The 106,226-nt window shown below is 39.0% G+C and overlaps 4 protein-coding genes across 10 annotated transcripts; 2 read left to right on the plus strand and 2 right to left on the minus strand.

The window, feature by feature from the left end:
* Nucleotides 1–39,750: 39,750 nt before the first annotated feature.
* Nucleotides 39,751–52,533, minus strand: LOC147182005 (WW domain-containing adapter protein with coiled-coil-like). Its single transcript, XM_086098182.1, has 13 exons — nucleotides 52,222–52,533; nucleotides 51,757–51,790; nucleotides 51,270–51,459; nucleotides 50,112–50,203; nucleotides 49,039–49,148; nucleotides 48,755–48,849; nucleotides 47,218–47,466; nucleotides 45,444–45,560; nucleotides 43,733–43,881; nucleotides 43,494–43,585; nucleotides 43,225–43,396; nucleotides 41,163–41,290; nucleotides 39,751–41,089 (listed from the first exon to the last, which is right to left on the minus strand). The coding sequence occupies exons 1-13, from the start codon at nucleotides 52,260–52,262 to the stop codon at nucleotides 41,020–41,022; spliced, it is 1,539 nt and encodes a 512-aa protein (XP_085954308.1). The 5' UTR covers nucleotides 52,263–52,533; the 3' UTR covers nucleotides 39,751–41,019.
* A 447-nt stretch (nucleotides 52,534–52,980) lies between these two features.
* Nucleotides 52,981–85,752, plus strand: LOC147182006 (MAGUK p55 subfamily member 7-like). 7 transcript variants are annotated; one of them, XM_086098205.1, is made up of 19 exons: nucleotides 53,005–53,053; nucleotides 53,908–54,035; nucleotides 54,738–54,788; nucleotides 54,937–55,042; nucleotides 57,355–57,432; nucleotides 59,973–60,053; nucleotides 62,243–62,377; nucleotides 63,926–64,007; nucleotides 64,517–64,602; nucleotides 67,112–67,186; nucleotides 67,606–67,802; nucleotides 67,894–67,952; nucleotides 69,627–69,680; nucleotides 72,433–72,606; nucleotides 75,645–75,725; nucleotides 75,828–75,921; nucleotides 76,075–76,183; nucleotides 78,153–78,296; nucleotides 81,656–85,752. In XM_086098205.1, the coding sequence occupies exons 4-19, from the start codon at nucleotides 54,950–54,952 to the stop codon at nucleotides 81,884–81,886; spliced, it is 1,773 nt and encodes a 590-aa protein (XP_085954331.1). In that variant the 5' UTR covers nucleotides 53,005–53,053; nucleotides 53,908–54,035; nucleotides 54,738–54,788; nucleotides 54,937–54,949; the 3' UTR covers nucleotides 81,887–85,752. The 7 variants fall into 7 exon arrangements, with proteins under 7 accessions (XP_085954323.1, XP_085954339.1, XP_085954349.1 ...); XM_086098197.1 differs by having other exon boundaries at nucleotides 52,981–54,035; XM_086098213.1 differs by having other exon boundaries at nucleotides 52,981–54,035; nucleotides 54,759–54,788.
* A 2,214-nt stretch (nucleotides 85,753–87,966) lies between these two features.
* On the plus strand, nucleotides 87,967–95,844 carry LOC147182007 (homeobox protein Mohawk-like). Its single transcript, XM_086083481.1, has 6 exons — nucleotides 87,967–88,275; nucleotides 88,841–89,000; nucleotides 89,068–89,221; nucleotides 89,467–89,799; nucleotides 95,253–95,286; nucleotides 95,406–95,844. The coding sequence occupies exons 1-6, from the start codon at nucleotides 88,064–88,066 to the stop codon at nucleotides 95,737–95,739; spliced, it is 1,227 nt and encodes a 408-aa protein (XP_085939607.1). The 5' UTR covers nucleotides 87,967–88,063; the 3' UTR covers nucleotides 95,740–95,844.
* Nucleotides 95,845–100,230: 4,386 nt separating this feature from the next.
* On the minus strand, nucleotides 100,231–104,353 carry LOC147182008 (ras-related protein Rab-18-like). The gene is made up of 7 exons (XM_086098263.1): nucleotides 104,163–104,353; nucleotides 103,795–103,850; nucleotides 103,631–103,692; nucleotides 102,989–103,061; nucleotides 102,662–102,780; nucleotides 102,484–102,550; nucleotides 100,231–101,392 (listed from the first exon to the last, which is right to left on the minus strand). Exons 1-7 carry the CDS (start codon nucleotides 104,228–104,230, stop codon nucleotides 101,217–101,219), a joined length of 621 nt encoding a protein of 206 aa, XP_085954389.1. The 5' UTR covers nucleotides 104,231–104,353; the 3' UTR covers nucleotides 100,231–101,216.
* Between the last annotated feature and the right edge of the window lie 1,873 nt (nucleotides 104,354–106,226).

Genomic DNA, 106,226 nt, shown 5'->3' on the forward strand with positions numbered 1-106,226 from the left:
GTGGGCAGATCCACCTGAGATGCACCTGCTGCTTGTTAGCAATCAGCTACTTAAGAAGGCATCTGAACCTGCTCATTAGTTGGCAGACTAGTCACTTGCTTACCCTTTATATGTAACAATAGTGTGCCGCAAGATACACGGCACCACACTTTATTAATATTCATAACGCTAGCGACTGACGCTAGGTGGTCAGTCACGCGACACGCATGTAAACAGCATATGAGCGAGATGTTTACTGAGTTAAACCTACTAATTCTGTCCAAGAATGATGTCCCTGTGCCAAATTCACTGGTGTATATGTTGAAGAACATACTAATGTTCAATTCAAGCGATGACTTGAGTGTAGAGGGCTGAAAAAGATGATAAAAAGAGCAAAACTAATCAAGGTTTTTTTCTTCCTACGCAACTGACATTCTCCAGTTTCTGTCACATCTGGTTGTCTTATGTCTTTGGCAGTTGTTGTTCAGCGAATGTTTTATACACGGAATGGGAAGGACCGTCTGTACTCAAACCTGCTTCAGTCATTGCTCAGTCCTTGCATTTTTTTTTATTTCGAGGCTTCACATCATAAAGAACTGGCCAAGAGGTGAACATCGTCATTGACGGGAATTGGGGATTGACGGAAGTGTGCGCCTCTGCCTACACATTATGTGCTTATGCTTGGCAGACACTTAAAATATGTCCAAGTTTAGAGTAAGTTTGACCTGTGATCAAAAAATTATATATAGATATATATATATATATATATATATATATATATTTTAAAAAAAAATTAAGACAAAAAACAATGTAATAATGCTATGTAGTTGATGGGATTGAGTACAAATAGTCCTACATCACTCAACAAAAACAAATTTAACGCTTATATAACAAATTGTATTGCATTTGTTACAGTGGAAATGACTTGCATAAAGCATAATATAGTCAACACAAAAGGTCACCTTTTATTTTTCATCAAGCAAAGATTCTTAAGCCCTAAAGAGTCTTGAATATTCAGTCTATCATCTGAAGTGACATTTGATAGATAGGCTGTGAACTGTCAAATTTGAACAACAGAAACCAGGGAGGAAAATCATTGAATGGGGAGCTCATTACTTAGTTTGCCTTCTCAATTATCTGCGGACTATCTTAAAGGCCACATCTATGGGGCATTACTTGGGTTTTGAGAACCTATTCTGGACCTTAAGGAGTGAGCACACAGAGTCGGAATGAAGAGTGAGAGCTTCTCAATCTTTTTATTTTATTTTATTTTTTTATTGTGGATAAACCCATGAGGCTGCCCATGGGCAGGAATGAACTAGGAACCTCCTGTTGACCCATACACTCCTCCAATTGCACACATTCTTGGCCAAGTACACACTCACCACACAGGAGACTTCACACAGCAGGTTAATTAGGTTTTGCCTTCAGGTTGAGAGACCGCCACGACTCGTACACGGACCGCTTCCTGCTGCTTGCGTTTTGTGTCTAACTTAGTTTCTAAAAGATGTCAAATATAGTTTGTTTTCAATCAACCCTTATTTAGTGGGTTGTGCTACATTAAAACTAGATTACGACGTGTGGTCAGAATAAATGCAGGATTCAACTAATTTTAATTGACACTGAAGAAAATGAAACACTGAATGAACCACCACTGCTCTTTAGAATTGTTGAATATGTAATCATTAATTGTGCATTTTCCAGAACACAAACAAGTCCTTGTTGACAATGTTTTAAATGTGTGAGCGCGACTCCAACCACCTTGAGAAGAACAGCATGACTGTGGTATGAAAGCTTGTGTGCTGGTGTGGGGAACAAGTGGGGAGCTGTGACAACGTGCGTCCTTGGAGAGTGGCTGAGTGTGTTTGTCATGTAGGGTGAATCACAAACACCCCTCTGTGAGTGTGTCAGGTAAGTTGTGATTAATAGTGTCTTTTAACTCTCATACAAAGTCAGTGTGGATGATTAGGAATTGGCAGAGAAAATCAAGGTCACATTTCTTTTACATGTCAAAGGTGAGATAAGGAGAAAATCGGTTGTTTGTTTGCCATGTTTGCTGCTGATACTGCAAATGGGCGTCATTTCTCAATAAAAACTGTTCAAGGGCAGCACACACCGAGTCTAAAGACTTAATAGTCTGCACGTGACTTTCTTGTCATGAAATGTGTTGGATCCTGAAAGACAAGGTGCCAACAATACCGCCTTACTTTTTACTGTACCTGATGTTTTTCAGTCCTCTGGCTTTTAACAGATTGAAGAATGATTCTGTCGCAGAATGATTGAAGGCCTAAACATTTGGAATTAACAACAACATCGATTGTGAGCCTATCATCAATGGAAAGTGGAAAAATAATTTGTACTATAGCTATTTTACAGTAGAAGGTTCGGTAGTGCTGTCTAGCAATTAAACAGTTTTAATTAATCACAACATTTTCCATAAGTAATTGCGATTAATCACATATCTTGTAACAGATATTTAAATATATCAACTAGAAAGAGTATTTAGAATGAAAGACTTTTCTATAGCTTTCTTTGATCCTTGAATACAAATCAAAATGCAACTGACAACATCATCACCTTTCTATTCTTCTCTTAGAAAGAATAACCAAAAGGTTTGTTTGTTTTTTGGTGCACAATCCATTCATGCATCAGATGGTTGACTTTGATCACATTAGTGAAGTTTCCATTTTCCATCCACGTGTATACTGAGATAAACGCAGTAAGCCTTTTTCAGAGTATATCTGGGATTCTGTTGGATGCCCCTTGTCATATTCCTCCACTCGATTTTCAGTGCCTAACCCTAGTCCTATGGGAACAGTGCAACGGCTGAGTTGCTGTTGATGTTTTTGGGCAGGGTTACGACTGACAGTAACCGTTGATTGAAGAAGTTGTTGATCGACAACCACTCTTTTCACCATCTGAGAAGATGCTGCAGGACTGTACTGAAAAATATCAATGACACCATTGACTTCCGACATACTTGACTTTTGTTACATAAGCGCCGGGGAGAAAAACAAAAAGTCGTGCAGCCTCTAACTATACACTATAAGAAAAAATGTTGGGTTGCTGTAAGGAAGGAGTTGATATACGTCAGTGACTCAAAGTGTTTCATTTTGTGTTTTTCAGAGTGAGAGAGTCTGATGCTTGAACAACACTAAAATAGCAGAGAATGACCTGATGTCATAACATCGGGATGTCAAGCATCAACAGGTTTGTTCAGCTTGTGGGGTCATTTCTTTCAATGTTATTTACACTCAGTAACAGAATCTTTTCAAAGGCAATTGTGCTTCTCATCACACGTCCCCTCAAACTGAAAGCAAAATCACAGATTTCAAACAACTGGCCCTATGTTCATGAAGTCCCCTGCTGCATTAATAAGAGCTGGTTGGAGTCCGCATTTAATCTTTGTTACATGCTGCCGTCAAGACCCAGCAAGGGGAATAATGGCTTTGTGCTTTGGCTGCCTCTGTGGAGGTGTGAAGCTCATAGGTCCTGCAACTGATTGGCACATGGGTGCCAAAAGCAGGCGAGTTGGCTGGGTTATCTAAACTGAGGTGTTTGAGATGTCTCAGCTGTTTGTTCTCACTGTGCCACTTTCATTTGGATGCGTCTGAATGAAAAGATAAGTATCATTTGGCGTGAAAGGTAGCCAATCAAAGTGCTACAACACAAATGCGACTGTAAAAGTCGCAATGAGGAATTGTTGTGCTGTGAAAATGCTATTGTACACACAATAGCAGCATGCCTTTTCAAATAAAACATTAATCATTTTAGTGTTTATTGGTTCGGTAGCTGATGCACTATGCCTACTCAAGTGTTGTGTAAATATGCTAAATTTAATTTGGCATACAGTACATCAGCTTAATAGTAACAAGAGCACACAGATTAGATCTCAGCCACATAAAAATAATGTTAATTACAAATGGATGCCAGCCCTTTCACAATATTTAATTATTATCACAAATCCTAACATGTGACATATTTGATTAGATTTGATCTTTATTTGTCTCGAACAAATTCGAGAAGGGGGAAAAAGAAGCCAAATCCCATCAAGTCCTACCCCTCCTTACAATCCAAATCATTACCGCTAACAACTTAATAAAAAAAAATACAAACAAAGGTGTCAGTCGATTATTTTTATTTTTTATCGTAGTTAATCGCATGACTTCAATAATTAACAAAATTGTGTTACAGTGAATCCTTTGCACAACGTGGATTTTATTTTGTTAAGTTCAATACGGATGCGCATTGTAAAATGACGTAACTTTACTGGAACCATAATCATGTTCTTTTGAGAAGGGTCTCACTGCAGACCATGGGCGAGTGGAGCTCTACCGGAAACACGTAACCTCCAATTCTGTCTTACTTTTTTACTAAGCCTAAACGTAACTATAACACTAAACATAACCATAATCTTATCTCAAACTAACGTATATTTAAGAGTACTAAGAGTATATTTCTCTGTTTTAACCAAGATGACTGTTGGCGCTTTCGTCACCACCGGAAACACGTGACCCCCATTTGAACACCAAAGTTGTAGCGCAGCGCCACCGAATGGCGAATGTAGCGGGATTGCAATACATCGTGTCTTATACGCTTCACGTTGGTTTGTCTGAACAACTAGGTGGATGGAATCTGATTTATGTCGTGATGGAAATATTAATTCACAAAAGCATTAGCCTCCGTGAATTATGAAGTCAGTTAGAATATGCATATATATTGACGTGGTGCTGTAATAGACATGTCAGCAGATTAAGTGATCCTGTCTGTTTGTTTACTTAATTTGACAGTCGTGCACATTGCTGTAAAATTGTAACTGTTGATTGAACATTGAGTGATGAAGAAGAGAGGAAAATGTCAAATTTTCTTTTAATTTAATTAAAGTTTGTTTACACATTTATGCTTCTAGAAAGCCTACTCCTTAAATTGTGCAGGATTGTTGGATTAAGCAAGCTGCAGTACCCCGAGTCTTAAGTGGTATAAAACGCCCATAGTTATATATTTTTTGAAGGTCGAAAAGTTCCTAAGTGTCGCTTTAAACGTAATGTTCCACTCTTTTTAAAACTGTTATTTTGCTGAGTGATGAATGCTAGCAAGGGTGTGCGTATGTAGCGATTATTGTTGGGGGGTCTTCTTAGCGTTTGTTCAAGGTCACAAATGGTTTCATGGTTATGGCTTATTGTTATTCTTGTCGGTGACCAACCATTAAACAAGACACATGGCACACGTCGCCAAACCCAGTAGAATTTGTATTACCAGTAAAACTAGGAAAATGAAAAAAAGATGCATCAAACATGGCAGAAGCTGAGGCCCAGGGCTGCAGCGGTGCAGGCGAGGAGCAGAGGATGGCCGCAGGACGTGCACCGCCGGAACAGGAAAGGGTGGCGGCCGCAGGAAGTGCGCTGCCGGAGTAAGAAGGGGTGGCGGCCGCATGACATGCGCCATCGGAACGGGTACCTGCTTCTTGTGCTGTGAGTCAGTTTTTGGTTGGATCATTCGTTGACGGTTCGCGAGGGGTAGAAGACCCAAATGCAGGGAGGCATGGAATAATGAACACAATTTATTTAACAAAAACACTTACAGGAGTACTGGGTAAAACTCTAAATAAACAAAACCAACGAAGTTCTGAAGAGACCATAAATCAAAGTAACAACCAAACGAGTGGTGACAGCGACAATGATCCAACAAAGACTGAAAAAAAACAGGAAACTAGACGGAAGCGAAGCCGGCTTCGTTCCTCAAACAAATCTCGTACACACAGAAGCATTTCAGGACTTGCGTGTGTCCAAAACGAGACGCTGAGGACGTTTAACGGCTGTAATGTATATGCCAAGTCTGGAGTGGCGCTGTAGCGCAGCCACAGGGAGTTAACGGAAAGCGTAGAAGAAGAATCAGCGAAAAAGATGAACACTTTTTTTTTCTAACTTTATTGCAATCTACAGAACAAACATGGCTTTGCATGTATCAAAATAACATGAAAAAGACGAACACAGGAGAAGTAACAATGGCGGGTGATTTAAGTACAACACCGCTTGTTGAATGTGGGAATAAAGAAGCTAAATATTTTGTGGACGAACGGCCTAAACGGTAAGAAACTTGTGAAGATACATTGAAACTGGCTTTCGTGTGGACGGGGTCTAAATACAAGCCAACTGACAAGACAAGTGGCTGGAGGAGATGATTGGATGACACAAGGGAACAGGACGAGTACAGTTGCAAAACAAAACGAGCCATACAGGACACAAAGCCAAAACAACTAATTTAACCATGATATACACAAATCATAACAGATGGCTTGTCAGATTCTTATTGTGCTTGCAAGTTGCTGAATGTTTTGGGGACTTGCTGCCTTCATTTTTGTCTTAATAAAAATGATTCTCTATACGCTGGAGATTACGCCACAAACTTGCCCATCAAAGGATATTGTATTTATATGTTGCAGTGAAGGCTTCGCAAAGCATCTCCAGGAAACTTAGATTGTGGTGTTCATGGACTTCGGACTTCATACAGTGGTTCTCCATTAAGCATTGGAAATCGCTGGTTATGGTTACAATTATGTTAAGTATACCTGTTTGTTGGGTCCTCAAAAATAGCCATAATGCGCCATAAAATGGCTGTTATTGCTCAATAATAAACGTCATATTTATGTGAAACATCTGAAATCAAATCTGAAAGGCCACACTTTTCAGTGTATTTAGCATAGTTAGCAGAAATACCCCGGACGCTAAATTGTGTACACAAAATCTGCTTCAAAGCGGTACAAATAAAAAAATTTAGGCCCAAGCAGTTGAAGGTAATAAAGTTTAATTTGCAGATTGATGACTACTCGCTTTAAAAAAAAATAGCAGACATTAAATTGAATGTTCAGGAAATAAGGATCCAATGTTTTGTTAGGAATAAATATCTTGCAAATAAAATCAATCTCCAGGAGACATTCAATCTCTTTAAAATTGTATTTGCTTCTACCCACACAGAAGCACAACTATAGCCCAATCGTACCCACCCAGGTCTCACCACCGGTGCCCACGTGAGGATTGGGGCCAGCTTCTACAGCCGAGATTCGGACCACCAAGGTACCAGACTTCAGCCACCAGCCACAGCCGACGCACTTGACCTCTCCCATAGGTAGTGAGCCTATGGGAAGAGGGGGTGCAGGCCCAGTGCTCAGCAATTGAAGTGGATGTATTCAACTTCAAAGAAAAAACACACAAAAACCAATTTCTGGTGTTTTGGAGTGTTTCCCACTTACATGTTGCTTGACAAATGAACTCCTTATGGTTTTGGAAACCAAACTACTGACAAGTTTGCCAACATTTCTTGCAACTGCTTCCTCCTCAGGTCATTGAATCGGTGGAGGCTGGTGTCTGTGGATCTCACTCTGCTTCGTTTGTCCTTCCTTCCTTCCTTTCCTCAGTCTCTCCTTTGGTCTCTTGAGGTCTCCCTGATTTTTTGGATTTGTTGGAATTTAGATGTTTCTGGGGTTGGTGAAGAATTCTGGTTGGTGGCCCGGTGGGTGGTGTCTGGCCGGTGCTGGATTTCACTTTCCTTTGTTTTCTTTGGTCCCCTCGGGTCTCCTGACGGCGGTGTTCGGTTTAGGTGAACGGTATGGGATTTTTTCTAATAGGTTTTTGGTGAGCTAACGAATACACACACACTCGCACGCACGCACACACAAAAAAAATAAAAAATAAAATAAAATAAAAAAGAGCAATGATGATGACATTACCGAATGAACAATACTGAGCTCTTTTTGAAAAGGAAAAAAAAAAAAAAGCTTGCCAACATTTTTTTCAAATTCTTCGTTGTCTTCATCCACACTCTGTGTTCAGGAGGCTTGTGACTCCAACAATCAAAGCTGATTATTTCTTCAGGAACACTTTCACCTGATGACCAGCTCAGCAGCCTTTTCAATCTGCTCTTATTCCACCATCATTGGCATTCCGTTACCTCTCACTCGATGCCTCTCACCTGCCGTCCTGACATGTCCACTTCTGTTGGATAATGAAGGCCCATCAACGAAATATCAAGATAAACATAAAAGTAGTCGCGGCTTGACAAGAAAATAAGAATCATCAATCAAAGGGCTTGGCTACTTACAGAACATGTCAGGCAGACCCCAGGGTCCTGAGCACCCCGTCGGACTGTGTTTATTTCTGGACAATCAACTAGAGCATCACATCAGAGGGAAAGGTCTTAAATGGTCCTTAACGCTTAGCACTGATTTTGTCCCGGTTGTCTCACCGCTCCGGGAGATATCAGAGGAGAAAGTATTTATCACCCATATCACACCATCGGCATGATTCCTCTTGTTCTAGTTCCACACTGTCAAGGCTTCTTGTTTTTTTAGCCATCAAGCGATGGGTTCATGTCACATGCACACGTGAATGGAAATTGCCGGCTTCATCGTCTCTTTGTGATCTCTTGTGTCACAGATAAGGCAATGTTTATACACTTTTGTCCTAGCTGGTAATGTGTGCTACTGTCCTGATCCATATGAACAAATCCCTGTCTACAACTTAATCTCACCTTCATCCTGTTTAATAAATTACCTTTAGGCTGTGAAAGGCAAGCATTGGGTTTGCAACGGCAGTCACACATAAAGAGATAGTGGACAGGAACAAAAAGATAATTACAGTTTCGTGTGTTTCTACAAATCAATTCAAGGGCAACATCACAAATCAATAATGAGGGCAATGATGCAATATATTAGGCTTGGCTACATGCGAATTGGGCGTGATGATATTGGAAGGTCATTCATTACCTTGAGCGTATTTCAAAATCACATTCATGAATAGTTTCCTTCAAGTCAATACTTGATTATGAGGAAATGTAAACGCTCCCACTGCGGACATGTATGAAGTGATAATTTTGTCAACGACAGACATTCATATTGAGCAGCACAGCCATGGGTGCACTCTGCCGTATTTTCCTGACTAAACAACAACTCCTTCATCTGCGTCCAGAGGCCAATACACTCCATAGGAAACAAAATATCTCGGGGTGCAAATTAAAAATATCTCCAAATGAATTCGCTAAGATGCGACCTGCGTGTCGCACAACAAAATTGAAAAGTGGAGGGAGATGCAGTGTAGCATTGCATTAGAATATATTAAATTTAGACGTCTGCAATTCAATCAGGCGTCTTTTTTTGGAGCCGATTATAGCTTACAAATAAAAATGAGAAAGGAGACAAAATGCAATGAAATCTGCATGTTAACTGGGTGCAAAATGGAAACATAATTCTAAAGTATGGCTTTGAGGCAATCATTGAGTCCCCGTATAATTAAACATCAAAAAAGTTATACATGAAGGCAAGGGTGTCCAGGGGCCCTGGCAGATGGATGGGGTATGGGTGGGGGTCGGTACGGGGCACGACAGACAACCATTTGTCAAATGCATGTTGTTAAATTTTTGAATTGCACATCTTAAAGAATCAACATGAATTGTGCTTCATTCAAATAAGTTGTTGAAACAAAATAAAAACAGTAATACAATAGTAAAGTGCACATAGGGGCCTACATTTATTTAAACAAAATTTGGAACCAGAAATAGAATACAGCACAGGTTAAAAGTTTGGACACACCTTCTCATTCAATACTATGCTTTATTTTCATTATTATGTACATTGTAGATTCTCACTGAAGGCATCGGACACATGTGGAGTTATGTACTTAACAAAAAAGGTGAAAATAATTTAAAAAAAAATAAAATAGCTACACTTTTCTCTAATTACTTTTTTGCACATTCTTGGCATTCTCTGGATGAGCTTCAAAAGGTAGTCATCTGGAAGGGTTTTCTAACAGTTTTTAAGAAATTCCCAGATGTAAGGATGCCCAGAGTATGGAAAAAAGTAACCGGAGCACAGGATGACTATTTTGAAGAATCTATAATATGAAACATGTTTTCAGTTATTTCACTTTTTTTGTTAAGTACTGTAGTGGACCAAACATGGACAAGGAGACAGAAAAAAAAGAAGATTCCTTTTAATCAAATCAGAGCAAAAAGATCAACTAGTAGCTAAAATTTTAGGCCCAATTTAAAAGAGGTCAATTTAACATAACACAACTCAAACTGGACTGACCTTCAGACAAACAACTCAGGTGTCTTAAATAGGGGTGGACCAACCTAAATGAACACAAGAGGGAAGTATGACTACAAATCAAACAAAATTACTAACTTAATTCTATAGGACAAATGAACAAAAACATTAACATTAACACGTGAAAAGTAAAGTGCATTTAAACCAAATTAACAAAAAGAAATACTCCGAACAAATCATTAAACAACCCCCCCCCCCCCCCCCCCCCTCCAGTCTTGAACAATGGCAGGTGCCAGTTCTTCACTCCTCCCACCTTCCAGCCTGGTTGCTTCCCTCAAACAAGAACAAATGCAGTAAATATTCAGACAAACATTAACCAAAGTGTTCACCCCTTGGAAATTATGTCTCCAAACAAAACTACTTACTTAATATTAACTGAAATTATTAAATAATTTAGTAATTAAGCTAAAGTAAATTCAAGCAATACTGATGGTGGTGGTAAGGGTATGCACCACAGTACATAACTCCACGTCAGTTCTTACATATTTGTAATGCCTTCAGTGAGAATCTACAAAGTAACCAGCCACGAGAATAAAGCAAATGCATTGAATAAGAAAGTGTGTCCAAACTTATGGCCTGCGCTGTATATTCAATATTAAAGTTATTCAACTGTGCAAAAGTCAAAACTTGGTAGATTCAACATTGATTCAACATATGTTCGAGCCATTTTCAAAAGTGGTGCTTCCTTGATTTGGCTTGTGCAAAAACAGTTATTCGGCTATATGTTCACGATTCAGTGATCTCACTCTGTACTCGATTGAAAGACCTGAAAGTCTCTCCTTACACAGACAGTCATAAACAAGTCTTACTTGCAGTCACCACTGTCTTGTTTTCTTTTATCTTCGCCCTCTTTTTTCTTTCGTTTTTTCACTCTCAGATTGATAGCTCCTCTTCATCCTGTCAGTCTTGTCTGAGAATCTCCTGTCACCCTATTTTGTTTACACTCGTGCATGCACGCTGTGACTCTGATGAGCAACAAGTGGGGGAGGGGCGAGTTTGGCTCGCGGGGCCCCTTATAGGGAATTTGAGACGTCAATTGTCATTGCACCTTGGCACTCCTAATTGAAAGAATAAGATATGCGGTTTGTGTGATATCTGTTGGCCCTCAGGGGCCCCAAGCAATTGCCTGGTTTGCCTAATGGCAAGCTACGCCTCTATATGAAGGCTGTTCTGATAATTTTAACAAGTTATTAACTAATTAGAATCATTCATCATCTGGCAGAACAAAGAAGGAATAAGAAAGAAAGAAATACATTTCATTCTCACTCTCTTAGATTGTATATTATTAGAAATGCAACAACACTTAAATTGCACAGTATGTCTTATAAGTTGCAAAAAAAAAGGCCCCAATACATTTACATGCAGGCAATAACCCTTTTAAAACCTGAATATTGGCAATATTCGGGCTTTGTAAGGCCATGTAAACAGGCACAAGACTGTCTGTCTGTCTATCTGTCTGCTGAGGGACCTTTGAGCAATTTCAAACAACGGTGCTCCACAGTTGCGCAAACCCTTTCACTTTGCATTAACTGTTCCCTTCTTGGTGTTTCGTAGGTACATTCATTGGCTAATTGACCATGAAATACTGATTTAACATTGTCAGTTTGTGTTTCTCAATTATTCCTTTGCTTTCACCTTTACAGTTTTTCTCCATAGGTTTTGGCACATTTCTTTCTGTGAGCACCGCAAGTCAAAATCATTAGATGTTTTCTCACAACAGCTAACAAAATACAATTATATATAAAACTGGGGGGGGGGGGGGGGGGGTTACAAGAGCAGTATTCAAAGTGTGCGGTTTGACATAAGGAAATTCATCAAGGGAATTGCAACAGTTTTCATTCACACAAAGTTAGTTACACTTTAGAGTGCAACAAAAGAAAGTGTAAGCCAAATTCTGTATATTTATGAAAAACTAATAACTAAAATCATATCTCGCACACAGCGTAACTGAATAACCAACTACTGTAACACTTTCGCTAGTTCCCCCTCTCGGCCATCTTCATCATTCTCTTGGGCATCTATACACTGCTCTCTGTTTGGCCAAAGGTTTTCATCTACAAAAAGTAGCTGACTTACTTGCACATACTGGTACCGCAGGTCTTTCACTCGGTGAGTGTTTCTATCAAATGGTACTCTGTAAATCTGTTTCATTATCATCTGATGCTTCTTCAACACCAGGTCTATAGTGGAGAAGCTGATAGAGTTGATATTTTGGAATGTAGCATTGTCCTGAAGGATTGCATTACGGATCTGTCTCAGGTGATAGCATTATTTGCAATCACCATGTGGCAGATTTCTTCTTTCAGAATGAGTATTTTATACATTTCTCGCTTTACATGCACAGTACTGTATAATGTCATGTAGCTTATACACTTCTGTAATTCCATCATTGAGAGAGTACCTGGCGGTTTTCCCTGCGAAATATTTGAATGATGGAGGACACTGTAAAGCGAGGCACATTAAGCTGAAGTCGGCGGCCTGCCTCAGCCATTGTGCAATGATGGTTGATGACATGGTCAATGAGTGTGGCCCGGATTTCATCAGGGACAGCATTGTGCCTCTGTGTTCCTCGGCCGCTTCCCCCTATTCCACCACCACGCATTCTCACTCCTCTTCCTTGAGCTCGAAATTGCCCTTGTGGATTTACTTGGCCAAGTACCTCCATGTTCACATTGCAAATATACACATGACTGCAGTATTCACAATCATGGACAGCACCTGCAGATAATTCAACATAACTGTTTGATTGGTCTATCGAGGTGTAGGAAACACCTCCGTTAGTCAAGTTCTACTTTCACCTGACCATCAATTACTGTCATGAATTTGTCAAATATTTAATGAAATTAATATATGGGATTTGTATATTTTATGCTTGATTAATTTTGACAATCGAACAGATGGTTTTGCATATTATAATTTACACACTGAAATCCTGCTGGCATGTTTTGGAAAGGATAGCCATTAACTCTGACTGCCAAGCATTTTCAGAAAAGAGGATATGTTGGTGCCAGCTGATTTAAGCATTTTGACTGATCTTTCAAGGTCCACAGAAAATTCTGTGTTTGGACTATGGAAACACCTTATTCCGTTCTTCAGTAATCAACAATAGAAAATAGGTTAGTTTCACCCAAATGCTCTGTTTTGGACCAAAATACGGAGAAATTAAGCTTTTTATGAAACGATATTATTTCATGCACTCTAGTGAATTTGACACCTTTTTTTTCCCATGAATGATGCCACAAACATCTAAACAGTGCTTTACTTCTGTAAAACACTACCACCAACAATGAAAAAGTGTTTTTTGATAGCAAAATACGTTTATTTACATTCAACAGTAACAATTTGACAAAACAATTTGGCAAACTATTTACAAATGTGTGCAACTGTGGTACTATTTACAATTGTGTGGATGTTTCAACTACACAGTTTTTCTTTTTGTGAGGTATATTGTGAAAACTCCTCTGCGTGCAAGGGGACGCAGCAGGATTTGCACCACAGATTAGTTTCACTGCGATTGCCCCTTCGCGTGCACTTTCTTGCGGGCCTTTTTTTCCGGGGAGTAGTAGGTATATACTGCAGTGTGTGTTTGGCCATGTTGTCATCAAGTCTACTCTCAGGATCATGATACGGTGACCTGGTGTTACGTCTGGCTTCCTCATGTCCTTCAGTTCCTATACCGGGTGGTAAAAGATGTTCTGATCCATCTTATCCACTCCATTCATGGTGGCATCGTAGTCCAGAACCAGTGTCTTCTCCGTGAACAGACTGTACCCACTCCTCCGATGAATATGCATTGGACTCGGGGTACTCTTCATCGTCCGATTGAACGTCCGCCTGTGCAGAAGTGCTCGTTTTCCGCCGTTAGCATCGCTAGCCGGTGAGGCTTTACGACGCGATCGAAGCCGCCGCGTCAACACTTCCAACTTCGGCATCAACCTCGGAGTCACCATCATCATCATCAATGTGCTCTTTAGCATTGGTCGATGCTTTTGGTCTTTGAAAAAAATGCTCAAGCGTGAGCTGCTTGCAACCGGTCGCCATTTTCGCTTCCTCAGCCATTCTCCCCTCAACACTCTAGCTCCGCCTCACGTCTTCTACTGACGCCTACCCGATCTTGTCCAAAGAGAGTCATCGCTGCCATCTAGTGCCCAAAAATAGTCATTGTACTAACTCGACCTGCTTGATACTTTCAGCACAGCTGCCCAAGGCTTTCCTCCACCCGTTTAAAAAAACAAACAAAAACAAAAAAACATAGTGAACGTCTTAACGTCTTTGGCGGCACTCATTTGGATTTTACTAAACGTTATTAAACGTTTTTGGTGGTCAAAGGGTTAAACTGAAAAAACAACTAATCCAGCTGGATCAGCAATATCTATTACTTTGGAAAATGTGCTAAATGTGGGCACATTGTGCTAAATGTACACAACCATTTGCACAGATCCACTGAGGCAATTGAGACATGTTCTAAGACATTGGCAATTTGATGAAAGCAAAGAGAAACGCCATTCAGTTGAGACCAATTGTAAGGTAGTTTAGGGATTTGTCCATGGTATTTTGAAAATGTCATTTCAGTTTCAAGAAATGTGTCAAACCTATGGAGAAAAACTGTAAATCACTACCCTTTCAACATGCATTCATCATCTTAACCACTTGGCCACGGCCGACCCCCTACGATATATCTATCTACAGCGAGATGCTTTGAACAAACATTAAAAATCGCTTCTCAGTTTGAATTGATGCATATTTCTTACCTTAATTCCAAAAAACTTTTCTTGAGAAGGTGCAGCAATACCTCCAGTGATACCTACATGACTCAAAGCCCCCAAATCAACAAAAACCAACCAGCTGGTGCCACACGCAAAACAAGGAAAACCGCATTGTGCCACCCTTTTGAGACTTTTAAAGGAAACGAGGAGCCACTTTGATTGGCCATGATTGAAGTGGGCTGTGACCAATCCCAATACGGTGCAGTTTACCCTCTCTCAAATCCACCAGCTTGTGGTCATCTGCGAAATTACCATTATTGTGTCAACATGCCTCTGCACATTAATGGCACACGTCACACAGGATTTACACTATCCACAAAAATAGAGCTTGTTGTGTTATCGAATATGTTTTAAATGATTATTATTTGGGTAGTTTTGCATGTATGATTAATTACATTCCCTGTTTAATTGTCAACAATCTTGGTAATGTCCAGTATAATTCAAAGCATTCTATCAACTTCATATTTAGAACATTAAATATTCTTGTATTGACAACATGGACATGTTTTTTCCCCCCAAAATGTAAAAATTTGAATTAATTTAATATCACTTTTAACGCGTTATACAGCCTTTTGCCATTGTTTTTGTTTGATTTGTAGCTACCCAAATAAAAATGCACTTTAACACAAAATATGCCCTCGGTATTAAAAACTTGGATACAAGTTCTAATTTAGAGCTAATCCAGATTCTTTCCTGTGGCGTTTGCGGTGTTTCTCTCCATTTTGACCTCCCATCACCAAGAGTCTTGTGGGCTTGTTGAAGAAAAAAAGCGATAGCTCAGCCCATGGTTGAGTAAATATCAGCTGAGTTTAGGCTGCAACTACACTGTGATAATCCTGAAAGCACGCCATGTGCGCACCGCAACATTCATCACTGCCAGGTTGAAGGCCACAGGCCATTATTTAGGAAGCACTCGCCCTTCCACACCAATACTCACCAATGAGAACACAAGCTGTGTGGACTGTAATCGTGTTCGAGGGTGCGTGTCACCGTATAAAGGATTTCCTTTTATCTATGCAGGTCAAGGTTAAAGATGAGTAAATTGCATGTCTTTAATCCATCAGAAGATTAGGGCCCATCTCATTTGGCCACATACTGCAATGAGAAACAATAAGATTCTTGGGTCATGTATTCATGTTGTAATTGAATATCCAGCATAATTGATAAGAGAACGAGTCTTAAATGTCTGATATGAAGTGATGTTGACATCTAAACTCATTCAGAAGGCCAAACAAATAAGATCTTGCTTCCTGTAAGCTTCTGTTTGTTCTCTTTTGCTATCTACGTGAAAAATAAGATATATGGCTTTTATTAGCGGTTGTGATTTGAAGTAATACATCAAAATAAGTATGAAACTGAATAAAGAATGGACAAAGGTGGTAATGTATTATTACAGCGATCATTTAATGAGGTGCAAGTGGCACTTCTTTTTCTTCTTTGCTGTGTGAGCAATGAATTGGCTGTCAGTGTAAAAAAGTAAGTAGGGCAGAAACCTGCAGTTCCCTTACGTTCACTTATTATTCATTCAGCTCTGTAGTTCATCCCCACACTATTAATTATCTTTGTTAAATTGGCGAGAAGCGGCTGCTCATGTGGGGCAAAGATTAAGACATGCGAGACAAGTGTTGAGTCTTGTTGAGCTGTCTGTCAGTTCAAAGGAGTCCTAAAGTATGTTTGCTGTAATTGCTGACTGTCCCAACTTTTTTGGAACATGCTTCTGGCATCAAGTTCTAAATGTGCCTTTCTAGTGTGTTCAGTTGGATAAGATAAAGCCGTAATAGGATTTGTAAATCATTGTTTTCTGTTGTTATTTGCATTTTCCACAACGTCTCGAACCTTCATTGGAATGGCAAATGCTCTTTCAAAAACCAAAGGCACACTATATTTTAAAAATAGATTTTCATATACAGCCTCCCGACACAGAACGACTTGTGAAGTCATTGAGTGCAAGTCAAAGTCAAAGTCAGTCGTTGGACTTTTCCGACTTCATACCAGGAAGTGTGCACGGGAACGTACCTTTGAACTCAGAAATCCGGCTTGCTAAATCGGAAAGAAAAGAACCCCAACTTCACCGGCTGGTTTAAATCTAACGTTACTCGACAATGGCAAACCCTATAAGCACAAAGACCGTGAATGGGAAAACATAATTCACTCAATTATAAACATACTGTATTTATTTATTTATTTTATTATAACTGAAGCAAACAGTGCACACAACTTCAAATTAAAAGGAGTTGTTTATTTCTCAAAAACACTCTCCGTTATGTTCACACACCACTAGCAAAACATGGCATTTGTGTAACAAAACTAACAAGCTAACTTGCTTCTAAACCAGTGGTGGGCAAACTAGGTCCTCAAGGGCCGGCGTCCTGCAGGTTTTGGAGGTTTCCCTGCTGCAACGCAGCTGATTCCGATCAACAGGATCGTTACCAAGCTTATGCAGAGCTTGCTGATGAGCTGATCATATATCAGCTGTGTTGGAGAAGGGAAACCTCCAAAACCTGCAGGACTCCGGCCCTCGAGGACCGAGTGTGCCCACCCCTGTTCTAAACGCTGCACAGAGCAACACAAAGTGGCAGTGGCAACTCTGAAAGAATACAAAACAATAAAAAAAACATTTGTGCATTAATATCATCAATGACATTTCTTTATCGAAACAATCAAGTAAATGCTTATGTGGCCCAAAACGGCTTTCTCTCCAAACAGTGTGTGCTGAAAAAGTGAAAATGTCCTTCTTTCGTCCTCCTAGCGAGACATCAAATGCGCGCAGAAAATAAACTGACCTCCGGTATAACTAGAAATGAATGGGGAAACAGGTGTTACATTGGTGAATTTAACAATGTTTTTGTGTGTGTGTGTGGTTTCTTAAACAGTTACCTCTTTTTCATCTGGGTACATAACATTATTTTGTTATTCGAAAGAAGTAACTTTACGTAACCCAACGGGATTTCGACTGACTGTGTTAACTAGAACAACAAACAATTCATTGAAATCAGCCATTTTTGTTGTTTACTTTCGCTTCAAACGCTTTGATGTTGGAAATGGGAGAACTCAAGTGGTATAAATCCGACTTCGCACCATCCTTGAATGCTCATTAGCACACACTTATCGGCTGTGCATTACTGGAAATAATAGTTTGGTGATGAAGATGGAGTTTCACTTTCCACTGCCGCTGGTATGTATCTTTGAAGTTTAGAGGCGATCAGCGTACCAAAGCTAGCGACGCAAGGCTAAACGTGATGCTCATTCACAACGTGCTGATATTTTATTTGAGTACTCTCTCAGCCACACAGATGTATAAAGACTGGGTCGCCTAAGCTTTAAACATTAACTCATTCACTGCCATTGACGGCTATAGACGTAAAAAATTCATTTGAACTATTTCTATTTGTTTAAAATGTGTTCCCATTTTTGTTAACAAGAGTATGAAAACCTAGGAAAAAAAATTATTGTACATTTAGAACAGATATTAAATGATTAATCATGAGTTAACTAGTGAAGTCATGCGATTAATTATGATTTTAAAATGTAATCGCCTTACGCCCCTAATTTTTAATAATCTTTTCTTTTCTTTTCTTTTCTTTTCTTTTTTAAAAAAAAGAAAAGATTATTAAAAATTTGGGGCGTAATTTTTTTCCGTAATTAAGCGCATGACTTCACAAGTTAACTCACAATTAATCACAAATTTTATATCTGTTCTAAATGTACAATATTTTTTCTAGGTTTTCATACTCTTGTTAACAAAAGATGGGAAAAAATGCTAAACTAATAGAAATAGTTCAAATTAATTTTTTACATCTATAGCCGTCAATGGCAGTGAATGAGTTCATATGGATTAATAAAGGCGACCAGTCGACTTAGCAGTTCAACCTGTATTGCACACGCAAACAGATGTGGACACTGATCTACTATCCAGACACAACCAGGATTGCGATTGCCAAACTTTCTAAATTGCTGCACAGTTCATTTTGCGTGTCGTGGAAGAAGTTTACACAATCTGATTAATTAAGCACGCACAATGTGATCTATCAAACCTGAGACGAACTACGCTGGCTGATATTGCACCTTTAAATAGAGCATCTGAAAGACAGGTGCAAAGCAGCACACAAAGTGGTACCAGCCTAGCACACACAAAATGAGAGATGGCAGGGAAATTCTGCTGGTGTTAACATTTTTGAAAAAGTTCACTTAGAAAAGGGCATCACTTCTTTGACCATAATTTCTACTGAATTTGAGGAATGATTTATTAGTCCTCTCCTCACAGGTCAGTATGAAAATCAACAGTAAATATGGTTGGAATGCTATAGAATATAGAAAAAAAAAATTTAATCATATTTGACAGCCAGAGGGTGATGACACACCCACTCCCTATTTGAAAATATTTGGGACTAAATTGCAATGTATCAATTATTTATTGCTCTAGGCCTCAGCGTAATGGCATTTTCTTGCACTGCATCTCTAACTTTAAACTGAACACTCCCGCTTAACATAGCAACTGAGTGTTGGCTCCATCTGACCTTTGGATGTAGTTATTGTACATGATGCACTGCTGAGTAATTAACTCAAATTAATCAGTTAACGAATATATTAGAAAAAACACTTTTTGTATTATGCAGATAACTTCTCACTGTGTAGGTGCACATAATTCTTAAAAAAAACCTTTTAACTGTAGAAAGAATGTTAAGCAAAGAATACATGACTGATTAAACAAATGCCAGAAAACAAATGTCTCGTGTAATAAAATGGCATAATTTTGATTCAAATTTATTATAAATCCTTCTTACTCTGCTTTCACCAGCTTATTATACCTGTCACACCTGTGTGCATTTAATGACAGAATGGCATCAACTATTGAGACGGCACCTTAAAATAGAAATACTGTCTATACTGCAAAATATTATAATGTGCAATGAGGGCTTTTGAGTCACAGACACAAAATGATTCATAAATTCAGGTTTTTATTGTAATTTTAGGATGAGAGCTGAGCTGGATGGGATTCAGCTCAGTCATGACCCTGAACAGTAGAAAACGAATGAAACACAAAATTCAAGTCACACTCCATGACCAAATGCAAAGATTATGGATGGGCTCGAAAAGAAATGATAAATGGCATACATATCCAATATGCAAATAAAATCTACTACAAATATGCATTGTACTCGTTTATGACGCACTCCACTCGGCTCAACAAATTGATCTTCAATACTGACCTGTAGTCATGTGAAAGGTATCGATGTATACGGAGCCGAAAGAGAAGTGGCCTCTGTGCAATTAAGTCAAGCACAGCTCAGATAGTTTTGCACGGTCAGTGACAGGATTACGTATAATGAGGACCTGCAGGGACGTGTAAAGGGATGGACAACATATTCAGCTGTCAAATTAATGGCCTTTTTATTTATTTAGCAGAACAGTGGTGGGAGTTTGCCTTGCTGAGTGTATTTCTCCTCAGGTTTGTGAGTAAAAGAGTCATTCTCTGAAACAGGTGCCATTTCCACCTTGCAATTTGTAAAATTTTCATGCATCCTTATTTTCAAAATCCACAACTTGAAAGATATATTAATCCCCCCCAAAAAAATCCTTCCTCAGGCATAAAATCTATTAATAATATCCTTTTTTATTTGTGCTACCCCGTCACGGACAATATGTGCACTACTCTATTTGAGTGATGGTACATTAAATACATTTGTAAAATATAATGTTTTGCTACTAGTAAAATCTCGTTTTTTGAAACCATCAATAGACAGTATATTGTAATTTAATCAGATTTTTTATTTTTAGCCTGTAGCGATTATTTGTGTTGCCGTAATAGCGAACGAATAATTTTGACAGTACTGAGGGGAGTTGTAATTTCCTCAGCAACCTCTGATATGTGCTTGTTTAGGAGCAAAATAAACAATGAAAATCCTATTATCAAGTATTCATAATCTGAAGTAGCTACTATAGTTAATTATGGAGTTCTTTGCTTTAGTAAGAGAATTACTAATCCACTCAGAAAACACAAATGATTCGGCGGAAATGGAATTCCTAGACAACAAATTTATTTAGTAAACAAACACATATCAGTCACAGCCTAACCTATTAATGAAACGGAATTAAAATGCGAATAAAAGATGAAAAGAAAACATGCAACCTAATGAACTACGATAAAAAGGTAATGTAAAAGGTAAAGGGGAGAGAGGGGTGGAAGCGTTTTGACCTGTCCATCCTTTTATGGTCCCGTCCAGACTTCAAACAAATCTCATACACACAGAGGACGTTTAACGGCTGTAATGTATATGCCAAGTCTGGAGTGGCGCTGTAGCGCAGCAACAGGGAGTTAACGGGAAGCGTAGAAGAAGAATCAGCAATCTTTATTTTCTTTTTTTTCTTTTTTCTTTTTTTCTTTTTCCTTTTTCTGAGAGAGCTCAATATTGTTCATTCGGTAATCTTACCGATTCGACATGTCATCAACATTGCTCTCTTTTTTTTCATTATTTTTTTGTATGCACGTGAGAATGTGTGTGTGCATATGTGTGTGAGTGTGTGCTCATTAATTCACCTAAAACCTATTAAAAATCCCATACTGTTCACCTAAACCAAATACTTCAGAATCCCGCTAGAGTCTTGAAGTTGTCAGGAGACCCGAGGAAGGATCAAAGAATTGAAAGAAAAGTGAGATCCAGCACCGACCAGACATTACCTACTACCTATCAGGTTACCAAACAGAATCTTTCACCAACCCCAGAAACATCCAAATTCCCAAAAATTAGGGAGACCTTAAAAGACCAAAGGAAAGACTAAAGAAAGGAAGGAAGGAAAGATGAAGCAGAGTGAGATCCACATACATCAGCCTCCACCGATTCAAGGACCAGAGGAAGAAGCAGATTGTGTTTGAATTTCGATAGATGCTAGTGTGGTGGATCTGGCATGCATGAAAGCCTCCACCAAAGAGGGGAGCCGTCGACCCCGGACAGGACAGAGCAAGCACAACCCCCCAGGGCCCCCCAGGCCACGGCAGCGCCAAGGCGCAACCCCCGGCCGGAGAGCAGACCCAGGAGCCAGGAGCGCCCCCCACCCCAAACCCATTGCAGCAGAACGGGGCATGGCAGGCCCACCAGGCGCCCCACAGCCCGCGCTCCCTCCCCGCCCCCACCCACACCCGCCACAACCCTGCCCCCGCCGCCCCCGAAGTCTCCGGCTGATGTGGATGGGCGCACGGCTGAGAGGCCTCGGATGGCAAAGTCCCCGGTTGGTGGTGAAGTGCTTGCGCGGCTGAGAGGCCGCAGCAAAGTCCGAGGAGTCTGGTAAAGTTAGCAAGAGATTGGCAGATTCGAAGGTATGGGCTCAATAACATAATTACTAAGCATCATTAAAATGCAAACAATGTTTCTGTCTAACCGCAATAATATAGGCAATGATCTACAAGTTGATATGAGTTCATTTGGAATGCACCTACTTGTCATTGGAATGAGGAATGACATTGTTTCTTATGAAGAGATGACGCGCAGAGACAGTCAACAAATTAAGGTTCTGGGCTCTAGGTGGCGGTGTGGTACCGTCACTTGCCTACGATGCAGGTTGCCGTGGGTTTGCTTCCCCGCCTGGGAGACCATGTTTGTATGTGTGCATGTTTGTGTGAGTGAGTGAAATAAAAAATACAAGAAATACAAATTAAGGTTCTTCTTCTTTTTCTGCTCCTGCTTCTTTCTATTAATGACGGATTGCAAGCAACATACATGTGCATACCGCCATCTACTGTACAAGAGTGTATAGCACTTATGTCTCCACCTATAGTCTTAAAACAGTTAAGTCTCCCTCAAAAATTAAAAAACTGCTTCTCTCACACTCATAACTGTAAAGTTAAAAAATAAAAAAGAATATGTACTGATAAATATACTGATAAACATGAGGTTTAAAGGGTAAAGTAATTTCAAAGGTACTTTACATATTCCATATTTAAATTAATGTGTTATGTTATCATGTTTGCAGAATTATTATTAGTCAAGTGATAGACAGTATATTTTTTTAAATAACAAAATATACAAATATCACTGGCATATGTCATATGAAAAAAGTGCAGCTCAATAGCCTTACAACAATTAACAGAGAAAAAAGTACACAACACATACACACGCATACACATGATATACATTAGAGGTTATCAATTATTTGAAGGTCTTCAAGTGCTTGCATCAGGGATCAGCAATTTTACATGTCATATGTTTCAAGGACTTGACATAGTTATCTTGCATCTGTTTCTTAAAAGCTGTGAATATGGGCTTTAGCTTAAGCCATTTACAAGTGTGAGCAAAGTATTTTGCTAGCAATGATATAGTATTTATGACCCTCCAAAAAAGAAGACACAATCGCTTGTCCTCACAAGGGTCGCGATGGGTGCTGGAGCCTATCCCAGCTGGCTTTGGGCAGAAGGCGGGGTACACCCTGAAATGGTTGCCAACCAATCGCAGGGCACACAGAGACAAACAACCGTCCACACTCACAATCACACCTATGGACAGAGAGCTCAATTAACCTGCCATGCATGTCTTTGGAATGTGGGAGGAAACTGGAGAATCCGGAGAAAACCCATGCAAGAACGGGAAAAACATGCAAACTCCACCCAGGAAGGCCGAAACCCGGACTCGATCTCACGTCATCTTACGACATGCTAACCAGTCATCCACGTGTCGCCCTATATATATATATATATATATATATATATATATATATATATATATATATATATATATATATATAGGGACAAGATGCTTATGCTACAACTTATGTTTTGTGTAAAAAAAAAAAAAAAAATGGGTGGGTTGTTATTACTGCTCTATAACTAATTTTTTTCAGCAAAATAACACTTAATGTATTTTTCAACAAGAACAAAACAATTCAGGAACTGTTATTTTGATGAAATAAGAGTTGTAGTAGTAGCAGGAGGTCCCCATCCTTGTGTGATGTGACTTTGGAGACATGACGATGTAAAATCATGAAGCGCGTTGGCGACCTCACAGAGATTGGAATAAGCCATCGTTTATGTTGCAATGACGTTTCATTTTGGAGTTATTGCACCGACAACACCGAAATGCACAAGAAGCAGGCTTGGTCGACTGAGGCCAAGCCTTTGGGATAGCATTTGAATATTTTAATCAGAATTGACAAGCCAGATGCTTCATTTATCATTCTGAGCACATTTCAAACACTACCGCGATCATAAAGTTATTTAATCTGCTAAGATTCCTAATTAGCTAAACTTAGAAGTTACACACATCATTCATTTGAGATAGACATAGAGGTTGTGCTAGGGCTGGGCAAAAATCAAATTAATTCGATACATCGTCATTTTAAAAATCGAATTTTGTCTTTTGGATTATTAAAAGCTGTTGTTCTTATGTTCTTTTATATCCAAATATTTTTGTGAGTTGTTATTTTGCACAAGTGGCAGAATACAGAATGGGTGGTGTACAAGACATGTTCACAATAGTTACCAACTACTTAATTGTAGCATTTAAGCACAAACTCTGAATGCAAAGTTTATGTTAAAACTAATTTAGATTATACATTATTGTTGTCTGAACATTCTGCACAGGAATTATTTTTGAATAAATGAAACCTTTGAATAAATGTTTGCTGGATTTATTAGATTAAAATCAATTAAAATCGTAATCGTCCTGAATGACTGCAAAAATCGAGATTTGATTTTTGGGCCATATTGCCCAGCCCTAGGTTGTGCACAAAAATAAACAACAGGAGTCATTTGATGTTGGCCAAGAAACACAGTCTGTTTATGTCCCGAATTATGTAGACTAATTACGAGCAGCAGGATTCTTGAGGATAATACCGATAGTGGGGGCCACTGTTGTCACGTGTAACTTCCGAGTGGTGTTTTCCACCGTGTCTCTTCTAAGGGTTGGATCAGAACCCAGATAAGACTTGTCTGGACACTTGATAAGCATTCATAAAACGCCGGTTTGGGCTAAAAAAGCTTTCAGATCTCAGCAGGTGTTTAGGTATGTGTTTCCAGTGGGTTGTAAGCGTGGAATTTATTCCCTTGATGGGTAAGTGCTGCACTTGAGCTACCAAACTATTTGTTATGGGCTATGTGTCTGCTGTGATCCCATCAAGCAGATTTAGTAAAACATCCCTTCGGGGCTTACCTTGATCACTCAGTGCAAAAGATTCATACAGTAGAGACCATTCTCTCTTCATCCATGCATTCATCTTCTGCTGCTTATTTGAGGTCGGGTTGCGGAGGCAGCAGCTTTAGCAGGGAAGCCCAGACTTCCCTCTCCCCAGCCACTTCAACAAGCTCCTCCAGCGGGATCCCAAGGCGTTCCCAGGCCAGCCGAAGGACATAGTCTCTCCAGGGTGTCCTGGGTCGTCCTTGGGGCCTCCCGCCGGTGGGAAATGCTCGCAACAACTCTTTAGGGAGGCATCTAGGAGGCATCCGAACCAGATGCCCGAGCCACTTCAACTGGCTCCTCTCAACGCGGAGTAGCAGCGGCTCTACTCAGAGTCCCTCCCGGATGATCAAGCTTCTCACTCTATCTCTAAGGGAGAGCCTGGACACCCTGCGGAGGAAACTCATTTCGGCCGCTTGTATCCGGGATCTTGTTCTTTCTGTCACAACCCACAGCTCATGACCATAGGTGAGGGTAGGGACGTAGGTCGACCGGTACATCGAGAGCTTCGCCTTTCGACTCAGCTCTTTCTTCACCACAACGGACCAATAAAGAGTCCGCATCACTGCAGACGCTGCACCGATCCACCTGTCGATCTCCCGCTTTATCCTGCCCTCACCTATGAACAAGATACTTGAACTCTTCCACTTGAGACAGGATCTCATCCCCGATCCGGACAGGGCACTCCACCCTTTTCTGAATGAGGACGATGGTCTCGAATATGGAGGTGCTGATCTTCATCCCAACCGCTTCACACTCGGCTGCAAATCACTCCAGTGAGAGTTAGAGATCACGGCTTGATAAAGCCAACAGCACCACATCATCTGCATAAAGCAGAGATGCAATGCTGAGGCCACCAAACCGGACCCCCTCAACGCCACTGCTGCGCCTAGAAATTCTGTCGATAAAAGTTATGAACAGAATTGGTGATAAAGGGCTGGCAGAGTCCAACCCTCACTGGAAACAAATCCGACTTACTGCCGGCAATGCGGACCAAACTCTGACACCAGTCATACAGGGACCTAACAGCCCGTATCAAGGGGCTCGGTACCCCGTACTCCCGAAGCACCCTCCACAGGGCTCCCCGAGGGACACGGTCAAATGCCTTCTCCAAATTTACAAAACACATGTAGACTGGTTTGGGAGCGAACTCCCATGCACCCTCAACTCTGCCAAGGGTGTAGAGCTGGTCCACTGTTCCATGACCGGGACGAAAACCACACCGTTCCTCCTCAACCCGAGATTCGACTTCCCGACGGATTCTCCTCTCCAGCACCCCTGAATAGACCTTGCCAGGGAGGCTAAGGAGTGTGATCCCTCTATAGTTGGAGCACACCCTCTGGTCCCCCTTCTTAAAAATTCATGTTCTCTTCCTCACGTGAAATAAATGCTGCATTAAAAGCCAACCATTTGTTGCCAGATTTACCGCCACTAGAGACAGGGACATTGATGTTTCATTCAGCACATCAAACAGATTATAGTGAGGAAATTACAGCGGAGGAGAATTTCCTATTCAGCTCTTTGCGGACAGCTGACCGCCACACCTTCAGCTCAGCTTGCTTCACAGGCTTGATGTAGTGCACGACAAAGAGGGATCACTTCAACAAGGCAAATTAAAAAGAGAGCCAAGCTAAACACAATAAATGGCCATGAAGCCGTTTCATTATTTATTTTTTTGCATCTGTTCCCATGTGCACTTTTGTTCTACTGGGTTTTCATCTTACGGTAGATCAATAGTTAATTTAGTGAACGCTCTGCCATCTTTTGGGGGACAAACTCATTTTGATTACAGGTGCATCGCTGAAACAACACGCAACCTTTCCGTGCAAAATTACTTCTGCAAGACATTTTTCTACAGGCTTCATTTGACTGCCACTTACCGGACACGTCATTAGGTGCACCAGCCCAATCGAGATTGAAAACATTTGAATCATTTTGCATTTAGGGAATACTGCAATGCCTTTTGATTAACTAGGTAAAATATTGAAAACTTAAAATGTGTGCCTTAATTGGTTCAATAAAGGTTTGGACTCACAGCCGTAAGTGACCTGTCCTTTAAACAATATTACCATGGTTTGCTTTGCTTATTTTCACATTTCAACACATAGAGGTGTTAAGAATGTTGAAATATGACTTGCCTGTGCAGTTAATAAAGGATTTGTGATGGCAAAAGTTTGACTGATGAATTTAATTTCCATTATTTGCTGAAGGCAGTGGTGAGTCGTAAGGGCACTAATTGAAGCACTGACCTACATTTAGAACCATCCCAAATTCTAATGTGTGCCACAAAACAAAAATTAATTCATCCCCAAGACTCAGTTCGTCCAGTATATATACGCCGGTGTGAAGTTTGTCCAATCGAATGTCAGCTTTCTCGTGCTGCCGAGTTCATCTATTCTGACCGCAGCACTCAGAATCAGTCTTGCAGGCCAATATAACTTCAACTATATTAGGAATGGGGCTGTTTCTTCAACCAGATTTGCTTCATAAGGCCCACAATAATTTCAGTCTATTTACACACACATTTATTATGTTTGCTCATGTTTTTGTCATGTTACAAGATAAATATTGATTTTGAACTGCTCCAGTGAAGTACATGGCTCAGTTGTGTACGATGGTGTATTAGGGCAACATATTCATATTTTTTCAGGGGGGGTTAATATTCAGAGAAAAAAATACTCCGAAACTTAGTAGAAATACACGTAGCGTAGCTATAGTCTGTGAGGATTCGTTGGTGGTTAATTGGACACTCTTTATAAAATGAAAAGGCAGGATGGAGACGGATTAATTCTTAAATTTCAACTTTACTCATCATTCACCGCAGCTGAAGCAACAACATTTCCTGATCCCCTATCAGCTGACTAACACTAACCAATCAGATGCTAGCATACCATAGGTAAATGCAAGCAGCAGATTCGACACATCAATTGAGCTACTTGTACAAAAAAAATACCAAAATGTATGAATGTGTCAATAATAATTCTGGAAACATAAATGTACAAACTAACTTAAATGGCTTGATCCTCCGGGTGTGGACCTTCTTTGTAGCGACCCCAACGGTCCCAATGCTTCAAAGTGTGAATGCTTAACATGATATGGTTAATATCTGCTAAAGCAATTACTATCACAATTCATTTGAAAACCCGATCAAAAAGTATTGGCAAACTTATCTGACTAGTACGCTACTTGTATTTCTTGTAAGTTTCTGAGTTCTTTTCTTGCAAATCTGCCACTTTATAAAGTCTCAAATGTATGAGTTATTTTCTTGGAATATTCACTCTCTAAAAATATCGATATTTATACGTGGCCCTAATACGCCGTCGTAGTTGTGTGCTGTAATGCTATACTATATTTTTTGTATAATATTGGTGGTTTCTGTTATTGCAAATTGAAAGTAGTTCTGTTCACAGGTGGATTCAAGTTCCTAATGAAGACAACTGCCTACTGAAAAAAATCGAAACAAATGTTGTTCAACCTTTAAAGGAAAGTCAACCCCAAAATGTTCTTTACAATAATATGTTCTATGCAGCACTATTAGTCTAAAGACAGTATTCTGATTAATATTGTGTTTTTAGAATATGAATAAAGCAGCAAAATCCACCCATTTTTATCCAACTCAGAGGGCGCCGATTTTGCCATGTAAAACGACATCACAGTTGCTCAGGTCACAACCGATCCCGGCTCACCTTTTCTGAATTTGGTCATGTGACATTTCCAAGCCGAGTCGTGATTGGTTGTTACCCAAGCCCTGAGCAACTGTGATGTCATTCATTTTAGGTTTACAGCAAGTAGCAAAATGGCCACTCCCTGAGATGGATAAAAGCGGTTGGATTTTGGCTGTTTACTTCATATTCTACAAACACAATATCAATCAGAATACTGTCTTTAGATTAGTAGTACCGAGAGAACATATTATTGTAATTGTATTGTGGGGTTGATTTCCCCTGTAAGGTTTCCCATGAATCCAGATGTAATAGTCAACCTGCATGAAAAGTGTGAGCTCCTCTGTCGCTCAAACACAAGGCAACGACAACCCGCTCTTCCATCCTTAGGCCTCATTTTACCCTGTCAGGTTGATGAGGAAACATTAGACGTCAGGGAGTCGTCCAGATGGAGCAGCACACTGTGATAAGTGTTTTGTTGTTCTGCCTGGATATCAAATCCTGTTCATTAGAGTTAAAAACGTACAAGCATGTAATTTGGCTATAGTGCTGAAATGCTCATTCATCTCGAGCAGAATTCTGTAGTAGCAGCTTTGAAAATTGTTCTTATTAAGTGATCAGAAAATACTACAGTATTCATAATTCCTTCCAAGTCTTCTTCAACTTTGTTCATCACAATTCTAATTGAAATCTAAAGGGACATGTTTGCTGCAGGACCAATAATGTTTACAGAAAGCACTGTGGGTTGTATTGATCGTTTTATTTTTAGGTTTTTAATTGCCCCACTGCACGCTCAGCCTGAGGTGCTGGGTCAGTGGTTATTGGACGGGTAAAAGGTTTGAAAGTCATTGATCTTAATCCAACCGTTTTTGGTATTGGGGTTGAATGTGAAAGTTATATGATATAGGGAGTGATTTATGTACGAGTTTAATCAAACAATAGCTTTATACACACATGTACATAAGGGATTTATCCTTAAATTTCAAAGTTACTGCTTTGGAAAGGTGCTGAAGTAATACTTTTTCAAATATTGCCTACTGTAAAATGTTGTCTATTGTTATACCAATATATAATGCAAGCCGCACCCACAGAATTACGCAAGACAAAAATAAATCAAAAATGGCAACCTTACTGCCAGAAAAAAAGTTTTTAGGAAATCAGGAAATATAGGAAAAGCCATCTGTCAGTCTGACTTACCTCTGAAGGCCTTTCATTTTTTCATTCAATATTGTTTCATAATTTATTTACTACAAGCTGCCAGTATTGGCTCAATTGCCCTTTTCAATGGCCAGCTCGATCCCGTTCAACATCATAACTTGCACTGTGAGCATTGGTACTGAGTATGACTGATCTGAATACCAACCCGAATGCTTCAATACATGTGGATTTCATTTTAAGTTGTGAACGGATCACATAAAATAAAAAATAAAAAAAAGTTCACCTGGGGTTAAAGGCACAGGCACAAACAACTGAAGCCTAAATCCACTTAACACTTATTCCAGCAGTCTTTATTTTCTCTCCACAAAATTCCATGATCATGGAGAAAAACGAAGCATTACTTCACCTCTCCTAATTGTACATGTATCTCCAATTTAGAAGCATTTAGGTCTCTAGGGTAAACCTCAGGCCAAACACTGCATATGTAATGAACGCTTCATTTTTAATAACAACTTCCGCATAGTGTAGTAGTAGATAATTATTAACGTGGACGCTTTAAAAATCTTTACTGATTAACAGCACTACCCTGTGGTAAATCTGCAGTACAACATCTGACAAGAAATAACCATTTATAATGGTTCAAGATTTAAAAAAATAAAAAATACTGTATGTATTACAAAAATCAAGCCTTAAGTTGGTGTATGACTAAGTAGGGCATGTGAGTTAAACCTAATAAACCCAGAGGTTTTGAATAAAACCCAGGTTAATACAACATATTTAGAATCTGCAATTAATCTAACGTTATGTCATGTGTATGGGTTTTGGAATGTGGGAGAGAGCCATTCAAGAATGCAGAGAACATGTGAACGCCACTCATGGATGAAGCTGAGATTCTAACCAAGAACGTTTTGAGATTGAGATGAACGTGCACGCCACATCGCTGTCACCTCGGCAAAACATTATACCACCATACATAGCCATTTTTTTTTAGATGTCAGTGTACCTAATCTAGCGACCTGGGAAATATTTTCCTTAAGCCAAATGACATTCCGATTCATTAAAAGTCCAAAAAAAAGTCACATGTTTTCAGCTAAATAACATATTTTACATTAGAAAAATCTCACAGCACACCACCAAACCCCAAAAAGTTTTGCTTCTCACTCTCAGAAACAAAAGATAGATATTTTTGTAATAAATCAATCATTTTCGGACCAATTAAGCGAAACTGGATAATTTCCCGCGGCATGCCTGAAAATCTCTCACGGCACACTAATGTGCCACAATACACTAGCTGGGAATCGCTGGGCTAGAAAATGAATGGATGGAGCTCCTTATTAAACTATTGCTGTATAAACATTGTCTTTATTTTGCTAGTTTTTTGTTGTTTTATTTATGTATGTATTTATTTATTTGCACAAGAAGCCTCAAGTCTGTTTAGTTTTCTTTACAGTAATCTGTTCTATGCAACCCCACTAGTCTATACACAGTATTCTTATTCATATTGCGTCAGCAAAATCCACTTATTTTTTTCCATCTCATGGCGGCCATTTTGTCATTTGCTGTCAACTGAAAATGACATCACAGTTGCTCAGGGCTCAGCTTGCGAGCATCACATGACCAAAGGCAGACAGCAGGTGAGCCGTGATTGGTCGTTACCTAAGCCCTGAGGAACTGTGATGTCATTTTCAGTTGACAGCATGTGGCAAAATGGCCGCCCCGTGAGATGGATAAAAAAAAAGATTTTCCTGCCTAACTCATATTATTCCACAAATGCAATATTAATCAGAATGCCTTTTTTTTTTACTAGTTGTAAAGAAAATATTGGGGTTGTCTTCCCCTTTAAAAAAAATAATAAGAAAAAAATTGAAAACAGCAGTAACATTTGTGGAGATGATCTACTTTGTTAATTAAGACAACTAGTAATTGTTAAGTTTCTTCCCCTTTAAAAAAAATAATAAGAAAAAAATTGAAAACAGCAGTAACATTTGTGGAGATGATCTACTTTGTTAATTAAGACAACTAGTAATTGTTAAGTTTCTTCCCCTTTAAAAAAAATAATAAGAAAAAAATTGAAAACAGCAGTAACTTTTGTGGAGATGATCTACTTTGTTAATTAAGACAACTAGTAATTGTTAAGTTTCTTCCCCTTTAAAAAAAATAATAAGAAAAAAATTGAAAACAGCAGTAACATTTGTGGAGATGATCTACTTTGTTAATTAAGACAACTAGTAATTGTTAAGTTTCTTCCCCTTTAAAAAAAATAATAAGAAAAAAATTGAAAACAGCAGTAACATTTGTGGAGATGATCTACTTTGTTAATTAAGACAACTAGTAATTGTTAAGTTTCTTCCCCTTTAAAAAAAATAATATGAAAAAAATTGAAAACAGCAGTAACATTTGTGGAGATGATCTACTTTGTTAATTAAGACAACTAGTAATTGTTAAGTTTCTTCCCCTTTAAAAAAAATAATAAGAAAAAAATTGAAAACAGCAGTAACATTTGTGGAGATGATCTACTTTGTTAATTAAGACAACTAGTAATTGTTAAGTTTCTTCCCCTTTAAAAAAAATAATAAGAAAAAAATTGAAAACAGCAGTAACATTTGTGGAGATGATCTACTTTGTTAATTAAGACAACTAGTAATTGTTAAGTTTCTTCCCCTTTAAAAAAAAAAAATAAGAAAAAAATTGAAAACAGCAGTAACTTTTGTGGAGATGATCTACTTTGTTAATTAAGACAACTAGTAATTGTTAAGTTTCTTCCCCTTTAAAAAAAATAATAAGAAAAAAATTGAAAACAGCAGTAACATTTGTGGAGATGATCTACTTTGTTAATTAAGACAACTAGTAATTGTTAAGTTTCTCTGTGCTGTAAATATTTGATTCAAAATAGTGCAAGGTATCCAAATAAATTAGATCACAAAATAAATTGTATTTGTATTTATTCATTTATTTTTAGTAGCATCCAGGAATCAGTAAGCCTGAAATATTGGATCATTATGCAATTTATAGCTCAATTAAATAAATATGCAACCATTGACCATCAAAGCTTCACTATGGCTGTAATCGTTATACATTGGCACCATATAGGTTAGGGAGGCTGCATAATGAGGCACATCCCAGTCTCAACTGCTACAGTATGTCCCAGGGACCGTCAAATCCCAGTAGTAGTTAGGTTCACTGTGGCTGTGGCGGGTGCGGGCGGGGCATCGGTCACTTTAATATACTAATATATTATGGTATTTTAAATCATGTATTTTTAAAAAACTTTATTTATTCATTTATTTTAGCCAATTAGATTTTCTTGTTTGGTTCTTAACTCATTCCTCCCCAGCCATTTTCACTGAAGCAACCCCCTTCGCTCCCAGCTGGTTTACTGGATTTTGACTGATTTTGCAAGGACCACAGAATATTGTGTTCTATTGCTTTAAAAACATGGAACCTACCAAAAGAAAGAGTCTCTTTTTTTTTATCAGGAAAAAAAAGTGTATTTCTGTCTGTTTCTGTTTTGCAATTAGCATTAGAATATAGCAACATTTCATAATTATTCACAAATCTGCTTAGAGTAGAGGGTAGTCAGGGTTGCTGGGGTGAGAATGGCCAGAAGGGGAGGGCTATAGAAAAAGAAAAAAAAGAGAGCTGAGAAGAGAGTAAGATGGAGAAACTGGAGCACTCATTAAAGTGCAGACAGGAAGAGCAACGACTAAAAAAAAAAAGTTAAACAAAAAGAAAGGTCATGGCAAATGAACACATATAAATAAACTAAGTTGTGACAGTGATCAATATTATTTGACAGGTAATCAGCAGAGTTAGGATTTGTCCCCCACGAAGCAAAAGCGCTTATACGACAGTGGGACTGCCTAGCGTCTCTCCGAGGCTGAACGATGGACATCTGATTGAGGCTGGGCGAAGTGAAAAGTTGCAAAATCCCCACAGGAGAAGCTGAACACCGCGAAGAGTAGATAACCTTTAACCTGCGCCGTATAAGGTACCAGTGAAGGATCGAAGGTAGCAGCGATGGGATCTATCAATCACCTGCCGTGGAGAAATATTGGATCTTATATAAGGTGACAGTGATCAAGCCTACCGTGGCTGAAGGAATGCTGTAACGTGCAGCGTTTCCAAACTGCCTCGTGGCCAAACACTGCAATATCTTGTCCACTGGGCCACTGACAGATTCTTAAATTCTTGCTGACTTTGGCACAGCAACTCACTTTTGCAATGCCTTGTGTTTTTGTTGTCTTTTTTTTTTTTTGTAATTAGTGAGCCAGATCAAGCAACAACTACTGAAAGGATTTCAGCAAAACTGACTGAAAGGCCTATTAGAAAGAACCTACAATATCGATGTCCAAACATGCGATCCAGCCATACATAATGACATCCAATAAAGCTGGCCTTAACATTATCAGAAGCACTGGTCTTCATTTACATTTAGACGTTTCTTTCATGTAACACTGGATAACCAGTGTGAGGGTTATGATGACTGTTTTAGTGATTAATAGGGGTGTTAGAAAAAATCGATTTGGCAATATATCGCAATATTGCAGCGCGCAATTCTCGAATCGATTCAATATGCGGCCGAATTGATTTTTAAACATTTATTTTTTCTGGGAATATTCAACAAAACGTCTAATTTAGGGTTAGGATTCACACATTAAGCATGGAAGAATGTTATATTAATGGAACATTAACCCTTAATATTTTTATTTCAGTGCTGTTCAAACATGAAACTGACTGCAACCTGTTTGTTAAATGCAGTGGCTCAGTTATAAGCCTGAATTTCAGATAAATAAATACATTTTCATACAAATCTTACAGTGTACATGTACAAGTTTACTGATTAGTATTTTCTAAATTTGAGTAAAAAAAAAATCAAAAATCGCAATAATCCGTTGATAGAGTTGTTTCGGGATTAATCGGTATCGAATCGAATCGTGACCTATGAATCGTGATACGAATTGAATCGCCAGGTACTAGGCAATTCACTTGATGTATCAAAATACTACTGGTATCGATACTTGGTATCAGTGACTACTAAAGTTGAGTACTTGTATTGGTCTGAAAAAATCATCCTTACTAATGATTTATGACCAACTGTGACATCAAGACTTAATTTAATCAGTTTGAAATTCAAATCTAGGCTACAATATGTTGTCCATCCAAGTGGGCATGTCACCATGGCAACTTATTGAAGTCAGAAGTCAAGTCAAAAATGGTCTTTACAATATGTTCTAAAATCAGAACACAGTATCCTGATTAATATCGTGTTTGTGGAGTATGAATTAAGCAGCAAAACCCACCCGTTTTTACCACCTCTCGGGGCGGCCATTTTGTCACTTGCTGTCGACTGAAAATGACATCACAGTTGCTTAGAGCTCAGGTTCAGGAACAACCAATCACGGCTCACCTGTTTTCTGGGACTGGCCATGTGATGTTCGTAAGATGAGTTGTGGTTAGTTAGTCACATGATCACTTAGGCAGTGTGAGGTCATTTTCAGTCAACAGCAAGTGGCAAAATGGCCGCCCCCTGAGAAGGATAAAAATGGGTGGACTTTGCTCCTTAATTCATATTCCAACAATGCAATATTAATCAGAATGCGGAGCCGCAAAAGGCATATTATTGTAAAGAACATTTTTAGATACCCAAAGAGTAACATTGTAATAATTTGAATCGGAACATATGCATTTATATCCAGTAAGAAATTATTATTATTTTTATAGAATAATAGCAAAAAATTCAACTTGAAATATCTCCACCAAAGCTGTTTTAACAGCTACTCCCACTTGTAAGCTGCATGTGGCATGATGGAAAGTTCAACCTTGGTTTCAAAACTTTGCAAAAACACACTTGAAAACTCCCAAACGGATCAAATGTGTTATTGCAGTAAACAGGACACTGTTCATCACCTTACAGACAATAAAGCTTTATGTTGGAAACATCACGGTTTGGGGCTACTTTTCTTCAGCTAGAGCTGTGGTCTGTCATGGGTTTGAGGTGGCGAAGAGGCGAAGAGGCGAAGAGGCGAAGAGGCGAAGAGGCGAAGAGGCGAAGAGGCGAAGAGGCGAAGAGGCGAAGAGGCGAAGAGGCGAAGAGGCGAAGAGGCAGAGGTAGAAACAGTTCCGAAAACCAGTCAGTGTTACCAAAAAACCTTCAGGCTTCATCTAAAACAATTTGGAGAGGCACTTAAAATGGTGGCGGGTGCGTAGGCTATATCAAATGCAAATATCTGACATTTAGATGGTTTGTGTAGAATTTTTCTATCCACTGTAACGCAAAATTCCAGTTAGCTTCATTGACCAAGGAATCTTTGATAGGTTGCTGATGGGTTCAAAGCAAAGAGCAAACTCCACAATGCATGTGACAAATAAGGTCATCAGTGTGTTAACGCACATACCTCGTAGTTGTGAGACCACAGGTTCAAATCACAGCTTTGGTTCTCTCTTGTGAAGTTAGCATGTTTTCCGCATGTTTGTGTGGGTTTTCGCCACCTTCCTCCCACAAACATGGACAGTAGGTTAATTGAAAACTCTGAATGGTTGTTTATACAGTATGTACTGTATGGGCTCAAGGCTCCAGCTCATACGTGACCCTAATGAGAGTTAGGGTCATGGGTGAGCTGAAGTGCTATGGATGGATGGATGTGGCAAATACATTGTACAATATCTGCACTTATACAATACAAAAAGTGCAGCCATTCGTCATTCCGCCATTTTTATTGGTAGGTATTGAAAAGGTATTATGTTTTGAGTACACACACACACACACACACACACACACACACACACACACACACACACACACACACACACACCCACACACACACACACACACACACACACACACATATATATATATTAGGGGTGGGAATCTTTGAATGTCTCACGATTCTATTCCGATTTTTGTGTGCGCGATTTGATTCAGAAGTGATTTTTGATTAAGAAAGATTTTTGATTCAAAATGATTTGATTGACAATGGGGTTTTTTTCAATTTAAAGATGTTCAAGGAATCTTAATGATCTACTCCAGTCTGACTCGCTAATGCTAATTAGTCCTCTACTCGCGGCACTTTTATCACTCAAAAGAACAGATGCACGCTGAAAGAAAAAAAACTTTTATTGGAATAACTTGATCGTGACTTTTTCCTTCTTCTCTCTAATGTGGCTACAACTTAACAGTGCATCAGACCGCGTGGAACCACACTGCCCCGAAGTGACCAAATCGGGTACAACATGAACAGCGCTCTCAATAAAGGCACACACAAACAAAGGGAAGACAGTACAAAATAATTTAAATAAAATCGATTTGGGGGCATTTAAAATTGATTCTGAAACGTACTGAATGAGAATCAATTTTTTTGGCACACCCCTACTCTATACTATACTGGGTTGGTGTTACGTCACTCAACAACAACAACTTACTGAGCGAAGCAGTTTGACGGCCAATTTCGTTATGTTTATTTAAATGTTAAATTGAAATACCAAATGAGAAATGCGATTCTTATGAGAATCGATTTTTTGGCACACCCCTAATATATATATATATATATATATATATATATATATATATATATATATATATATATATATATATATATATATATATATATATATATATATCACATGCCCATATAGTATTGTATATGCAATGTCAAGAAGCTTCGAGCAGTTGTACAATGAAGTTTTTTGGCACCTGAGGCAGATGTCTTAATCATTTTAGAAAGATGTCAGTTGTCAGGCATGGACGGCTTCCTGGGGCTGCTGGAAAGGCTGAGGAAATCTCACTGCACTGAGATGTAGGCTGCAGCTAGTTATCAATCCAGCAAGTCAACGTCGCTCTGAATGAGGCACAGTGGTGCAATAGGAATGGCCGGACTGGGTTTTGGGTGTTATGAGAATGTTATTAAAAAAAAATCTGTACAGTTTAATATTGCACTATTTACACAGGTTCCTTTGTTGTAGCTCCTTTAAAAAAGCCCTATTGACTACAAATTCAAAACAAATCATTTAAACAAAGGTATTTTCTGGTTTTTAAATCATCTTGTAAGCAATTTTCAAGTGCAGCCTTTAATTGCCTTTGCCAGACCAATCCTAAAGTGAAGGGGTCGAAGATGAACCATACACCACATAATGGAGCCGATTGGATTTTTAATTGTGTTTTTCTTTTATGTGAGTGATTAAGCTGAAGACAGAAATGAGGAAAGTTGGAGCGGAGAGAGCACCGCAAATCTCTCCTAAGTGAGGATGAACAAAGCAAAGCAAAGTTAAACATCGCCGTGTTGAACCTTATGACACGCGTGTATGTCGTATGGTAACAAAAGATGGTTTATATACATGTTTAGAGTTTTGACACAAATGATGCGTGTGAGATGTTCTGCATCTCATGTTCATGGTTGTGCTAATTGTGTGTGTTTTTTTTAAATCCCAGCCCTGTTTTGTATTTCGTGCTTAAGCAATCGTAAAAAACTGTAGGAATATATAGAGGCTTACTTGGAACGTACTGTGTGTGACGCATGCGGGCCCACATCAAAGCAGTGACGTCATATGATGAAGTGCAGACTAGAGCTGTGCGATACTTGAGATTTTGGTAAATACTTTTACGAATATCGTCAATACCAATACCAAGTAGCCTACTTTTAGTTTCATAAAATATTGTGGTATTTTAAATCATTTGTCTTTTTAAAAAACTTTATTTATTCATTTATTTTAGCCAATTTGATTTTCTTGTTTGGTGCTTAACTCATTCACCCCAAGCCATTTTCACTGAAGCAACCTCCTTCGCTCCCAGCTGTTTTACTGGATTTTGACTGATTTTGCAAGGACCACAGAATATTGTGTTCTATTGCTTTAAAAACATGGAACCTACCAAAAGAAAGTATTTTTTTATCAGGAAAAAAAAGTGTATTTTTGTCTGTTTCTGTTTTGCAATTAGCATTAGAATATAGCAAAATGTCATCAGCTTGTTTGCATCATGGTTGATCTCTTATACTCTGCTGCCAACTGCTGGTCGTTTTTGTAATAACTACAATTGCTTCAACTGTTTTCTGCAGTTGAGTTAAGTTAAGTAGCATCAAAGCCTTCTGTATGCTCTAGCATAAAAAAACTTATAAATATGTCTTTGGGACACTTAAAACATTGAAAATAGAACATATTTATACATTTTTGGGAGCAAATGAGTTCAACACGCCACTGGAGCTAACTGCTAACATTAATGGATAGCGCTAGAGAAGGAAGAGAAGAAGAGTTTTCTACTGTATTGGTAATTTGTATTCCAGGCTTCAATTACGACCCAGCCAATACTGTTTTCACATTTACACTTTTTTTTTTTGCAACATTATAAAATAAGTTCCAATTGGGTGTGACAAACAAGAGAACATCAATTATTGTTTTCATGTTAATTTCTTTTTTCCCCCCGAAACATTTATGGCACTGCACCAGAGGTGTAAAAGGTCAGGTTTACGCCAACTTGAATTAGGTTCAAGTATCACCTTTCCAAAAACTATTTGATCAAGTGTGTGTGTTTCGATCACAGACCCACTGTAAGCTGTGCTAGCAGGAAAAAGCTGCTGAGGTGCACCGACTACAAGGCCATGGTCAGTGTCACAGTAGCTACTTACAAAACTGTTGACCGCAATTTTTGGCCACTTACATGTAGACCTCGCAAACATTTCTGCATCTGTGTAATCATTTATCTTCAACACACAACAGTCACAACCAGATTTTGGGGTTAAAATGACATTGGACAGCTTCACTTAAGATTCATCACCATTCTGCTTTTGGAGGTTACATTCACCATACACGACTGATGACACAAACAGCAAGTGCGTGTTTTTTTTTATTTTTATGAGCTAAGAACGTTCATGGCAGCACACTACACAGACCTGCTCGTTGTCACCACCTTGTGGACAAAGAATAGGTAGAGTAGGTGTGGTATTATACTTTAATCTCATATTTTACACAATACAAAGCCCTTGCACCCCACACAGTGACTCTTACAGTCACCCCAAACCATCGAGAAAAAGTGAACACAACATAAACTAGTTGAATTTATTGTGTGTGTGTGTGTGTGGGGGGGGGTTCAATGTGATCTCTGGGTTGTTCATAGACTTTATATGTATTTCAAACAAACAAACAAAAAGTTACAAAGCCTTGCGAGCCAAATTTGAATGTTGAAGTAAAATGGTCAATGGCCACTGCAGTATAACAAAGTGAAAAATCTATTTTAAATTTTAACAATAAAATACAAAAAAAATAATCATGTATTTCCAACTAGGTTTTGCAGTATGACAAGCACAAACTTAATCATCAATAATTTACATGACTGTTAATTCAGTCACTTAGCTATTTTACACTCACTTGCTACACAGCACAAAAGGAATGAAAACATTTCTCCCCAATTCAGAGATGAGGGAAACACATAAGCTTGAGTTATTTAATGGGGGGGAAAATTCAATCATAAAGCATAACTGATCAAACAATCACATTAAATTGACCTCGTCATACTAGCAGCTGTCCTAGGTCCAATAACGTATGCTCACAAATGGCTTTCAAACATGAGGCTGGAGAGAACTTATTGTGACTTCCCAGTGCAGTGGCATTACTGAAGTATAACAACACTTGAATTTTAGAAACGTCGGGCTCCTCTCATGTCATGAGGATCAGCTGCAAGTTGAATGGAATGGTGATTATGCCAAGAAAGCAAAAAAAACAATAGTAACATCACCGCCAGTGAAGTCATACACTTTAGATGAATGACTTATTGGACATATTAAGCAAAGTCAATGTGAGCGGCTTGGAAGGCGGATGTGACCGACAAGACCGTGGATCCATTCGAAACTTGTGTTTTTAACGGAAGAGAACTAATCTTTTCCTTACCACAACACATCTAATCGCACCTGAAAATAAATCCGAGAAGGTGCCGTTTGAAAAGAGCCTGAGGTCCTCTGTGTCCAGCTTGGTGAGACATCGTTTCAGCTTTCAATGAGAGCGACTCGCATGGTAGGTTGGGCAGGGGGGAGGGGGATGGGGGGGCCGGCAGACATGTTCAGGATGATGAATGTCACCCTTGGAAAGCTGCTGCCGTCTGAGAGCCTCTCTCAGTTGCTCTTGCGGGGGCAATAAACAGGCAAGAGCAGCTGCGCTCGTCTGGTCAGCTGTTTATAGACATTGCAAGCCATCCGTCCCAATCGCTTCCATCAGACCATGTAAGAGTTCTGGTTCTTCAGCTTGTCCAGCTCTTTGCTCTGCTGCCTCAGAAACAGGATTCTGCGGCAAAGGATGGACAGGACAGTCAGTTTAAGAATCAGTGGCCATCCATTCATATAATCCTTCGCCTCACCTTTGTTCCCGCAGTGTGGCCTGAATTTCACTGACTCTGACCAGGGAGCGAAGGTTTTTCATCTCCGTGCACAGCTCCGACATGTACAGGCTGCCCATGTTGTGGATATCCTCACGCAGCCGGGCCGCCTGGCACAAAGAAGGTGTTTATTGGAGGGAACCCGCCTGACAATCGTTTCATCTCTCATAATCACCAAAACAAAACATTGCGCCAACATTTGCCCGGGATGATCAGACAAGAATCTGCCGTGCAGTTCATTAAATTTCATTATTGCAATATAGTTGGAGTCTAATAAAAAAATAATAATACAGGAGTGCGAGCACATTTCAGTACCAAAGAAGGACGTAAATGGATGCCTATGATATAATGCTGCTTGAAAGCTGCTCAACTCAAACAACCATATAAAACATACATTAAACCCCAATTGTAAAGCACACATTCCAAATAATGGACAACATAAAATTTGATCTATTTACATTATTTTCACAAAAACCAAGACTTATTGTGCAAAAGCATGCGAACCCTTTTATTAGTAGCTTGCAGCCAAACGTCTTCTGCAACCAATAAATAACCTCTCGCATCCGCTTATGGGCATTTTTGCTCACTCCTCCATTGCCCACTTTGGCAGACGTGTGCATTTAGACACGGTCAGCCAACTTGCTTCTCGGCCAACAGAAGCGGCTCCTCTCATTCACTTTAAAAGGCGCACAGTTGACATGGCGAAAGCATAAACTGACTTGAAGGAGCCCATGTGGAAAATCCATGCACGCAAAGTATGTTTGGAAAGAACTGCAAGCAGACCTCCATGGGTGGATAATGTCAAGTTGGGCAAGGCGATCACAAATGACCGCTGTCAAGTGGTAAAATATTCTATAGCTGCAGCCCAACAACTCCCCCATTACACGGTCGTATTTGTTCGTTTTGAATCAAATCTTTGCTTCCGTTTCCTGTGATTAACCTTTGAGGTGCAATTTTGCTCAAATGAAGTTATTGATGAGCAAAACTGTTCCTCAAAGAAAAAAAGTTTTTTCGAGACATGCACCCAAATATAGCTGCGTTTCCATCCTTTGCAAAAACAAAAGCGATATTGTATTATTTCAAGTAAGTACAATTTCGACTTGCCGGTGTTTCCACTTAAGAGCGTTTTGCTTCTGAGGCGCAATTCTCGTAGTGTCCCATCTCTCGCAGTTCTGTAGGAGGTGCTCATGATATTTACAGAAGACGGACGCCTGAGTTAAGATTATTTTAAAAACATCTCTCTCCCCTCATCGGGCGGGTTCGGCCATTTGGTGTTGTGTGTGTGCGCGCGTTATGGTGCGGATGGATGGATTGTTTTCAACGACGACGTTGCTCGTTGCCCGGGTAACGGCCATTTCCCAACGATATGGAACGTGCATTGAACGGCGGCATATTGGCTCTCGAGCTAAATCGCTTTGTGCGAAAGCACGTCCCCCGTACTTCCCACTTACTTTCCTCCGTGACCGGGCGGGGGTCACATTGCGACAGGCAATGCACAAAAAGTGTTTCCATTACACTTTTGCGAAATACTTCTATTTCGACACGTCTCAAAAACCACCTCATGAGAGCGTAAAAATGTTTTTGCGATATTTGAGAGTTTTTTCGAAACTCATGTGTTTCCATTACCAGCTTGCTTTTGTACAACTTATGGGGTAATGGAAACGCACCTTATGTCAACATTTAAATAAACAGCATTGTTTTCAGAAATCACATTTTTTGTTTTGTTTACTTCATACAGCAATGTGGCAAATGATGCTATCGTGTCAAAACGTGGAGTCCGGTTGCTTGGAACGGTTGGCTTCCAGAGAAAATGACATTTTTGTATTGGATTTTGGAGGCATTTGAAGTTGAACTTTGCTCATTCGCTGTTTTAGAGAGAATTCCCCAAAACGGTGGACACTTGTAACATTGCTACTTCGTATAGCTTGTGAGTACCCGACAGAAATTGTAGACAAGCCAGACAAGGCCTGTACTTTTGCCCAGGTCTGTTCTACACATTAACAACAGAAACCGACAGAAAAAAAAGGTCGACTTGTCTCCGTACCTGTTTCTCAGTGTTCTCTGAAGGCCATCCTTGGATATGTTTGATGAGATTCTCATCGAAATAAGCTGCCAAGGAGGGGGTGAAGGACATGGGCACATCAGATTGACTTTGACTGCTGGGGTGGGACAACGTTGCACCAGCTGTGTTTGATCCCGTGGAGAGAATCTCATGGCTGCAGATGATGGAGCAACATGCAAAAAGTTCAACTTCCACAGTATTTGGCAAAAACACCGGGATCAATTACTCAGCATCTACTGCCTCCTAACTACCTTCTTTGCTGGTGTGTCCTAGGATCTTCAGGACGCTTCTCCGCGGTCTGAGCCAGAGGGGCGGAGCCTTGTTTAGCTGAAGATGTATTGCCCTGCAGAAGCAACAATGATTGCAGGTCAGGGAAAATGTGACACGCACACACACAGGAGATAGAGAAAATACACCCAACTAATAGGGAAGGGGGTTATGTGGATTAAAGATGAAGTATGAGTTTGGAAGCATCATTAGGCTTTCTCACCCTAGTCTGCAAGGACGCGATGCTGCTCGGGTGAACACTCAAAGGGTTTTTCTGGTTGCTCTGCGGTGTGCCGTTCCGTGGTGACACGTAAGGTCGTGGTGACGAGGCGTCCGACGTCAGCGATGCGGGGGACTGACTGGAGTGTGGCGCTGAAGAGGTCAGCAACGTAGAGGGTAATGCATTCATGGAGCATGAGGAAATCATATAGTCGTGACTCAAATGAAAAAGGGACGAATACTCGTCACTTCATTGTAAGAGAAACATGTTTATCTACTAATGTATATTAATTAACTAATGCAGTGGTTCTTAACCAGGGTTCGAGCAAACCCCAGGGTTCGGCAGCCATCGAGACACACGCCTGACTCAAATGATTTGTGATTATACGCTCTGCTTGGCCATCATTGGCTGCAGGTGATCACGCTACATTGCTTGCCCTATCCATGCTGCAGGGAATTTGGTGCGCTCAGTTGTCGACTTGTGGCTGTTGTGATGGTACGTTGTGGAATTTCTATATTATTGTAATCCTTCCCTACTAACTATGTCGAGCAAAAAGAGAGCTCGGGCGAATATGTGTAATATGAATTCACACTCCACAAGGGCCAGTATGGTGTTCCACAGGGTTCAATTTTGGGGTCTCTGCTGCTTTCGTTGTATCTGCTGCCATTTTAATTAAGAGAACAGCAGTGGTTGTTTTAAAGTGGTCTGTAAATAGGGTGATCAAATGTCCTGTTTTGCTCAGACACGTCCTTGGTTTGGTAGACCGTGGGCTGCTCCCAAGTCGATCGTGAGAGGCGTAGAAAAAAAAAGAAGAAAGGCTGGTTTTGTGTGCGTGTTATTATTATTATATATTTTAAAAAGTTGTTTTTTTTGTTTGTTTTTTTTTTAAGAAAAAAGTAGGTCAGCATTTTACGAATGTCACTTCCTTAGTGTTCACTGTCCAGCCCAGAACTTTAGCTCAAGTATTAAAGCACCGGAGGGCGCGGGTTAGATCCCTGCTCGCTCAATAATATATATATATATATTTTTTTTTTTTAAGTCGAGTGCATGTGAAGAGAGCCAGATTCGATGAAAAGGCTACTCTCCCTGTTCATTTTGTTCTCCAGTAAAGGGGGAAAAAACTGTTTATTTTTCAATAAAAATGTGTTTGGTGAATGTGCATAGGACGCCGTTCGGTATCTCCAACAAGGTTAAGAACCACTGAACTAATGTACAGTATCATTGTTCAGCTATCTATGCAGTAACATATAGTGACAGGCAGAGCAATGAAATACTCTTCCACTTATCAAACACCTTCATTTGCACTCACTGGCCACAAGATGGCAGAAGATACAACTGAGCTGTGTCTCATCTTGTTGCCATTCATACAACTGAAAAAGAGCATTATGTTGAACTGACCCGGATATCACACTGATAAGTACATTTGTGGGTAAACTGAGACAAGATCGTTATTTCAGATACTGCATATACTTTTTTGGAACGTTTTTATTTGGTGTTGTGACAGAAGATGTCCCAATATGTGCTTTAAAACATAACGAAAATGAACACGTCTCTGACATTCCAAAAAAGTTAACCATCTTTAAATGTGAAATGTATTTGTCTGAAAGTTAATGACAACATGGTGAGTTTTTGATCAAGTTAAGGGCGTAAAGGACAGCAGGACCTTTGAAATAAGTTTTGGGTTGGCAACCGGCAGATGGTGAGGAGGTCGTACCTTGGTTGGCGTGCTGAGCAGCTGAAAGCAGAGCAGTGATGTTGAAAGCGGGTCCAGCATTGAGGATCTTATGAAGCACAGACCGCAAGGAAGCTTGGGTGACAGCAGCTGCCAAGACTAGAGGGAGGAAGAGGGCAGGTGAGCGACACGCAGACATACACATACACACACACACACAGGTGAGCGACACACATGTGAGCGCAACGCAAAGGACGGCAAAGTTAGAAAAGTGGAAATAAAGAAACGTCACCACCAATAATTACTGTCATTTATTATAAATTCAACTTATGTCTGTTTGCTTGGCACACCCTCGTTACGAACACCGGTGTGTAGTCACCCATTAAAACAAATCTCCTTTACTTGGAGAAAAACAACTAATAACATCACTATAAAACAAGCTTTTCCTCTCCTTTCTGGGATTTGCTTTATTTCTCTTGACATCACCCCCCACCCCCAATTAACTTCAACAGAAATAATGTCCCCCCCCTAGATAATGTGATAATAGCAATTATTCTTACGGGAATAACACAATCATTAATAAATTAACATGACGAAATTGGCCGTCAAACTGCTTCGCTCAGTAAGTTGTTGTTGTTGAGTGACGTAACACCAACCCAGTATAGTATAGAGTAGAGGTGTGCCAAAAAAATCAATTCTCATTTAGTACGATTCAGAATCAATTTTAAATGTCGCAAAATCGATTTCATTTAAATTATTTTATACCGTCTTCCCTTTGTTTGTGTGTGCCTTTATTCTGAGTGCTGTTCATGTTGTACTCGATTTGGCCACTTAGGGGCATTGTGGTTCCACGCGGTCTGATACACTGTTAAGTTGTAGCCACATTAGAGAGGAGAAGGAAAAAGTTACAATCAAGTTATTCCAATAAAATATGTATTTTTTCAGCGTGGATCCGTTCTTTTGAGTGATAAAAGTGCCGCGAGTAGCGCACTAGTTAGCATTATCGAGTCAGACTGGAGATCATTACGATTCCTTGAACATCTATAAGTTGAAACAAAAATAATTGTCAATCAAATCATTTTGAATCAAAAATCGTTCTTAATCGAAAATTGATTCTGAATTGAATCGCTCACCCAAAAATAATAATAATTCCTTAAATGACAATTCAATTTGTGTAAAACAATTATTTAATGGTCCATGTTGTAATGCTTCATGCAATTATTTTATCTGTGCAATTCATCCATCAAATTCAGAGGGTCAGGCTAATGCAAATCTCCATCCATATTATTGCTCTATCGCGTTCTTCAAGTCTCAGCAAAATATTTGTGGCTTGGAAGCACATACTAAGAGTCAGAAGTTTCCAACATGCTTTTGCAAAGTATAAATATATCAGCACTATGTCTTTAGAAATGTCCAGCATGACTGTTTGAAGTCATACAGAAGTCGATGAGAAAATGAACACTCGTGTTGTCTGTTTCTTTGCGAGTTTTAATGGTTGTTCGAGAGAGTGTGAAAATTGCTCACGTGTCAACACTGTCCTTTTGTAAACTAGCACCTCTGTCACAGCTATGTTGTTAGTGCAAGCAGTGCACATCAGTGAGGACAACTTTGGAAGAAAATGTTAAATTCACCCCAAGTCGGTAAAATTGATCAATTATCGCGCCTAAGTCAGAGTGTGAGTAATAACACAACGCTGACACCATCTTTCACAATGCCTGAAGGACTGCCTGAAGATAAGTAAGATCCTAATGGCGGAAAGAAGACACCCGCAAATGAAAATGTGAAAGGTTAGGCACAGTCCATTTGGCATTCTCACCCTCATTGAGCTTGGCCATGTCCATCCCGCCGTTGTTCATCTGCAGAGTAGCTTGAAGTGCAGGCAAGAGCTGGCGCAGGAGGGCTGGGTCTTGAAGCAGTGCCGGTGATGAGGACTGGCCACTTTGACTTAACTGCCCGGTAGAGGAAGAAGAGGAGGACGAGGATGTGGTAGATGTGGTGGAAGATGGATTTAGGGTCTGAGAGGACGAGGACATGGATGCATTGGATTGGTCCCCTGAAGTGTTCTCTGTGAAGACAAGAACAAACATGCTCACTTGTGAGACGCTCATGCAGGAGCATTTCTGTGGTCAGTCACATTTCAATTCAAGTTAAATGGGAGTCAGCACTCAGCACACAATTGTCATCCTTTAAAGCACTTCTGATAAACCACAAGTGAAGTTTGACTGTTCAATTTATTTTATTTATTTGTTTTTGCGTTCAAATAAAAAGCCTGAAGCTTTTGTGCAATAAATCACAAAATGTGGCTGCATAGACAGACTTTTTATTCCCACTGTATGTATAATGGCTTAGATGATCCATCAGTACCATCACTCCTATCTCTGAATGTGTTTTAATGACTGAATGCCATTGGGTTCATCAACACATGGCACTTAGCAGTTATGACGGTTCATTCAAAGCTCAGTTGCATCATATCGGCGTAATTTGTATGCAAATAGGCTGAGCGCTCACAGTTGTCTCCTTTGGGCACTGGTGAACTGAAGCGGAACAGCACAAAGATGTATTTTTCTCTAGCAGACTTCAGCCTGACTGACTGGACAATTTAGTGCGGATCGAAAAGAGACCATTGATGAAACAACTCCAAAATGTTGATGTCCTCTCAGACTGTAAACAGTGCCCTGTGACGTATATTATCAGAACTAGTGTGGCCTAATGCAAGATATTTTCAACAACTTGTAAACGCGAGCTTCCTTTCACCTGTTTAGCTGAAAGAACACACAAGGGATTATTCCAAGTTCCAACGCACATAAACAGTAGTATAGAAAAAGTATCAAAAGTAAAAAGTTCAATATCATTTCAAACAAGAAAACTGAACGAGATACTGATTATATTTATTCATAATTTCAGTTCAGGGGTATTTTTGGAGGTCAATGAGGCCATTGTAAACTTTATATCTTTAAATCTCTGCAATTAACAACTTCAAATGATCACTTCACTGCTGAGCTATTTTTAGAACAAGAGGTGTGGTCCTTGGGGTCTACCTGGTGCCTGCGAGCACCATATTCGTGATCCCTCCACTGGACTTCATGCATGCCTGCATTAGAATTATTTTTTCCATTGGGAAAAATAAAACATTACAAATATGGCAACGCTTGTTTGATCAGAATCCAATTATATATATATATATATATATATATATATATATATATATATATATATATATATATATATATATATATATATATATATATATATATATATATATATATATATATATACACACACACACACACACACACACACATATGTGAAGATATAAGTGGCAAGTTGTCAACACGACTCAGCTTGTGTCTTACTTGTAACTTTGTCCTGCAAGGCCTCTTGTCTGTAGTCCATATCCCTGGGGAAACTGTTTGCCGCCAACTTGGCTGGGTCTTTCTGCCGTTGCTCTCTGGAACAGATGCAAGATAGCAGCTACTAAGTGTAAGAAACAATGTGTTCTGACATCAGGCACAAACACACGTCAATTCAAGTGGTGCACCTATTGCTTTTGTCACATACTAACTGCAGGGAATACAGTTCTTGGTTTAACATGTTGTACCCCATTCCCCATGTTATAATTTCATGTAAGATGGCTTGCCTTTCCAACAGGTCCTTGGGTTTCTCCCACTGAGAGACTTCTGTTCTACAGTTGTAGTAGTACTTTTTCCCAGAAGAGCTGATGTGTTCTGTCCAGTCATCTGCTGGGTCCTGGTCGTAAAACAGAGCATTTAGATTTCACTCTTATTAGAGCCAAGTAAGTCTAAATAAGGATGTTATATATTATGTTGTGTATTATTATGCGGCATTTCCCAACCAGGGGTACGTGAGCACATTGCAAGCGGTATGTGGAAACATTTCATAATTTATTTCCAAGATGATAAAATATATATTTTCACTCAATAGACAATAACAATAACCAGCTGCACAGCCACACAAAATACTTTGTTTTCTTAAGTGTTTTGTTCCTGATATTTAAAGTTTAAATGCCTGTTTAACGGGGACATATTTAAATCAGCTACAGTTTTATGGAATGTTTATTATTTCATTTTGAAGAAAAAAAAGACATTGGGGGGGAAAAATCTGTGAAAGGGTAATTCCACAGTGCACGAGTTAAAAAGCGGACTGTCATTCAAAGCAGACTCCAGAAGTGTCCGAATACTATTGACAATAAATAATGTTGTCAGAGATATGTGATGCACATGCCATGAGGTTATTAAATATTACATTTAAAAAGACTCCGCTGACTTTTCATCGACACTGTCAAGAGAAGTGTTCATTTGACAGCATGTGCATTTGTTGCCATATTTTGCTGGATGGGTCTCACTATAGGCAGCAAAACCTACAACTAAAAAAAATACAAGACTACCGCAAAAAGAAACATGCTAAATTAATATTTCTGACAGTTTCAACCAAGACAGAACACAATGTTTTGTACATATATTTGATACAATTAAGACCTTATAGGTGGTGCAAAAGTTGGAGCCATTCAGAGTGCATCAGTTTCAGTTTTGTTGAACTATTACAAACCATTAATATTATTATTAAGTGATATTCATGTGAAGACTGATCATGGTAATGTTTATCACGAATAACAAGTAGTCCGCAAGTTTTAATCGCATATTGTATATAGTGTTGTTGCTAGGTTAAGGAGAAAGTCTGGAATCATCTTACTCGATCTGGAGGCTTGCTCTGAGCCGAATGTGAGTCGGCACCATGGTGAGAGCTGTTGTTTTGAGAATTCTCATGAGGAGATTCGCTGGTCCCTGCAACAAAGCCATTCTTAACATAAGAGCAAATGCAAGAAAAGGACTGCAAACAGTACCGTATGTTGCACCTCAACACAGAGGATTTTTTAAAGGAGAAAAATACCTATTCACATGCAAGAAAAGGACTGCACAGTATATAAATTACCCCCCCCCCTTTTTTTTTTAAGGAAAAAATAACCATTCACAAAGAAAAGCCTTTTCTAACAAATACTAGGGATGCTGATACGGTACCTCTGTTCTCACAAAAAAGTTCCCACAATGCTGACTCAATTTTCGCTAGCCTGGCATATAACTTCCAGGGTGGAGCCATGTTACTACAACAACCATTTTGGTCAATTATGTTATGCAAAAAAATTATGATAAAAGCCGCTCAACTATCAGCTACACTCTAGCATGAAGCCGCAGCGGAGGAGGGTGAGGCTAGGCCAATAAACTAATATGTTGCGGTCCGGGCACTGCGGTGGTACACCAGGCCAGAACCTTCTCCACCGTGGAGGTCCCCCAAAGGCGACTGTAGGTAATCACAAAGATTAACCCAGACACACAGACTTGTACAATGAAACGGGTAATGAACATCCTTTGATTCCTGCCCCGAACATTTTATAAACAGAGGCCAGAGAAAAGAGAAGTAAAAGCCTGTGTTGCAATGTACAACTTCAGTCATCCTAGTTTTATTCTAGAACTAAAATGCCATGTATTACTGGCTACGTTCAATTGAAATGTGTTAAACGACGGTTAGAAAAATATGCAATTGGACGTTAAAATCTCAGCACTGATAAGGTGCTACTCTATTAAGTGTTATGCAGTATTTGTCTGAAACCTGTGCCATGATTTGTAAAAAATAAAATAGGTTTTGATTAGTATTTGAGTAAATACACGATTTCATTACAATTGCAAGACATCAATTATCAGTACTTCTTATCAAGTACTCAAATATTTAACTATGTGTACTTGTAATCTGCCTGAAAATATTTGGTGCATTCCTAATAAATACACAAATAATGCTTCTAAAAACATTTAAAGATGAAGCAAGTAAGTGTATGACTACCATATGCTGGCTTACCATTTTTAGCTCGAAGCGTGTGGGAGATTTTTGCCTTGCCATGTCCTGTGACATCTCCATGTTTGCTGACGGGACTTTCATCTGAGCGCCGCAGCATCTTAAAAGGGGGCGTGGACTCTGATGAGCTCTCACGCACCTTGTCGTAACGGTGAAGGCTGCCGGTCTGACTCTTTGGCTGAGATTTATGGGTCTGGAAAGCAGAAACATAGAAGAAATTTGTTAGTTGGATTTGGATGTGTACTGGGTATTTTAAGAATGGACAAACGGCTAAGAAAATGGATGGATGTACATATATAAGTGCACCTGTGCAAGATGTTCGCAAAAATACAAATATTGATATTGACAAACTTCTGAGATCAATCGTATCCATATACCAACAAAACTAGCAATTTATGTGTAACACGTGTAATTAGTAAGTTGTCTTGATTAGCCATCACATTGAAGGAGGCACGTTTGTTTGTTTGTTTGTTTTCTGTCTTAACCATACCTGATAGGACTGGGAATCCCTTCTGTCGGTGCACCTGAGTAGACAGGAAAAATAATGTTATCCAAGTACTAATCGCTCCTTAGACAGATCATTACTCATCAAGAAATAATGAAAATATGAATCCCTTATGAGCTAATGTGTGATAGCCACATTAGCTTAACTCAGAAGAGCGTCGTTTATTTAATGGTCTTGCTAAATCATTCGAACACATGACATTGTTTTATTAAAATCTAATGTGTTGCCGTAAGCTTCGAAATGTAGACAGTTTAGCTCTCTCGATGTTAAGCTAACGATAAAGCTACAGGAAACTGCCGAAACTGTAAACCGATTGCAAATTGCTAGCATTTAGCACAAGGGGCTAACCGCTCCCAGAAACACAGTACAGCCAGCGATTAACTGCATAAATTCAAATGGTATGTATCCGAAGCATCTAGTGCAAGAACTTTAAGCTGGTGCTTAATTTACCCATCACTGACTCTTGTTGGTTTCCTTGCATACATCACCATCAAGGCCGGAGTGATGTGTGCGTGTATGTGTGTGTTAGCGAGATGGGGGGAAACCGTGGCCTCCTGTCTGCCTGCTCTGCTCTCGGTTCTCTTTTCTGAAGCTTCCTAGATTCACTTTATATAACCGGACAAAGACCTAAAAGCAGCGCACCGACAACCAGCGCGACATAGCGGGTGGTGTTGAGTTAAAACCACCCTGTGAGCATCATTTGTAATATAGACACGGTTAAGCTAGGCTCGGTCGATGTCGCAAAGCAGAACGCAGCAGAAGACGAATTCCACAGTAATGTTTAGCTCGACCAAGTTCCGTTTGTGTCCTATCAAAATAAAATAGTATTGCGTTAAATATGACATAATGAATTTAAGAAAATACGTCAGTGATGCAAATTAAAGCGTGAAAAAGATTGTACATTTTAATAGTACATGTTGGCAGTGTATGCCTGGGAAGAAAATAAAAATAAAGACACATTTAGGCAAGTTAAAATTCTAAAGGTGTTGTTAGAATAGGACAACACAAATAGTATGTTATTATAATACAAATATGATTATATATTCCTAATAATATTCGTTTTCCTGTTCGATATTGATCCTTATTTGATCGTACTTTATGTTGAAGAAAAATATTGTATTTCCGGTATTTTTTGTGGCTGTCACCGGATGAAGTGACGTTGCTGGAAAGCAAGCTTGTGTGATGCCTCTGTGGCGATTGTCAGCGACACACCCACGTCAGCTCTTCTGTTCCGATCAATGGCCGGCACATTCATCGCAAGACCCATTTTCTGGCCTAAGTTGTATTATATATTTTATATTTATACATATTTATATATATATTTTTAAATATTCATTCATGATTTTAGATCATATCACTTTTTCCAGATGGAGAATAATGTGTTTTTAGTACACTTTGTAACCCTATACCCCTTTCCGTCCCCACTAAGAGAGTAAATAGTGTACAGTTTGTACAGATGTGTGTGAATATAAATTTTGTGAGATGTTTAGATACATTATTGTGGTGCAACTGGTTCAGTCCAAACTTCTTGTTGTTGGTACACCAAAAAGAAAAGAAAAGGGGACTTTTTTTTTTAACAATGAACAACATTTTATTCAATGGAAACATCAACAAATGTCATTCCATATGACCTCCAACATTTCTGATGCAAAGGTGACAAGGTATGCACGATTCACGTGAACTTGAATCAATAACGCCACAATAGATGCAATTGCCTTTGTGATCCAGGCTTAAAGGACACCCTTACAACCACAACCAAAGCACTATTGTTTCAAAAGCTTTTTCTTCTCTTTTTTAAATCCTGCTGTTGGTAGTTGCTATCATTAGTGTGAAGCTTCCTACAACTATGTCCTGTGAGTGTATGTTGATGCATGATGAATCACCAACAATACAAATTTATTGAAATATAATAGAATGATCATGGCAACCAGTTCAGTTAATTTATTTTTATTTATTTTTGAAAATATATGGCTGGATGAACATATGAGCTGCACCAAATCAAAAAAATAAAAATAAAATCAAATTCAGAGAGCGACTCTGGCCTTATTTTTTCTTTAGTGTGGAAAATGAACAAGTGTAGCCTATTATGTTCGCCACCCATAATTGGTGTATTGATTGTCTGCTGGCTTGATTTAGGTCAGCACTGACATATATTGACCGAATAAGAGAGTCTGTTTTACAATCTGGCTGGACTACTTTACAACTTCTCTGTGCAAGTGAGTTTGGAAAATGGTGTGACCTGCATCCACTATTCATCATGAGTGGTAAGTGTGATTCTGTAATATTTTTGCTTACTTTTACATCGGCATGCACATGTCCAGCCCTTACAATATTAACCACATACACTAACTAGATAATATACAAGTTAAATGTCTGCCTTTTCTAAAATAATACTGCTATGTTTTGATTGAAATTATCAGACAGGTATACATTGAACAAAATGTTTGCTATTTTAGTTTGTGTCTGCAGTGGTCTAACTGCACTGAATTGTAGGCCTACATACTGTACCTGAATAACTAAACTCAGATGCATGAATGAAAACACCTCCAAGTATAGTTCTACACCACTACATCAAACCTAGTTTTAAATATTAACAGTATCAATCAAAACGTAGTGATATTATCATTGATCAATGATTATGCTTTTGTTTGAAGGGAACAATTAATCTTATACTAAATCTAGACTGAATATCATTTTTTCTTGTTGAAATTTAATAATAGTAAAACAAATATATATATATATATATTTAGTACAAAACACTTCATACTTTCGATTTGACATTTACAATAACTGTGAACTTGTACACACTTTCCAACAATGTACTAAATGTTGAACTATCTCAAACAAACGATAGGGGGCAGTAATATCTCAGAAGATGCGATCCTCATTGACTGTACATATTTAATATGTGGATATTTAATAAATGTTGAATAAATAATCACCCTGGCCTTTTCATTTATTTCCAGTCTTTTTGTTGACCTTTTCAGTGTGAAGAAAAGAGATATATAAGAAATTAGGTAAGCCACAATTGAAGCAGATTACATATCACATGAGACTGCACCTACTGTATAATCATTGGGTTAGATTTGAGGTTATCTGTTTTCATTACCACTCTTCTTCTATCTTAACAATTTAAACACACTTCCTTTATTGTGTCCTTTCCAGCTTGTTGTCAGCGATGTCTGGCACCGTGTCTCAAACCCACCAAGAGGAGGACTACCGCTTCCTCCACACCACACTGATGGAGAAGAAGCTCCACCTGCTTTTTAAGGTAAATTTACATTGGTATAATAAATATTCCTTGCACATTTGTTTACTTTCTTGATTTTTCCCCCCAATGTAAATATATAGTATTCCAATATTCATTCACCTTTGTTGTTTTAAAACATTTCAACCAAGTACCAAATGCTTTTTCAATTTTATAGTATGTTTAACCTTGGACCATGCCCGAATTAAGGCCAGGGATGTAACGGCAATATCACGACATTGCAATATTAAAATTGCCACAATATTGTTGTCGTCATGTCACAATATTAAAAGCAGTGCATCTGTTAAAAAGGTGATGTTGTATTCCATTTGTGAAGTTCCAGCACCATCTGGTGGTTAGTTTATTAGTGTAGTTCAAGTTTAATTAGGCATGTTTTGGCTACTGCAGTGATTCCCACTCCCATAAATCAGTCACACCAGCAAATATTTTTCAAGATCTCCATCAAAAAAACATTATGTGTACTTTTCACCCGCTTCAGCTGAACACAGCATTGTGAACTACATAGACCATGATACTTTGCGCCGCTGAGCCAATAAGAGCGCAGGCCTATATATTTTCACTGCTGTCATTATGTACAAAAACAAAATTGTTTTTTTTCCCCCCGAGTATGAGTTTTTTTTAACAATATAGTGAGTTTTTATGCAGTATCGTGAGCATTTTTTTTTTAAATATTGCTAACCTCCCCACAATATAGTGATAATTATTGTGTTGTGAGGGTCATATGATAATGATCATATCTTGATGTTAGGATATTGTTACATCCCTTGTGATCCTGGTGTGATTGATTACTTAAAGGGGAAGTCAACCCCCACCCTCAAAGTTGAGTTAGGCAGCAAAATCCTGCAGTTTTTATCAGTATCAACCAATCACAGCTCAACTTCAGAAAACAGATGAGCTGTGATCGATCGTTGCCTGACCCATGAGCAACTGTGATGTCATCTTCAGTCGACACCAAGTGGTAAAATGGCCGCCCCCCGAGATAGATAAAATCGGCTGGATTTTGCTTCATAGCTCATATCCACAATAATATTAATCAGAATGTCATGTTTAGACTAGGGCGGTCACATATAACATATTATTGTCAAGACATGTGTTTATGGTTGAATTCCCCTTTAAAAATTATTTGTAACTCATTCACTGCCATTGACGGCTATACACGTCATGAATTCATTTTAACTATTTCAATTAGTTTAACATTTTTTCCACTTTTGTTAACAAGAGTACGAAAACCTAGAAAAAGAACAGATATAAAATTTGTGATTAACCGTGAGTTAACTAGTGAAGTCATGCTATTAATTACGATAAAAAAATCACCAGACACCCCAAATTTTTAAATAATGTTTTCTTTAAAAAAAAATTAATACAAATAAAATAATTGTAATTATTTTTTTCCAATTTTTGATAATCTTTTTTTTTTAAGAAAAAATTTGAAAAATGTAGGGGCGTCAGACGATTACCATTTTTAATCGTAATTAATCGCATGACTTCACTAGTTAACTCACGATTAATCACAAATTTTATATCTGTTCTAATACAATTTAAAAAAATCTAGGTTTTCAATCTCTTGTTAACAAAAGTGGGAAAAATGTTAAACTAATAGAAATAGTTCAAATAAATTTTTGACCTCAATAGCCGTCAATGGAAGTGAATAAGTTAATGACTTATTCACCGATTGCTTGGAAATGTTGTGCTCTGCTCTTTTATATACGGTAATAGAATAGAATAGAATATAATTGAATATAAACTACCATTCTTAAGAATTGATTTTCATCTCTCAAATTTTAGGGGTGCTAGTATTAATTTTAGGGGTGCTTGAGCACAACACAAATTAGGCACCAAACGTGATCTACCATGGCCTCATGGTAAGCAGGTGGTTTGCGCAACTGCCTCACAATGCTGAAGTCAGAGGTTTTGGAAGGCACATGAGAAGATGGAGATTTTCACTGGGCTTCTCCAAAAACATGCATTACGGTAATTAAAGACAGGTATGAATGCACTTGTACTGTATATATAAATGTTGGTTTTTCTCGATTCCAGGGTTTACCCAACCTCTCACTCAAAGTCAGCTGAGATAGACTCCAGCTCACCCGTGACTCTAGTGAAGAAAAGTGGTATAGAAAATGGAAAAAAGAAACACTAATAAGTTAAATGTGAAGGAAGACATGGGCAAGACTGGTAGGATTCCTAAATAAGGGAAACTTGAATCATGAACATAACATCGTTTACTCCCACCTGTAGCAGTTACAATATGTTGCATTCACTGCTCTTTTAGTACGCGGAGAATATTTACTGTTATACTTGAACTGTCTCCTCAGATCCACGAACGGCTGAGGCGCTTTGTGAAGCGAGGACCCGCTCCCGTCCAAGAGCGTGCAACCAGCCTGGCCTCGCATGTAAGCGGCTCTTGCCAAACATCTTTTGCAGACTATCACAGCGCTTAAAGATGACGGGATGACTGCAGAGACATCGGGAAAGATTTGTCATGGTTTGAATAGTTTCCTCCTCGGTACAGATCACTTTACTGTCACACAGAAGCAATGAATGGAGCGCAGGATTTTAAAAGGAAATTGTATCTCTAAACTCTGAATTGTGTCTGGAAGCAGATGCAGCGTCATTTTTAATCTGGATGCGGTGAGTTCGGTCACTGAGGACAGTGCGCAGGCTGCTAAACTCATTTTGTGTTATGTTTCACTTTGAAGGAATACAATTAATTTCACATTTAAGACAAAGTGACAGCACCCACACACACACACACATGCACACAATGTTTATCCAAAGGGGCACACCCCATCTGTGATGTGAATCATCTTTCATAACCACCTCTTTATGTTTTAATTACACTTTACCTAAACCAGGGGTCTGCAACCTGCGGCGCTGGAGTCACATGTGGCTCTTTGGTCCCTCTCCTGTGGCTCCCTGTGTATATCTAAAAAGTAGAATTGTATTTTTATATTTTTACATCTTTACATTTATTTTTAGATTAAATATTCTTTAGATGAATTAAAGGATCTTTGTGCAGTTTGTCACTTTTTTTTACTCGCTTTACATCTGTGTCAGGCTCGTTCAAGGTGCGGATGCGAGTACATGCACGATCTTAAAGCGACAGCCACAGTTGACAAACAAAGCCATGACTTCAAATGAGGGAAGGAAAAACTGTGGAGTGTGAGGGTCCGCACACTCTACTATAAAGGGAAGATAAAAGCTGATAGGTGCTGTCAGAGTCGTCAGGGCTCTTTGTACTCATCTGGGCATTTTACATGCATAATGTAGAAAAAGCTTTAATGTGGCCTTTTTAAACTGCACAATGCATCTTTAATTATTTAAATAAAAAAATTAAAAAGAATGATTAAAGGTGAGGTTTTTAGTTTTCACTCAGAAATAAACACTTCTTAAACACTGGATGTAGACACATGTAATCCTTCTCTGGGCTTCTGTTAATGTGTGGTGGTGATTTTGTCATCATCCACCACCACCCCAGCCTGTATTTTGCTATTTTGTTGTGTTTTGCCATGCGAGGGACGTTTGTGGGCGGGAAGTCTATTGTTACCCCTCCAGCCAATCACAGAGCGGGGGCGTGTCGCTGAAGGCAGGTGCAATGTTGACGAGAAGAGTGGGGGGTTGAGCCATGGGAGGAGTCAGTTTTGAATTGTTTGTTTACAAACACAAACGGACAAAACTAAAGACCCCACCTTTAAATATTCAAAAAATGTCAGAGTCCAAATTTTCAAGTTGTCAGAAAAATAGAGACAAAAGGTAAATGAAAAACCTTTTAAAAATTACCTAAAAATTTCCAAAAAAGTAAAAGGAACAGCAAGAAAATGACCATAAAATGTCCACAACACTGAAAAAAAGTCTTAAAATTGTTTTAACAAAAGGCAGAAAAGAAAATGTTCAAAAAGTAACTATACAATGTCCCAAAACAAGAAGGAATCCAGAAAATTTATGAAAAACAAAAGTCTGTGTGTGTGTGTGGGGGGGGGGGGGAAGAAAGATTAAAGGTAGAAGAAAATAAATCTCAAAGTATTAAATGCTGCATATTTTTCTATTATGGTGGCTATAGCTCAAATTAGCACTGTCTGTGGCCCTCAGTAAATTACACTAACTACACATTGTTTCCTTCATCAAAATCTTGAAGTGTTTTGTGGCTCCAGACAGATTTTTGGTTATTTATTGGACCTATAATGCCTCTTTTGACAGTAAAGGCTGCCGACCTGACCTATACAATAAACTCCTATCCTCCTTTCCCGTCATCCCCAAAACAAACACCCTCTACGTAATCTCAAACTGGCCTTTCCAGCATGTGTGCTATTCACCCTCTTTATCGTGTCATACTAACAGTGACTCCTGCCATGTTTCCATACTGACCATCAACTCCTATCCTTGTCTCACTCTTATTGCTTCTGATTTCGTCCGACAGCCACTCTCCGCCTGGCTTAAATCATCAGGACCTACTAGAATGGCCAAACCATAGGCCTGTTTCCCCTCAGCGACGCTCCTGTTTGCTCACAGTGGAAACTAATGACCTTCATGCTTTGTGTCTCAAGAGTGTGACTCAACATCTTGAAGCAGTAGAAGTCATTACAGTAACACGCTTGACAAGCGGGCGACTGCGCACAGACAGTGGCCGCCTGTCGGTCAAGGTTGCTCTTCTTCTTTTTTTTATCTGTCGCCGCAGCTGTCGCGTAGCCTTGAAGACGCCGGAGTGGAGTTGAGTTTTTTTCCCTACGGTGGCCAACATGAGTTGAATGGGGCCGGTTAAAATACTGATGATGTGACACCATTGTCTGAATTAGGCAGAATTTCGCTTATTGCGCCTTGAGTTGAGTGCAAGGCTCCAGTTGTTGAAAAAGAGTTAGGGTGAGGGTCATGCTAAATACTGTATGAAGTGAGCTTCATAAATTAAAATAATATACTATCTCTGCTCTATTTGCAGGTATTTGAAGATCTGATTGACCATAAATGGAGAGAGGAAGTCAGAGAACTTTTTGCCCTTCTTTGTAAACCTCACTTCAAGGTGCAGTTTCCATCAAGCAGTTGTTCATCCAACCTATTTCTTTGTTGATTCAAACCTAGTGAGAAGTATGTCCTTTTCTCAGTCGGGTCAAACCCTTCTCCCAAAACAATAAAAACAATGTAGTCAGGATGTCATACTATTGCTAAAAGCATCCAACAACGCACTGCGCGGTACCGGCTCGGCTTAGCTCAGTTTGGGACAATCCATTCAAACGACGCCACATTGAACAATGGCCTCCTGTATTTACTCCTTAGCTTGTAGCTCTTGGCCACAAAACGGAAATACATTTTACCCGAGAAAAGACCAAGCAAACAGTGTGTTTATTTTAGTGTCCTCAGATTGATTTGTATCCTCAAAAGTCATGAATTGGCTTCCGGCAAACGAGGCCTGCTGTGGTTTATTTCCTACAAGTTTATTGACTTTTGAAGGTGACTTTCAAATGCATCGTGAAGGGTGTAACCGGATCTAATGATGCAGACATTTCACTTACCATTGAGTTGCAAATGAACTATTTAACACTTTTACAAAACGATTGTACAGTAACCTGAAGGCCTACTTTCTCTTCCGTGAGCTACAGTGATACTGTCATGTTCAGAGCTTAGACACATGCAATTAAATGCTTTTAACACTTGGTTTCCGACAGCTCCCTCGCGTAAAATAACAAATTTGTGTAAATTGATTGCCCCTCTTCCTCCAAATGAGGGGTTGCTGCCTTCGATCAACCATAACCTCTCAGTTGTGTTTATTAGTGTTAACTGATGTGGAGGCTTACTCAGACACATGTCCAGACTCACGCAGTTGTCCTGTGAGTGAACTGACAACGAGCAGGTTTGTTTGAACGGTCTTAATGACCTGCTTGTTCTTGGCCGAAGCTCAGGTACGCAAGCATACTTGGGAAAGACACCGCGTTGTAATATAGATGAATGAATGTTTGTTTTTGAAAAGTTGATTAAAGCCACGGGAACGTCTCAGGTAATAGCAGCATCGAAGCAGAGCAGCTGTTGATGGACAATGGGATAACAAGTACACCGACTGACAGATGTGCTGGGTCACTGTTAATAATTATAGGCAGATATCTAAATACTATTTATGGCCATGTTGAAATTTGCATAGAGAATACTGCCAACACAGAACAACATTTTCCTGCAACAACACCCAGGATCTGCATGATGTTTGAGCAGACCCACTTGGTGGTGTCAGGAGTTCTTCCAGGTGGCCCACGGGCTGGCTGTACATTCCAAATATAATCACATGTGGCATATTGCTAACAGAAAGTGCTGCATTTGTCCTTATGTGCTCTAATGGATCAGACAGGCCAAGAGAACATGTTCAAATGTTTACACTTATTCACCTCCCAAGCCCCTCTGATTTGTAAGTAAGGCTTAGTTGCACCTGCCACCTTTTTGCCTCCAGGTTCTAAATATCTAAGGTCTTTGACCTTTGACTTAACAATGAGGAGAATTGGTAACTCTAGCAAGCATAAAAGTGTGAAAGTCAGGGGTATTGTTTTGATCGTAATTTGTTAGCTGTTTTTTTTTTTTTTTTTAATCATCAGGAATATAGATACTACGCAATACTGTATGCTGTCCCAAAATGCAAGTACAGTAATACAATCCTGTCCACCTATTTCTATAATTTTTCTTTAAACAGAAAGTAGCCTGATAACTAAGATACAAACGGCCAACTAAACAACAAGCTTTGGCTCGCTACAATTGTTTACACTTTATTTGACAAATATAGTTTGCCATTTGAATTGCAATTGATCCAATCCCCCAGCCCAAAAATAAAACATGGTACGGTCACATATATTTTTTAGCATCTTCCTTGAGCAAGGATGTGGCCAGCGAAGATACATCGAGGGTTCAAACCTTGGCGTATGGATGAGCTGAGCATACCGGGCATCATTTTATGTTAAAATTTGTTTTGACAGCAAAAGATAAGCAGATTATAACCTCAACATCGTCATTGAACATGTTAGACTCTGCTTTTTGTTTGTTTTTGTTTCTAATGTGGTTTTCACACTTTGCTGTAGGCAAAGAGACAAATGAATGTGCATCTTTTTTTCATTTACATGTGCGAAATACTTATAGTTCAAAATGACTTCTCTCTCGGTTTGATATTGCACCATAATGCCCGAAAGATCATCTTGCACATGATGACCGTACGTCATTTTTGTTATTGTTGCACAGGGTCTTATGTACGTCCACGATGCAGTAGCTCAGAGAGATTATGAGCCTACTCTGCCACAAGTACCTAATGGCATTATAGACGACGAAGAAGATTCAGTGAAGATTGTCAGTCTGGTCCAAACCAAGGAGCCACTGGTCAGTAACAATGTACTCTATATTTGTTATATATAAAATATTTATTTATTTGCTTAGGTGAATCAGAATTAAAGTTGGAAGTATAATGTGTAGCCCGAAGCATGCTAATGTACAGTATGTTACTAATTTGTGCTGCTAAATGCACACAAACCAGACATATAAACAACTTTGGGCTTTTCTTCATATTAACACAGCCACATACGAAGGTAATTGTGCTTAAAACTGTGCCACGTGTTCTGCAACAAGACATTTAAAAAGCACCGTAAAGCTCAAGTAGTCAAAGTTGGCAGCTGCAAACATGTTGCGCTGTCATATGGGCACAAAGTGAAAGTCATGCATGCCATGACATAAAGCAGACGAAAGCTTTAGAGCAGGAAAATGGGGACAACACAATACCGAGTGAACATAAGAAAATGTTCTCTCAGCATTGTTGAAAATGACACAATGTTGTTTTTATGGATTTCATATGATAAAGACGAGAGTTTGTGCATTCTTGTCTGGTCAAAACTGTTGAAATGACTCGATCATTTCTTAGCATTAACGTTGACTGAGATCATCCCTCTGCTGCGTCTGATAGAAATTAACGTTCAAGGCCGGTTTTTAATCATGACAAATTTTCTTGGTCCTACCACAACGTCTCATACCGCCATGTTCCAAACTATTGTCACTTGTATCTGGAAATTTCCTGGATCAGGTGGAACTGGACTGAACAGGGATGAAAGTTCAAAGAACACAACTCCACCAAGGCTACAAAGTCCTCTAAATTTGTTATTTTCCTTCAAACAAAAAGGACCCGAATTTTGTGGATCTGAATGCCGATCAAGGTCTATATAAAGCACTTATAGTGATTGTCTGCTGTGAGTAACATTTACCAGATTTTGTTCCATAAGCACGTCCAGTAGTTCATTAGAAAATCACAGCAACATATTTAATCTCCATGGATCCTCATCAAAAGTCAAGCATTTGTTTCTTATCATATAGTCTTAAATGTTTTTGACATCTGTTGAGAGGATTTGAGAGAAGTGGAACATTTCTAAAACGGTTGTGCTCATTTTAAATCGACTTCTTCAAATTGAGTTTGTTTACTAATATGAAAAATATGATTAACATCCAGGCTAAATTTGAGAATGCAGTAATTCACTTAATGAATGGCATTTTCTTTGCTCTGCGAGAGAAGACTTGAACCGATAATGGGGAACAGATGCTTGTATTGATCCCAAAACCTAAGTGGAAGAGAGTGACCTTTGTCTGACATGCTCGTTATGATTGATCCAACATGTTTCAGTTTTTTTCCATAAAACAGGGCTACACCCGAGTCTGGGCTGATTGTTGTCAAGTACACAAGTTTTTCCAGTCTGATTTTCACCGGCTATTTAAAATAATGCCGATTTGGATAACCTCCAGTGGTTTGTGTGTTGCATTATGAGAGCAGACGAAATAGTCACAACCTTCATTGAAATGAAGTGACTCCTAATAGGAAGCTCAATGTGTTATTTTAACTATCCATTGTTGTACTAATCACATCTGCTCCTCATATCAACACTTAAGGGCGCTACAATTAAGAGGGATCAGTCCACAGGGGCGATTGTTGTGGCTCGGGTCATGCGAGGAGGTGCTGCCCATAAGAGTGGTAAGCTTAACTTCACGTTTCTAAAAGTGTTAATATTACATTGTGTCCAGTGGAGTCTCCAAATTCAACTCTGTTCTGTGAGGCTGGTTGTTGGTTTTCAGTGCAGAGTTAAGTCTGTTTTACAAAATTCTTCTCGGAGTTGAAATGTGAAATGTGAGTATAAAGTCATGTACACACATACTATTTTTAACAGCTTACCCATGTGACCGCGCGCATGACAAGGAATAAAAATCGCCACGTGCTTTCTTACGGCTCTTATCATTTTTGATGTACAGTCACACACTGACCTGACTAACTGTTAGCTTACACGGTAGCTTCCGCATTGTTTACAAACCTTCCTCTTTGTCATTTTTATTGTGGTTAATAACTTGGGAGACAAACACTCAATGCAACCAGTTAGTTCTTTCTTCCTAATTGGCACTCATTTAACTTTCTGGTACTTAATACTTATTGGTACATGACTACATTTGGGGGTTTCGCTGTACTTAACGGTATGTTCCACTCTGAAGGTCTGATTCATGAAGGAGATGAGCTGAAAGAAGTCAACGGTTTCTCACTGGATCGCAGGAAGCCTAAAGAAATTCTCCCTCTGCTGGTCAGTCTCGCTGCTTTTCAGTGCTTTATAGCTACATTGTGCTGGTTTTACTTAAAATGGATAAAGATGTTGTTTTTGTCCATTTGTTTGCACCAGCGTCTCCCAAACCCACAATGGGTCATCGGTTACTTGGCCCGCTTTTACTGAGTCTTTGTGCTATAGTGCTATTTTAATGCTAGCCTATTTTATTACATAGTATAGCAGGCACACATTTTCTTGGCAAAAGGCAAGTTTAAAGTTAAAGTACCACTGATTGTCACACCCACCTAAGTGGGGCCAAATTCATTCGCCGCATTTGACCCATCCCCTGACGGAGCGGTGAGCAGCAGCAGGGGCCACGCTCGGGAATCATTTGGGGATCTAACCCCCCAATTCCAACCCTTTAATGCTGAGTGTCAAGCAGGGCAGCAATGGGTCCCATTTTTACAGTCTTTGGTATGACCCGGCCAGGGATTGAACCCACAACCTCCAAGGCTCAGGACGGACATTCTACCACTATGCAACATTCTGAAACATCCTGGTCACTTCTTGTTTTTTTGAAGAGCATTATAAGAGTGAAGTGTGAAGTTTGCGTACTAGCTCAAGTAGTATACAAAGAATCACTGAAATATATGTTCAAACTGTGTAGTGTGTACAATATGTAAACATTTTATTTTGTTTAAATCCAGTACAGCACACTATTAAGTACAGCCAGTTGGCATTTAACTTTTAAGCACAATCCATTTTCCTTGAATCCTTTAGAACTGTTTGTTTTCAAACATTTAATTAGATGCAGTTTTCATCTAATTTCTCTGCAACACATTTGAATCAAATCATTATTCATGTCGGCAACAGTTATTTTTTAATTTTTGTATATTTATTGTTAATTTTCTGCTTGTGCATAATGTTGGCTACCAAAAACATAAACTATAGCCTATATTCCACTGTTAATCATGATGGTGGTTACTTGGAGAGCAAAGTTGTTGTTGGTGTAAAAAAAGAAAAAAAAAGAAGAAGAAGAAAAAAGTTCTAGAACCACTGTTATAGAGAATTGCGTAATGAGAATGAGTATGAATAATAGCATTGATTTCATGAAACATTTTGACTATATTATGTCTATATTCTTTATTTGTAATTAATCTATATTAATCCTTGGCACATTGTAGTGTAATTTTCAGCTACAAGATACACATTCAACCAAAACTAATTAAATAGCTAACTTAAATCACATTGTTTTCTTTCAGCCTGAACACTAGACACGGTTATTTGTGAAAACAATGCATGAGTGCTAAGTTTACATAAGCATGGTACCAGCAAAATAACAGTTAACCAAAGTACTGCTGTAACCACTATTGAGTCTAGTGGTGTCACATTAGTTATTGTAGCCTACAATAAATTGTTAACCCAGTCATGATGATAAAGATATATTAGCTTTGACCCAGAAGCACAAGCAATTACATGTGCATGGTGCTACAAAGTGTTGTTACTACTGGCAATATGTGCAGTAAATATTTGACGGTGTTAGCAGGCACAATTTATGTCCTTGCACTAAACTTGTAAAGTTTGTACTTGTAAAGTAAAATTTCCCCCAAAACAGCTTTGTTTTGTATTGGAGGCGGGAGTATACAGTGCACGTGCTTTAGGATGCTGTGTGACCAAAAAATAATCCACATTTGGCCTGATGGATGGTGTTTATGACAAAACGATATTGTAGTTGTGTAATGAAACAAAATGTCTCATTGAGTTTTTATAATTTTTAGACAACACAAGACAGACCAATGAAGTATTTCCTGTTTTGGCTACACAAACAATATGTGTCAGTAAGATTAATTTCATGTTAGGTTTGGTCTTTTTTTTATGGATTTAACAAAAATATGAAACATTAAGAATTTGAAGTTGCACAGCCAAGAAATGGTTAGCTCAGTGTGGACAAAAAAAATATTTTAATAGATTCTGAAAGTGAATAGAATATGCCAAGAAATTGTCTTTTCCTCCTAATTTGCATGAAATATGCCTGACGTTGCATGTTGATTAATGAGTTTGGAAAATGCAGATGTGTGTAATAATATTTTAGGGGCGCAACATATGAGAAAATTTGAGAAAAGTTCTATACAAGTTAGATACAAATTATTCATTGTGGTGGAAGTTATGTTTGTATATTCTAATGTGTTATGTCTTTGTCAGATATATAAAAAAAAAATTAGAAAAACTTTTTTTTTTTTTTTATCTCTGCAGTAGCCTTTTATTAACTATGCCAAGGCACATTGAAGCTGGCCAAACACTTGAAATATTTTTCCTTTATTTTCCCCACATATGTGGGTACTATTCCCCTTTTTTTGTTGACATTTTTGACAGATCTAGGTCTGCGCTATTTCTCGATGCTAAGTTAACGTTGCCCAGCTGCACCTTCATACCCTGCGAACAAACACAAAAGGACTATCAATCAACTCGTGTAACAACATCAGAAAGCAAACGTGCATATTTCCTAACTTTTAATGTGTTCCTTTAATGTGTCACTAATGGTGTGCAGGCACGCTCTCAGGGTGATGTTACATTCACAATTGTTCCTGCCCTCTCCAAGCAAGAAGTGTTATCCAAAAAGAAGGTACAATAGATGACATATTCCCTTGTGGTATTTCTTTTACATGAGGCCTGCATTGTGGTTTGATGTGCACAACTGGCCATCTGGTTACAGTAAAAGGAGATTATGAAAAGTGTCATGTCATGTGTTTAGTGCTGCCACATCATGACAACCATCTCAGTGACTTCAACAAAAGACCACCATGCATTTTATGCATAAGGTTTATACCATTTATGGAAGTGTAAAATAAATAAATCAATTTCAATGGACGAAGACAAATGATTATCAATGATTACGGTAATTTCTCAAAGTCACGCTAAGCTATGTGAAAAGCATCAGATGATGAAGTTGTACGTTTCCAAGTTAGGAAACGGATATGTCTGAATATATTTTCTGTGATATATGTCAGTGTCATTGTTTTAAAAATGGTTTGCTTTTCCCAGCTGTTTGTAAGGGCTCTCTTTGACTACAACCCTATTGAGGATCCAGCTGTCCCGTGCAAGGATGCAGCAATTACTTTTAAACGAGGCAACATCCTCCAGATTGTCACCACGGAGGATGACACCTGGTGGCAAGCCTGCCATGTCAGGGGTAGTAACACGCGAGCAGGACTTATCCCCTCGCAGCAGCTCCAGGAGAGGTGATGCTTTTCATCTTTTTGGTCATTGGCTAAACCATTTTGTTTTTTATTTTCATTTTAATAACCATCTATTGCATTTAACAATCTACAGGAGAGTTGCACTACAGCGACCCCAAAGCTTGTTCCAGCAACAGCAAGTCAAGGCAGCAGGTGATCAGCGAACATTTTCTTTCCACAACAGCACTGGTAAAATAAGCAAAGTGCTTTTCAATTCAAGACAATGAACTAAATAGTAATGCTTGACTTGTGGTGGAAAGTTCAGGTCAGAAAAACACCTGCTATGTTGTACTACTCACTGGTGTGTTTTCCTCCACATGTGCTACAGATGAGGGCAAAGGTACTTTCAGTTTCCTTTACATGTATAAACGTTTACCTTCACAAACAAGTGAAATACAGTAGAACCCCAAAAGTCAAAACAATCCATTATGTGATGCGGGTTGACCTTACATGGAAATGATACAAAACAGGAAGGTCAATTAGGGCCCTATTTTCATACCGAGCGCAATTCTAGCACAAAACAAAGTCTAACTGTGTGCAAGGGTGGAGTTTTTTTTCTTTTGATATTTTTCCTGGACTAGTAGCCTACAGGTAGAAGTGGGCGCTTGCGTCGTTATGTGCTGTGGGAGGGAATGCAGCCGACTCCCGGCCAATTGAAGCGGCTCCCCTCAATCCCTTTAACTAACCTGCATGACATAAACTTGTAGATGAAGGGGATCGGCACGCACAAAGTACATTTAAAATAAACTGCAAGAAAATTTCCACCTGTGGATGATGTAAAGTTGGTCGCTGTGGATGGGCACTTGGAGACTGCCTTTCACCCCCAATCGAATCTAGGTGTCTATTTTTGTGACCAGTGTAAATCCTCCGCACTGAGCGGTGTCTGCCTACCTCTGCGCAGAGATCTGTTAGACCTGGTGTTGGTAATTTTGCAGATGAGCGCATGCTGTCGGATCTGAAAGAGGGAGGGCTGGCTGTGCAGCTGTAGAAATGGTCACAGCCAGCTTCAATCAAGGCCAATCAAAGCAGCTCGTCTCATTCCCTTTCAATGTGGTGCGCTATTTATGCAGTTGAGTCCCGGCGTAGCAGAAGCTAATAATACAAAAATAATAATAATAATAATAATAATATACAAAAAATAATAATAATAAAAAAATAAAATAATAATAATAATAATGTATTCAATTAATTGATTTCTATAATGATTCAGAGGGTTTAATTCCCGCTGTTCACACATTAGACATGGTCTGAACAGGTGTAAGATTTAGATGTCTTTCTATCACTCCATTGACATTCCGCCAGGCGTTGCAATTACACACTCTGCTGGATCGACCTGCCCAGCTTGGTGGAGGTCAGTCTGCCAAAGTGGCAAACACACAGAGTGAGCCTTGCACTGATACAAAAATCAGGATCTGACGACATTCAAGCAAGCTTCTTTTTTTTTTTTTTTAGCTGAGGTGTGAGAAGAGATTTGATTTGGTTGAGCTCCAAATTGTACCACTTTTGTGGCATTGGGTTTTTGAGGTTCTGCTGTACATGTACATTTTGTGACACTGTTTGACTTTCTTCAAGATTAACTTGCCAAAACAAATCATCTTGCAATGTTCCCACTCCATCTTTTCCAACATGTGGACGATTTTGTTGAATGTTTCAACCACTGTAAGAGTAATCTAGTTATTACTGTTTCTAAGTTCTGGATACCATTGTGCAACCCAACTATAATTAGAATTTCCAAAGCAAAATAGTTGTACATTTGAGTTAGAACATGTGCTAATACTTTGAGCATGACATTTCAGAGGTTTATGTCCATGATTTCCCCCACTCTAGTTTTTCCAGTTGAGGAGGATGTTGACTATGGAGCTATAACTGGAATCCACATTGGTAAGATGTTTGACTTGTTCCACATAAATCCCAATGATACTGGAAAGAGGACTTGTGCAATAGAAAACAATACAAATCGGGGCAATTGGACATGACAAGTCACAACTACAGTCCCCAAGAAAAACAGATACATGAGGCCGCTTCATCTGATGAAGCATTTTATGGGTTTAACGATTTTAAGGAAAGGACTAGAACAGCAAATGTGGTTTGAGCCCACCAGTTTCCCCATCTGTCTCCAGCTTATGGACTGCAAATGATGTTTGTGGCCATTGTCACGTGTGCACGTGAGCAGAGAATTGTATTCAGATGAGCAACTCTTACCCGTTCCCAACTGTTAAAACATTTCATTGAGTCTGTTCAATTACAATACAAGCTATGTGCGAATAATTGGGTGCTTTTTGTCTAGTCCTTGTATCAGCGTGGCAAGAGGTTAGAAGGGACTAAATATAAATGGTAATTGGACTGCTTTTCATATAGCGCTTTATCTACACCGTATCGTGCCCAAAGCGCTTTAAAATGCCTCAAATTCACCCATTCACGCACCAGTGGTAAGCTGCTGCCAGGTCCACTGGGAGCAAATCGGGGTTCAGTGTCTTGCTCAAGGACACTTTGACATGGTCACTAGGGGTGAGGATTGAATCCACAACCTCACGAATGGGAGACGATCACTCTGAGACATGACACCTATATGATGCATTGCTACGGTACTTCACAATATAACAACAATAATATGAAACAATAAATGTTAAATGAGTTACTCTCTGACAGAGTTAATCAAAATGGAAGAATCTTAATAGGGCTACACTTTTTTAGGCATTTCATTACTTCAAGGGTCAATATCCTCAAGAAGTAGCCTTGGTCTCCAAATCAGATTCTCTCAGTCATAAAACTAAGTTAAAAAGAAAAAAATACATGTTTTTTCTGTCCAGAATAAGTTATTTGATAATACACATCATTTCGATCATGTATACTCTACGTTGATTCTATTGAACATTTTGCATGTCCACGAAATTGCTGTCCAACCTGCCCCTTTAGGATGACCTAAAAAATTGTATTTCGCGTTCTTACATTTTTATCACGTTAACTAACCTCCGCAGAGATCCAGCTAACCATTTCATTTCATGTTCCAGTCTTTTGGTGATAACGTGGCCTAAATTAATTTGACATATGATCAGTAGCGTAAACAAACAGGTTATGTTTTGGTCATCTAAGACCTAGTTTTATAAGAGTTTATCTTATGTGCTGGATTACTTCTCCTTTCCTATGAACACCATGGAATCTCTGGCTACCGGTAACTGTTCCTGGTTCAGATAAACAACCCGAGAATTTGATTGACATTACGACGCCGCATATTCAGTGACTCCTTGTGTGGATCTGAACTCTTAAGTCACTCTGTCCTGTAAAACAGAAATAACAGCAATTAATTTTTTTTTATGGGTCTCAGCATCTGAGTCACCGATGGCAATTGCAACGCCACTGTCACTTTAAACCGACAATGACAAGATGTTTTCTACTTAAACATGTTTTGACTCCGAGCAATAGGGTAACTTTGTCGGATCTTTAACTTTAGTGCCATGTAAACAAACACTTGAAATCTCCACTCACCGTGTCACGGTGCAAGGAGAGGAAACAGACAGATATGCTTACAAAGTCAAATTACAGCCTATGTCAAAGAAAGCCTGGCATCACCGCCTCGCGCGCTACTTAACGTCATGAAAGAGAGCGTGCAGAAGAAGACAGGCCAAACCGCAGGCGCATGGCAGACGCAGGCTGTCAGACTGCATACAAATCACCACTGGCACACTTTTATTCTGGGGGGCCTGAACCCCCTCTTGTCTTTTATTCACTTTGTTTTTTTGTGTCGAAGACTGTTGAATTAACATGCTGATTGGCAACAGGTTTGGGGTGGGAATGGTTTATAAGCCATTACTGTATCTTTTAAACAAGCCTCTAGGTCATAAAAGTTGTAAGCCACTTCAAATGTTAAACAATTTGGTAGGTCCAGAATTATTGGGCCAATAAACGTGTTTGTGATGTTTACAGTGGATTTGAAATAAAACAAGCAATGTGATTAATGAGTAGATTTAATCTTTAATTCGAGGGGAGTTATAGCCATCATATGCAGATTACCTCAATTTCCAAAGCCTCTCGGTTCAGCTGGAATAGCATCCAATAATGAAATAATGGAAATTAAATGCAGACTGGGAGGTGAGTGAGCATGGAGAGTTCTCATTTAGGTTAGATGTTATTCTTCACCCTTTTGGATCATATTTTCTTCTAAATTTAGCTCAATTGTGAGAGTCTATTGTAATTAAAGTTAAAGTAACACTTATTGTCACACTCAACTAAGTGGGCTGAAATTCATTTTCCACATTTTGACCCATCCCCTGAGGGAGTGGTGAGCAGCAGCAGGGGCCACGCTCAGGAATCATTTGGGGATCTAACCCCCGGGGATTGAACCCACAACCTCCCAGTCTCAGGGCAGACACTCTACCACAAGGCCACTGAGCTGGTTGTAGTTTTGTGTACATAATTAAACATAATTTTGAACGTGGTTAGCACGTCAGCCTCACAGTCAGGTGTACTTTAGCTTTCTTCTACATTCCAAAAAAAAGCACGCACTGCCCATAGGTGAATAATAAAGGGTGGCTATGTATGTATGGGATGAAAAGATGCTATCTATGACATTGTTGACCTCATTACTCACCAACAGACTGACAAAGCTCAAGGCATGTCTCTTTCTCCATGCCAGCTGGTTTAAGAAATAGTTTCCGACTGGGCAAGAAGAGCAATTGGGTCAAAGAAGCAGCTCGGTCCAAAAGGTGGAGCTCAGGAGTTCATGAGTCTGTCTGTCCACCTACCTACGTAGAGGTCATCCCATACTATAAAGATTCTGAAGAAAGGCACCGTCTGGTTGTCTTGGTTGGTAAGTATGGCTTGAGTATGCTAATGGCTCCCAACAGGAGTTTATTTTTTTTAATAACATTAAGAGCCCGCCCATGTTGTTGTCATATTTACCAATGAAAAACGACTGCGTCCAACACACACATCCGCAGAGCACCAAATATACCGAAATCGCGCCACACCGCCTGAGCCACCACTTAGACCTGCTTTTTGCAAGTCTAAAATTGTGTCTACATTCTGTCACCAAATTGCCATATATTCTCCACGGGTGTGCAATAGAATACACCGGAACGAGGCATAGCATGGGATACCAAGACACGCTATATTAGACTTGCCGTGGTACAAATAGGAAGAGGTGCCGTTTAACGCTGAGCGCACGAAAATCTGGCCCGAAGTTTGAATAGAATTAACCCTGCGCTCAACTCTGCTCTATTTGGGGTCATGCCACTGCATTACATTTACCACAAAGTTATTGAAGCTGAAATTGTTCAAAGGGAAGAAAATAAGGCATTGATTAAGATTTATGTTCCTACTTTTGAATGCAAGAATGATCCTTTCCCATCACAACCACATAAACACTTGTCAGAAAACGTCACATCTGAATATTTTGTATTATTTTAACTTGGGCTGTGGCCCACCCCATATTCGCTTCTCTGCCAATCCTGCAGGCCTGCTCTATGTATTTTTGCTCCCTTGAGAGTTTACATTAAGCTCTGCTGAAGGTCTTTTTAACGCAACATTACAGCAAAACCATAGATTAAGGGAACACACAACAAACGTGAAGAGAGGGGAGTAGAAGGACGTTGAAACGATTGAGACAGAATATGACAGGAAAACAGATACATGAGAGGTGAATGGCGAGAGGCCAATGAATTGATTGGGACTCAAATCCTTCAAAATGTCAGCCAAGTGCTCCATTTAGCTGGAAGAGTTCAAGCATCTTGGATTTAAATCTCTTTTAATTGGGTTGGATTTGACCTGCATGACTGGATTTCACTGTCTGCATTGAAGGCCAGAGGTCATCATTAAGATTTTTTTTTGGCATTGAGAGTTATGGACAGGAAAAGCCCAAACCGGGATACTTAAAGTAGGACCAGACTGGGTAATATTTGACCAGGTTGAAGAAGCCTTCTGACGCACTATGAACAAAACAATATGCCATTATGTCCCGCATAAAGATGGTGAATATAACTACCGGTGTTAAATGTCATGTCACTTAAGCAAAAAGGTCAGTGGACAGTATCCACTTGTCCCGATGTGGCTTCTCATTGGTTCTCCAGAGCCACTGAGAAAGCCATTAGCAGTGTAAGGGCGGAGTGTCCTAAAAACTTTATATTTTGTAATGTTCTGAGCCCATTCAACACTGTGATGGAAAAGGCAGGTATTTCAGGAATCCTGCTTTTCATATGCACTCCAAAGAGACTGATGCAATCTAGGCCTGCACAAACCTACTAGAGGACAATCCCAGATGCTACTGCATGTGTGTGCGTACCAGTGTTTGGAAGTGCCTGTGTTCATCCTGTACATCCTACACAATAATGACATTGATACGGTGTAACTTTGCAGATGTTACATTTATACGTGATGCTATGGATTTTCCAGAGCGTACGAGGGCATTAATCGTGGCACAGGCAGACACAAAAAGAGTCAGATGGCTTGGAGATTCATTTGCAGACTAAAAACAGCATGAAATCAGAGCGCTGTCTGTCTGACTGTTCTGCTCACTTTTTCTTTTATTCTGATGGAAAACACAGATGCACCACTGTGATCACCAAACCTATGTGATGCTGGATTTATTGTTCAGGAAGCCATTAGTGCACACTGATGATACATAGAATATTTTTTGCTGCTGCTGGGGCACAATTAAGCCGTTTTTAAACATAGATTTTTGACTACTAAACAAAATACAGTACAGAATCATAGAGCTGCCAATGTGGAATAAAAAAAATGTTGACTGGCAAACTCGTGTGAACGTTCTTTCAAGCACATTTGAATGTACTTAGGCCAAACACTGAAAACAGAGCATTTTTTTTTCCTATAATGCCATGCCCGTGGCATTGTGGGGAAAATGCCAAATGGACTTAGTAATGAAACCATGAAAATTATTAATAATTTTTAAAAACTTATGACACCACAGGGTATGCGCGTAACCCATGGAATTATAGGGAAAATGCAAAATGGAAAAAAAAACACATAAAATTAACAAACAATGTTTACTTAATTTTGGTAAAAATGCTAAAATTAGATTTTATTTTTCACTTGCGCTTGCACAGGTTAATATCCCATGGGATATTATGGGGGGGGGGGGGGGTGATTGGGCATTTAGCCTACAAATACGTTCAAATGTATTTACAATTACGTTCGTGCGTATTTGCAAATACTTTCAAATGTGTTTAAATATGTTTGAACTTGTATGTTAAGTACTAAAAACAAAAAAAATGCCTGGAATTATGCAGGGGGAAATGCTGAACGAGGTAGTAATAAAACCAGAAAAAATACTAATAAACAATGTTTACTTGCTTAATTTCCGAACGTGTTCGTATAATGTAAGCTAAATGCTAAAAAACAACAACAACAAAAACAATATTTTTTATACTTGCAAATCAATATCCTGTGGCATTATAGGAAAGTATGCTGAAAAATGCAGTTTTATTTTTTTTGCTTTTCGCCCCCAAGTACGTTCGGACGTATTTGCAAATACGTTTGGACATATATACAAATAAATACGTTCGATTGTACTTGCAAATACGTTCAAACAAGTATACCAATATTTTATTCCGCATTGGCAGCTCCACGCTTCCATAGAGGAGAGCATTACTGCAGTGAGAGCTGTGCAAAAACATGCACGTTTATTGGTTTATTGTGGGCTCTAAATTAACCTATGGTGTAAATGTGAGTGTGAATGCTTGTTTGTTTTTACGTCCATTGTGATTGGCTGGCAACCAGCTATGTATATCAATGCTACTGATAGTGATTAGGTCAGCGGAGATGGCCTTGCTTATCCTGATCATCCACCACTGCAAAACATAACTAGCAGAATGTTTTTTTCTTTCTCTTAAGGGCCGAGCGGTGTTGGTGTTAATGAACTAAAGAGGAGGCTCCTAATCTCAGATCCTGACCTCTATGCTACAACTGTACCATGTAAGGCAAAAAAGCCCATCTTGTCACCTTTTTTTTCCCCCTCCTGTGAGCCTTTTATGATTAGGGCTGTTGTCATCATCTTGCCAACATCTTCTCTTCCAGACACCACACGTGAGAAGAGAAGCCAAGAGAGCGAAGGGATGGATTATCACTTTGTATCCGTCCACAAATTCGAAGAGGACATTCTCAACCGCAGGTACATGCACATTTCCTCTCTCAAGTCGTTAAATTGGAGTTTGACATGTGCTGGTCATTCTATACTATTCATCGGTGTTTTGGAAGGAAAGGCCATTTTCTTTCTTTTCTGACTTTTATGTCCTTGCCTGCCCCTGTTAATGTCTGCCGTTAGGTTTATAGATTATGGGACATATAGAGGCCACTACTACGGAACAAGTCTGGACTCAGTTTACCGTGTGATGGCTGAGGGCAAAGTGTGCCTACTGGATGTACACCCGTGTGTAAGTAATGAGCTGTCAGGAAAGGACTGTCATCATGTTTACTGTATACTCGGACTAAACAATACCGCATAGTGACAAAAAGAACATGAGACGCCAGATTGTGTCTGGAAAATCACTCACTTTTATGTTGAATAACATTGTGATAAAAACAAAAACACACAGCAAGGTTATGTGCACACAAAGATGGTATCTCTCTCTTTCCACTCACTGGACCGATGCAAAAACAAAAAACAAAAACAGACAGGATTCCACAGACATTTCCGTCAACATTTTAAGGTACCATTTGTTCTTGATGCTCTGGAATAAAAGGTTGCAATTAATGTTCAGACCCCGCCCTATAAGATTTCCGAACCTTTTGAAAGTAATTCTCCCCCAGCTGGGTTGTCCGTTTGATCTACATGAATTACCCGAGAACTGAATTAGACAATGATGAGAAGGACTACTGGCTTGCAAGATGCAGTTGTGGCTCACACATCTCATTTTTCTTTGTTTCTTGTCACGCGAGTGAAAAAGGAAGTTTTAACATGCAGGTTGAAATTAAAACTACAAACAAGTCTAGGCAACAAGACCTGAGCCTCGATGACTAACGACAACACTTAAAATTCATATGATCTTTATTTCAGTTTTTTTTTATTCTAGTCCAGAGAGATTTTTTTCCCCTCTCAACACCCGTTGTTGAATCTAGTGGCAAGGAGTCGGCGGCACGTGCGCACGACTGTGTTCAACTGAACTGAGAAGGAACAATTGGGTTCAGTTCATGCAGTGATTTCATTTATTGTGTGGCTCTAAAGAGTCGTCGGTTTGACCAAGTTGTTCATAAAACTCGAGTCCCGTCAAGCTTTCCTAAAAACAAAAACAAAACAGCAAAATGCGACATGCACAATAACAGACATGAATTGGAGTGCAAATTTTCATTTCCAGCGCTCTTGCGTACCTGCGCACCACTTATGTGCACCCCAGTCTATGTAGCAAAATGACACAAGATGCCACCAAAACACATTTGAAGATCCAACAAATAGTGAAAATATATACGATGACAGACTTGAATTGGAGTGCATTTTTCAATTTCCAGCACTCTTGCGTACCTGCGCACCACTTATGTGCACCCCTGTCTATGAACCCAAATGACACAATATGCCACCAAAACAATACTTTTGAGCTTGCACAAATAGTGAAATCCAAGATGACAGACTTGAACTGGAGTGTAATTTTCAATTTCCAGTACTCTTGCGTACCAGTGCACCACTTCTGTGCACTCCAGCCTATGTACCAAATTGCCACAAGATACCACCAAAACAATACTTTTGAGCTTGCACAAATAGTGAAATCCAAGATGACAGACTTGAACTGGAGTGTAATTTTCAATTTCCAGTACTCTTGCGTACCAGTGCACCACTTCTGTGCACTCCAGCCTATGTACCAAATTGCCACAAGATACCACCAAAACAACTTTGAAGTTCCAGCAAATAGTGAAAATACGTGAGTAAGTGACACTCCTTAAGAGTTTTAGAATTTCTTATAGATTCCGGCAAAGCACTACTTTTGTCAAAATAAAGCTCCTCAACTCACCTAAACGTTGTTCTTTGGCACTTGTTTTTGGCATGAGCACAAAATCAGGAAATAGATAAGTCTTTTGGTGAATATTGTAGGATAGGTTGCAAAACCAATCTGCGAATATGAGACTCCACTAGTTGCGAGTCGCAAATTGTTAATATCCACGGAAACACTGAAAAACCAAAACCCACAACCTGACTGAAACATGATGACGTCATCCATGACATTTGTGGTTTGAATTCTAAAATGTCCAGGTATGAACATTCAACTTTAGAGGTTCCATTGCACAGTACTATATAAATGCTTTTCAGCACTACCATATACTAACATGTGAACATATCGCAAGGCTTTGCTTCATTTTTATTTTTTTATTTCCAACAAACAAATACCCTCCATTTTCTCTTTTCCCCACAAGAAACTGAAGCGAGTCTACACACTTGAATTCAAACCCTACGTGGTTTTTGTGAAACCCCCGCGCATTGAGGAGTTACGCCTCACCAGGAGAAGAGCAAAGTTCATCTGTGATGAAGAGGACCCCAACCAAGTCAGAATGTTCTCAGTAAGCAACATATAAAACTCGCTGTGTGCAGTCAGGTGCACGCCTTTGACACGCATGGTGATGTGAGGTCACAGAACCTGACACACCTTGCACATGAGTGACATTTAAGAGACAAGGGGGCTGCTTCGTGGGTGGTATGATGTGTATGCGTTTTATGAATTCAGTTTATAGTTGATTCTACCACACAATGATGTCATGTATATTTGTGCTGCAATTTCAGCGAACAATATTTCATTCCCAGAAAACTGGGTGTGTTTTCATAGGTTTTGCACAAAAAGGTCACTTTTATAATGTCCATCTGGCCTGTTTGACCTTAGCATGGCCTTGTTAGAATTGAGACCGCACACATGTGCTTGCAAAGGTTAGACATTGCGCAACACCTTAGGCATATGTTATAGATGTCTAGTTGGTGTGAAATGGTCTTCCAACTCTCAGAAGCTTGACAAAAATTTTCCTTCACTTGCTACCAAACCTAGTTACCCATCAATAAAATAATACAAACCCAATTCCAAAAAAGTTGCGACATTATACAAATTGTGAATAAAAACTGAATGCAATTATGTGGAAGTGCCAAATTTCAATATTTTGTTCAGAATAGAACATAGATGACAGGTCAAAAGTTTAAACTGAGAAAATTTATCATTTTAAGGGAAAAAAATATGTTGATTGTAAATTTCATGGTGCCAACAAATCTCAACAAAGTTGGGACAGGTAGCAATAAGAGGCTGGAAAAGTCAACAGCTGGAAGACCAGTTACCACTAATGAGGTCCATTGGCAACCTGATTGGAGTATAAAAAGAGCTTCTCGGAGTGGCAGTGTCTCTCAGGAGCAAAGATGGGTGGAGAATCATCAATTCCTCTAATGTTGCGCAGAAAGATAGAGGAGAAATATCAGAAAGGTGTTTACCAGCGGAAAAATGCAAAAAGGTTCAAGTAATCATCATCTACAGTGCATAACATCATCCAAAGATTCAGAGAATCTGGAACAAACTCTTGTGTGTAAGGGTCAAGGCCGAAAAATCTTACTGGATGCCCGTGATCTTCGGGCCCTTAAATGGCACTGCGCTGCAAACAGGAATGCTTACTGTAAGGGAAATCACAGAAAGGGCTTGTGAGTGAACACAATCCACCGTGCCAGCCGCCGTTGCAAGATGAAACTCGACAGTACAAAGAAGAAGCCATTTCTAAAGCAGAACAAGAAGCGCAGGCATTTCTCTGGGCGAGGGGTTATTTAAAATGGAGTGTGGCAAAGTGGAAACCTGTTTTGTGGTCAGACCAATCACGATTGGAAGTTATTTGTGGAAAACGGGGGCGCTAGATCATACTGACTAAAGAGGACAAGGACAACCCAAGTTGTTATCAGTTTATAAGCCTGCATCTGTGATGGTATAGGGTTGCATGAGTGCGTGTGGCATGGGCGGCTTCCACATCTGGAAAGGCATCGTCAATGCAGAAAGGTATATTCAGATTGAAGAACAACATATGCTCTCATCCAGGCATCATCACTTTCAGAGAAGATCTTGCATTTCTCAACACGATAATGCCGGACCACGTGCAGCACAAATTACAACATCATGGCTGCGTAGGAAAAGGATCCGGGTATGGAAATGGCCAGCCTGCAGTCCACTTCTTTCACTTCTAGAGCACATTTGGCGCATCATAAACATTTGTTGACACCATGGAATTTAAAATCAACATAGTTTTCCCTTAAAATGATACATTTTCTCAGTTTAAACTTTTGACCTGTTCTATTCTGAATAAAATATTAAAATTTGGCACTTCCACATAATTGCATTCAGTTTTTAGTCACAATTTGTTTCGTTGTTCCAACTTTTTTGGAATTGGGTTTGTAATTAAATGTGATAATGATGTAATATTTGATTCTTGGTATTTTGACAAATATCGGCATCTGCCTTTTTATTCATCTGAATGCTGATATAGCTGGTATCTCACTGAGCGGTGAATGCTTGCGAACATAGCGAATTTTGGGTTTCCATCAGGATTTGTAAGATGTTCACAGACAGTTTTTACTACTTAAATACTAAATTTTGAACATGTTCAGACTGCAAAGATCTTTTGAAACCTTTTACGAATTTGTATGAGGAAGTCTGGAGTAGCAGAGAAGTATGTTCAAGTGGTGCAGGACATGTATGAGGACTGTAAGACCATAAGTGAGGTGTGCTGTAGGTGTGACGGAGGAGTTCAAAGTGGAGGTGGGACTACATCAGGGATCCGCTCTGAGCCCCTTCTTGTTTGTTATGGTAATGGAAAGAAAGGAAAGGAAAAGAAGAAGAAGCTACATTTGCATGCATTTGTCGCTTAGTGAGATACAGGTAACTTTTCATTTATGTATTTTGTATTTTTTATTTCTCCTTTACTTTAACTCTTTTACTGCCAAAAACGTTAAATAATGTTTAGTAAAAACCTACGGAGGGGCGCCAAAGACGTTAAAAGACGTTCACTATGTTTTTTTGTTTTTTTTTTGGAAACGGGTGGAGGAAAGCCTTGGGCAGCTGTGCTGAAAGTATCAAGCAGATCTAGTTAGTATAATGACTAGTTTTGGCCCCTAGATGGCAGCGATGACTCTCTTTGGACAAGATTGGGTGGGCGTCAGTAGAAGACGTGAGGCGGAGCTTGAGTGTTGAGGGGACAATGGCTGATGAAGCAACAATGGCGACCGGTTGCAAGCAGCTCACGCTTGAGCATTTTTTTCAAAGACGGAAAGCATCGATCAATACTAATTTTCTGTGGACCTTGAAAGATCAGTCAAAATGCTTAAATCGGCTGGCACTCACAGCATCCCTTTTCTGGCAGTCAAAGAGTTATAAACTGACACTGGGAACTCCCTACATTTTTTATTTAAAAAATATATTTAAAAAATGTAATTAAGAAATTATGTAGAAATTTTGGAAAACTTTATTTACTTTATTAAACTTTCAGTACAACATTTTAGGGAGCTATTGCTTAATTTTTTATTTAGCTTAACACATATTGATGACCCTGGAAGCTCCCTGCAATTAAAAACTATTTTTTTTTTTTAAACAAAGCTGTCTTATGCTTATATGTTTAAAATTAGAAGAAAAACCTTGTTTTGTCAAAAACATGGTGTTTAAACAAAATATATATTTTTAATTTTGACACAAATATGTTCTCCTTTACTGCAAATGAATATTGGCTTGAGATATCAGTTATCGGCCTCCATGACTATGAATAATCGGTATCGGCCCATAAAAAATCATATCGGTCTATCACTAGTTTTGACACTGAAGTCTCCAACTGCCATAAACTGCCTTGGTGACAACCAAATCGATCATCCCCATAACAAAATAAACAGTCAAGTGTTATTTTTTCCCCCACAGGAGGAAGATTTTGAAGATATGATTCACTTGGCCGAAACCATGGAGACCCAACACGGTCCCATGTTTGACAAGGTGATCGATAACGGCGACATTGCCATGGCCTTCAGAGAGCTGAAGGCAGACCTGCAGCGACTTCAGGAGGCAGAGGTCCGCTGGATTCCCGCCGTGTGGCTTTGCTCCTCGCCAACTAAGGCGAGGAGGAGTTGTGGTCTTTTGGCCGGCTGGATTTGAAACTCTCTGTCACTGGGGAATACCTCTTCCAAAAGTAGTACTACAATTTCTGCTTGTAGTTTTCTGTCATATTTGAAATGTTTTTTCATTTGTAAAAAGGAAAAAAAAAAGATGAGTTTTCAGCCCGTGAACATATAGTTAGTTAAGCAACCAGACAACCTTCTCCTTTTTTCAGTGCCAGTTTTCTATTGGCATGTGGCTGAAACAACGTCGACTTGAATCATTAAATTGAAAAATGTTGGGACGAGTGGCCTTGCTGCAGAATGTAACCCTTCGCTGCCAATTCGCAAATATCAGCATGGAATTATTCTGACAGCTGCTGCACTGCAATTAACATAAGCGCACCAGAGGAATATTATTAGTAGCAGGAGTAGAGACTGTACAATTTAGAGGCATTAACAAGAAAACATTCCCTCAAATCCCGCTGAAGACGTTGCATTCAATAACGCGTGCGCAGTATGAAGAGTCCCTTCAAACTGTTACTTCTGGATCAGTCAAAGTAAATTCACTCACTCATTGTCATCATCTAAAAAAAAAAAAAAAGGGTATTCATAGCTGCTAACTTTTCATGATCTTATTCACAGGAGCTGCCTCATTGAACTTTTTCTGGTGGCTGGGTTGCTTCACGGGGTTTCCTTCCTACTTCTGAATAGTTGAACGAAACGGTGTTAATGTTTTTGGGAGTAAGAAGTCGCCACATGATGTGAGGGAGACAGTAATTGCTTTCTTGGGGCTTCGGCCTTCACAGAAAGGTTAAGACCACCAGGCCCTGCAACGGTGGATTAGGCCACAGGGATCATGAAAATAAACATCAGTTATTTCAGTTATGTCTTCAGTATTCAAGCGGAAGAAAAGCGAGGCATTGGTTGCGCAATATGTCCGATCCCCGAAACGCTCCAAACAATCTGTCAGAAGAGCAGCCCCTCCGCTTGCCAGACGCGGAGTCCGACCTCAGCGCAACGTGGCAGCCTAATTTCATCACAACGCTGACGATCCGCAGGCACTCTCTGAGATCATAACGCTGCCATTAAGACAGCGGCCCCATCCAATGAAAAGCCTTCGTTTTATGTTCACCGCGGCTTCCACTTCAAAAACGATGATGTCAGCTGCTTTCGGATCATTTGGCTCAATCACGTAAAATGCCTGTTCAAAAGTATGAAAAAATAAACAAGATTAATGTTCAACAATATGTTCATTATTGAATGACATTAAACACAACTTGGTGAAAATGGGGCTGGGACGTGTACAAGATCTGTTTAGTGTAGCAGAATAATAAACACATTAACATGAAAATGTGTAACCGCAAGGAGAAGGTCCTTATTCGGTGGTTTCGCTGCTGTAGTCTGGTATGAACGCTGGCTCACAATTGGAGCCGTTAAGCCATTAAGACTGCATGAGTCTCTTGTTTCATTCATCACTCATCCACAGAAAGGAAAATAATGGATTGAATGAACAGTGTCTGTCGCATCAGCTTTGCAAAGTAGCAACAAGAAGCCAACATGGAAGAATGTATAAGATCTTCCTGAACTGTTTCTTTTTACAAGATCTCTCGATTCTTCTTCCCCTGAACTAACCCACACAAAATTGGATGCACAGATCTACCTACAAATGTCTAGCAAAGATGAATGAGGATTCTGGGAGAAAATGATAGAAGAAAGTCAAGCTTGACCCATGTTTAATTGAAAAGATGGTCAAGAGGGGAGGGGCTGAAAAATGCTGTCCTTAAAGTGTACAACCATAATCAATCACAATGAAGGTGCGCTTGCAATAATCAAACTTTCGCCAGACGGCTCGTAATATCTCCTGAGATATAACGAGACTTTCCAGAAATCTTTTTTTGTGTGTGTGAAAATATACAAAGCCTGACCCATGCTTTAATCTACACATCTATGTTTGCCAAAAACAGTTTTTCCTATAATCTTTCCCATTTTCGTGAAACCTTCTCTGTACTATTTGTGTAATTTTGACAGTCAAAAGACAGCAGAGGAAAGTACGGTGGTGTTTTTGCATAAAGGTGCTGACGGACGGGCACTTGGAGTGCACAAACGTCCAGAAAAGTCAGGCTGTTTTTTTGGGAGGTGTCGGTTTGAACGGTAGTGACAGAAAACTGACAATTGAGCAAATGCATCATAAATCAACCCCTATGAAGTCTGCGCAGCGTAATGAGTTTATTAGACAGATTACATTTTAATTCGCTGAATGTCATATTCACAGCAGGTGTTTGATCCCTGAGTCGCTCATTCAGCGCATTTGCGAGGACTCACTTTGATGCCTTTCTGTGACTCTTCCAGTTGTGCCAAAAGTACTTATGTCCATTCAAAAGCAGAAGGTCAAATTAAGCGCAAAGGTCATAGTTCATTTTGGTTCATCCAGAAATTTTAAAGTGACAGTTGTATATACCGAACGACTATCATATATCCCACCAGACGTTATCCTGAAACATGAAAAACAGGCTTGATAGGTGCGCTGACTTGGAGACCCGAGGTGTAAAGTTTTCCCTCATTTTTCGCTGGTGACACATTCCCCACCATAAAAGGTTGACTATTATTATTATTATTATTATTATTATTATTGTTATTATTATAAGCCTCTATTAAGCCATTACAAACCTCTCCCACCCTCCGTTCTAAACACTTGTGACACTTAATAAATGCTACTTATAAAATGCAAAATGTAAAATAAATACCAAGCTGCTGCATTCATAAATGAGTGTGAGCGGATGTGTGCACACCGCACCCCGGCGGCACATGAGGTCGACGACAAAGCAACGTCAGCTAAATAACTGAGTTCAAGCTCATTTTTTTTTAAATCCTTAAATGGCTTCCTTAACCAGAAACTGGGTTACTTACAAATGGGCACAAATCAGTGATATAACTGGACCGCAAAATAACGATGGAACATTGTATCACAATCTTATCATCCCTTTAACAAAAAAAAAAAAGGTTCAAATTTGTTTGTCTCCTGTTGAAATGCTTGAGATTTTCAAATCCAGAAATCAGCATGCGAGGGAAGCGTTCATTTCACTTTTTATTATTACTTCTAATCAGATTTTCTTTTGTGTTTTCCCCCCTAAATAAAAAAAAAGAATGTCTCCAATATAATTATTTTTGTCAACCAAAAGTTTCTGTGTTTTTAATAAAAAATATGATCTGCAACTGAGTTTGTGTCTCTGTGGAACGCACACACGCACACACGCACAAGGACCATGCACATCTCGTGTACACGTTGCATCCTATTCAGACGAGAGATATACTGTATGTCTTTGCGCGGTACCTTTTTATTGGTCTCTGGGCTGTTGAAGGTGGGCGTGTTCCCTGCTAATATCAACACACAAGCCAGGGAACATGTCACTGAGGGACAGTATTAAATGGTGTGTAATAGCATGTAGCAGTCTGACAACTGTAGAGGAATGTGAGAGGAGGAATTTATTGCGGAGAACAGGGATGCGAACTGCCCCATGTGTTTTTTAGCTTGCTTAGCACTCACAACTGGAACTGAGTACTGCTGGACTGTGAACCACGATCTGAGTCAAGTCAAATTAATGAACGAGTGCTTGCGCATACAAAACTGCTTCTAGCAGCATTTTATCACCACTCACATATTTGCATACTGTATTGAATATGATTCAATTACGATTGTTGTATGGCAAAGTCATTCTTGTGTATTAAAAAAAATATATATATGATTGTGTTTTGGGTTGGGTCATGATGTGTTATGATGTTGGTATATTATGCTTTTGGAGTTATTATGCTTATGCAGGTCAGGGGTCATTGTGTTATGGATGTATTATGTGTATGTGGTTACTATGTCCCTTACGACGACAATGTGATCATGATGATGTTTTATCCGCGTTAGCCGCTCTTAGTTTGCCACGTTTTGTGCAGTTACTATGTTCCTTATGATGATAATGTGACAATGTGGTCAGTTACTATGCATGGTCTTATATTAATCACTCTTTGTTATGTCTATTACTACCTTTATTCTGTCATATAGAATTGTGCATTGCCCAGAATGACACTTTTGTCAGTATGTCGAGATTCCTCTCAGCCCTGCTCTTTGTTGTTACTTTGTATTTTTGTACATAAAGACCGTCTCATTTCCAACTCTCATGTGTTTGGGCCCTAAATTCCTAACCTCATATGACTGCTTTGATGTTTTAAAAGTTATTTCACAGAATCAATATTCTATCACGAGTGCATTTTGTTTTAATATGTGAAAATCTTTTACATGTATTATTTTAACCAATTTGGATATACACTCATCTCAAAATATTGTGAATATTCTGCTTTGAGAAGAGTCGAGCTGCAGACCATGGGCGAGTGGAGCTCCACCGGAAACACGTGACCTCCAATTCCGTCTTCACTCTTTCCCGTATAGTTTCTAAGCCTCAACGTAACTATAACACTAAACATAACCATAATCTTAGCTCAAACTATGTTAAGTAGTATTATTTTGTATTTATGAGCATATTTCGCTGTTTTAACTAACTGTTGGCGCTTTTGACTCCCATTTGAACCCCAAAGTTGTAGCGCAGCGCCACTGAATGGCGAACAAGACAAAAGGGAAACAAAAAAAGAGGTCTAATCAGACAAATTCTTCAAATTATCAAATACCAACAAGGCTTGCTTTTTAACCCTACTCAGTGACCTTCCAAAACTTTCGATTTCCTTAAAAAAAAAAATCAAAAAACAAAGGTCGACATTTAAATCACGGTTTATTCGAGGACGTTGTACGTGCACGTAAGTACGTCTGCACGTCGGGCTTCTTTAAATTAGAGGCAACGCGTTTCCGATGAAGTTGTGTTGTTGATGTTGCATACATTATTTATGTTCACATTTTCTACATGTTTTGTATGCTGTCTTTTGTATACTGTTTTGTTCTAATTAACTAAAGAGTACGTTTATTTAAAAAATATGATTTGCTTATTGGAGCTCCTCACTAGCCCAGCGTCTGCAGCTAGATCCTTATGCTCTTCTTTCCCTCTCTATTGTCACTTTTGAAGCGTTAAATTAGTTTTGTTCTATTTATGTTTTAGGTTTTAATATGAGTTAATAATAATAATAATAATAATAATAATTTCCTTGTTTTGGAAAACATGCAATGGCTGAGAAACACTCCAGGGTGTCCGCCTCTTGACAGAAGGCAGCTGGGATAGGATGGATGGAAAACAATGTCGAGAAGTCGATTTTTGAGGTTCCACTGTAACAAATGCAGTAGTACGGCAACTACAAATGGAATCAAGTACTGCACACAAAAACATTACATCGCCAGAATTCCACGAGTGGAATTTGAAGAAGGCAATCTTAAATTATAATAAATCTGAATAATTCATTCATCTACTTTGTTGAAGTCGCAATGTTTTGCATGACGTCACTCGACTCACCTTTCACCATCTCGCCTGCACACCACGTGAGACATCAGCATCCCAAAGAATACTGCGACGATATGTCCCACTTAATGGAAACAGAGTAAATGTTCCACAAAAAAAAGGAAAAGTGCAGGCTGCAGACAGTGCAAATGATTTGCAATCCCTACACCCCACTGCACATGGTTGCACACAAACTAAGCAGCACTTGCTAAAGATTGGATGAGCAAAGCCAGTATTATTTTCCAGTGCTGGTGTTGACATTACTACGGCCCAATTTGTTCTGAAAACCAGGATTCGCTGCCTAGCACGAGGCTCCACTTGGTGGTTTTGCTGGTTATTAGGAAACTTGTAATTCCAGCTCCCGAATCCCCTGGTAAAACATGCAATGTTATTTGCTGACACGATTGTTGGTCAAACCGCAAGCTGCGAGAGGCTCGTATGCCTCATGTCAAAAATATGAGATCATGCTGAACGGCTCAACAGCAGACGAAATCTAATAAGCACGTTTGCCGTGCAATAGTTTGCATATCTTGGGCTGCTCCTGCTGCTGCTCAGCGAGGGTTCCCTCTGAGTTCTGATTGGATGGTGGGAGGACCAATGGGCAGGAGCGGAACAGGTCATTAGAACTCTCCAAAGTGCTGCTCAACAAAACCAGACAACATCCACTGACTTTTCAAACATTTGTCGCTCAGTAACTGTAACTGACGTACTGTCTTCATCTTCACAGAGAAGACCAGGGACTATTTTCAACATTCAACTTTGTCCAGGATGGGAGCCTACTGCGTCCTTTTATTTCTGTAAAACAACCGATGCACCTGTTGATTTGGGAGAAATCTGCTTGCTTGAGAATGAACACCATTGTTGGGATGGCGTCTGATACTTTACTTCATTTGGAGGATGAGCAGAGGAGTAGACTGAACTGTGTAGCTCACAGCAGCTTAGCAAGCGGTCAGAATGCAGAACCGCTGCAATATCAGGAGACCACTGAAGAAAGCTCCTCCATCAAATACAGAAGATACGGGTATGCTCCTTTTCTTTTGGAATAGCATTTGTTTTTTCTGTGTTGCAATATCAGGATCATATTTTAATTCACTGTTCTAGACAAATCAAGTGAAATTTCATATATATATGTGTGTGTGTGTGCTGTGTTTTGTTTTGTTTGTTTTTTCAAGTTCAAGACGTATAGAGTTTACTGGTGAACAACATGAACACGGAGAGTAGCCTTTTCATTGAATCTGGCTGTCTTCAGCTTGAATTCAGAAATTGTTCCTTTAGTTTAGTTCAAATTGGCTTTGTAATTAGGACACTGGCACCCATCCAATGTAACTTAACTCTATATTTATAACTATACTCTATACTTTAAAATAGCCACCACTGTTTTGTTTTTTTAGATCAAACCCATGGGCAGCCGATACAATGAAAACAGCAGGGGCTCCAGAATTGAACCCTGTGGAACACCATACGTTCCGTTATACATATTCATCTCACCACTTTCTTTTTTTTTTGCTCGACATAGTTAGTATATAAAGGTATTTTCTACAGTATAATTGATTATGTTGACAGTGTGAGCCTCTGAAATTCCCCAGATCTCGCTTGGGTGGGGTCAAAATTCGCCACAAGAGACAGGTGCTGCAGGACATGGCCCGGCCTCTCAAACATTGGCTGTACAAACACCGGGACAACCCGTACCCAACCAAGACTGAGAAGGTTCTGTTGGCTCTCGGCTCCCATATGACTCTGGTACAGGTAAGGCAAGACAAACGGTGATGATGTCAGCATGCCTTCCCTTTTATAAAGGTCAAACTGTGTTTAGGTGTCAAACTGGTTTGCCAATGCCCGACGCAGGCTGAAGAACACAGTTCGGCAGCCGGACTTGAGCTGGGCCTTGAGGATCAAACTTTACAATAAATACATCCAGGGAAATGCCGAGAGATTGAGTGTTTGCAGTGATGAGACCGACTCCGATGGTGAGGACAACTTGAACCCTGTTTTTTTTATATTATAGCCAATCTTGGATCATTTACAAAGATAATGATACTCAGTGTCACCGCCATGTCCGTCTGAATTGTTTGATTGATTGCCTCTTTTTGGATCTTACCAGATCCTGTAAGTTTGTGCTGATCTTATTTGGTCATGTGATTCATTTAATACAAAACAAATGCCCACAGTCAACTCTTTACGATAGTTTTTGTGTCCATGTGCTTTGCTGCAGATGATGACTGTCCATTACAAACACCAATCTGCTCATCAGACATGGGCAGGTCCTCATCCCACATGTGTGGGATAAAAAACCAGAACGGCGTGCTCACCATGGCCGACCCTGCCAACAGCGACGACAGTGCCTCGCCTCCGTCAAAATACAAGAGCAGCTTGTTGAATCGTTACCTCAACGACACCCTGCGGCACATGATGGCGGGCAAGGCGGACGGAGTCGCCCTAAAAAGGAGGAGCCACTCTGAGTCCTTCAGCTCAAACGAGTGTGACCGAGACGCTGTGTCCCCGGCGTCCTCCTATGACACAGACACCAACTTCATCTATCAAATGGGTAAGAAAATACTTAGCATTTCATTCACACTGAAAGATTTCTCATTTCAGTATCCAGCAGTTTCCGCAGGGTCACTTCAAAGTTGCAAATTACAAAATAGGACGTTTTGTTTATTATAAGTTTACAAGATTCATGTTAATTTCTCAGTGAACATGAATCTCAGTGGCAGGGCATGCATTTAGTACCTGGGCCTTCAGTGGGGATTTGCCTGACTTAATCCACCTTTTAATGCCACCACCATCACGTCACAATTATAGAAACTATTAATGCTACAGTCTCCAAAAACTAGGGATGTTTAATACCACTTTTTCTTTTCAGATCAATACCAGTACAAGTATTCACTCTTTGAATAGGCCTACTCACTAATACCGAGGGCCGATACCTCTAGTCTGTGAGCAGTCGAGTGCCAACTAGTGCTTACCAACTAGTAACTAATTCAAAGTCTTCTTTTTTTTTTGCCTTAAGTATCGGTGGCTGGTATCGGCACTGGTATCGGCAGTCTCCACGAGTACTTTAACAATACCTTAGTAACCCTTCAGACGCGCATTTTTTCTACAATTTTTTCTTCTTCTGATTTTGACTCTTTCCCACATAAGATCAACATGGAAACAAATTTGGGTTATCTCTTTTTTTTTTTTTTTTTTTTTTTTTGTTATAGTGGACGTCACGATCATCTATGGGTCTGAAGGGGTTTTAAAATAATGCCTGTATCAGTACTCGCCATCATAAACAACAAATACATAATAAAACAGCATATAACAACAATATAACTGCCACATGCATAATCTGGAGAAGTTCTAAATCAATATTTATCTCATTTCATCTAAAAAAGAAAAAAAAACATTAACAATGTCAATCAAATACATCATATTTACCACAGATGTTGATCATTAAGAGTACGTTATTACATGTTCACAGAACGCTACAGACAAGTCAAACTTGGCTTGCTCTGACCAGCCAATGAATAATAATAATAATAATAATAATAATAATAATAATAATAATAATAATGACGATGATGATGATGATTATATATGAGAATAAACTCCAAATAGTACAAGAATTAAGTGGAAAATTTGGCATCAGTCATTATTACTTTTTCCCCCCACAAGATTATACCTTTTTTAATTGTAAATGACCTCTTTCTTGAAAAAGATGACATATTTCTTAAAGCATTATTATTATTTTTCTTAAATATGTTTTTTTCATTAGAGAAGTCTAATAAAACTTCACTAAGAAGACTAGTAAAACCAAAATGGAACGTGACCCTTCAGGCGTCTGTGGCATTTATATATTGCCGGTGTTCAGTAGCAATGCAGCATTAAATCATTAAGTTTTAACAATCCTGACACCTTGCTGCCCTTTATGATGGACTGACTACTCAAAGAGTCAGATTGTTTTTTTTTATAGCATTACTAATAAAATTCCTGAAAACGCAAAAATCCCTCATTTTAAATTTGGAAGGAGTTGATGCTGGCTTCTTCTGCTGCACACTGCAAATATCATTTCCATACACGAGAATGTGCCATTTGTTCCGCTTCAGCTTCTTGCCATGGTGGAAATGTCCAGTTGGGCCTCAAGGACAATTACAGAATGTCTGAGATTGTATTTTTCCCAGAGTGAGAAGTGTAAAGCTCAGCCAAAATATCAAGAAATAGAGCAGTTTGTCAGCAGGGCACACAAACTTCTCTCAGAGTGACAACTCGGCTTTGAGAGAACACAGATCGAGAGCATTAATATCCATTTGGCTCCATCCCATTTGAGTTTGCAGCTTGAGTCATGTTCACGTTGGCGGCCCTTTTTCTCTCAGTCCTGCTTTCCTACTCCCTCTCATTAAAAAGTTACATTTCTAGAATTGTGAAACTACTATTCATTGCTTACAACAATGCATTAAGTTCCATTTTATCACTCTTAGCTTCCCCCAAAACAAATAAATCTTTCCAGTCGGAGGAGTGTTATTTAAGATATGGTCTGTGAAAACACTTAATCTTCAGAAACCTCTAGTTCAACCTCAGATTGGCACTTAAAACTATAATACAAAATGTAAAAATATTAATAAAAGGTAAGCAGAGCTAAATTGCAAACATGTGGTATGCATTGCTTCTTTAACTCGAATGTCACTCAATGGCGAGACCCCTGCCAAAGCTAAATTACCTTCATTTGGATCATCATCACTTTTTGCTCATTATAATAAATGCATTACTGTACCCACAATATATTTGGGCAAATGGGGGGGATAAAAAAGGAAGGACAGATCAGCACCTGTACATTACTAATTTATTTGTTATCCCTTTTCTTTAACTAAAAATATTCATATAACAAGTTCTTAGAAGTGATCAAGTTTTGATCAATTTATTTCAGAAATGAGTCATCATCATTCTTCTACTAAACAAAATATGAAAACACTCAAAGAAGTGTTATTATAGACTCTTATCTGCTGTAATCATACAAAAAGCTTCTGATGAATTCAACATTTGAGAAAATCAAAAGATGCTAATGAAATCATGTAGCCTATGACTTACTAACAAGCAGCTAAAGGCAACATCGAGCAGCTATAGCTTAGCCTAGCGAAAACTGAAAGCCTACCACATTTTTTTCCACAATATTTGAACAAAGAAAGATGTCTGCAATGCTAGCTAAGCTAGTTAGCGCACGTAGCGTCATATCAACTCTGTACTAACTCAAGGGTAGGCCCAATGCGTAAAAGTGTTCCCCTAAACATGTCAGTTAACACACCTCAAATCATATTTCATTTGGACTATTCTGTGCTTTCTTGAACTCATTACCCATTGCGGCAGCACTGTTGAAATGTTTGTGAACACTTTTAATGTATCCCTGCTGGTCCTATTATGACTTTTTGCAACCTAGCGCGACTCCTCTATGCAGCTGAAGTGGAAAGTCAGCCTGCCAGATTCATGACAGGCCCCAACACCATTAAAACGCTGCGATAGTATTGCTGGAGAAGGCTAAAAACGGTCGCGAAAACATGTGAACAAGTGATGGACTTTAAAAAGTGATGTCACTAACTCTACTCGCAAGGTCACTTCAAACATATCTGTCTAGATTTCACAGGCTGGAAACATCATGTTACCTCACATTTCCATAAAACACCTAAGTGTGTTTATATTCCTGTAGAAGACGTGGTACTTACACTGTGGTCAAACCTCCCGTGAAAATCCCAGAGGGCCATCAATGTCACTGGGATTGTGTTTTATAAGACACAGAGCAATGAAAAACCTGTTTAGACGGCACAATGCCCCCTTTTTGTTTCAAATGAAAAAAGCTGAGTGGGAGTTTCTTGTTCACAAATACATATACACGTTGAAGAATTATGACATTAATGTTTACTTGTTTCAAGGCACATATTTCACAATTCACGGCACACCACAATTCGTAAAAAGTGGATTACAGGTTAATCATGTAGGCTACCTTCTGTCATCTAGTGGAAAAGCATTTCATTGTTTTGCCTATTAGTTGGCATAGAAAAATGATCAAAAACTATTTTTCATCAGAAAATATTTTTTGGTCACAATAATGGACATTACACACCTTACGATCAGCCACGGCACACTGGTTGTGAATCCCTGTTATATCACACCAAATGTCACTTTTTACACATAAGTGTCTTTTCTCAAAATAAACCGCACAATATGTCATAACTTATTTTAAACCTTTTATTTTACTTTTTTCTTTGAAGAGAGGGACATTTTCAACTCCTCCACAATGTTCCTCATTTGGTTTAACAGTACATACAAACAAACGACAGTTGGTATCCATGTATGTTTTATTCATTTTAGAAATAGTTGTTTGAAATTGGACTATAGTAGTACTGTACTTTCCATTTTGTTGAGGCTAAAATTAAAAACAGCGCTAAAAGATGAGTCCGACAAATGCAAGTTTCGAGCAGTTAGCAGGCCCGTTCAAAATTTCTAGGGGAACGCTATGTATAAATTTATGTTGGGGTATCCACCTGCTGCCATTTACACAGTGTTACCATTCATACAAGGGGCGAACATTTGTGACGCTAGCGAATGTTGATTTCACGTCAGGGTTCTTTCAAGGTCGCAACGATCGCTAACAGTTTTACTGATTTTGAAAAGAAGAACCGTTAAAACATAAGGCGAACATCTTCAAATGTTGTGACATTGAATGAACCTTAACGTGAGATCAACATTCGCTAGCATTGTAAATGTTCGCCCCTCAGTGGAATATGGGCTTCGGCTTCTTGCATCACTATGTCAGTATTCATACTTTTTGTGGCATTTTTGCTTTGTGTGAGACATTTCTAATGTAAAACTAGTCATTAAAAAAAAAGAAGAAGAAAAAGAGTGAGAATAGTTAGAGGAGCATTCACTCAACTTTAGTGAATGATAAGGAAGGTATTTTAAAGTAGGTCCTGTTAACAGAAAGACATGGAACTAAACGATAGATCACGACTATTGTTTTCATTTCAATTATCTTGTCAAGAAATAGCCTGGCCAACATCACAAGTTGCAAAGTAGTTCTACAGTTCTGCGGGACGATTAACTATATATATATATTTTTTTTTAAGTTATAGCGAGCCCTTTCATTACACTTGCTACAAGCTCCCCGTGCAGTAAATTTAAAACTGGCCCGAGACAAAACAATGTTTTCTCTCTGTATAAAATAAGAGGTTTAGAAATAGCTTCTTGGAAAAGGATGTTGTGGCTAAAGAGAAAAATGCTTGAGGACGTTCAGTAGCAAGAAAAACAAAGCAAAACAAAAATGATTTGCGGTCTATTGTTACTCTTGGCCAACTCTAAAGATCCTAGATGGACTACATTGGGCTGTGAGAAGTTAAATCTTTAGGTTGAGATGTGACCAGCTTATTTGTACTTATGGAGGGCAGCACGGTGAGCTAGTGGTTAGCACAGCTGCCTCACAGTGGAGTATGCCGCTTGCGTGGGGTTTCTCTGGGTCCACCGGCTTCCTCCCACATTCCAAAAAAATACATATGTTAATTAAGACTGTCCAGAGGTATAAATGTCAGTGTGTTTGTCTATACTGTATGCGGCTTGCGACCAGTCCAGTGTGTATCCTGCCTCAAATCGACTGGGATAGGCACAAACATGTGTGTAAGTGATTTGTCATTCAGGAAAATTGTGCCATGCTCTGAAAGCTTATTTTAAGAGGAATAATGACAAATTGCTTGCTCACTGTAATGAAATATAATTATGTCATAATAATGAAATATGATTTGTGTCACAAAAGTCGTCAAATGTCTTGTAATGACTTTCAAAAAGTGTCCGGTATAAAAAGTGATTGATTGATTGATTGATTGATTGATTGATTGATTGATTGATTGATTGATTGATTGATTGATTGATTGATTGATTGATTGAAACGAATGTCCAGCTATTGTTCTGTTTCCATTTACCATCAAGAAAGCTGATTTATGACATAATTGGGAAATGTCTCCTTCTATCTTGCAGAGACCTTGGACTATACATCATCTAAATGTAACAGGTAATTATTAATTACCTTCTTTATTACCATCAGTCTCTCTCGATTGTCAATCAAAACAAGCCCCGTTTCGCTTTTCTTATTTATTTCTTATGGCCATTTTTTCTTGGTTGTGTATACAGTGGCCAGCCTCAGGAAAGAGGTCAGCAGAGTCAAAACAACCAAGACTGGCGAGAGATCAACGCCGCCGTGGCCCTGACCAGTCTGGCCCATGGGCAGAGCTGCAGGAACAACAGAACGCCGCTCGGCACTGCCGCAGGGTTGAGCTGCCACAGAGAGCCCCTGTCCATCGCGAGGACCAACATCCCTCGCAGGACGCCCGTCACAGTGTCCACCTCGGCCCTGAGGCAGAGCTGCAGTTCTGAGAGGTCCTCTCTCACCAGCCGCATCATCCAGAAGTCGTCCCACATCTCTGAAGTGCAGACTATCAAAGTGGGCGTGGCTAACAGTGTGTAGGAATTCGTCATCAACATGCACGAACAACATATGCCTCAAGGCAGCCTCTCAGACTTTTCTTTTGCAATGATGAAACTATTTGTGAAATAGAAAAAAATACACATTATATACTATATTCTTCTACAATGTTTTTGTACTTTTTTTTTACAGTGTTGCTCATGTATTTCTATTGTGTTTTGTTGTACTAAGTTAACTTCTTGAGACCGGATCATCATCCAATGCCCTTCGTTTGACAGCAGCTTTCAAATAAAGTTAATGTGAAGTCTCTTAATCATTTTGAGAATTACAAGAGAAGAGCCATTACATTTACAATTTCACAATTTGTACACTCTAAATACAGTTGAGTCAAAAATAACCCAACTATGGGTCAAAATGGACCGTTCCTCTACTTGGGTCAATTTGACCCAACTTTGAGTCAAGAAATGGGTCTTTTAGTGTAAAACAACTCACTAATATTGGTCAGATCCTTTACTTGGGTCAAAAAATTTGGTCATTTTGTATAAAACAACCCAGAAAGTTGGGTCAAATTGACCCAAGTAGAGGAACGGTCCATTTTTGACCCATAGTTGAGTCAATTTGACCCAACTTCGAGTCAAGAAATGGGTCTTTTAGTGTAAAACAACTCATAAATATTGGTCAGATTCTTTACTTGGGTCAAAAAAGTAGGTCATTTTGTATAAAACAACCCAGAAAGTGGATCGGTCCATTTTTGATCCATAATTGGGTTACTTTTGACCCAACTGTTTTTAGTGTAGAAGTAGTACTGATACACAGTACATTATGTAGAGTAAATTTTACTCTAAACAGAGTCTATTAGGTCCCACACACAGGAAATCTTGAACTTGGAAGAGAGTAAAATAATAATAATAATAATAATAATAATAATAATAATAATAATAATAATAATAATAATAATAATAATTATAATAATAAAGAAAAAAAACATCACTCAAGGGTTAAGGAACAAACCCACAACGTCAGGTTGGGAGACAGCCATTAAAAAACAAACAAAAAAAACATTGTTTTTGGTCTCCTTTTAGATATAAGCAAAAAGTAGGAGTGGCATAGCTCAGGTGGAGGAGTCTTCCAAGCTGAAGGTCGTCAATTTGTTCCTCAATCCTAGTGTCACTTTTTTTTTCTAATAAACTAGTAAAATTGTCAAAATGTCTCCTTGCAAAACTTTGAATTTCTGAGTGAAAAATCTTCAACAGGTTTTCAAAAAAAAAAAGGCAAATTCTCTTCTTACACACTAAAAATGCTTTGAGTAAAATGTACTCTCTTTTTTACTGTAAATGTCATAATGGGCTCTATTTTTGTAGACAGCGCACATTAGTTGAGGTGTAAAAACTGGCACATTTTGATTTTTGTATCAGTGCAAGCTTTGTTTCGCATGTTTGGGAATTTAGCAGACTGCGCTGCACCATGCTGGGTGTTCCAGCGGACGGAGAGAGTCTTCTTTTATACGCCCCCAGCACACAATTTGTTGGTTGAAAGTAGACTAAACTTTACGTCTGTTGGAAGCGGGTCTAAGTTGTGGTGCAAGTGCTGGAACAGGATTTTAGTGAATTTGATTGGGGTACAGGCAGTCAGATTCTATTATCGTATTCGTAAACAGACCAATCATGTTGCTATTTTAAAAGATTGATGTGGCCCTAAGTTAGAGATGTGCATGTCAATTTTGGTAGCGATTGGTCGTAGTTAACACTTTTTATAGTGAGCGTCTATGGGTAGGAAGGCTGAATGCCAATATAATCCAAAATACTTGTTTTTATATTTTCAGAGATTGAACAGGGCATAAGACGTAGAGATGTGTGGGTGAATATTGGTGACTGTAATGTTCTTGTGTTCTTTTTATGCTAGCTTCCACAAGCTGCTTTTATTTCAAACTCCCTTCTGGTATACTCTCTTCCAGTCACGGAAACCCCCAGGTCCCGTGAGGCTACAATAAATGGGGTTAGCACACATCACTACAGTGACCATTCATAAAGGGTTTCTGACCTGAGGCGACACACACACACATGAAGCGTTTTTAGACGGTTCCCTTTTTGAGGAGTTATTGTGGGAAAATGCGTGGGCTACATTTTCTTCATTCTTCTTTTTTTCGTAATGCAGTTTTCTTGTACAATGCTAGTTTCCACATCGGCTAAGGTGATTTTTGGCAAACGTTTGAGATAGCGTACAATATATTCTACAGTCCATCTTGCTTCGAGCGCTTAATATTAGGACTGGAAGTTTTGCTCTCCGGCCGGTGACCCCTGCGGGGCCCGGGGGTTGTCCCTTGGCGCTCCCGTGGCCTAGGGGCCCCTGGGGTGTTGTGCTTGCTCTGTCCTGGCCGGGGTCGACGGCTCCCCTCTTTGGTGGAGATTTTCATGCATGCCGGATCCACCACACCAGCATCTATCGAAATTCAAACACAATCTGCTTCTTCCTCTGGTGGCTGAATCGGTGGAGGCTGATGTCTGTGGATCTCACTCTGCTTCGTCTGTCCTTCCTTCCTTTCCTCAGTCTCTCCTTTGGTCTCTTGAGGTCTCCCTAATTTGTTGGAATTTAGATGTTTCTGGGGTTGGTGAAAGATTCTGGTTGGTAACCCTGTGGGGAGTAGGTGATGTCTGGTCGGTGCTGGATTTCACTTTTCTTTCTTTTCTTTGATCCTTCCTCGGGTCTCCTGACAACCTCACGACTCTAGCTGGATTCTGAAGTATTCGGTTTAGGTGAACGGTATGGGATTTTTAACACCCGCACATGCACATACTCACGCACATACAAAAAAAGCGAAAGAAAAAAGAGAGAGAGAGAGAGAGACAATGATGATGACATGTCAAAACGGTAAGATTACCGAATGAACAATACTGAGCTCTCTCTCAAAAGAAAGAAAAAAAAGAAAAACAAAAGGATTGGAAGTTGATACACACAACGATCACTTAGCTTCTGGGTTTTGTGGAAACGGTCCATTAGATGAGAAGCAAGTCCACTGTGTTCACTCCCACAACAGCGCAAAAACGAGTTTCTATCTGCTGCCATCTACAAAAATACCAAAAGTAAGAAAAGTTCACCCACACACACAGCGGTAGACTTGCGCAGGGCATGAAAATAGTCCTTTTAGTCAAATGTGCATGACCAAGTGTTTAAATGTGATTTTTTTTTAAACCTCTTTCTGTTTCATTACATGCATACATCATACACAAAAACAAAGATGCACAAACTGCACATATGGACATGCATAGAAAAAGAGGCCGTCTAAGGAAGCTCTGCAAATGCTTAACTTCACCGCTGAGGACTTTGAAGTCCCTCGTTCGAGATCAACTTTGTTGTGCTAAGGAAGCATCTCAACGCAACCAGTCCCAGTTGGTTGCTAATTGTTTAGTCTGCATCAGTCGTCTGAACCTTATTTTCCAACATTTTCCTGTCTACTAATGGAAGGGGACAAAAATTACTGGACTAGCTCCAAAATCTAGCATGAAGGCCAGAACAGACAACACTAAAACGTTCCATGATGTATTTGTCTGTGTCATATTAAGTTCTTGCTTATGCAACAGACATGTTTAAATTGTTTTTAACTGTCTGGCAACAATATGGAAAGAACCCACTCAGAGATTGGCTTAATAAGTAAATGCTTTTTGCCAGACATTTGTAGGAGATAAACAAAACACAACAAATTGAGCAACCTGTTTTTTTTTTGTTTGTTTTTAGGATGGATACTACTGCATTATAGCAGGTTAGTGAGATTGTGTGTTCTGATTTATGTAAAAATTTGGGTTGTCACTGTAGGAATACAACTCCTAAACCTGAATCCTAAATGGACCAGTGGGGAATCCCTCACACATTCTGTAAAATTTGAATCATGCTGATTTCCAGTACAGTACTGTGGACCCCGATGAATAGACACAACATGGCGGCAAAGTACTTTTTTAGACAAGGCTAAAGCTTGATGACACTTCAACTTACTGTAGTTCCAAAGACTGAACCAAACCATTAAGGCTTTGGCATGAGCGCAAAAAGAGCAAATGAGTTTAGTTTTCTGTATATTTTTGGTGAAACTAGATATGCAGAACACCCCTCCCAAAGTGCTCGTCATCGCCAAGGTGCCAGAATCGAAGCGATGCAATGACTGGTAACGATAGACACAACATGCCGCAAGAGCTGAGGACAAGCCCGGAGAAAAAAATCATAATTGTCTGGTACGCTGCGCGTGCCTTGAGTGGAAGAGTGGAGCATCCTGTTCCATGCGAGCACATCCTGACACCAAACATAAGCTTGTAATCACACATTCACTGCCACAGTTATTTGACTCAAGATCATTAGCAGGATCTTTCCATTCATGACCTACTTTTTTTGTCTAGTTTAAAAAAAAAAAATACAATTTGTACAGAGAATATTTGCAAAGTCACGTGTTCTCTTCAATAACCCGCTCTCTCTCCCACCTGCTCTTCATTAGGTGGGCTTTTGAGATCAAAAATAAATTACATGACAACTACATGACTACTAAACAAGTGTTGAATGACTGCACCCCGAGGGTGCCATTTATTTCTGTTTGCAGCCGTACAATTTTGACAATACTGAAAACAAAGAGAATGTCACCCACTGTTAAGGCAGGACTCATTGGGACATTCTGTATTTGGGAAATTTGATGAAACATTCGCCAAAAGAGATTAAGTAGAATGGGGGATGGGGAACATGAAAAGAAAGAAAAAGAAATGGACAAATAGCGAAAATGCAACCAATTTTTACACAGCACAACAGAAAACGCTTGGGAATGATCTTGCATCATGTCGGAAATCATTACCTTGAAGACTAAATATGGACCACATCATAAACTAACAGTAAAATCAAATGAAATAACGATAAATGGTGAACTGGGTTACATGATGAAAAAGAAAACAGTACGCTAAGCATTTGTAATATAGCAATTAAATGACATTGGTTTAAATAAATTTCTTGTAACAGTATGGAAGGATAGATAGTTCCACAAACGTTTTTAAGACGATCAACTAGTCTGAGGATTCTGCAAAGAATTGGGGAGAAAATTAATATATTCTGATGCCAACAATTTCATGGAAAAGGCCATTAAATAAACATTAACTGAGTTAAGGGTAAAAAGCATCTGTTATTGTGAAAGATGAAAGCTTTTCATGGCCAGAGGTCAAATGAAGATTATTCACCCGCCCATATTAAGTACCGCTACATACAGAGGGTGGTCAGCATTGGCCATGTCACCTCAACATTAGTTTAAATGATCAGCTTCACTCTCACATTCACTGGGTTGTATAGTGACATCATGCGTGTTCTACCCTGGCATATGTTTATTTCAAACGCTATACTTAAGGGGCCAATAGGCTACTTTTACCAGATCCATTCATTTATACAGAAAGAAGTGTCATGTGCAAAGAGTCCACCCCTGCCCCGTTCTTCATCTCATACATGGTTCTGGACTGTAGTCGTTTCTATCAAGCTTTTTGGTTTGTTTGTTTTGTCCACTATCAAGGTATGGAGCAGTATCCTCCACATGCCCGGCCGCCGCCGCCTTGCTCCTGATTCCCCAGTTGCAGCGTCTGGCCCTGGCTGTCGCTCTCCCAAAGCCCCGGAGTTTGTAGGATCTTCTCGACAAGTTCCTCAAAGGCACACTGTACGCCGTCTTTGGTCTTTGCACTTGCCTCTGAACAAAAAGGAAGACGGTTACCATGAAGAAAGTCTACATAAGTCTTTAACTCGTTCACTGCCATTGACGGCTATAGACATCAAAAATTCATTTGAACTATTTCTATTAGTTTACATTTTTTTCCCCACTTTTGTTTACAAGAGTATGAAAACCTAGAAAAAAAAATATTGTACATTTAGAACAGATATAAAATTGGTGATTAATCGTGAGTTAACTATTGAAGTCATGCGATTAATTATGATTCAAAATTAATCGCCTGACGCCCCAAATTTTTAATGTTTTCTCTTTTTTTTCCCAGAAAAGTTTATTTAAAAATTTTAAAATATTAAATAAAATTACTTATTTTTAAATAATTAAAAAGAAAAAGAAAATATTATAAAAAATTAGGTGCTCTAGACGATTAAAAATGTTCGTAATTAATCACATGACTTCACTAGTTAACTCACGATTAATCACAAATTTTATATCTGTTCTAAATGTACAATATGTTTTTTTAGGTTTTCATACTCTTGTTAACAAAAGTGGAAAAAATGTTAAACTAATATAAATAGCCGTCAATGGCAGTGAATGAGTTAATATAAAAACAGGGAAAACTATTCTTTTAATATGAAGGTTTTTAATGATAATGACATTTAGGGAAATGGAAGGAAAAAAATACATTATGAGTCAATATAGAAGGTAAAAGACATGCAGCGGGCTCACAGTGGATCAAATCGACAACATTCTTGTCTGGCTCGGCCCAAAGCTGCTCATTAAGGTTGCTGCACTAAAATGGAAACTCCAAAGCAAAAGTTAACCTAATTTCCCAGAAAGGGCAAGTTTGGATACGAGAATTAGAAACTCAGGAAAGCGTGCAGACATGCATTTAAAGTAACAACATTTAAAGCCTATCTAGATGCTAATCATAATGCAAATGATCTGGACAGGCTGCATCCAAGCAAAAAAATCCAAGTAATATAAATCAGGCCAGAAAACCACAAATCAGAAGCATGATACGCAACCCCTTTTCAACTTGCACAATCTCTGTTAAAAAGTTAGAGGCAATCCCGCATATCAATAACTGAACTCCAACATGGACATTCACTTACCGATAAAAAGCATTGTGTGCTTTCTCGCAAACTTCAGGCCTTCATTTCTGTCCACTTCATGGTCATCCTAGAAACCAAACATTTTTTTTTTAAATATGTATAGACAATTTGCTTTCATATTTGAATTAGTGTCTTCACAATTGTCTCAACTGTGGAAGCAAATCCTCTTGAGACTCACCCTATCAATCTTGTTGCCGACAAGCATTTTTACAATATCATTGCGAGTTGTGTAGGTTTCCAGTTCATTCAGCCAGTTCTCCAGTTTCGTGAAGGTGTCGCGCTTTGTAACGTCATATACTGTCAACCCAAAAGAAACAAGAGAAACAGAGAGTGTTAGGCAATTCTGCACATTTACTGTGCTTTCAAATATTACAAGCCATACATAATCAAATGACACGGACAGAATTCACGTGATGCAAAAATAATTCTACAGCAGTAAAATAAAGAAAGAAAGAGAGAAAGAAAGGCACACAGACTGTTGGAGTTTTTTTTTTTAAGCACTTACCAAGTATGACTCCTTGGGCGCCACGATAGTAGCTGGGTGTTAACGTACGAAACCGTTCTTGTCCAGCTGTGTCCTATAGGAAGAGGGCATGATAATAAAATGACAGAAACACTGAAAAAAAAATTTCACAGGTGCCGAAGCGCGAGTATGTGAATGTCCATTGTAGTAAGATTGCAGAAAGAGCCTCTTGAGCAGGTAGAAAAAAATTACATGAGGTCCTCGTTTAATGACAGTAAAGACAATGTTTTAAAGTTACAGACGGAGTAAGATTACATTTTCATGTGGTATAAGAAGGCGCTATATACACATTTCAATATTAATATAAATTAAAACATTGTTCTGTACATTAGTTCAATAAAAAAAAGACATTAGTACATATTTTGTCCCTATTTAAAATGGCTTTGAGTGCAGTCCTATGTTCCCCACTTCACATCATTTGAGTTGCCTACTCCTTTAATCTTAGGACGTTAAAAAAATAAAATAAAAATCCATCTCGCTTCTCGAAGTGATGCAAGTCTTGCGACACTAATTTGTGTGCTGTTCTGTGCAATGTCGCAACCCAGTGGACAGATATTGCACTGCATCATGTTTTTCATGAGGTCCTATTTAAATAAAAGGTATCAACATAATAATACGCCTTACCCATATGGCGAGTTTTGCTTTATTTCCATCGATGGCCAGTGTCTTCACTTTGAAATCCACACCTTATTCAGCGTGCAACAGAAAAGGAACAAGAGGGTTTTAAAGGATTGCGAATTGCGAAGTTATAAACATGAAAAACTTGTGAGTTCTTGTGTGACGCATACCTATTGTCGCTGACTGTTCTGGATCAAATGTGTCTTCTGTGAATCTCAGGAGAAGGCTGTGAGTAAAGGAAATTCAGTTAATGAACCAAAACCCTTTATGGTTTAAGGGTTTTATGTAACAGTAGACGTTCCAACACGATGACGATTGAAAACAATGAGGAGCATCAGCTTAAAACCCCCGCAGTGAAAAGTTGACAAAATATGTTTAGGTATTATTACAGCGCAGCAACACTGCCAACAAATGAACTTGAAAAATATAATACCATTTGGAGGTTGACGAAACAACCGCTGGGCAAAACATTGCTAATAAACTAATGTCAACAGATTTAACAGGCTACGTTAGCAAGCTAGCTCAGAGAAAAACAAACCTGGATTTCCCCACTCCACTTTCGCCTATTATCAACAGCTTCAGAGTTGTCAGTACGTCGTCGTCCATATTCCGATGTAACGTTAGTTAGTCGACCGATTTGCTACGCTTTTAAGAACAATGTACAGAATGGTTGTTTTTGTGGCTTGACAAACTGCGTGCACAACTTCCGCCCAACGTGTACGTCTGACGTCATCGATAATCGTCGATCACATTCCTAAAACAATGACGTCAGTCATTTTTACAACAACAAATAAAATAAAAAATAAAATCTTAACTCTGACGGTAACAAAAGAAGATTTTTTTTAACTATCGGGAATGGTCTTCCATTAAAAAAAAAATACAGTTCTTATTCCTTAATAAATAATAATAATAATTTTTGCGTGATCTGTTTACTGAGGAATTGGGAATTTTTAACTGAATTGAGGGGTCAGCATTCTGAGGATAATAATGATAATAATAATAATACATTTTAAATGGCACAGCTAGGTATTGGAGACGCAAACTCAGCCTTTATGGAGACAATCGTATTGAATGTTTTCAGCACATGTAAACCAAAAAAAAGTGCTGCATTGCATTTTAATAAGTTTGAACAGGATATATGCATAACTGCAAGTGTCATTGCCCATTCTAATTTGGTTGTATTACATGTTTTAAATGTAGCAAATTTTACTTGTATTTGATTCAGTGATTTGCTCCCATCCCACTAGATTAGGGATCTGCAACCTTTATTGTCTAAAAAGCCATTTGGGGCCAAATAAATCATAATAAAAAATATGTCTGAATCCGCCAAGCATTTGAACATTGCGATGAACAAAGCAGTGTGTTAGTCTAATCATTATGGTCTATAAATGTGTAGAATTACAAACTGAAGATATATCTCCATACTGTCTTAATTGAAAATGTACAAAAGTATGTTTTTCAGAGAGATCAAGTGGAGGCGGATCATTTTGAGTAGTAGTTATATACAATGATGTTGGCTATGATAGAATTAAGCACTGCATATTTGTTAGCATTGGCAATTTATTTTATAGTTTGATTATAATGTGCATAATGCACCTGTAAGACTATTTGCACTTCTGATTTTAAGAAAATATTTGTGCTTTATGTTGATATACAATAGATATAATAAAAATGTTAAAAATTAAACGCTATAGCCATTTTAGTTTCATTTTTAAAAATGTTTGTTTTACATTTTCTATGGGTGGTGTGCCTCGAGAGAATTTTTCGATTAAAAAAGTGTGACGCTAATTAGAACTGCACCATAACAGAAATATATAATATAATGCGACATTTTGTGGTAATTTTCCGGGTAGATCCCACTAGATTAGGGATCTGCAACCTTTATTGTCTAAAAAGCCATTTGGGGCCAAATAAATCATAATAAAAAATATGTCTGAATCCGCCAAGCATTTGAACATTGCGATGAACAAAGCAGTGTGTTAGTCTAATCATTATGGTCTATAAATGTGTAGAATTACAAACTGAAGATATATCTCCATACTGTCTTAATTGAAAATGTACAAAAGTATGTTTTTCAGAGAGATCAAGTGGAGGCGGATCATTTTGAGTAGTAGTTATATACAATGATGTTGGCTATGATAGAATTAAGCACTGCATATTTGTTAGCATTGGCAATTTATTTTATAGTTTGATTATAATGTGCATAATGCACCTGTAAGACTATTTGCACTTCTGATTTTAAGAAAATATTTGTGCTTTATGTTGATATACAATAGATATAATAAAAATGTTAAAAATTAAACGCTATAGCCATTTTAGTTTCATTTTTAAAAATGTTTGTTTTACATTTTCTATGGGTGGTGTGCCTCGAGAGAATTTTTCGATTAAAAAAGTGTGACGCTAATTAGAACTGCACCATAACAGAAATATATAATATAATGCGACATTTTGTGGTAATTTTCCGGGTTTCTTCTTTTAGCTTTTTCTACATCATGCATGCTCCACCAATGCCCAGGTAAGTATGAAGGGCCCTGACTGTTTTACTCTGACTGCACCAATCAGCTTTTATCTTCCCTTTATAGTAGAGTGTGCGGACCCTCAC

The sequence above is a fragment of the Leptonotus elevatus genome, chromosome 1 (genome assembly GCF_054856555.1).
Source record: "Leptonotus elevatus isolate MCC_2025b chromosome 1, RoL_Lele_1.0, whole genome shotgun sequence".
NCBI lineage: Eukaryota > Metazoa > Chordata > Actinopteri > Syngnathiformes > Syngnathidae > Leptonotus > Leptonotus elevatus.

Excerpts from the sequence above, each read along its gene's own strand:
- LOC147182005 (XM_086098182.1), bottom strand. The coding sequence starts at position 52,262 with ATGGTGATGTATGCAAGGAAACCAACAAGAGTCAGTGATGG. Across the intron at positions 51,460-51,756 it reads GGGATTCCCAGTCCTATCAG|ACCCATAAATCTCAGCCAAA; the intron begins GTATGGTTAAGA and ends TCTGCTTTCCAG. Across the intron at positions 41,090-41,162 it reads GCCACACTGCGGGAACAAAG|AATCCTGTTTCTGAGGCAGC; the intron begins GTGAGGCGAAGG and ends CCTTTGCCGCAG.
- LOC147182006 (XM_086098197.1), top strand. The coding sequence starts at position 54,950 with ATGTCTGGCACCGTGTCTCAAACCCACCAAGAGGAGGACTACCGCTTC. Across the intron at positions 55,043-57,354 it reads AGCTCCACCTGCTTTTTAAG|ATCCACGAACGGCTGAGGCG; the intron begins GTAAATTTACAT and ends CTGTCTCCTCAG. Across the intron at positions 72,607-75,644 it reads CCGTCTGGTTGTCTTGGTTG|GGCCGAGCGGTGTTGGTGTT; the intron begins GTAAGTATGGCT and ends CTTTCTCTTAAG.
- LOC147182007 (XM_086083481.1), top strand. The coding sequence starts at position 88,064 with ATGCACCTGTTGATTTGGGAGAAATCTGCTTGCTTGAGAATGAACACC. Across the intron at positions 89,222-89,466 it reads TGATGAGACCGACTCCGATG|ATGATGACTGTCCATTACAA; the intron begins GTGAGGACAACT and ends GCTTTGCTGCAG. Across the intron at positions 89,800-95,252 it reads CAACTTCATCTATCAAATGG|AGACCTTGGACTATACATCA; the intron begins GTAAGAAAATAC and ends TCTATCTTGCAG.
- LOC147182008 (XM_086098263.1), bottom strand. The coding sequence starts at position 104,230 with ATGGACGACGACGTACTGACAACTCTGAAGCTGTTGATAATAGGCGAA. Across the intron at positions 103,851-104,162 it reads AGTGGAGTGGGGAAATCCAG|CCTTCTCCTGAGATTCACAG; the intron begins GTTTGTTTTTCT and ends CTTTACTCACAG. Across the intron at positions 102,781-102,988 it reads CGCCCAAGGAGTCATACTTG|TATATGACGTTACAAAGCGC; the intron begins GTAAGTGCTTAA and ends TTGGGTTGACAG.